General features: G+C 47.3%; 2 protein-coding genes across 2 annotated transcripts; one reads left to right on the top strand and one right to left on the bottom strand.

Moving 5' to 3' along the window:
• The first annotated feature begins 21,145 nt into the window (after window positions 1-21,145).
• On the top strand, window positions 21,146-87,239 carry LOC132395241 (protein FAM83H-like). The gene is made up of 5 exons (XM_059971555.1): window positions 21,146-22,555; window positions 47,282-47,753; window positions 53,724-53,888; window positions 68,415-68,539; window positions 82,241-87,239. Exons 2-5 carry the CDS (start codon window positions 47,307-47,309, stop codon window positions 84,861-84,863), a joined length of 3,360 nt encoding a protein of 1,119 aa, XP_059827538.1. The 5' UTR covers window positions 21,146-22,555; window positions 47,282-47,306; the 3' UTR covers window positions 84,864-87,239.
• A 53,860-nt stretch (window positions 87,240-141,099) lies between these two features.
• Window positions 141,100-142,272, bottom strand: LOC132394944 (protein rapunzel-like). The gene has a single exon (XM_059971291.1). The coding sequence runs from the start codon at window positions 142,270-142,272 to the stop codon at window positions 141,100-141,102; it is 1,173 nt and encodes a 390-aa protein (XP_059827274.1).
• Between the last annotated feature and the right edge of the window lie 1,907 nt (window positions 142,273-144,179).

Genomic DNA, 144,179 nt, shown 5'->3' on the forward strand with positions numbered 1-144,179 from the left:
CTCTCTGAGTAAAAAACTTACCCTTGACATCTCCTCTGTACCCACTCCCCAGCAATTTAAACCTGTGTCCTCTTGTGGTAACCATTTCAGCTCTGGGAAAAAGCCTCTGACTATCCACATGATCAATGCCTCTCATCATATTGTACACCTCTATCAGGTCACCTCTCATCCTCCTTCGCTCCAAGGATAAAAGGCCGAGTTCACTCAACCTATTCTCATAAGGCATGCTCCCCAATCCAGGCAACATCCTTGTAAATCTCCTCTGCACCCTTTCTATGGCTTCCACATCCTTCCTGTAGTGAGGTGACCAGAACTGAGCACAGTACTCCAAGTGGGGTCTGACCAGGGTCCTATATAGCTGCAACATTACCTCTTGGCTCCTAAATTCAATTCCATGATTGATGAAGGCCAATACACCATACGCCTTCTTAACCACAGAGTCAACCTGAGCAGCTGCTTTGAGTGTCCTATGGACTCAGACCCCAAGATCCCTCTGATCCTCTACACTGCCAAGAGTCTTACCATTAATACTATAGTCTGCCATCACACTTGACCAACCAAAATGAACCACTTCACACTTATCTGGGTTGAACTCCATCTGTCACTTCTCAGCCCAGTTTTGCATCCCATCAATGTCCTGCTGTAACCTCTGACAGCCCTCTACATTATCCACAGCACCTCCAATCTTTGTGTCATCAGCAAACTTACTATCCCATCCCTCCACTTTCTCATCCAAGTCATCTATAAAAATCACAAAGAGTAAGGGTCCCAGAACAGATCCCTGAGGCACACCACTGGTCACTGGCCTCCATGCAGAACCACTCTTTGTCTCCTGTGGGAAGACCAATTCTGGATCCACAAAGCGATGTCCCTTTGGATCCCATGCTTCCTTACTTTTTCAATAAGCTTTGCGTGCAGTACCTTATCAAATGCATTGCTGTAATCCATATACACTACATCTACTGCCCTACCTTCATCAATGCGTTTGCTCATATCCTCAATCAGACGCGTAAGGTCCGATCTGCCTTTGACAAGTCCATGCTCACTATTCCTAATCATAATTTGCCTTTCCAAATGTTCATAAAGATACGAGGTTGGTTTGGCAAATAAGGTGAAAGTAAATCCGAAAGGTTTCTACAGTTATATTAAAAGCAAGAGGATAGTGAGGGATAAAATTGGCCCCTTAGAGAATCAGCTGTGTGTGGAGCCGAGGGAGATGGGAGAGATTTTGAACGATTTCTTCTCTTCGGTATTCACTAAGGAGAAGGATATTGAATTGTGTAAGGTGTGGGAAACAAGTAAGGAAGTTATGGAACCTATGACAATTAAAGAGGTGGAAGTACTGGCGCTTTTAAGAAATTTAAAAGTGGATAAATCTCCAGGTCCTGACAGGATATTCCCCAGGACCTTGAGGGAAGTTTGTGTAGAAATAGCAGGAGCTCTGACGGAGATCTTTAAGATGTCATTAGAAACAGGGATTGGGCCGGAGGATTGGCGTATTGCTCATGTGGTTCATTGTTTAAAAGGGGTTCTAGAAGTAAGCCTAGCAATTATAGACCTGTCAGTTTGACATCAGTGGTGTGTAAATTAATGGAAAGTATTCTTAGAGATAGTATTAATAATTATCTGGATAGACGGGATCTGATTAGGAGTAGCCAGCATGGATTTGTGCGTGGAAGGTCATGTTTGACAAACCTTATTGAATTTTTTGAAGAAGTTACGAGGAATGTTGACGAGGGTAAGGCAGTGGATGTAGTCTATATGGACTTCAGCAAAGCCTTTGACAAAGTTCCACATGGAAGGTTAGTTAAGAAGGTTCAGTCGTTAGGTATTAATGCTGGAGTAATAAAATGGATTCAACAGTGGCTAGATGGGAGATGCCAGAGAGTAGTGGTGGATAATTGTTTATCGCGATGGAGGCCGGTGACTAGTGGGATGCCTCAGGGATCTGTTTTGGGCCCAATGTTGTTCGTAATATACATAAATGATCTGGATGATGGGGTGGTAAATTGGATTAGTAAGTATGCCGATGATACTAAGGTAGGAGGTGTTGTGGATAATGAGGTGGGTTTTCAAAGCTTGCAGGGAGATTTATGCCGGTTAGAAGAATGGGATGAATGTTGGCAGATGGAGTTTAATGCTGAGAAGTGTGAGGTTCTACATTTTGGCAGGAATAATTCAAATAGAACATACAGGTAGGGCATTGAGGAATGCAGAGGAACAGAGAGATCTAGGAATAACAGTGCAAAGTTCCCTGAAGGTGGAGTCTCATGTAGATAGGGTGGTGAAGAAGGCTTTTGGAACACTGGTCTTTATAAATCAAAGCATTGAGTATAGAAGTTGGGATGTAATGTTAAAATTGTACAAGGCATTGGTAAGGCCAAATTTGGAATATTGTGTGCAGTTCTGGTCACCGAATTATAGGAAAGATATCAATAAATTAGAGAGAGTGCAGAGACGATTTACTAGGATGTTACCTGGGTTTCAGCAATTAAGTTACAGAGAAAGGTTGAACAAGTTAGGTCTCTATTCATTGGAGCGTAGAAGGTTGAGGGGGGATTTGATCGAGGTATTTAAAATTTTGAGAGGGATAGATAGAGTTGACGTGAATAGGCTTTTTCCATTGAGAGTAGGGGAGATTGAAACGAGAGGACATGATTTGAGAGTTAGGGGGCAGAAGTTTAAGGGAAACACGAGGGGGTATTTCTTTACTCAGAGAGTGATAGCTGTGTGGAATGAGCTTCCTGTAGAAGTAGTAGAGCCAGTTCAGTTGTGTCATTTAAGGTAAAATTGGATAGGTATATGGACAGGAGCGGAGTGGAGGGTTATGGGCTGAGTGCAGGTAGGTGGGACTAGGTGAGATTAAGAGTTCGGCACGGACTAGGAGGGCTGAGATGGCCTGTTTCCATGTTGTGATTGTTATATGGTTATATGGTTATAAATCTTGCTTCTCAGGGTATTTTCCGTCAACTTACCAACCACTGAAGTAAGTTTCACTGGTCTGTAATTGCCTGGGCTATTCCTACTCCTTTTCTGGAATAAGGCAACAACATCCACAATCCTCCAATCGCTCTCTCGTTCCCACTGATGTCAAGTCAGATTTATGATAAAGTACATTTAAAAACAACCCGTGTTGATCAAAGTGCTGAATAAACCAGAACAGGCAGATAAAATCACAAATACAAGGAACCAGATATAAGGAACAAGGCACTCAGCTTATAGGCACAAAATAAACAACACATGAGCCTAGGCACAAGCCAAAACTCAGCCGCATCAGGAAGATTTAAACGCTAGTGAATAAAGGTAAGTTTTGAGCCTGGACGTAAAAGAGTCGATGGAGGGGGCAGATCTGACAGGGAGGAGAACGCTGTTCCACAGTCTAGGGCAGGGGTCAGCAACCTTTACCACTGAAAGAGCCACTTGGACCCGTTTCCCACAGAAAAGAAAACACTGGGAGCCGCAAAACCCGTTTGACATTTAAAATGAAATAACACTGCATACAACGTTTTTTTTTGCCTTTATGCTATGTATAAACAAACTATAATGTGTTGCAGTTATGAAATTGATGAACTCCTGCAGAGAAAACGAAATTACATTTCTGCATGCAACAAAAACATTTTGAACTCCGAAAAAAAGACGTTGGGTTGAAAGTTACTTTTAAGTAAAATATTCAATGTCTATTTGAGTCCTTCTTGTATTTATGAAAAACGCCGAACTTAAATTTTCCGCCAGCAGCAAACCAAAAATAACGTCAGCCAGCTGTCATCCTGAAAAATGAAAGGACTATTTCACTGAACTATGAAAAAATATGAATATAAGTAAAATAATAGGCAATTAAAATATTTATCATACTTGGTTAATGGGATTTCTGCTCCTGGACCTCAGCGCACAGCGTCTGCACATCAGGGCTGTATGATGTCACCTTCATCTTTACACAGGATCGCAAGCTGTCATCTGTGAGGTTTTCAATATCACTCCATTTGTGTTTCTGAGCAAGAATGGCCTTCTGACGGGCAACATCTTCAAGGTCTGCTGTCAAGCGTCTAAACTTGGACACCCATATGTCTTTGTCGGCTATGTCGGCCAGTTCCATCTCAAGATCAGGTTGACTCACACCTGCCAATGCAGTCGTATTCAGTAGGGAAGGATCGATGCTTAAGGGAGTGACCGGGAAGGATAATGTGTTTTTTTCCTCTCTGAACTCACAGAAGCGTTTCCCAAACGATGTTTGCATTGCGATGATTGCAGAATGTAAATACTCCGAAATTATCATGTCGTGACCTTGTTTGAACTCTCTCAAATTGGGGAAGTGAGACAAAGTGCCTTTCTGTAAATCTCTGCCAAGCACTGTCAACTTGCGCTCGAATGCCAAAACATCCTCCAACATGTGCAGGGCTGTACGTCCTTTCCCTTGAAGAGCTGTGTTCAGCGTGTTCAGGTGCGCTGTCATGTCTACCATGAAGTGTAGCTTTTCCAGCCACTCTGGCTGTTCCAGCTCAGGAAAGGTGAGCCCTTTGCTGCCCAGGAAAGTTTTCACTTCTTCCAGACACGCGACAAAGCGTTTCAGCACCTTCCGTCTGGACAGCCAGCGATAAAAACACGTTGTAGCGGTGTCAGTAAACTGCAGTCAAAGATAGCTTTATTCGAACTAAGCAGCCTTGCTTTTAAGCCACCCTCAACCCAGCCCCCATGGACGCAGATGCTGCAAAAGACGCGTACTCACAAACCCCCGTAGGCTATCTCCCTTAGCCGGAATGCTGGCTAATTGTGAGCCGTTTCGGATGTGGCAGGAAATGTGTCGCTACACTTAGGTTGTACAAGATCACCATAATTACATTTCAAAAGCTAACAAACTAACATAAAATACATTTTAATTAAATACTGACCAATTATTTCCCAAAGCCACAGGGAGCCGCAGCACAGAGGTGAAAGAGCCACAAATGGCTCGGGAGCCGCAGGTTGCCGACCCCCGGTCTAGGGGCTGTAACAGTAAAGGTGCCGTCAACTCTGAAATTGAATTTAGATCACGGGACAGCCAGGAGTGAGATATGCCAACTAGTGGAGTGGTGCCGCAGCAACAACCTGGCACTCAACATCAGTAAGACGAAAGAGCTGATTGTGGACTTCAGGAAGGGTAAGACAAAGGAACACATACCAATCCTCAAAGAGGGATCAGAAGTGGAGGGAGTGAGCAGTTTCAAGTTCCTGGGGGTCAAGATCTCTGAGGATCTAACCTGGTCCCAACATATCGATGTAGTTATAAAGAAGGCAAGACTGTGGCTATACTTCATTAGGAGTTTGAAGAGATTTAGCATGTCAACAAATACACTCAAGACCTTCTAAAGTTGTACCATGGAGAGCATTCTGACAAGCTGCATCACTGTCAGGTATGGAGGGGCTACTGCACAGAACCGAAAGAAGCTGCAGTAGGTTGTAAATCTAGTCAGCTCCAGCTTGGATACTAGCCCACAAAGTATCCAGGACGTCGTCAGAGAACGGTGTCTCAGAAAGGCAGCGTCCATTATTAAAGACCTCCAGCTCCCAGAGCATGCCCTTTTCTCACTGTTACCATCAGGTGGGAGGTACAGAAGCCTGAAGGCACACACTCAGCGATTCTGGAACAGCTTCTTCCCCTCTGTCATCTGATTCCTAAATGGATGTTGAATCCTTGGACACTACCTCACTTTTTTAACATACAGTTTTTCTGTTTTTTTGCACTTTTTTAATCTATTCAATATATGTATATTGTAATTAATTTACTTTATTTATTTTTCTCTTCTATATTATGTATTGCATTGAACTGCTGCTGCTAAGTTAACAAATTTCACGTTGCATGCTGGTGATACACCTGATTGTGACACTCCTGTGCCTGGTGTCACTTTATGGACATACAATCAATCCATGTAAATAAGCTATTTTATGTGTTTAGTTTTATTGTGTTTCTTATTATTGTGCTCAATCAGATCTGGAGTAAAAATTATTTTGTGCTCTTTACACTTGGGTATTGGAAATGATATTAAACAATCTTGAATCTTGACAATCCCACATCCTATATCAATGGCCATACAACGGATTCAAATCCCTCTCTCACAAACCCACTCTGCTCTTCTACTTTGCTGTCTCCCCACGCTTTTAAATAATGAGGCAATACAACCACTCAAAGGCCAAAGTGTTCATCTCTGTGTGGAGCCTCAGCGTGGTCCACTGTGAGTTCTCCGTTCTGTTTTTCCTGTGGAGTAAAAAGAGGTCTTCAGAATGTGATATGGCTCATAAGGATGGTTTTGTGGAAAAGTTTGTGGATAATACTGAGGAATCAATACGATTTCAGCAGGACTTGGACAACAAGTATAGTCGTCAAGTTTGATCACGAAGCCATCGATTCTGTCATCCAAATTACTGACATAAAATGAAAAGAAATAGTCCCAATACTGACCTCTCCAGAACAACACTAGTCACTCGCAACCTATCAATATAGGCCCCTTTATTCCCACTCTTTGATTCCTGCCAGTCAGCCAATCTTCTGTCTATGCTTGTCTTTCCCATAATACCATGGGCTCGTACCTTGTTAAGCAGCCTCATGTGCAGCACCATAGCAAAGGCCTTTTGCAAATCCAAATAAACAACCTCCACTGACTCTCCTTTCTCTATTCTGCTTGTTATTTCCTCAAAGAACTGCCAAAGGATTTGTCAGGTGAGATTTCCCCTTGAGGAAACCATGCTGACTTTGATCTACTTTATCAAGCACCTCCAAGTACCCTGACCTCATTCCTCCCATCCACACACGTATGCAGTCCTCTAACCCCCCCCCCCCCCCCCATGAAAGAATGTCTTTGGCCACCAGCCTCTGGTGGACTTGGATAGACACATTGGGTCTTCAGTTACATTCTACAGTTTCTACTGGTGCTTCATCCTAAAGATGCACAGTAGAGAACATCCCAACAACTTGCAATACTGCATCATTTGCAAACCACTGCGGCAGACAGAAAGGCTCCCCAGTGGGTATTCAAAACTGCCCAATGCATCAGTAGCACCAGCTTAACCCATCATCCAGGACACACATACAGAAACAGGCTGGAAAAGGGCCAACAACGTCATGAAGGATCCCAGCCACCCTGTTCGTGGACTTTGTCCTACACCCATCAGGGAGGAGGCTATGTGGCATCCACGCTGGGACCTCCAGACTTAAAAACAGTAACTTTCCCTGAGCAGTAATGCTGATCAACACCTCCACCCACTAACCCAGCCCTCCACACCCCCAACCACCACCACTTTACCATTTCCTGTCAGTCACTATGTACAGCTACTCTATATATACACATGACTGTGTGGCTAGGCATAGCTCAAGTACCATCTATAAATTTGCTGACAATGCAACCATTGTTGGTAGAATCTCAGGTGGTGACGATATAGTCGTCAGATTTATGATAAAGCACATTTAAAAACAACCCATGTTGATCAAAGTGCTGAATAAACCAGAACAGGCAAATAAAATCACAAATACAAGAAACCAGATATAAGCAACAAGGCACTCAGCTTATAGGCACAAAATAAACAACACATGAGCCTAGGCACAAGCCAAAAATCAGCCACATCAGGAAGATTTAAACGCTAGTGAATAAAGGTAAGTTTTGAGCCTGGACGTAAAAGAGTCAATGGAGGGGGCAGATCTGACAGGGAGGAGAACGCTGTTCCACAGTCTAGGGGCTGTAACAGCAAAGGCGCAGTCACCACTGAACTTCAATGTGGATCACGGGACGGCCAAGAGCCCCAAGTCAGCTGACCTGAGGGACCTGGAAGTAGAATAAGGGGTTAGAGGGTCTGCGGTATAGGAGGGGGCCAGCCCAGGCAAAGATCATTGCCAGGAGCTCTGCAATCTCTCCCTCGCCTCCCACAGTAGCTTGGGGCTAAATTTGCCATTTGAGAACCTTTTCCTCTATGGGACATAGCTATCCTGCGCCTTGTGAACTATTCCCGGAAACTTCAGCCATCTCTGCTCTGCTGTCATCCCCGCCAATCCACCCGGGCAAGCTCCTCTCTCATGCCTCCATAATTCCCTTTATTCCATTGCGATACTGATACATGGGACTTGTACTTCTCTCTCTCAAACTGTAGTATGAATTCAATCATATTAGGATCACTGCCTCCTGAAGGTTTCTTTACATTCAGCTCCCTAATAAAATCTGGATTATTTCACAACATCCAATCTAAGAGCCTTGTTCCTAGTAGGATCAAGCACAAGCTGCTCTAAGAAGCTATTTCATAAGGATTCAACAAATTCCCTCTCTTGTGATCCAACACCAACCTGATTTTCTCAATCTGCTTGCAATATTGAAGTCCCACATTACAATTGTGCCATTACCTTTACTGCATGCCCTTTCCAGCTCCCTTGGCAATCTCAACCCCACATCTTGGCTACTATTTGGAGGCCCATATCTAGACCTCCTCCCATCCTGTTACTTGTTAAAACACCATCCCTTTCTCTTCTGCCTTGTGCCGCTGGATCCTGGACTTCCTGTCAGATCACCAGCAGGTTGTAAGAGTGGGCTCCCTCACCTCTAACCTTCTGACTCTCAACACAGGAGCCCCTCAGGGCTGCGTACTGTGTCCCCTCCTTTACTCTCTGTATACCCATGACTGTGTCGCCACCCACAGCTCCAATCTGCTAATTAAATTTGCCAATGACACTACACTGATTGGCCTAATCTCAAACAATAATGAGGTCGCCTACAGGAAAGAAATCATCTCTCTGACACTATGGTGTCCAGAAAACAACCTCTCCCTCGATGTTGTAAAAACCAAAGAGCTGATTGCAGAAATTACAGGAGGAATGGAGACAGGCTCACCCCTACTGACATCAATGGATCTGGGTTTGAGAGGGTGAACAGCTTTAAGTTCCTCAGCATCCACATCACCGAGGACCTCACGTGGTCTGTACACACCAGCTATGTGGTGAAAAAGGCACAACAGCATCTCTTTCACCTTCGGTGATTGAGGAAGTTTGACATGAGCCCCCAAATCCTAAGAAACTTCTACAGCGGGACAATTGAGAGCATCCTGACCGGCTGCATCAATGCCTGGCATGGGAACTGTACCTCCCTTAAACACAGGATTCTGCAGAGCGTGGTGCGGACAGCCCAGCACATCTATAGATGTGAACATTCCACTATTCAGGACATTTACAAGGATAGGTCTGTAAAAATAGCCCATAGGATCACTGGGGATCTGAGTCACCCCAACCACAATGTATTCCAGCTGCTACCATCCGGGAAGCAGCTGCAGCATAAAAGTCAGGAGCAACAGGCTCCAGGACAGCTTCTTCCACCAGGCCATCGGACTGATGAACTCACACTGGTTTGAGTGTACTCTATACTGCACATTCCACATTTCGACCGAGATGTAACATAAAGATTTTTACTCCTCACGTATGTGAAGGATGTAAGAAATAAAGTCAATTCAATTCAGTGCAATTCCACTGTCTCTGCCGCATTTGCTCTCAGGATGAAGTTTTTTCATTCCAAAATGAAGGAGAAAGGGACTTCCCTTCCTTCACCATCAATGCTGCCCTCAACTGCATCTCTTCCATTTTCACGCATGAAATAGATCTTATATTCTGTCTGGGTAGCCTCCAACCTGATGGCAAGAACATCGATTTCTTGAACTGCTGGTAATGACCTCGCCCTCTCCCCCCACTTTGGCCTTCCCCATTCCCGTTCTCCTCTCTCACCTCATCTCCTTGCCTGCCCATCACCTCCCCTGGTGCTCCTCCCCCCTTTTCTTTTTCCCATGGCCTTCTGTCTCTTTCACCAATCAACTTCCCAGCTCTTTATTTCATCGCTCCCCCTCCAGGTTTTACCTATCACCTTCCTCCTCCCATCTAGTCTTCATCATTTTTTCTCCAGACCTGCCGAAGAGTTTTCCATTGATGTTGCCTGGCCTGCTGAGTTGCTCCAGCATGTTGTGTGTGCTGCTTGTATCTCCAGCATCTGCAGATTCTCCTTTCATGATTTCCTTAATGGTGTTTTTTACCTTGCAGTTTCTTAACTCCACCCACAAAGATTCAACTTTGTCTGAACCTATGTCGCCTCTTTCTAAAGATGTAATTCCATCTCTTACCAACAGAGCCACACCACTGCCTAAGCCTTCCTGCTTGTACTTTTGATACAAAGTATATCCTTTGATGTTAAACAACTATGGCCTTCTTTCAGCCACGGCTCAGTGAAGCCTACAACGCCATACTAACCAATCTCTAATTGTGCCACGAGTTTGTCTACCTTATCCCAAATGCTACACACATTTAATACAGCACCTTCAGTCTGCATTCTTCACCCTTTTGAATTAGCCTGCATGGTACAATTTAACCCTTTGCTCTGTCTGCATTTGTACCCAGTCATTGGCTTGTCCTTCCTTACATTCATGTTCCACCCATCATCTACCTGTAAACCTGCTGGCTCATCCTCAGCTCTATCATCCTGGTTCCCATCCCCCTGCCATATTAGTTTAAACCACTCCCAACAGCTCTAGTAAATCTGCCCTTTTCTAGTAAATCCTTTCTTTTGCTTTTACGTTAGCTTCCCTTGTCAGCCAAGGTTGTATTATTTTGCCATTTGAGTATTTCTTTGTGTTTGGAATTCATCTATCCTCACCTTCCTTATTTTCCCAGAAATTCACGTCATTGCTGCTCTGCTGTCATCCCTGCCAGCATCTCCTTCCAATTTATCCGGAGTAATACTGCTCTCTCTGTGTCCCCGAGTGAATCCTGTCTTCTTATTGTGTCCCGTAGTGAATCTTGCCCTCTCATTGTATTCCAGTGATCCTTGCTCTCTCCCTGTGTTGCAGAATGATCCCTGCTCTCTTGCTGTATCCTGGACTGAAACCTGCCTTCTATCTGTGTCCGGGATTAATCCCTGTTCTCTCAGTGAGCCAGAGTGATCCCTGCCATGTCCCTGTGTCTCTCCTTGTGTCCTGAAGTGATCCCTATGCTCTCTCCGTGTCCCAGAGTGAAACCTACCCTCTCCGTGTCCCACAGTGAATCCTGCTCTCGCCCTGTGTCTCGGTGTAAATGCTGCTCACTCCCTATATTTCCAAGTGATCCCTGCTCTCCCTGTCTCCCACAGTGATCCCAACCCTTTCCCTGTGTCCCAGAGTGAATTCTGCCCTCTTCCTGTGTCCTGGAATGAGTACTGTTCTCCCTATGTCCTAGATTAAATCCTGCTCTCCTTGTCTCCCAGAGAGATCCTAACTCTTTCCTTGCGTCCCGGAGTGATCCCTACCCTCTTCATATGTCACGGAGTGAATCCTGCCCTCTCTCTGTCCCAGAATGATCCCTGCTCATTCCCTGTATCCCAGTATAATCCCTGGTCTCCCTGTGTCTCAGAGTGATCCCTGCTCTCTTCTTGTGTCCCAGAGAAAATCCTGCTCTCTTCTTATGTCCCGGAGTGAATCCTGCCTTCTCCCTGTGGCCCAGAGTAAATGTACCCTCTTCCTGTGTCCTGGAGTAAACCCTGTTCTCCCTGTGTCTGAGATTAAATCCTGCTCTTCCTGTTTCGTGGACTGAATTCTGCTCTCCTTGGTCCCGGAGTGATACCTGCTGTCTGTTTCCCGGATTGAATCCCACCTTCTTGTTGTGTCCCGTAGTGAATCCTGCCCTTTCCGTGTGTCCTGGAATCCTGTCATCTCAGTGTTCCAGAGTGAATCATGCTCTCTCTGAGTCTCACAGTGATCCCTGCTCTTTCTGTGTCCTGGAGATCTTCCTGCTCTCCGTGTCCCAGAGTGAATTGTGCTCTCTCGCTGTGTCTCAGAGCGATCCCCTCTCCCCCCTGCCCCGAAGTAATCCCTGTACTCCCTGTGTCCTGGTGCGATTGCTGCTCTCTCCAGTCTCCCAGTGTGATCTACGTGCAGCCTGTGTGATCAGCTCTCTCTCTCTGTTTACACAACATGGGCCTTTATCAGTGGTGTAATGCCCCGCCTCTGTTGCTCAGCAACTGCAGAAATATTTGATGAGGTTTAGCCTTGGGACTTTGAGAATATGACAGACTCCCTGGGAGTAAACTGCACTCATTGACCGTCCTAGGATCTCCACCCCCAGTCTGCCAGAGGCCATTCAGCCCATACCGCTCACCTAACCTACACCACACTCGGGAAGTCAGCTGGGATCTCCGCATGAATGCCCCAACCCACCACCACCGATGTGAGGCCCATCAGTACAGGAGGACTAAAGACACTTATTCCCACAGGACTGTACCATCACACATCACAAACACAAAAGATTCTGCAGATGCTGGGAATCCAGAGCAAAATGCTCTGAAATGCACAAAATGCTTAAGGAACTCAGCTGGTCAGCAGCATCGAGAGAGTGGAAAGAACAGCTGCTGTTTCCGGCTAAGGCCTTCCTCAGTTCTGGAAAGGAAGGGGGCAGAAGCTGGAAGAAGAAGTTGGGAGGAAGGTGAGAATACAACTCGGCAGGTGATGGGTGAGACCAGGTGAGGGGAAGGTGGTGGGGAGGGGGATGAAGTGAGACACTGGCAGGTGATGGGTGAGACCAGGAGAGGGGAAGGCGGTGGGGAGGGGGATGAAGTGAGACACTGGCAGGTGATGGGTGAGACCAGGAGAGGGGAAGGTGGTGGGGAGGGGGATGAAGTGAGACACTGGCAGGTGATGGGTGAGACCAGGAGAGGGGAAGGTGGTGGGGAGGGGGATGAAGTGAGACACTGGCAGGTGATGGGTGAGAACAGGAGAGGGGAAGGTGGTGGGGAGGGGGATGAAGTGAGGCACTGGCAGGTGATGGGTGAGACCAGGAGAGGGGAAGGTGGTGGGGAGGGGGATGAAGTGAGACACTGGCAGGTGATGGGTGAGACCAGGAGAGGGGAAGGTGGTGGGGAGGGGGATGAAGTGAGACCCTGGCAGGTGATGGGTGAGACCAGGTGAGGGGGAAGGTGGTGGGGAGGGGGGTGAAGTGAGACACTGGCAGGTGATGGGTGAGACCAGGTGAGGGGGGAGGTGGTGGGGAGGGGGATGAAGTGAGACACTGGGAGGTGAAAGGTGAGACCAGGTGAGGGGAAGGTGGGTGGGTGGGGGAGGGGATGAAGTGAGACACCGGGAGGTGAAAGGCGAGACCAGGTGAGGGGAAGGTGATGGGGAGGGGGATGAAGTGAGACACTGGCAGGTGATGGGTGAGACCAGGTGAGGGGGAAGGTGGGTGGGTGGGGAGGGGGATGAAGTGAGACACTGGCAGGTGATAGGTGAGACCAGGTGAGGGGGAAGGTGCGTAGGGGAGAGGGGGGATGAAGTGAGACACTGGCAGGTGATGGGTGAGACCAGGTGAGGGGGAAGGTGGGGGAGAGGGGTGAATGAAGTGAAACACTGGGAGGTGATGGGTGAGACCAGATGAGGAGAAGGTGGGTGGGTGGGGGAGAGGGGGGGATGAAGTGAGACACTGGCAGGTGATGGGTGAGACCAGGTGAGGGGGAAGGTGGGTGGGTGGGGGATGGGGGAATGAAGTGAGACACTGGGAGGTGAGTGAGACCAGGTGAGGGGGAAGGTGCGTAGGGGAGAGGGGGGATGAAGTGAGACACTGGCAGGTGATGGGTGAGACCAGGTGAGGGGGAAGGTGGGTGGGTGGGGGATGGGGGAATGAAGTGAGACACTGGGAGGTGATGTGTGAGACCAGGTGAGGGGGAAGGTGCGTAGGGGAGAGGGGGGATGAAGTGAGACACTGGCAGGTGATGGGTGAGACCAGGTGAGGGGGAAGGTGGGTGGGTGGGGGATGGGGGAATGAAGTGAGACACTGGGAGGTGATGTGTGAGACCAGGTGAGGGGGAAGGTGCGTAGGGGAGAGGGGGGATGAAGTGAGACACTGGCAGGTGATAGGTGAGACCAGGTGAGGGGGAAGGTGGGTGGATGGGGATGAAGTGAGACACTGGCAGGTGATGGGTGAGACCAGGTGAGGGGGAAGGTGGGTGGGTGGGGGAGAGGGGGGATGAAGTGAGACACTGGGAGGTGATAGGTGAGACCAGGAGAGGGGGAAGGTGGGGGAGGCGGGGATGAAGTGAGACACTGGGAGGTGATGGGTGAGACCAGGTGAGGGGGAAGGTGGGTGGATGGGGATGAAGTGAGACACTGGGAGGTGATAGGTGAGACCAGGTGAGGGGAAGGTGTGTGGGTGGGGGAGGGGGGGATGAAGTGAGACACTGGCAGGTGATAGGTGAGACCAGGTGAGGGGGAAGGTGGGTGGGTGGGGGAGAGGGGGGATGAAGTGAGACACTGGCAGGTGATAGGTGAGACCAGGTGAGGGGGAAGGTGCGTAGGGGAGGGGGGGGATGAAGTGAGACACTGGGAGGTGATAGGTGAGACCAGGTGAGGGGGAAGGTGGGGGAGAGGGGGGAATGAAGTGAGACACGGGCAGGTGATGGGTGAGACCAGGTGAGGGGGAAGGTGGGTGGATGGGGATGAAGTGAGACACTGGGAGGTGATAGGTGAGACCAGGTGAGGGGAAGGTGTGTGGGTGGGGGAGGGGGGGATGAAGTGAGACACTGGGCGGTGATAGGTGAGACCAGGTGAGGGGGAAGGTGTGTGGGTGGGGGAGGGGGGGGATGAAGTGAGACACTGGCAGGTGATGGGTGAGACCAGGTGAGGTGGAAGGTGGGTGGGTGGGGGATGGGGGAATGAAGTGAGACACTGGGAGGTGTTAGGTGAGACCAGGTAAGGGGGAAGGTGCTTAGGGGAGAGGGGGGATGAAGTGAGACACTGGCAGGTGATGGGTGAGACCAGGTGAGGGGGAAGGTGGGGGAGAGGGGTGAATGAAGTGAAACACTGGGAGGTGATGGGTGAGACCAGATGAGGAGAAGGTGGGTGGGTGGGGGAGAGGGGGGGATGAAGTGAGACACTGGCAGGTGATGGGTGAGACCAGGTGAGGGGGAAGGTGGGTGGGTGGGGGATGGGGGAATGAAGTGAGACACTGGGAGGTGAGTGAGACCAGGTGAGGGGGAAGGTGCGTAGGGGAGAGGGGGGATGAAGTGAGACACTGGCAGGTGATGGGTGAGACCAGGTGAGGGGGAAGGTGGGTGGGTGGGGGATGGGGGAATGAAGTGAGACACTGGGAGGTGATGTGTGAGACCAGGTGAGGGGGAAGGTGCGTAGGGGAGAGGGGGGATGAAGTGAGACACTGGCAGGTGATGGGTGAGACCAGGTGAGGGGGAAGGTGGGTGGGTGGGGGATGGGGGAATGAAGTGAGACACTGGGAGGTGATGTGTGAGACCAGGTGAGGGGGAAGGTGCGTAGGGGAGAGGGGGGATGAAGTGAGACACTGGCAGGTGATAGGTGAGACCAGGTGAGGGGGAAGGTGGGTGGATGGGGATGAAGTGAGACACTGGCAGGTGATGGGTGAGACCAGGTGAGGGGGAAGGTGGGTGGGTGGGGGAGAGGGGGGATGAAGTGAGACACTGGGAGGTGATAGGTGAGACCAGGAGAGGGGGAAGGTGGGGGAGGCGGGGATGAAGTGAGACACTGGGAGGTGATGGGTGAGACCAGGTGAGGGGGAAGGTGGGTGGATGGGGATGAAGTGAGACACTGGGAGGTGATAGGTGAGACCAGGTGAGGGGAAGGTGTGTGGGTGGGGGAGGGGGGGATGAAGTGAGACACTGGCAGGTGATAGGTGAGACCAGGTGAGGGGGAAGGTGGGTGGGTGGGGGAGAGGGGGGATGAAGTGAGACACTGGCAGGTGATAGGTGAGACCAGGTGAGGGGGAAGGTGCGTAGGGGAGGGGGGGGATGAAGTGAGACACTGGGAGGTGATAGGTGAGACCAGGTGAGGGGGAAGGTGGGGGAGAGGGGGGAATGAAGTGAGACACGGGCAGGTGATGGGTGAGACCAGGTGAGGGGGAAGGTGGGTGGATGGGGATGAAGTGAGACACTGGGAGGTGATAGGTGAGACCAGGTGAGGGGAAGGTGTGTGGGTGGGGGAGGGGGGGATGAAGTGAGACACTGGGCGGTGATAGGTGAGACCAGGTGAGGGGGAAGGTGTGTGGGTGGGGGAGGGGGGGGATGAAGTGAGACACTGGCAGGTGATGGGTGAGACCAGGTGAGGTGGAAGGTGGGTGGGTGGGGGATGGGGGAATGAAGTGAGACACTGGGAGGTGTTAGGTGAGACCAGGTAAGGGGGAAGGTGCTTAGGGGAGAGGGGGGATGAAGTGAGACACTGGCAGGTGATGGGTGAGACCAGGTGAGGGGGAAGGTGGGTGGATGGGGATGAAGTGAGACACTGGGAGGTGATAGGTGAGACCAGGTGAGGGGGAAGGTGGGGGAGAGGGGGGAATGAAGTGAAACACTGGGAGGTGATGGGTGAGACCAGATGAGGAGAAGGTGGGTGGGTGGGGGAGGGGGGGATGAAGTGTGACACTGGGAGGCGATAGGTGAGAGCAGGTGAGGGGGAAGGTGGGTGAGAGGGGGAGAGATGGGGGATGAAGTACTGACGATGAAGGAATCTGATAGGAGAGGTGAGTGGACCATGGGAGATGGAAAGGGGGAGGGTCACCAGTAGGAAGTGATGGGCAGGAGAGGGCTGTGAGTGTAAGTGGAGAATGGAATGGATGAGAGAGAGAAGGGAATGAGGGAGTGATTACCAGAGTTGGAGGCATTTACAGGGAAATAAATAAATGCAATAGAATTTATGAAAACCCATGCACAAACAGTGACTGACAAACAAGCTATTTGCTAAAGATGAATGGTGCCAATTGATGTACTAACCAGTACATCTTCAGACAGTGAGAAGAAATCTGAGCACTCAGAGGAAACCCAAATGAAGCTAACTTTTATCTTGGCAGCACACACCAAATGCTGGTGGAACTCTGCAGGCCAGGCAGCACCTGTGGAAAAGAGTACAGATGACATTTTGGTCTGAGACCCTTTATCATATAACAATTACAGCACAGAAACAGGCCATCTCGGCCCTTCTAGTCCGTGCTGAATACTTACTCTCACCTAGTCCCACTGACCCGTACTCACCCCATAACCCTCCATTCCTTTCCTGTCCATATACCCATTCAATTTTACTTTAAATGATAATACCGAACCTACCTCTACCACTTCTACCGGAAGCTCGTTCCACACAGCTACCACTCTCCGAGTAAAGAAATTTCCCCTTGTGTTACCCTTAAACTTTTGCCCCCTAAGTCTCAATTCATGTCCTCTTGTTTGAATCTCCACTACTCTCAATAGAAAAAGCCTATCCACGTCAACTCTATCTATCCCCCTCATAATTTTAAATACCTCTATCAAGTCCCCCCTCAACCTTCTACGCTCCAAAGAATAAAGGCCTAACTTGTTCAATCTTTCCCTGTAACTTAGGTGCTGAAACCCAGGTAACATTCTAGTAAATCTCCTCTGTACTCTCTCTATTTTATTGATATCTTTCCTATAATTCAGTAACCAGAACTGTACACAATACTCCAAATTTGGCCTTACCAATGGCTTGTACAATTTTAACATTACATCCCAACTCCTATACTCAATGCTCTGATTTATAAAGGCCAACATACCAAAAGCTTTCTTCATCACCCTATCCACATGAGATTCCACCTTCAGCGAACTATGCTCCATTATTCCTAGATCACACTGTTTTACTGCATTCTTCAATGCCCTACCATTTACCATGTATGACTATTTGGATTATTCCTACCAAAATGTAGCACCTCACACTTATCAGCATTAAACTCCATCTGCCATTGTTCAGCCCACTCTTCTGACCTAAATCTCTCTGCAAACTTTGAAAACCTACTTCATTATCCACAATGCCACCTACCTTAGTATCATCTGCATACTTACTAATCCAATTTACCACCCCATCATCCAGATCATTAATGTATATGACAAACAACATTGGACCCAGTACAGATCCCTGAGTCACACCACTAGTCACCAGCCTCCAACCTGACAAACAGTTATCCAACACTACTCTCTGGCATCGCCCATCCAGCCACTGTTGGATCCATTTTAATACTTCAATATTAATACCTAACGACCGAACATTCCTAACTAACCTTCCATGCAGGACCTTGTCAAAGGCCTTACTGAAGTCCATATAGACAACATCCACTGCTTTACCCTTGTCAACTTTCCTCGTAAGCTCTTCAAAAAATTCAATGATTTGTCAAACATGACCTTCCACACACAAATCCATGTTGATTGTTCCTAATCAGACCCTGTCTATCCAGATAATTACATATACCATCTCTAAGAATACTTTCCATTAATTTATCCACCACTGACGTCAAACTGACAGGCCTATAATTGCTAGGTTTACTCTTAGAACCCTTTTTAAACAATGGAACCACATGAGCAATACGCCAATCCTCCGGCACCATCCCCGTTTCTAATGACATTTGAAATATTTCTGTCAGAGCCCCTGCTATTTCTGCACTAAGCTCCCTCAAGGTCTTAGGGAATATCCTGTCAGGACCCGGAGATTTATCTACTTTTATATTCCTTAAAAGCGCCAGTACTTCCTCCTCTTTAATCGTCATAGTTTCTATAACTTCCCTACTTGTTTCCCTCACCTTACACAATTCAATATCCTTCTCCTTAGTGAATACCGAAGAAAAGAAATTGCTCAAAATCTCCCCCATCTCTTTCGGCTCCACACATAGCTGGCCACTCTGATTCTCTAAGGGACCAATTTTATCCCTCACTGTCCTTTTGCTATTAATATAACTGTAAAAATCCTTTGGATTTATTTTCACTTTACTTGCCAAAGCAACCTCGTATCTTCTTTTAGCTTTTCTAATTTCTTAAGATTCTTCTTACATTCTTTATATTCTTCGAGCACCTCATTTACTCCATGCTGCCTATATTTATTGTAGATATCTCTCTTTTTGCTAACCAAGTTTCCAATATCCCTTGAAAACCACGGGTCTCTCAATATTTTCACCTTTCCTTTCAATGTAACAGGAACATATAATTCTGTACCCTCAATATTTCAGCTTTAAATGACCGCCATTTCTCTATTACATCATTCCCATAAAACGAATTGTCTCAATCCACTCCTTCTAAATCCTTTCGCGTTGCCTCAATGTTAGCCTTTCTCCAATCAAAAATCTCAACCCTGGGTCCAGTCCTATCCTTCTCTATAATTATATTGAAACTAATGGCTTTGTGATCACTGGACCGAAAGTGCTCCCCAACACATACCTCCGTCACCTGACCTATTTCATTCCATAACAGAAGGTCCAACACTGCCCCCTTCTCTAGTTGGTACCTCTATGTATTGCTGCAAAAAACTATCCTGCACACATTTTACAAACTCCAAACCATCCATCCCTTTTGCAGTATGGGTTTCCCAGTCTTTGTGTGGAAAATTGAAATCTCCCACAATCACAACCCTGTGCTTACTACAAATATCTGCTATCTCCTTGCAAATTTGCTCCTCCAATTCTTGCTCCCCATTAGGTGGTCTATAATACACCCCTATAAGTGTTACTACACCTTTCCCATTCCTCAATTCCACCCAAATAGTCTCCCTAGATGAGCCTTCTAATCTGTCCTGCCAAAGCACCGCTGTAATATTTTCTCTGACAAGCAATGCAACACCTCCCCCTCTTGTCCCTCCGATTCTATCACACCTGAAGCAACAAAATCCAGGAATATTTAGTTGCCAATCACACCCCTCCTGCAACCATGTTTCACTAATAGCTACATCATCCTATTTCAACAGCATCATATTTCCAGGTATCAATCCATGCTCTAAGCTCATCCACCTTTCTTACAATGCTCCTAGCATTAAGATAAATGCATTTATGAAATTCTCCACCTCTTCCTCTCTGTTTATCTCTACCAGTACAAAGAACTTTACTGTCTTCTTTTTCTTCCTTCTCCCATACATCTGTTCCTACACTCTGGCTCCCCTCCCCCCTCATATTTAGTTTAAATCCACTGGAGCCTCTCTAGCAAACCTACCTGCAAGAATATTTGTTCCCCTCCAGTTCAGATGTAAACCGTCCCGCTGGAACAGGTCCCACCTTCCCTGGAAAACTGCCCAATTATCGATAAATCTGAAGCCCTCCCTCCTGCGCCATGTCTTCAGCCACATGTTGATCTGCACTATCTTACTATTTCTAAACCCACCTGCATGTGGCACTGGTAGCAATCCTGAGATTGCTATCCTGGAGGTCCTGTCCTTTAACTTGGCACCTAGCTCCCTAAACTCACCTTTCAGGACTTGCTCACTCTTCCAACCCACGTCATTGGTCCCTACCTGGACCACGACATCCGGCTGCTCACCCTCCCTCTTGAGAATACTAAGAACACGATCTGAGATATCTCGGACCCTGGCACCAGGGAGGCAACAGACCATCCGGAATTCACGATTTCTTCCACAGAACCTCCTATCTGTCCCACTAACTATCAGTGTCCTGATGAAGTCTCAGCCTGAAGTGTTGACTATATTTTCATGTGTGTTGCTTGGATTTCCAGCTTTTGTAGATTTTCTCTTGTTTGCAACCTTTATCTTTAATCTTCAGCAGCATTCTCTCTCCTCTGGGAGATTTCAACAGAATCACCTTCTGATGGAGATATTCTTGTCCCATCTCCCCTCCCCCATCTACAACTCCTGATTTCTCCCCTCCTGTCTTTGTGAGGGTCATCACTTCTACGGTGTTATTACTTCACAAGACCTGTCCTTGGCCCAGCACACAAGTGAATTACGAAGAAAGCAGGACAGAGAATCCATTACTTATTAGTTTGCAAAGATTTGGCATGCCATGTAAAACTTTGATGAACTTCTACAGATGTGTAGAGGAGAGCATGTTGACTGGCTGCATCAGTCTGGAATAGAAACACCAATGCCCTTGAAAGGAAATCATTCCAAAATTGTGGATGCGGACCAGTCCATTATGGGTAAAGCCCTCTCCACTACTCAGCGCATCGATACGAGCATTTTTACAGGAAAGCAGTATCCAGCATCAGGGATCCCCACCACCCAGGACATGCTCTCTTCTCACTGCTGCCAACAGGAAAGTACAGGAGCCTCAGGACCCACACCAACAGATTCAGGAACATTTATTACCCTTTAACCATCAGGTTGTCGAACCAAAGGGGAGGACTTCACTCACCTGAACTTATGGGCAAACATTCAAGGACTCTTCATCTCATGTTGTCAATATTTATTGCCTTATTTATTATTATTAATTATTTCTTTTTGTACTTCACAGTTCGTTGCTTTGCATACTGGTTGAACACCCAGGTTGGTAATGTCTTTCATTTAATCAAATAGAATTATTGATTCTATTAAGGATGTAATGTTCACACTTTATAAAGGACCGTTGAGGACTCTCTTGGAATATGGTGAGCAGGTTGGGGCCTCTATCTAGAAAGCAGGTGCTGAAACTGGAGAGGGTTTAAAGGAGGTACACGAAAATGATTCCAGGATTAAACAGCTTCTCATATGAAGAGCATTTGTTGGCTCTGGAGCTGTATTCACTGGAATTCAGAAGAATGAGGGGTGACCTCATTGAAACCTATCGAAAGGTGAAAGGTTCAGACCATAAGACATAGAAACAGAAGTAGGTTATTCGGCCCATCAAGTCCGCTACACCATTTCATCATGGCTGATCCCCGACCCCATACTCCTGCCCTTTCACCATATTCCTTGATGCCCCAACTAATCAGGAATGTATCAACTTCCACTTTGAATATACTCACAGATTTGCCTCCACCGTAGTCTGTGGCAGATCATTTCACAGATTCACGATCTTTGGCTAAAAAAAATCCTCCTTACTTCTGTTCTGCAGGGCAGCCCCTAAATTTGCAGGTTGTGCCCTCTATTTCTGGATACCCCCACCAGAGGAAACATTCTCTCCATATCCACCTTATCCAGCGGACTCGATGGCCTAATTCTGCTCCTATATCTTATGTCTTACTCTCTTATGGATTTATTGAGTATGCTGGCAAGAAAAGAATTCTCGGTTTGTTTCTGATGACACCCGTACGTTTGTAATACATTTACTTTGACCGAGTGGTCTTTCTGCAAGACGCTGGCTGCTCTGCCGCACAGTAATAGAGCATTCAGCACACCCCGTTTAGTGGATGCTGCCACGCTCGCCACCTCTCACTTCCCGACTGAGGGCAACGTGAAAACTTCCGTGGTGAAACAGTCAGAATACAGACTGGGGTGGGGGGAGGCAGCCGGCAGCAGTTACAGTGAAGTCTCAGGTGAAGGCCGGGCGGGGGGTCATTGTCCAAGAGGCCGAGACTGGGCCCAGGACCCGCCTGTCCCCCGTTCCCCCATGGATCAACTTGCGAGAAAGTTGGGAAAAGTTTCACGAAGCTGCCGCGGGACGCCAGGGAGGAGGTGTTGGTGCTGGGAGAGGCCGGAGGCGGAGCCGAACTCCGCTCCGATGGAGCTCCTCTTACCACACCCTCCCCAGGCGCGGCTCTCGCCGGATGTGCGACCTCTTCCCGGCTCCGGTGAGCAGATTTCCAGCACTGTGTGGCCCGAGCTGGTCCGGCTGTCCTGGGGGAGGGTCAGCACTGCGCCCGATCGGCCTGAGTAGAAGCTCGCCGGGATCCAGGTGAGTGCGGGCCTGGTGGTTGGGGTGGAGAAGCTGTCTGGGCGGCTCAGCTCTACGGAAGTGCGCTGTCCGTCAAAAGTACAGGTGATCGCCAGGGTCCTGGAGCCGGTAGGTCGCGGGCGGTGGGGTTGCCGGTAGCGGGGTCCCTCCGGTCTCGGGACTCGACTCCTCGCCTCTCCTGTTTCAGCGCTTCCTCGGAGAGCGAGGCCGTCGAATCATAATATGGAAACAGGCCTTTCGGCCCGACCTGTCTCTGCCAACCAAGGCGCCTACCTGGACTAGTCCCATTTACCCGCTCATGTCCGCGCTTTCCTGTCCGCGAACCAGTCGGTTTATTTAAAATGTGATTGCACGTTCCACAGATGCGCTCTCTGGTGAGCCTCCTTTGTAAATCTTTTCCATTTCACTTTTATTGGAATTAGGTTAATTTTCATCGTCATGCGTAGTGATAGCAGCAGCAATTCAATGCAGTACATAACATACAAGAAAAACAATAAACTAGTGATAATAATAATAATAGAGCCTCTACCCTGGGTCTGCCCCTCACGGTTTTGCAACTCAAAAATGTCACCCTCAGACTCCTTTGTGGAAACCGTCCGAGTCCAGCCAGCGGAAATGGCAAATACAGGAGGGTAGACGGGGGATGTCAGAGGTGTGTTTTTTACAACTGAGACTGATAAGGGCATGGAACACTCTGCCAGGGGTGCTGGGAGAGGCAAATACATTCGGAAATTTAAGAGACTTAGTCACATGGATGAAAGAAAAATCGAGCATCATGTGGGAGGGATGGATTAGATTGGCCTTGTGCTAAAGAGGCAACCTGCAAAGGTTGCCACACTCCCTGTGCCAACATAGCATGCCCACAACACACCAACCCGAACCTGTAGGTCTCGGAATGTGGGAGGAATCCAGAGCACCTGGAGGAAACCCTCACAATCACGGGAAGAACATGCAAACTCTTTACAGACAGCAGTGGGAATTGAACCTGGGTCACTGGAGTTGCCACGATGATTTTAAGACAAGCTTGTCATTGTAGCTGGGTACATTGAATATAGAAATAGACCAGTATGGCACAGGAACAGCCCTCTTGGTTCACAACATTGTGCCAACCCAATTAAATTAGTAATCAAATGGCCAACTAAACTAATCTCTTCTGCCTACACAATATCAATAATCTCCATTCTCCACACATTCATGTGCATCTCTTCATGAATGTCCTGGGTGGTGGGGATCCCTGATGCTGGATGCTCTTTTCTTCGTGTGCATCTAAACATCTCTTCAAAGTCCCTAATGCATCTTCTCAATTGCCACCCCAGGTAGTGCACTCCAAACACCCACCAGTCTCTGTATAAGAAAAAAACTTGCCCCTCACATTTCCTGTGAAATTACCCCTCACCTTAAATGCATCCTCTCTGGTATTAAAGAGAGAAAGAGGATGTGCTGGAGCTTTTGGGAAGCATCAAGTTGGGTAAGTCACCGGGACCGTACGGATGTACCCCTGGCTACTGTGGGAGGTGACGGAGGAGATTGCTGAGCCTCTGGTGATGATCTTTGCATCATCAATGAGAACGGGAGAGGTTCCGGAGGATTGGAGGGTTGCAGATTTTGTTTCCTTATTCAAGAAAGGGAGTAGAGATAGCCCAAGAAATTATAGATCAGTAAGTCTTACTTCATTGGTTGGTAAATTGATGGAAAAGATCCCGAGAGGCAGGATTTATGAATATTTGGACAGGCATAACATGATTAGGAATAGTCAGCATGGCTTTGTAAAGGGCAGGTCATGCCTTACGAGCCTGGTTGAATTTTTTGAGGATGTGACTAAACACACTGATGAAGGAAGAGCAGTAGATGTAGTGTCTATGGATTTCAGCAAGGCATTTGATAAGGTACCCCATGCAAGGCTTATTGAGAAAGTAGGGAGGCATGGAATCCAAGGGGACATTGCTTTGTGGATCTAGAATTAGCATGCCCACAGAAAGCAGAGAGTGGTTGTAGACGGGTCATATTCTGCATGGTGACCAGTGGTGTGCCTCAAGGGTCCCAGAACAGATCCCTACTCTTCGTGATTTTTATAAATGACCCTGATGAGGAAGTGGAGGGATGGGTTAGTATATTTGCTGATGATACATAGCTTGGGGGTGTTATTGATAGTGTGGAGGGCTGTCAGAGGTTACAGCGGGACATCAATAGGATGCAAAACTGGGCTAAGTAGAGGCAGTTCAACCCAGATAAGTGTGAAATGGTTCAGTAAGTAGGTCAAATATGATGGCAGAATATAGTATTGGTAAGACTCTTGGCAGTGTGGAGGATCAGAGAGATCTTGGAGTCCAAGTCCATAGGATACTCAAAGCTGCTGCACAGGTTGACTGTGTGGTTAAGAAGGCTATATTGTGTTGGCCTTCATCAACCATGGGATTGAGTTCAAGAGCTGAGAGGTAATGTTACAGATGTATTGGTCCCTGGTCAGACCCCACTTGGGAACTGCGCTCAGCTCTGGGCACCTCACTACATGAAGGATGTGGAAATTATAGAAAAGGTGCAAAGCAGATTTACAAGGATGTTGCCTGGACTGGGAGCATGCCTTATGAAAACAGGTTGAGTAAACTCGGCCTTTTCTCCTTGGAGTGGCGGAGGATGAGAGGTGACCTGATAGAGGTGTAAAAGATGATAGGAGGCATTGATCATGTGGATAGTCAGAGGCTTTTCCCCAGGGCTGAAATGGGTAACATGATAGATTACAGAATTAAGACAGACAGACAGATATACTTTATTGATCCCGAGGGAAATTGGGCTTCATTACAGTCGCACCAACCAAGAATAGTGTAGAAATATAGCAATATAAAACCACAAATAATTAAATAATAATAAGTAAATGATTCCAAGTGGAAATAAGTCCAGGACCAGTCTATTGGCTCAGCGTGTCTGACACTCCGAGGGAGGAGTTGTAAAGTTTGATGGCCACAGGCAGGAATGACTTCCTATGACGCTCAGTGTTGCATCTCGGTGGAATGAGTCTCTGGCTGAACATACTCCTGTGCCTAACCAGTACATTATGGAGTGGATGGGAAACATTGTGCAAGATAACATGCAACTTGGACAGCATCCTCTTTTCAGTAACTATCGTCAGAGAGTCCAGTTCCACCCCCACAACATCACTGGCCTTACGAATGAGTTTGTTGATTCTGTTGGTGTCTGCTACCCTCAGCCTGCTGCCCCAGCACACAACAGCAAACATGATAGCACTGGCCACCACAGCCTCCTAGAACATCCTCAGTATAGTCCGACAGATATTAAGGGACCTCAGTCTCCTCAGGAAATAGAGACAGCTCTAACCCTTCTTGTAGACAGCCTCAGTGTTCTTTGACCAGTCCAGTTTACTGTCATTTCATATCCCCAGGTATTTGTAATCCTCCACCATGTCCACACTGACCCCTTTGATGGAAACAGGAGTCACCGGTGCCTTAGCCCTCCTCAGGTCCACCACCAGCTCCTTAGTCTTTTTCACATTAAGCTGCAGATGATTCTGCTCACACCATGTGACAAAGTTTCCCACCGTAGTCCTGTACTCACCCTCATCTCCTTTGCTGATGCATCCAACTATGGCAGAGTCCTCAGAAAACTTCTGAAGATGGCAAGACTCTGTGCAGTAGTTGAAGTCCGAGGTGTAGATAGTGAAGACCATAAGATATTGGAGTAGAATTAAGCCATTCAGCCCATCGACTCTGCTCCAGCATTCCACCGTGGCTGATCCTGGATCCCATTCAACCCCATACATCTGCCTTCTCACTATATCTTTTGACACACTGACCGATCCGGAAATGATTAACTTTTACCTTAAATATACGCATGGACTTGGCCTCCACTGCAGTCTGTGGCAGAGCATTCCACAGATTCACTACTCTCTGGCTAAAACATTTCCTGCTTACCTCTGTTCTAAAGGGTCACCCCTCAACTTTGAGCTGTGACTTTTAGTTCTGAATACCTCCACCATAGGAAACATCCTCTCCACATCCATCCTATCCAGTACTTTCAACATGTTCCTTAGGATTTGGGGACTCATGCCAAACTTCTTCGTCTATCTGTTGTGTCTTTTTTCACCACACATCCGATCCACAACCAGCTCCTTTGTTTTTGTGACATTGAAGGGAGATTGTTTTCTTGACACCACTGTGTCAGAGAGATGGCTTTTTCCCTGTAGGCCACCTCATTATTGTTTGAGATAAAGCCAATGAACGTAGTGTCATCGGCAAATTTAATTAGCAGATTGGAGCTGGGGGTGGCGATACAGTCATGGGTCTACAGAGAGTAAAGGAGGGGACTCAGTACACAGCCCTGAGGGGCTCCTGGAACACATCTATACTGCACCTTCCTCACTTTTTCCAGAAACTCACGCCATTGCTGTTTCGCCGTCATCCTTGCCAGCATCTCCTTCCAATTTCCTTGGGGCAACTCCTCTCTCATACCACTGCAATTTCCCTTACTCCACTGAAATACTGCTACATCAGATGTAACTTTCTCCCTATCAAATTTCAAGTTGAACACAACTATATTGTGATCATTGCTGCCTAATGGTTCTTTTACCTTAAGCTTCCCAGTCTGCTCCGGTTTATCAAGTAACACCCAACCCGGTACAGCCAAATAGACTCACAACTTAAGCTGCACTAAAAGGCTGTCTCATAGGCATTCCACATTTCCAGCCTGATTCCCCAAGTGACCTGCATGTTAAAATCTCCTATGACTATCATAGCCTTGCCCTTTTGACATGCTTTTCTATTTCCTGTTGTATTCTGTGGTCCCCATCCCAGTTACTGTTGGGAGGCCTGTATGTAACTGCCATCAACATCCTCTTACCCTTGCAGTTTCTTCACTCAACCCACAAGGACTCAACGTCTTCCGATCCTATGTCACATCTTTCTACTGTTTGATACCATTCTTTCCCGTGAATGTGGTCAGTGAGAGTGTGCAAACTCCGCACAGACAGTTTCTGAGGTCAGGACGGAGCCCTGGGGGTGGGTGGTGAGGCAGCAGCAGTACCCACTACTCCACTGTGCTGCCCTGAACATACGGCTGACGTGTGCAGCCACTGCAGTTACACTGATGAAACTGAGATCGGCAGAGGTTTAGGTGGAGGTCTTGGGTCACAAGAGGACATTACTGCACAGACTGTATCTCCGTTAGACTTACAGGTGCCAACTGATGGTTCAATAACAGATACACAAACAAGCTCTTCGGCCCATCTAGTCCATACCAACCTGTTGTTTTGTTTAGTCCCATTAACCTGCACTTGAGGTATAGCCCTCCATACTTCTCCTTTCTGTGTATTTATCCAAACTTCTCTTCAATGTTACATTCAAATCTGCATCCATCGCTTCAGCTGCCAGCTCCTTCCACACTCACACCTCTCTATGAGTGAAGTTCTCCCTCATGTTCCCCTCAACCATCTCACCTGTTACCTTTAACCTAGAAGAACGAGAGGGGATCTTATAGAAACATACAAAATTTTGAAAGGGCTAGCTAAGATAGAAGTAGGAAAGTTGTTTTCATTGGTCGGTGAGACTCGAACTAGGGGACATGGCCTCAAGATTCAGGGGAGAAGATTTAGGACGGAAATGAGGAGAAACAGTTTTTCCCAGAGAGTGGTGAATCTGTAGAATTCTCTGCCCAAGGAAGCAGTTGAGGCTTCTTCACTAAATATATTTAAGAAACAGTTAAATAGGTTTTTAACATAATAAGGTAATTAAGGGTTATAGGGAAAAGGCAGGTAGATGGAGCTGAGTTTACGGACAGATCAGCCATGATTTTACTGAATGGCAGGGCAGGCTCGGTGGGCCAGATGGCCTACTCCTGCTCTTATTTCTTATGTTCTTATGACATCTAGTTCTTGTCTCATCCAACCTCAGTGGCAAAAGCCTGCCTTCATTTACCACTCACAATTTTGTACTTCTCTGTCAAATCTCCCCTCATTCTTCTATGCTCCAGGGAATAAACCCCGTATTTATTCAACCATTTCCTTTAACTCAAGGCCCAACATTCTTGTAAATTTTCTCTGCACTGTTTCAATCTTATTGATACCTTTCCTGTACAGGGGTGACAAAAACTCCAAATTAGGCCACAGCAATGTCTTAGACAGCTTCAAAATTACATCGCAACTCCTGCACTCAGTACTAAGATTTCTGAAGGTCAGTGAGCCGAAAGCTTTCTCTGTGGCCCTCTCTAACTGTGATGCCACTTTGAAGAGATGGTTGCACCTACTATGCACAACGGCAAAGCCCCTGCACTAGGAACACTAAAAAATCCTAGCAAGACCCCAGCAAACTTGGACGACCCCGTATGTTGTGAATGTAGAACTGAGTGATGAATTCAGCACTGCCAAGGGGGAAATGAGTTTGTCAGGCCTGGACTGGGCTGCAGGAAGCCCTGGACAGCTGGCACCATCCAGAAGGATAAAGCAGTGAGCCTCATGAAACCCTACCAGAGACTGAAAGTCCTGAATAGAGTGAATGTGGAGAAGATGTTTCCATCAGCTGGTGAGTCTAGGATTCAGGGGCACATCCTGAGCATAAAGTGGCATCATTTTAGAAGAGAGATGAGGAGGAATTTCATTAGCCAGAGGGTGGTGAATCTGTTGAATTTGTTGCCATTGATGGCTGTGGAGTATAAGTTATTGGGCATACTTAAGGCAGAGTTTTATAGGTTCTTGATTGGTAAGGGTTCCAGGCAAAAGGTGGGAAAATAAGTTTGTAAAGGTCAGCCATGATCAGACTCCGTGGGCTGAATGGTTTAAGTCTGCTCCAATGTCTGATGGTCTACTTAAAGTCCTCCAGATTTATTGGACTGAGAGGCAAACCAACACCAGCATCTTTTCCCGGGGTAATTTTGCAACGGATGAAAAACTGTGCTGAGGAGATAAAATAAGAAACTGCTCAAACATCTAACTGGACAGACAACATCTGTTGAGAGAGATACAGTGGCATTTCATGTCGAACAAGCTCGGTCAGAACCAGGAAGATAGAAAATCCAGTTGTTTTGAAGTAGCAGAGAGAGTGGGAAAGGGTGCAGAGGGCAGGGTCATGCCTCTGGAGAGTCAGGCCAGAGTTGTGAAAGCTTCAGCTGCTGGTGAAGTTGTCTAATTCATGGGTTAATCAGTGGAATTGGTGAGAACACAAAGTAATGTCAAAGTTGCAAAATTCAGGGCTGTATAAAATGTTGAGCAGGGCAGACTGTACCAATACAATCTGACCTTGGTCCAACCTGTGTGTGCTGGCCAGGTACCTACCTGAGCTCATTTCAGCTGCCTGTGTTTATTGCACATCCCTCTGAACAGATAGAAACACAGAAACAGAGAAAACCTACAGTACAATACAGGTCCTTCGGCCCACAAAGCTGTGCCAAACGTGCTCTTACCTTAGAAATTACCTAGGGTTACCCATAGCCCTCTGCTTTTAGAAGCTCCATATACCTATCCAGCAGTCTTTTAAAAGACCCTATCATATCCGCCTCCACCACCGTCGCCTGCAGCCCATTCCACACACTCACCACTCTCTGCATTAAAAACTTACCCCTGACATCTCCTCTGTACCGACTTCCCGCACCTTAAACCTGTGCCCTCTCGAGCTAGCCATTTCAGCCCTGGGAAAAAGCCTCTGACTATCCACACGATTAATGCCTCTCATCATCTTGTACTCCTCTATCAGGTCACCTCTCATCTTCCATTGCTCCAAAGAGAAAAGGCCAAGTTCTCTCAATCTATTCTCATTAGGCATGCTCCCCAATCCTAGCAACAACCTTGTAAATTTCCTGTACACCCTTTGTATAGTTTCCACATCCTTCCTGTAGTGAGGCAACCAGAACTGAGCACAGTACTCCAAGTGGGGTCACCAGGATCCTATATAGCTACAACATTACCTCTTTGCTCCTAAAGTCAATCCCATGATTAATGAAGGCCCAAGCACTGTATGCCTTCTTAACCACACTGTCAACCTGCGCAGCTGCTTTGAGCGTCCTATGGACTCAGACCCCAAAATCCCTCTGATCCTCTACACTGCCAAGAGTCTTACCATTAATACTATATTCTGCCATCATATTTGACCTACCAACATGAACCACTTCACACTTATCTGGGTTGAACTCCATCTGCCACTTCTCAGCCCGGTTTTGCAGTCTATCAGTGTCCCACTATAAACTCTGACCGCCCTCCACACTATGCACAACTTGCCTAACCTTTGAGTCATCAGCAAATTTACTAACCCATCCCTCCACTTCCTCATCCAAGACATTTATAAAAATCACAAAGAGAAGGGGTGCCAGAACAGATCCCTGAGGTAGACCACTGGTCACCGACCTCCATGCAGAATATGACCTGTTTACAACCACCTTTTGCCTTTTGTGGGCAAGCCAGTTCTGGATCCACAAAGAAAGGTCCCCTTGGATCCCATGCCTCCTTACTTTCTCAATAAGCCTTGCATGGGGTACCTTATCAAATGCCTTGCTGAAATCCATAGACACTACATCTACTGTTCTACCTTCATCAATGTGTTTAGTTACATCCTCAAAAAATTCAATCAGGCTCATAAGGCCCGATCTGCCCTTGACAAAGCCATGCTGACTATTCCTAATTATATTATACCTCTCAAAATGTTCATAAATCCTGCCTCTCAGGACCTTCTCCATCAACTTACCAACCACTGAAGTAAGACTCACTGGTCTATAATTTCCTGGACTATCTCTACTCCCTTTCTTGAATAAGGAAACAACATTTGCAACCCTCCAATCCTCCGGAACCTCTCCCATCCCCACTGATGATGCAAAGCTCTTTGCCAGAGGCTCAGCAATCTTCTCCCTCGCCTCTCACAGTAGCCTGGGGTACATCTCATCTGGTCCTGGAGATTTATTTAACTTGATGCTTTCCAAAAGCTCTAACATATCGTCTTTGTTAATGTCTATATGCTCAAGCTTTTCAATTGGCTGTAAGTCATCCCTACAATTACCAAGACCCTTTTCCGTAGTGAATACTGAAGCAAAGTATTCATTTAGTATCCCTGCTATCTCCTCCGTACCATCCACACTTTTCCACTGTCACACTTGATTGGTCCTATTCTCTCACGTCTTATCCTCTTTGTCTTCACATATTTGTAGAATGCCTTGGGGTTTTCCGTAATCCTGTCCACCAAGGCCTTCTCATGGCCCCTTCTGGCTCTCCTAACTTCTTTCTTAAGCTCCTTCATGCTAACCTTATAATCTTCTGGATCTCTATCATTATCAAGTTTTTTGAACCTTTTGTAAGCTTTTCTTCTTGACTAGATTTACAACAGCCTTTGTACACCACAGTTCCTGTACCCTACCATCCTTTCCCTGTCTCATTGGAACCTACCTATGCAGAACTCCAAGCAAATATCCCTTGAACATTGGCCACATTTCTTCCATACGTTTCCTTGAGAGCATCTGTTCCCAATTTATACTTCCAAGTTCTTGCCTGATACCCTTGTATTTCCCCTTACTCCAATTAGACGCTTTCCTATCTTGTCTGTTTCTATTGCTCTCCAATGCTATGGTAAAGGAGATAGAACTGTGATTACTATCTCCAATATGCTCTCCGACTGAGAGATCTGACACCTGACCAGGTTCATTTCCCAATACCAGATCAAGTACAGCCTCTCCTCTTGTAGGCTTATCCACATATTGTGTCAGGAAACCTTCCTGAACACACCTAACAAACTCATTTATACAACTCACTCTAGGGAGAATGTAAATCTATATTTGGGAAATTAAAATCTCCTACCACGACAACTCTGTTATTATTACACCATTCCAGAATCTGTCTTGATGTCCCTGTTACGATATAATAAACACCCAGTGGAGTTATTGACCTGTTCCAAACTTCCACCTACAGAGACTCAGTAGACAATCCCTCCATGACTTACTCCTTTTCTGCAGCCATGACGATATCTCTGTTCAGTAGTGCCACACTCTTTTGCCTCCCTCATGTCCTTTCTGAAACATTTAAAGCCTGGAAGCCGAAGTAACCATTCCTGTCCCTGAGCCATTGAAGACTCTATAATGGCTTCAACATCATAGTTCCAAGTACTGATCCATGCAGTAAGCTCACCCGCTTTGTTCATGATACTCCCTGCATTAAAATAGAGACATCTCAAACCATCGGTCTGAACTCGTCCCTTCTCTATCACCTGCCTATCCTCCCTCTTGCACCGTCTACAAGCTTTCTCTATTTGTGAGCCAATCGCCTCTTCCCCAGTCTCTTCAGTTTTGTTCCCACCCTCCAGCAATTCTAATTTAAACTCTCCCCAAAAGTCTTAGCAAACCTCACCGCCAGGATATTGGTCCCCCTAGGATTCAAGTGTAACCCGTCATTTTTGTACAGGTCACACCTGCCCCAATGATCCAGTGATCCTTGCCATTTAGCTTCCTAAAATGTCTTTTAAATATTATGATCATATCCATCTCTGTAGATCCCTTTGGCAACTCATTCCAATAACTTAGTGAAATATTTGCTTCTTGGGTCTCCTTTAAATCTCCTCCTCTCAGCTTAAACCTACACACACTAGTTCTAGACTCCTCAGCCTTGGGCAGTGACCATCCCCTGTATCTCATGATGTTATAAAACTCTCTCAGGTCATCTTCTTGGCCTCCTTTGTTCCTGGGAAAACCATCTGCAGCCTATCCAATGTCTCAGATACAGCCTGGTCAGTCCATCTAGAACCATAATGAACCATTGATCTGCTTAGTCCTACTGATCTGCATATGGACCATAGCCCACCATAATCTTCCCATCTATGTACCTGTCCACATTTCTCTTAAATGATGAAATCAAGCATGCCTTCACCACTTCTTTTGGCAGCTTGTTCCATGCTCTCACCGAGTGAAGAAGTTCCCCTTAAATATTTCACCTATCACCCTTAACCTCTCGTTCTCACCTCACCTAACCTCAGTGGAAAAACTTTGCTTGCATTTATCCTGTCAATACAACTCATAATTTTATATCACAAATGAGCAAATCTACAGATGCCACAAATCCAAGCAACACATACAAAATGCTGGAGGAACTTTATTTGAAACAGAAAGCTGTGAGACCTTCCTGGTAGGGGATGGAGGTATATGGGGACTGGACATCCAGAGTGAAAGTAAGATGATGGGGGCCAGGTAACTTGAAATCACTGAAAAGATCCAGAACCTATGGTGTGGAATGCTGTTTTTTTTTTACATGGGGAGCTTTCAGGCTTTCCTGCTGGCAGATGGAGGTGTATCCAGAGTGAAGAATAATTTTCTTTATCCTGCTGAAGGGTCTCAGCCTGAAACATTGACTGTACTCTTTTTCATAGATGCCATCTGGCCTGCTGAGTTCCTCCAGCATTTTGAGTGTGTTGCATAATTTTGTATACCTCTTCCTTTTGCACTCCAGGGAACAGAGTCCTAAAATTCAACTTTTCTCTATAACTCTGGTCCTCAAGTCCTTGCAACATCCTCGTAAATTTTCTTTGCACTTTTTCAGTCATATTGATATCTTTCCTGCAGCTGGGTGACCAGAACTGAACACAATTCTCCAAATTAGACCACATCAAAGTCTTATTCAATAACACAACATCTCAACTCCTATACTCAATGTTGGACTCTCTTCAAGCCTCCAGTTCAGGCAGAAAGGAAAACTGGGCCAAAGCAATGGATGAGTGACTGAGCACACAAACTGCCAGTTCTGACACAAAAAGGAATTTACTTAAAGTTGGAGAATTTGCAAATAAATCCTGCAGGTTGCAGCGTGTCCAGGCAAAGTCAGAGGTGGTGTTCCTCAAGCTTCTGTTCATTCTTGCAGGAAGTGACTGACAGGAAGGTCTGTGTGTGATGTTGAGGTAAGATGGTAAGAATCAAATTACAGTTATTACCATTGAATTAAATGGCATGACTTGTTTTGTGGCAGCTGTCCAGAGCAAAAGCATAAAATCCCTGTAATTTTAGTGCAAAACAACAAGGGGTGTGCATGGACTGTTGAGGAATCTAATGGCAAAGGGGAACAAGCAGTTTCTGAATCGATGAGTGTAGGTCTTCAGACAGATTGTCGATGGTTTTCAGGAAAAGAGGGCATGCCCTGGATGGTGAGGGTCCTTTTTGATGGACGCTGCCTTCCTGAGGCATTGCCTCTTGAAGATGAAGGGATACTTTATCAGCTTTATTTGTCACATGTACGTTGAAACATGGAAACATACAGTGACGTACGACCAGCTCAGCCCGAGGACTTACTGGAGGCCGCCCACAAGTGTTACCCTGCTTCTGGCACCACTGCGACATGTCCAGACTTAACAATCCTAGTCAGGTTGCGCCTGTGAAGGGCTGGCTGCATCCGCAGCCCTCTGCGGTCTCTTGCGATCCTGTGCATTGGAGCCTCGATACCAGGTGGTGATGCAATCCATCGGGTTACACCCTACTGTTCATTGGGTCAGCAGCCACTTTATTGTGTAGACTTGTACAGCTGCTCGTTAATGCAAATATCTAAACAGCCAATCATGTGGCAGCAGCTCAATGCAGTGCAGCATGCAGACATGGTCAAAAGGTTCAGTTGCTGCTGTTCAGGATGGGGAAAAATGTGATTGAAGTGACTTTGACTGTGGAATCATCTGGTGTATCCGGGCAGTCCTTCCTGGTGAGGTGACACTTCACCTGTGAGTCTGTTGGGGGTCATCTCCTGTAATTCCACTTCCCATTCCGACACGTCAGTCCACGGCCACCTCTACTGTCATGATGAGGCCACACCCAGGTTGGAGGAGCAACACCTTATATTCCATCTGGGTAGCCTCCAGCCGGATGGCATGAACATCGATTTCTATAACTTCTGGTAATGCCCCTCCTCCCCTGACCATTTTCCATTCCCTTTTCCCTCTCTCATCATATCACCTTGTCTGCCCATCGCTTCCCCTGTCGCCCCTCCCCCCCTTTTCTTTCTTCCATGGCCTTCTGTCCTCTCCGATCAGACTTTCCCTTCCCCAGCCCCGTATCTCTTCCACCAATCGAATTCCCAGCTCTTTACTTCTCCCCTCCCCCCAACTCCTCATCTTCCTGACGAAGGGTCTCAGCCCAAAATGTTGACTCTATTCTTTCCCACGGATGCTGCTGGCCTGCTGAGTTCCTCCAGCATTTTGTGTGTGTTGCTCAGATTTCCAGCATCTGCAGATTTTTGCTTGTTTGTGATTGACTGTGGAGCGATTCTTGTAGCCAGACAGGGTGGTTTGATCAGAAACTGCTGATCTCCTGGGATTTTCATAGACACTGGCCCCAACCTGGGGTCCATGGACCTCTTGCTTAAAGCTGTTGGGGCATGACTTGAAATGGGTTGGGAACCCCTGCTCTAGAGCTTACAAAGAATGGAGTAAAGATGAAAACATCCAGTGAGTGGTGGTTCTGCTGGTAAAAATGGAAGTCAGAGGAGAGTAGTCAGACTGGTTCAAGCTGACAGAAAGGTAACAGTAACTCAAATAACCCAGCATAACAACAGTGGTGTGCAGAAGAGTATCTCTGAATGCACAACAGGTCAAACCTTTACGTGGATGGGAGACAGCAGCAGGAGACCATGAACATACACTCAGTGGCCACTTTATTAGGTATAGGAAGTAGAAACAGAGAAAACCTGCACCACAAAACAGGCCCTTCGGCCCATAATGCTGTGCCGAACACCTACTTACTTTAGAAATTGCCAAAGGTTACCCACAGCCCTCCATTTCTCTAAGTTCCATGTACCTATCCAGGAGACTCTTAAAAGAACCTGTTAATCCGCCTCCCACACCGTTGTGGGCAGCCCATTCCATGCACTCACCTCTCTCTGAGTAAAAAATTTACCCCTGAAATCTCCTCTGTACCTACTTCCAAGCACCTTAAAACTGTGCCCTCTCTTGTGGCAGCCATTTCAGCCCTGGGGAAAAGCCTCTGACTATCCACACAATCAATGCCTCTCATCATCTCATACATCTCTCATCCTCCATTGCTCCAAGGAGAAAAGGCTGAGTTCACTCAAGCTGCAAACCTTGAAAATCTCCTCTGCACCCTTTCTATAGTTTCCATGTTCTTTCTGCAGTGAGGCAACCAGAACTGAGCACAGTACTCCAAGGTGGGTCTGACCAGGGTCTGAAATGGCTGTAACTTTGCCTCTCAGCTCCTAAACTCAGTCCCATGGTTGATGAAGGCCAATGCATCATGTGCCTTCTTAACCACACAGTCAACTTGCGCAGCTGCTTTGAGTGTCCTAGGGACTTGGACACCAAAATCCCTCTGATCCTCCACACTGCCAAGAGTCTTACCATTAATACTATATTCAACTATCATATTTGACCTACCAAAATGAACCACCACACTCTTATCTGGGTTGAACTCCATCTGCCACTTTTCTGCCCAGTTTTACATCCTATCAATGTCCTGCTGTAACCTCTGACAGCCCTCCACACTATCCACAACATCTCCAACCTTTGTGTCATCAGCAAACTTACTAATCCATCCCTCCACTTCCTCATCCAGGTCATTTATAAAAATCACGAAGAGTAAGGGTCCCAGAACAGATCCCTGAGGCACTCCACTGGTGACTGACGTCCATGCAGAATATGACCCGTCTACAACCACTCTTTGCCTTCTGTGGGCAAGCCAGTTCTGGATCCACAAAGCAATGTCCCCTTGGATCCCATGCCTCCTTACTTTCTCAATAAGCCTTGCATGGGGTACCTTATCAAATGCCTTGCTGAAATTCATATACGTTACATCTACTGCTCTACCTTCATCAATGTGTTTAGTCACATCCTCAAAAAATTCAATCAGGCTCGTAAGGCACGACCTGCCTTTGACAAAGCAATGCCAACTAGTCCTAATCATATTATGCCTCTCCAAATGTTCATAAATGCTACCTCGCAGGATCTTCTCCATCAACTTACCAACCACTGAAGTAAGACTCACTGGTCTATAATTTCCTGGGCTATCTCTACTCCCTTTCTTGAATAAGGGAACAGCATCTACAATCCTCCGGAACCTCTCCCATCCCCATTGATGATGCAAAGATCATCGCCAGAGGCTCAGCAATCTCCTCTCTCACCTTCCACAGCAGCCTGGGGTACATTTTATCCGGTTCTGGAGACTTATCCGACTTGATGCTTTCCAAAAACTTCACATCCTCTTTCTTAATATCTATATGCTCCAGCATTTCAATCCACTGTAAGTCATCCCTACAATCGCCATGGTCCTTTTCATAGTGAATATTGAAGGAAAGTATTCATTAAGTACTTTTGCTCTCTTCTCTGGTTCCATACACATTTTTCCACTGTCACACTTGATTGGTCCTACTCTCCTACGTCTTATCCTCTTGCTCTTCACATACTTGTAGAATGCCTTGGGCTTTTCCTTAATCCTGCTCACCAAGGCCTTCTCATGGCCCCTTCTGACTTTCCTAATTTCATTCTTAAACTGCTTCCTGCTACCCTTATCATCTTCTAAATCTCTACCATTACCTAGTTTTTTGAACCTTTTGCAAGCTCTTCTTTTCTCCTTGACTAAATTTTCAATAGCTTTTGTACACCATGTTTCCTGTACCCTACCATCCTTTCCCTGTCTCAGTGGAACGTATCTATGCAGAACAACACGCAAATATCCCTTGAACATTTGCCACATTTCTGCTGTACATTTCCCTGAGAGCATCTGTTCCCAATTTGTACTTCCAAGTTCCTGCCTGATAGCTTCATATTCCCCTCTTACTCCAATTAAATGCTTTCCTAACTTGTCTGTTCCTATCCCTCTCCAATGCTATGGTAAAGGAGATAGAATTGTGATCACTATCTCCAAAATGCTCTCCCACTGAGAGACCTGACACCTGACCAGGTTCATTTCCCAATACCAGATCAAGTGCAACCTTTCCTCATGCAGGCTTATCTGCATATTGTGTCAAGAAACCTTCCTGAACACACCTAACAAACTCCACCCCATCTAATCCCCTTGCACTAGGGAGATGCCCTCAATATTGGGGAAACTAAAATCTCCCACCAGAAGCACCCTGTTATTATTACACCTTTACAGAATCTGTCTCCCTATCTGCTCCTCGACATCCCTGTTTCTATTGGGTGCTCTATAAAAAATACCCTGTAGAGTTATTGTTGTAACTAACTTTCACCCACAGAGACTCTGTAGACAATCCCTCCATGACGTCCACCTTTACTTCAGCTGTGACACTATCTCTGATCAACAGTGCCACACCCCCACCTCTTTTGCCTCCCTCTCTGTCCTTTCTGAAACATTTACACCCTGGCACTCAAAGTAGCCATTCCCGCCCTTAAGCCATCCAAGTCATGCGCATTTTTTTCTGCTGGTGGGAGGAGGGGGATTGTTACTCACTGCCGCTTACATGCGGGGCGGGGGGGTGTAGCTGGGGGGAAGACTTTGGGTTCTCACATTTAACTGTCATTCATTCTTTGGGGCACTTCTCTGCTTTAGACAATAGGGGCAACTTCTCTGCTTTCTTGGATGTTTGTGAAGAAAGAGCATTTCAGGATGTATATTGTATACATTGACATTAAATTTGACCTTTGAAATCTCTGTAATGGCCACCATATCATGCCTCCAAGTACTGATCCACGCTCTAAGCTCATCCACTTTGTTCATGACACTCCTTGCATTAAAATAGATACATCTCAAACCACCAGTCTGAGCGTGTCCCTTCTCTATCACCTGCCTATCCTCCCTCTCACACTGTCTCCAAGCTTTCTCTATTTGTGATCCAACCGCCTCTTCCTCATTCTTTGCAAACCTCCCCGCCAGAATATTGGTCCCCTTCGGATTCAAATGCAACCCGTCCTTTTTGTACAGGTCACACCCACCCCAAAAGAGATCCCAATGATCCAGAAATCTGAATCCCTGCCTCCCGCTCCGATCCCTCAGCCACACATTTATCCTCCAACTCATTCTATTCCTATTCTCACTGTTACGTGGCACAGGCAGTAATCCCGAGATTACTACCTTTGTGGTCCTGCTTCTCAACTGCCTTCCTAACTCCCTGTAATCTGTTTTCAGGACCTCCTCCCTTTTCCTACCCACGTCGTTGGTGCCAATATGTACCATGACCTCTGGCTGTTCAGCTGTCCATTTCAAGATATCTTCGACGCGAACAGAAACATCCCAGACCCTAGCACCTGGGAGGCAAACTACCATCCGTGCTTCTTTCCTGCATCCACAGAATCGCCTGTCTGAACCCCTGACTAGAGTCCCCTATCACTACTGCCTTCCTCTTCCTTTCCCTACCCTTCTGAGCCACAGGGCCAGACTCTGTGCCAGAGGCACGGCCACTGTTGCTTTCCACAGGTAGGTCGTCTCGCCAACTGTACTCAAACAGGAGTACTTATTGTTAAGGGTGACAGTCACAGGGGTACTCTCTAGCCTCTGGCTCCTGTACTTCCCTCTCCTGACTGTTACCCACTTATCTGTCTCCCGAGGCCTCGGTGTGACTACTTGCCTGTACCTCCTCTCTCTCACCTCCCCACTTTCCCTGACCAGACGAAGGTCATCGAGCTGCATCTCCAGTTCCCTAACCCGGTGCCTAAGGAGCTGCAGCTGGACGCACCGGCTGCAGATGTGGCCGTCCAGGAGGTTGGGAGACTCCAGGACATCCCGCATCTGTCACCCAGTACAGAACACCGGCCTCACAGACATACTTCCTGTTTCTGTTCCTCACAAGTAACTTGCCTCGCCACGACCTGTTATCGCTGAAGCCCCAACGATCTCCTACTCTGTCTCCTTCTACTCCATTGCTCACTCCTCTGACACGCGCTCTATAAAACTGTCTTCTTTTAAGTCTTTCCCGCCGGTCTAACTCACTGACGTCCACACACTTGCACAGTTGTGCCTCATTCAAACTGATGAGGGAAAAAACTGTCTTCTTTTAAATCCCTCCTGCCTGTTTAAATTCTCAATTCAATTTAGTACAGGCCCAGAGTCATCAGACAATCTTCACATGACAAATTATTCAATCCTGAAGTCATTTTCGGGAACCTTCTTTGAACCCTCTTCAGTTTCAGCACATCCTTTCTGCTATAAAGGGTCCAAACCTGCTCACAATATTTCATGAAGTGTCACCAGTGTTTTATTGTCTCAACGTTATATCCTTGCTTTTACATTTTAGACAGACATGCAGACAGACATCCTTTATTGATCCCGAGGGAAATTGGGTTTTGTTACAGTCTCACCAACCAAGAATAGTGTAGAAATATAGCAATATAAAACCATAAATAATTAAATAATAATAGTTAAATTATTCCAAGTGGAAATAAGTCCAGGACCAGCCTATTGGCTCAGGGTGTCTGACACTCCGAGGGAGGAGTTGTAAAGTTTGATGGCCACAGGCAGGAATGACTTCCTATGTCACTCAGTGTTGCATCTCGATGGAATGAGTCTCTGGCTGAATGTACTCCTGTGCCTAACCAGTACATTATGGAGTGGATGGGAGTTATTGTCCAAGATGGCATGCAACTTGGACGGTATCCTCTTTTCAGACACCACCATCAGAGAGTCCAGTTCCACCCCCTCAACATCACTGGCCTTACGAATGAGTTTGTTGATTCTGTTGGTGTCTGCTACCCTCAGCCTGCTGCCCCAGCACACAACAGCAAACATGATAGCACTGGCCACCACAGACTCGTAGAACATCCTCAGCATCGTCCGGCAGATGTTAAAGGACCTCAGTCTCCTCAGGAAATAGAGACAGCTCTGACCCTTCTTGTAGACAGCCTCATTGTTCTTTGACCAGTCCAGTTTAGATAGATAGATAGATAGATACTTTATTCATCCCCAAGGGGAAATTCAACATTTTTCCAGTGTCCCATACACTTATTGTAGCAAAACTAATTACATACAGTATGAAACTCAGTATAAATGATATGCATCTAAAATCACCCTCCCAAAAAGCATTAATAAATAGCTTTTAAAAAGTTCTTAAATAGTTTACTAAAGTGCATTGAGTGGTAACTTAAACTCAGTCCTAACTCCGGCACTTTAACATGTCTTGCCCCTGGTGGTTGAATTGTAGAGCTGAATGGCGTTGGGGAGTAATGATCTCTTCATCCTGTCTGAGGAGCATTGCATTGACAGCAACCTGCCGCTGAAGCTGCTTCTCCGTCTCTGGATGGTACTGTGCAGAGGATGTTCAGGGTTTTCCATGATTGACCGTAGCCTACTCAGCGCCCTCCGCTCTGCCACCGATGTCATACTCTCCAGTTCTGTGCCCACGACAGAGCCCACCTTCCTTACCAGCTTATTAAGACGTGAGGCATCCCTCTTCTTAATGCTGCCTCCCCAGCACGCCACCACAAAGAAGAGGGTGCTCTCCACAACTGACCGATAGAACGTCTTCAGCATCTCACTACAAAATAGAACATCTTCAGCATCTCACTACAGTTTATTGTCAGATCATATCCCCAGGTATTTGTAATCCTCCTCCATGTCCACACTGACCCCTTGGATGGAAACAGGGGTCACCGGTGCCTTAGCCCTCCTCAGGTCCACCACCAGCTCCTTAGTTTTTTTCACATTAAAGACTGCGGAAATAAATGCTGAAATTGCATTTGCATTCCTCACCCCAGACTCAACCTGCAAATTAACCTTTTGGAAATCCTGCAAAATGACTCCCAAAACATCTTGCGTCTCAGTTTTTTGTATTTTTTTCTCTATTTAGAAAGCAGTCAACCCCTTCATTTCTTCTACCAAAGTGCATGACCATACACTTACTGACATTGTATTTTGCCTGCATTTTCCCTTCCTATTCTTCTAATCTAAGTCCTTCTTGATTTCCTCAAAATTTCCTGCCTCTCCATCTATTGTCATAATGTTTGCCAACTTTGCAAAAAACCATCGATTCCATCATATTGACATATAATGTAAAGAAAATCGGTCCCAACACGGACCCCTGTGGAACAGCACTAATCACCGGCAGCCAGCCAGAAAAGGCTCCCTTTATTTCCACTCCTTACCTTCTGTTGATCAACCACTGCTTTATCTGCGCTAGAATCTTTCCTATAACATCATGGGCTTGTAGCTTGTTAAGCAGCCTCATGAGTAGTGGCATGTCAAAGACCTTCTGACAATCCAAGTGCACAACATCAACTGATTGTCCTCTGTCAAGCAGGATCTATGAACAGTTGACTGGAAATGAAGGGGGAAGAACACCAGAATAAGAAGGTGGGGGAGGGGAAGAAGGGCAAACTAGAAGGTGATAGGTGAAGGGAAGGGGGAATGAAGCATAAAGCTGGGAGGTGATGCTGGAAAACGTAAAGGGCTGGAGAAGAAGGAATCTGATAGCAGAGTGGACCATGAGAGAATGGGAAGAAGGAGGTGTAGGTGATAGACAGGTGAGAAGAGGGGAGCCAAAGTAGGGAATGGAAGAGGAGGGGTCAGAGAAAGTCATTACCAGAGGTTAGAGAAATTAACGTTCATGCCACAGCCAGATGAAACATGGGGAGTTGCTTCTCCCACAAAAGAGTGGCCTCATCGTGGCAGAAGAGGAGGCCGAGTACCAACATGTCAGAATGTGAATGGGGACAGGAATTAGAATGTTTGGCCACCAGAAAAGTTGCTTTTCGTGCGTAGAGCGAAAGTGCTTGCCAAAGTGGTCACAATCTATGTTGTGTCTCAGCAAATTAGAGGAGGCCGCTTCGGGAGCACTGGATGTAGGAGATGACCCCGGATGATTTGCAGGTGATGTGTTGCTCACCTGAGGGACTGTTTGTGGCCATGACTGGAGGTGTGGGTACAGCTGCCGTTTGAATTATTTTGCTGAACATTGTGGACGTGCTCTTTTGGTGCCGTAATGTGTGGCAACAGTTGTGGGTTGCCCCCAGCACAACATTCGGCTGTGTTGGATATTAACGCAAACATCCCTTTTCACTTTATGCTTCATTGCACATGAGATATACAAATGGTCCTGAATATTATTGGGTAGACAACAGCAAATTCTTCCCAAAACACAAGAGAGTATCGGTTATGGTGAGATCAGAATCAGTGACATGGCATGAAGTTTGTTGTTTTGAAGCACCAATACATAATTGTACAATAAGAATTATATCAATGTAAAATTAACAAAGTAGTGGTGCAAAAAAAGAGTAAAACTAGTGTGGTAGTATCCATGTTCATTGTCCAGAAGAAATCTGAAGCAGAGGGGAAGATGCTGTTCCTGAAATGTTGAGTGGCAAGGCGGAGAAGCACCTCTGCCAAAGGAGGTGTGAGGCACTCTTTCCCTCCGCTAGCCTGCAGGTCACCCCACCCCGAGCCTGGCACCGCTGTCCAGTCCCGCTGTCGTTCTCCCACTGTACACAAGGCTGTGACGCCCCCCTCCCCTTTCCCCGAGCCCCACACCCGGCACCACTGTCCAGTCCCCACTGTCGTTCTCTCCCTGTACACAGGGCTGTGATGCCCCCTCTCCCCTCTCCCCGAGCCCGGCACCACTGTCCAGTCCCCACTGTTGTTCTCCCCCTGTAAACAGGGCTGTGATGTCCCCTCTCCCCTCTCCCCACACCCAGCACCACTGTCTAATACTCACTGTCGTTCTCTCCCTGTACACAGGGCTGTGATGCCCCCTCTCCCCTCTCCCCACACCCAGCACCACTGTCTAATACTCACTGTCGTTCTCTCCCTGTACACAGGGCTGTGATGCCCCCTCTCCCCTCTCCCCACACCCAGCACCACTGTCTAATACTCACTGTCGTTCTCTCCCTGTACACAGGGCTGTGATGCCCCCTCTCCCCTCTCCCCACACCCAGCACCACTGTCTAATACCCACTGTCATTCTCCCCCTGTACACAGGGCTGTGATGCCCCCTCTCCCCTCTCCCCACACCCAGCACCACTGTCTAATACTCACTGTCGTTCTCTCCCTGTACACAGGGCTGTGATGCCCCCTCTCCCCTCTCCCCACACCCAGCACCACTGTCTAATACTCACTGTCGTTCTCTCCCTGTACACAGGGCTGTGATGCCCCCTCTCCCCTCTCCCCACACCCAGCACCACTGTCTAATACCCACTGTCGTTCTCTCCCTGTACACAGGGCTGTGATGCCCCCTCTCCCCTCTCCCCACACCCAGCACCACTGTCTAATACCCACTGTCGTTCTCTCCCTGTACACAGGGCTGTGATGCCCCCTCTCCCCTCTCCCCTCTCCCCACACCCAGCACCATTGTCTAATACCCACTGTCGTTCTCCCCCTGTACACAGGGCTGTGATGCCCCCTCTCCCCTCTCCCCACACCCAGCACCACTGTCTAATACCCACTGTCGTTCTCTCCCTGTACACAGGGCTGTGATGCCCCATCTCCCCTCTCCCCTCTCCCCACACCCAGCACCATTGTCTAATACCCACTGTCGTTCTCCCCCTGTACACAGGGCTGTGATGCCCCCTCTCCCCTCTCCCCACACCCAGCACCACTGTCTAATACCCACTGTCGTTCTCCCCCGTACACAGGGCTGTGATGCCCCCTCTCCCCTCTCCCCACACCCAGCACCACTGTCTAATACCCACTGTCGTTCTCCCCCGTACACAGGGTTGTGATGCCTCCTCTCCCCACACCCAGCACCACTGTCTAATACCCACTGTCGTTCTCCCCCGTACACAGGGTTGTGATGCCTCCTCTCCCCACACCCAGCACCATTGTCTAATACCCACTGTCGTTCTCCCCCGTACACAGGGCTGTGATGCCCCCTCTCCCCTCTCCCCACACCCAGCACCATTGTCTAATACCCACTGTCGTTCTCCCCCTGTTCACAGGGCTGTGATGCCCCCTCTCCCCTCTCCCCACACCCAGCACCACTGTCTAATACTCACTGTCGTTCTCCCCCTGTTCACAGGGTTGTGATGCCTCCTCTCCCCACACCCAGCACCATTGTCTAATACCCACTGTCGTTCTCCCCCTGTTCACAGGGCTGTGATGCCTCCTCTCCCCACACCCAGCACCACTGTCTAATACCCACTGTCGTTCTCCCCCGTACACAGGGCTGTGATGCCCCCTCTCCCCTCTCCCCACACCCAGCACCACTGTCTAATACCCACTGTCGTTCTCCCCCGTACACAGGGCTGTGATGCCCCCTCTCCCCTCTCCCCACACCCAGCACCACTGTCTAATACCCACTGTCGTTCTCTCCCTGTACACAGGGCTGTGATGCCCCCTCTCCCCTCTCCCCACACCCAGCACCATTGTCTAATACCCACTGTCGTTCTCCCCCGTTCACAGGGCTGTGATGCCCCCTCTCCCCTCTCCCCACACCCAGCACCACTGTCTAATACCCACTGTCGTTCTCCCCCGTTCACAGGGCTGTGATGCCCCCTCTCCCCTCTCCCCACACCCAGCACCACTGTCTAATACCCACTGTCGTTCTCCCCCTGTTCACAGGGCTGTGATGCCCCCTCTCCCCTCTCCCCACACCCAGCACCATTGTCTAATACCCACTGTCGTTCTCCCCCGTTCACAGGGCTGTGATGCCCCCTCTCCCCTCTCCCCACACCCAGCACCACTGTCTAATACCCACTGTCGTTCTCCCCCGTACACAGGGCTGTGATGCCCCCTCTCCCCTCTCCCCACACCCAGCACCACTGTCTAATACCCACTGTCGTTCTCTCCCTGTACACAGGGCTGTGATGCCCCCTCTCCCCTCTCCCCACACCCAGCACCATTGTCTAATACCCACTGTCGTTCTCCCCCGTTCACAGGGCTGTGATGCCCCCTCTCCCCTCTCCCCACACCCAGCACCACTGTCTAATACCCACTGTCGTTCTCCCCCGTTCACAGGGCTGTGATGCCCCCTCTCCCCTCTCCCCACACCCAGCACCACTGTCTAATACCCACTGTCGTTCTCCCCCTGTTCACAGGGCTGTGATGCCCCCTCTCCCCTCTCCCCACACCCAGCACCACTGTCTAATACCCACTGTCGTTCTCCCCCGTACACAGGGTTGTGATGCCTCCTCTCCCCACACCCAGCACCACTGTCTAATACCCACTGTCGTTCTCCCCCGTACACAGGGCTGTGATGCCCCCTCTCCCCACACCCAGCACCACTGTCTAATACCCACTGTCGTTCTCTCCCTGTACACAGGGCTGTGATGCCCCCTCTCCCCTCTCCCCTCTCCCCACACCCAGCACCACTGTCTAATACCCTCTGTCGTTCTCCCCCGTACACAGGGTTGTGATGCCCCCTCTCTCCTCTCCCCACACCCAGCACCACTGTCTAATACCCACTGTCGTTCTCCCCCTGTTCACAGGGCTGTGATGCCCCCTCTCCCCTCTCCCCACACCCAGCACCACTGTCTAATACCCACTGTCGTTCTCTCCCTGTACACAGGGCTGTGATGCCCCCTCTCCCCTCTCCCCACACCCAGCACCACTGTCTAATACCCACTGTCGTTCTCCCCCTGTTCACAGGGCTGTGATGCCCCCTCTCCCCTCTCCCCTCTCCCCACACCCAGCACCACTGTCTAATACTCACTGTCGTTCTCCCCCGTTCACAGGGCTGTGATGCCCCCTCTCCCCACACCCAGCACCACTGTCTAATACCCACTGTCGTTCACAGGGCTGTGATGCCCCCTCTCCCCTCTCCCCAGACCCAGCACCACTGTCTAATACCCACTGTCGTTCTCCCCCGTACACAGGGTTGTGATGCCCCCTCTCCCCTCTCCCCACACCCAGCACCACTGTCTAATACCCACTGTCGTTCTCCCCCGTTCACAGGGCTGCCTCTGCTGCCAACTGAGTAATGGCTCACCGCTCACAGTGCTCGTCGTTTGGAGATGTGGACCAGGACCCCGGACATGTTCCACCCCACTATAAGGAGTATTACCGAATCGCCATTGATATCCTGGCTGAGGAGGGCATTGACGCCTACTATCGCTTCCTGGCAGCTGAGCAGGAGGTGGACTTTCTCAACAGCACTGAAATTGAACACATTAACAAGCACCTCAAGAAGCCTGTGGTCCCCCTCGACTGCTTGGAGTACAACCCCAGCACCTATGAGGACTCGGACTCATCGGGCACCTATTGGCCCATGCACACGGACATTGCCGCCCCTGTCCTGGATCTGGGCTGGCCCAGCGTCCACAGCTTCCGGGGGCCGTCTGACGTCACCATCTTTGTGCACCCTCCCGCCCCCGACGCCCTCAGCATCAAGGATGAGGTGCGACGGTTGATCCGCTCTGCCACGCAGGTGAGGTGGAGCCCCTTGTGCTGAGGGAGTCCTACACTCTGACCCGATGGTAATTCAGCCTTTGCAGCTGGACTCTGACTCCTCCCCTTTGTGTCAGGGTCAATGTCGGGGCAGCCTCTGTGCCTTGCACTCTACTCATACCCTCACCATCTCACTCAGATGGTTCCTTCCCCAGCTTCCTGACATCCGTGTCATCCGGTTAAATCAGTGTTGGGTGTACTACAGCATAGAAACTGGCCCTTCAGCCCATCTGTTACTCTTAGTCGCATCAACTAGACCAGAGCCCTCCATGATCTTCCCATTCCTGTACTCAACCAAACTTCTCTCAAAATGTTGAAGTTGAACCTACATGTACCACTTCCACTGGTAGCTCCTTCCACACTCTCTCCAGCCTCTGAGTGAAGAAGTTTCCCTTATGTTCTCCCCAAACGTTTCATCTTTCACCCTTAACCCATGACCTCTAACTCTAGTCTCACCCAACCTCAGTGGAAAAATCTTGCTTGATTTACCCTCATAATTTTGTATTACCTCTGTCAAATATCCTCTCATTCTCCTACACTTTAGGGTGTAAACATAGCCTTTTCAACTTTTCCCTCTAAATCAGGTCCTACCAGAAACATCCTTTAAAATTTTCTCTATACTCTTTCAATCTTATTGATATCTTTCCTGTATGTCGGTGAGCAAAACTGCACACAGTACTCCAAATCTGGCTTCACCAACAACTTACATAGAAACATAGAAAACCGACAGCACAATACAGGCACTTCGGCCCACATATCTGTGCCCAACATGTCCTTTACCTTCCAACTACCTAGACTTTACCCATAGGCCTCTATTTTTCTAAGCTCTATGTAGCCGGCAGCCCATTCCACGCACTCACCAGTCTGTGTAAACAAACTTACCCGGACATCTCTTCTGTACCTACTTCAAAGCACCTTAAAACTGTGACCTCTCGTGCTAGCCATTTCAGCCCTGGGAAAAAGCCTCTGACTATCAAATCAAGTCAAGTCACTTTTATTGTCATTTCGCCCATAACTGCTGGTACAGTACATAGTAAAAATGAGACTACGTTTTTCAGGACCATGGTGTTACATGACACAGTACAAAAACTAGACTGAACTACATAAAAAAAAACAACACAGAGAAAGCTACACTATTCTACAGACCTACACAGGACTGCGTAAAGTGCACAAAAACAGTGCAGGCATTACAATAAATAATAAACAGGACAATAGGGCAAGGTGTCAGTCCAGGCTTCGGGTATTGAGGAGTCTGATGGCTTGGGGGAAGAAACTGTTACATAGTCCGGTCGTGAGAGCCCAAATGCTTCGGTGCCTTTTCCCAGTCGGCAGGAGGGAGAAGAGATTGTATGAGGGGTGACTATCCCCAATCAGTCCCTGCCTATCCAAATACTTGTATATCCAGGCTCAGAGTATCTTCCAATAAGTTACCCACTATTGATGTCAGTGTAACTAGTCTATATTTTCCCAATGTATTATTAAAGCCTATCTTGAACAACTGGACAACATGAGCTATCCTTCACTCCTCCAGCACGTCACCCGTTGCTAAGAATGTTGTAAATATTTGGCCAGGGCCCCTGTCCTTTCTGCACTGGCCTTCCATGAGGTCTGAGGGAACATATTGTCATTATATGCACCCCAGTTTACCACAAGATCACAAACACCTTTTACTCTAATCTGCATGTAATTCATGACCACACTGTCACTTTCCCTCATTTCTCTACCCTCTGTGTCCATCTTCTGATGTCAATAAACATGAAGGAAAATTTACTTGAGGACTTGTGTTAAAGAAAGGTTGAATAAGTTAGGACATTGTTCCATTGAGTGTAGCAGAATGAAGAAAGATCTTATCCTAGCAGGATAAGATCCCAGAGTAATCTCAGGCTAATAACAAAGGGACATAATTTTAAGGTAATTGGAAGAAAGTCCAGGTGGGGGGCGATGTCAGAGGTAACTGTGTGGTGAGTAGGTACAAAGCCCAGCGAGGGGTGGTGATAGAGACAGATAATTTGAAGAAACTCTTAGGTAGGCACATGGATGACAGAAAAATCAAGGCTAGCTAGGAGAGAACGTTAAGGTTGATCTTGGAGTAGGTTAAATGATCAGTACAGCATCATGGGCCGAACAGACTGAACATTGCTGTTGTGCTCTCTGTTCTCATAGAGATATTGGAGTATGTTTAGATCAGGCGAATGCATGCGGGCTTTTACTCCAGTTAACACTACATGTAGAGGCCATGGGTTAAGGAGGAAAGGTGAAATGTTTGGGGGGATCTTCAGTCAGAGGGTAGTGAGAGTGTGGAATGGGCTGTTAGTGAAGGTGATGAAGGTAGCATTTGGGAGAAGTTTGGATGAGAGGGATATGCAGAGAGACAATCTGGGTGCAGCTACATGGGTCTAGCAGAAAATCTGGCTGAAACAATGTGAATGGAGAATAGGACCAATCAAGTGTGGCAGTGGAAAAGTGTGTATGGAACCGGAGGATACAGCAGAGGTACTTAATGATTATTTTGCTTCAGTATTCACTACAGAAAAAGATCTTGTTGATTGTAGTGCAGACTTGCAGCGGACTGTAAAACTTGAGCTTGTAGATATTAAGAAAGAGGATGTGCTGGAGCTTTTGGAAAGCATCAAGTTGGATAAGTTGCCAGGACTGGACTAGATGTACCCCAGGCTACTGTGGGAGGTGATAGAGGAGATTGTTGAGCATCTGGCGATGATCTTTGCATCATCAATGGGGAAAGGAGAGGTTCTGGAGGATTGGAGGGTTGCAGATGTTGTTCCCTTATTCAAGAAAGGGAGTAGAGATAGCCCAGGAAACTATAGACCAGTGAACCTTACTTCAGTGGTTGGTAAGTTGATGGAGAATATCCTGAGAGGAAGTTTTTTTGAACATTTGGAGAGACATAATATGATTAGGAATAGTCAGCATGGGTTTGTCAAAAGCAGATAATTCCTTATGAGCCTGATTGAATTTTTTGAGGATGTAACTAAACACATTGATGAAGGTAGAACAGTAGATGTAGTGTCTATGGATTTCAGCAAGGCATTTGATAAGGTACCCCATGCAAGGCTTATTGAGCAAATAAGGAGGCATGGGATCCAAGGGGACATTGCTTTGTGGATCCAGAACTGGCTTGCCCACAGAAGGCAAAGTGTGGTTGTAGACGGGTCATATTCTGCATGGAGGTCGGTGACCAGTGGTGTGCCTCAGGGATCTGTTCTGGGACCCTAACTCTTCGTGATTTTTATAAATGACCTGGATGAAGAAGTGGAGGGACGGGTTAGTAAATTTGCTGATGACACAAAGGTCAGAGGTTACATTGATAGGATATTGATAGGATGCAAAACTGGGCTGAGAAGTGGCAGATAAAGTTCAATCCAGATAAGAGTGAGGTGGTTCATTTTGGTAGGACAAATATGATGGCAGAGTGTAGTATTAACGGTAAGACTCTTGGCAGTGTAGAGGATCAGAGGGATCTTGGGGTCTGAGTCCATAGGACACTCAAAGCTGCTGTGCAGGTTGACTCTGTGGTTAAAAAAGCAAATGGTGCATTGGCCTTCATCAATCATGGAATTGAATTTGGGAGCAGAGAGGTAATGTTGCAGCTATATAGGACTCTGGTCAGACCCCACTTGGAGTACTGTGCTCAGTTCTGGTTGCCTCACTACAGGAAGGATGTGGAAACCATAGAAAGGGTGCAGAGGAAATTTACAAGGATGTTGCCTGGATTGAGGAGCTTGCCTTATGAGAATAGGTTGAGTGAACTCGGCCTTTTCTCCTTGGAACGACGGAGGATGAGAGGTGACCTGATAGAGATGTACAAGCTGATGTGAGGCATTGATCGTGTGGATAGACAGAGGCTTTTTCCCGGGGTTGAAATGAGAGAACACAGGTTTAAGGTGCTTGGAAGTAGGTACAGAGGAGACGTCAGGGGTAAGTTTTTTACGCAGAGAGTTGTGAGTGCATGGAATAGGTGCTGGCGATGGTGGTGGAAATAGATACAATTGGGTCTTTTAAGAGATTCCTGGATAGGTATTTGGAGCTTAGAAATTAGGTATCCCTAAGTAATTTCTAAGGAAAGGACATGTTCAGCACAGCATTGTGGGCAAAGGGCTTGTATTTTGCTATAGGATTTTCTTTGTCTCTATGTTTCTAACTATTAGATGGGCTAACTAGCCCATTTCTTTGCTGCCGTACACTGTGACTTTATGTATGGGATGTTTGTATAGACAGAAAGGTGAGGGCCTGGAATGATCTGCAAGGGTGGTGGTGGCAGCAGGTACAAAGCAGGTACATGTGCAAGGGGCTCGTAGCCGGGCCAATGAAGGAGTAAGGGATGATGGATGTGGAATTGTCCATCTGGCCCAGGTGACCTATCCACCTTAAGACCTTTGAGTTTGCATAGAACATCCTCTCCATATCCTCTTCATCTGGGCCTTTCTATATAACCATATAACAATTACAGCATGGAAAGAGGCCATCTCGGCCCTTCTAGTCCGTGCTGAACGCTTACTCTCACCTAGTCCCACCAACCTGCACTCAGCCCATAACCCTCCATTCCTTTCCTGTCCATATACCTATCCAACTTTTTTTTAAATGACAATACCAAACCTGCTTCTACCACTTCTACTGGAAGCTCGTTCCACACAGCTACCACTCTCTGAGTAAAGAAATTCCCCTTCATGTTCCCCTTAAACTTTTGTCCTCTTGTCTGAATCTCCCCTACTCTGAATGGAAAAAGCCTATCCATGTGAACTCTATCTATCCCCCTCATAATTTTAAGTACATTTATCAAGCCCCCCCTCAACCTTCTACGCTCTGAAGAATAAAGACCTGACTTATTCAACCTTTCCTGTAACTTAGGTGCTGAAACCCAGGTAACATTCTAGTAAATCTTCTCTGTACTCTCTGTATTTTGTTGACATCTTTCCAATAATTTAGTGACCAGAACTGTACACAATACTCCAAATTCGGCCTTACCAATGCCTTGTACAATTTTAACATGACATCCCAACTCCTATACTCAATGCTCTGATTTATGAAAGCCAACATGAAAGCCTAAAACTTTCTTCAGCATGATATTGACATGAGATTCCACCTTGAGAGAACCATGCACCATTATTCCTAGATCACTCTGTTCTACTGCATTCTTCAATGCCCTACCATTTACCATGTATGTCCTATTTGGATTATTCACACCAAAATGTAGCACCTCACACTTATCAGCATTAAACTCCATCTGCCATCGTTCATCCCACTCTTCTAACTGGACTAAATCTCTCTCCAATCTTTGAAAACCTAGTTCATTATCCACAACGCCACCTACCTTAGTATCATTTGCATACTTACTAATCCAATTTACCTCCCCATCATTCAGATCATTAATGTATATGACAAACAACATTGGACCCAGTACAGATCCCTGAGGCACACCACTAGTCACCGGCCTCCAACCTGACAAACAGTTATCCACCACTACTCTCTGGCATCTCCCATCCAGCCATTGTTGAATCCATTTCACTACTTCAATATTAATACCTAACGATTGAACCTTCCTAACTAACCTCCGTGTGGAACCTTGTCAAAGGCTATATTTGACAGGTTTCAATGAGATTCTTCTAAACTCCAGTGATTATTTGCCTGAAACCATTAAAAGCTCATCATACACTAACCTTTTCATTCCTGGAATTATCCTTCTGAACTTCCTCTGGGCCCCCTCCCATGCCAACAGATCTTTTCTTAGATAAGGGGACCAAAACTGCTCACAATACTCCAGGTTGGTCTGACGTGATAAAGCCTCAGCATCACATCCTTGCTTTTATATTCTGGTCCTCGTGAAATGAATTCTAATATTGCATTTGTCTTCCTTACCTGCTCATCCTGCAAGTTCACCCCTTCATTGCTGCTGCTGCCATTGATACATTCCTCTGCACATCTGCCCCTGCAGGTTATTGCCATAGTGATGGATGTTTTCACCGACATTGATCTGTTTGAGGAGGTGTTAGAGGCTGCGAGCCGTGGGATCGCTGTCTACCTTCTCCTGGACGAGATGCTCTCTCACCACTTCCTGGACATGGTCAAGAAGTGTCAAGTGAACTTGAGCCACGTACACGTAAGATACACTGCCGATCCGTTCTGTTTCCCGCTTGGCTAAAGAGGTGATCCTGAGCTCTGCCCCCTTACCTGGGCATCCTCCAGGGGGCAGGGCTGGTGAGCAAACTATGCACTGCTCTGATAATCCAGCTGTGGCTCTGTGTGTCCATCAGTCATCCAGTTATCCAGTGCAGAAAGAGGCCCTTCTGGCTTGTTGCTCATGCTAGCCTCTGTGCCTGTCTGCAGTAGTCCAATCTGCTTGGGTTTGGCCCATATCCCTCTCAACCAACCATGGACTCCTCGGTTAATGGTATGGGTTTATGGCATGAGAAAGGTTGGGAATCTGGTCAAAACCATTCCTATCCATGTCCAAATGTTTCTCAAACATTGAATCAGAATCAAAATCAGGTTTATTATCATTGACAACATGAGTGAATCTGCAGATGCTGGAAATAAATAAACACACAAAATGCTGGCAGAACTCAGCAGGCCAGACAACATGTATGGAAGGAGGTAGTGACGACTATTATCATTGACATGTGTTGTTTTATGGCAGCCATACAGTGCAAACTGTAAAAATTACTGTAAAATACAATAATTAGTAATTAGTGCAAAAAGAGAGTAAAATAATGAGTTAGTTTTCAGGGGTTCTTTGTCTGTTCAGAAATCTGATGGTGCAGGAGAGAAAGCCATTGAGTGAGTGTCTTCAGGCTCCTGTACCTCCTTCCTGGTGGTAGCAATGAGAAGAGGGCATTCCTGAGTGGTGAGCACCCTGAATCATGGGAGCTGCCTTCCTGCGGCATCACCTTCTAAAAATGTCCTCAATGGTCACTGGCCCTGTAAAGCTTTGCTCTGATTGCTATGCCACTGTGTCACTAGTGTGGATTTCCAGAATTCCCTGCCTTGTCCTCTCCACCCCTCACCTTCCTCCTCAGTCCCCACCCCCCTGGCCATCTGCTGATGTTGTAGGGAGTTTGCTGCTGTTTATGGGCAATCCCAGTGTATGAGTCACCCCTAATGACATTCCACAGGAGTCTGCAAAGCTTCACCACCCTGCCGATATTCTTGGCACTCCCCAGGGATTCCCCTGCATGGCCTCGCCCACAGGCAGTTTCCACATAGTCACAGAACCAGCTCTTTCAGCCTACCCTGACCCTGCTATCCATACTTGTCAAGGCAGTGGGAGGACTCTGTGCTGGGAGTGTGTGGAGACTTTGCCCCGAGTGCCAGCAGCCTCCTATAGTGAGATAAGAAACAATTGTGTCCCCACCCAACCCCATGTGTAGCGGCTAACCAAACCCATCCCTATGGGATCACAGGCTGTGAATGTGAACGGCCCTCATCGCTGCAGGCACCCAACATTGCACTGCACCACCTCACTGACGTTACTCACATTAATGGTGCAGTCCTCAGATTCCCAATGGCCGTGGGCAGTGTAGGACTGGATTCCCAGTGCCTGTGGGCAGTGTAGGTCCGGATTCCCAATGGCCCTGGGCTGTGTAGGTCTGGATTCCCAGTGCCTGTGGGCAGTGTAGGTCCAGATTCCCAGTGGCCCTGGGCAGTGTAGGTCTGGATTCCCAGTGCCTTTGGGCAGTGTAGGTCCAGATTCCCAGTGCCTGTGGGCAGTGTAGGTCCAGATTCCCAGTGGCCCTGGGCAGTGTAGGTCCGGATTCCCAGTGCCCGTGGGCAGTGTAGGTCCGGATTCCCAGTGGCCCTGGGCAGTGTAGGTCTGGATTCCCAGTGGCCCTGGGCAGTGTAGGTCCAGATTCCCAATGGCCCTGGGCTGTGTAGGACTGGATTCCCAGTGGCATTGGGCAGTGTAGGTCCGGATTCCCAATGGCCCTGGGCTGTGTAGGACTGGATTCCCAGTGGCCTGGGCAGTGTAGGTCCGGATTCCCAATGGCCGTGGGCTGTGTAGGACTGGATTCCCAGTGGCCTGGGCAGTGTAGGTCCGGATTCCCAATGGCCGTGGGCTGTGTAGGACTGGATTCCCAGTGGCATTGGGCAGTGTAGGTCCGGATTCCCAATGGCCCTGGGCTGTGTAGGACCGGATTCCCAGTGGACCTGCATAGTGTAGGTCCGGATTCCCAGTGGCCTGGGCAGTGTAGGTCCGGATTCCCAGTGGCCCTGGGCTGTGTAGGACTGGATTCCCAGTGGACCTGCATAGTGTAGGTCTGGATTCCCAGTGGCCTGGGCAGTGTAGGTCCGGATTCCCAGTGGCCTGGGCAGTGTAGGTCCGGATTCCCAGTGCCCGTGGGCTGTGTAGGACTGGATTCCCAGTGGCATTGGGCAGTGTAGGTCCAGAATCCCAGTGGCCGTGGGCAGGGTAGGTCCGGATTCCCAGGGTTCAATTCCCACCACTGCCTGTAAGGAGTTTGTACGTTCTCCATTGGAATTGGATGTCAAGCCATTGCGTAGATTTAAGGAAGAGGATGATAGATTCTTGATTATTCAGGACATGTTGGTTTATAGGGAGAATGCAGGAGAATGGGGCTGAGGGAATTGGATCAGCCAAGATGGAATGTCAGAACACACTTGATGGGCCAAATGGCCGAATTCTCCTCCTATGGTCTTGTGGAGCTCTCGATGACCCCGGTCAAAGCCGATCGGAATTTAGAAGCAGTTTATGTATCACTGTCTCTTTTGACATGAAGTTAGTTGTTTTGTTGGCTGTAGTGCAGTGTGGTGACGTAGAATTCTGGTAAATTAAAGAAAATGTATATCTGATACCAGATAATGAGGTGGTGTTACACCCACAAAGTGCTGGAGGAACAGCAGGTCAGATGGCATCTATGGAGGGAAATAATTTGTGGACATCATGGGCTGAGACTATTCATCAGGACAGAAAACGAAGATGACAGAAGCCAGAAAAAGGTGGTGTGTAGCGGAGCGAATGGGAAGGAGTATAAACTGGGAGCTTGGTTGCTGATACCAATGAGGTGGAGCTGGATAAAGTGAGAAGCTGGGAGGTGATGGGTGGGAAAATTAGGAGAAGAAGGAACTTAGTCGGATAAGAGAGTGGACCATGGTAGAAATCATGGATCATCGTGTCAGAAGGGGAATGATCAGTAGTGTACTTGGGTTCTCTGGTCCAGGGAAGAACAGGGAATCATATTTGGTGTATTATGTACATTTCTGGTAACCTCATTGTAGGAAAGATGTTATGAATCGAGACAAAGTGCAGACTTAGCAGGATGGAGCCTGGACCTGGAGGTCTGAGTTACATGGAGAGATGTGGAGACTGGGACTTGTTTCCCCTGAGTGTAGAGATTGAAGGGTGACCTGATGGAAGTATATAAGATCATGAGGGTGAAAGCTCATCATCTTTTACCAGGCAGGATGTGGGTAAAACAAGAAGGCAGAGGTTTACGATCAGAGGCTTACAAGGGACAGTGGGGCTGTTTTTCTCACACAGGGTAGCACGGTTAGTGCAACACTTTACAGGAACCAGCTGTAAGACAGAGTTTTGATTCCTGCCGATTTCCGTAAGGAGTTTGTATGTTCTCTCCTTGACCACGTGGATTTCCTCTTACAATTCAAAGAGGAACAGCTTAGGGTTAATGAGTTGTGGGCCAAGTGCGTGCTGACATTTGCCAGCAGCCCCCAGCATAATGCTGACACAGTGCTCTGTATATTTTCATGTCCACGTGTTCCAGCTGTCTACCTGTTGGTGAGGGGGCTGCGATAACACCAATACTCAAAAGCCACCTGGATGGGACAGGATGAGAGGGCATTTGGCACATGGGATGGGCTCGCTGGACAACACAGATGCCATTGATTGCTGGGTTGAATGGCCAGTTTCTGTACTGCGCATGTCTGTGTTTTTCAGGAATTGGAAATGGAACAGTTTCCAGTGGCCATTGCCCCTTCAAACCTCACCCTACTAAATGCAGCCAACAACACCCAGATACCTGCTTCCAGTATCCTCACATCCCAGATGCTGATCATGGGGGCAGAGAGAGGGGAGAGAAAGGGAGAGAGGGCAAAATGAGTTGGGGAGGGAGAGGGGGAATGTGAGGTGATGAGGGAGAGTGAGTCGATGAAGGTGGAGGAGAGAGGAAGGACAAAAGGGGAAAGAGATAGGGAGGGAGGTAAGAGTGGAGAAGGAGAGAAGGAAGGAACTCTGATGAGGCAGGGGCTGGGGAAATAGGGAAGAGAGGAAGAAAAGGTGAGGGGGGAAGAGGAGGATGGAGAAGAAAATCAGCCACACTGCCTATCAGGTACAGTGTATCACAGGGGAGTGTCTGTATATCATAAAAACACAAATTGCTGGCAGAACTCAGCAGGCCAGACAGCATCTATGGGAGGAGGTAGTGACGACGTTTCGGGCCGAAACCCTTCATCAGGAGTGAAGTAACGTGGGATGGTCGAGGGGGTAGGGATAAAGTAGAGAGCTGGGAAGTGATAGGCTGGAGGGAAATGGGCTAGGGGGAAAGTGGAGAATTATGGGAAATAAAAGAGAAAGAAAGGTAGGGCTGGGGGGAGATTATAGTGAGGGGGGAAAAAAAGAGAGAGAAAGAGAACCAGAATGAAATAATAGATAGGGATGGGGGTAAGGGGGGGCAGGGGTATCAACGAAGGTCTGTCAGTTGGATGTTCATGCCGGCAGGAAGGAGGCTACCTAGGCGGGAGATAAGGTATTGCTCCATCAACCTGCGCGTGGCCTCATCTTGACGGTAGAGGAGACCATGGACAGACATGTTGGAGTGGGAGTGGTCTGTGGAATTGAAGTGTGTGGCCACAGGGAGATCCTGCGCACAGGTCGATGGAGCAATACCTTATCTCCTGTCTGGGTAGCCTCCTACCTGCTGGCATGAACATCCAACTCACAGACCTCCGTTGATACCCCTGCCCCCCCTTACCCCCATCCCTATCTATTATTTTAGTCTGGTTCTCTTTCTCTTTTTTTTATCCCCGCACTATAATCTCCCCCCAGCCCTACCTTTCTTTCTCTTTTATTTCCCATAATTCTCCACCTTCCTCCAGCCCATTTCCCTCCAGCCTATCACTTCCCAGCTCTCTACTTCATCCCTCCTTCCACTTCTTATCCCCCCTCGACCATCCCATGCTACTTCACTCCTGTTGAAGGGTTTCGGCCCAAAACATCGTTATTACCTCCTCCCATAGATGCTGTCTGGCCTGCTGAGTTCTGCCAGCGTTTTGTGTTTTTATTTATTTCCAGCATCTGCAGATTCACTTGTGTGGTCTGTATATCCGGTACAGTGTATCACTGCAGGAGGGTCTGTATATCCAGTACAGTGTATCACGGGGATGGGGGGGGGGGGGGGGTTCTGTATATCAGGAACAGTGTATCACAGAGAGAGAGTATGTATATCCAGTACAGTGTATCACAGAGAGTGGTTCTGTATATCCAGTACAGTGTATCACAGAGAGAGACTATGTATATCCAGTACAGTGTATCACAGAGAGTGGTTCTGTATATCCAGTACAGTGTATCACAGAGAGTGAGTATGTATATCCAGTACAGTGTATCACAGAGAGTGGTTCTGTATATCCAGTACAATGTATCAGAGAGAGAGAAGGTCTGTATATTCAGTACAGTGTATCACAGGAATGGTCTGTATATCCAGTACTGTGTATCACAGGGAGAGTGTCTGTATATCCAGTACATGTAGCACAGTGGTAGGGCCTGTATATTGGGTACAGTGTATCACTGTGGGAGGGTCTGTATATTGGGTACAGTGTATCACTGTGGGAGGGTCTGTATGTAACACTTACCCACAGGCTGGTATATGTCTAGGGGGAAAAAGGGAATCCAGCCACACTCCAACCCACCTCCCGTACACGCAGGTGCTGTGAGAATCGAGTTTACGCCTCGCGCCCGCCAACAGTATCAAATCCACAACAAATACCGTTATGAAATACACTTTAAAGAGTTTACTAAAATTAAAAAGAGTAGTAAGCAATACAATATATATACACAAGGAAAAAAAACAAAAGGCGCCACTTATCAAAGTTCAGTCGGTTTAGTGCACTCGTTGGAGCTCAATCAACGAACCAATCGACCCATCCGGCCGTCGCACCTGGGACCACCCCGGTGGTCTTACGAGCAGTCCAGCACACGTCCACCTTCTTCCGTGTCTTCCTCGGCCTCTCCCCAAAAAACCCGCGAAAACCCCTCCCCCAAGTTCCCAGCATCACAAGACACAATGACATTCCCCATTGATTAACAAATGAATACAATTACCATATCAGCCATTCTAAAGTGAAACAACGGCTAGAGAAACACTTATCTGACAAAGAAACATTCCTACTTGTAACAAACCAAAGTGGCCATTTTGAGTAACATACCCAGGACATTGTACATTCTCTCCCCACCAGCAAATGTCATGCCCTCATGGCATTACTAGAGGTCCCCAAAACTTCTTGCAACACACAAAACCCAACCCAGGTGCAGAAGGCAGTGACATAACTACCCAGAGCAGTACAAATCACACTCGGTTCTCCCGGTACCACATATGTCAACCGCTCCGGGGGGCGCCTAATCCTCTGAGATCTGCATACCCCTTCTGCCCCACTGGGCTCCCTCGTCACCTGCAAACCCACTGTCTCGGACACCCCAGGTCTACCTGACAGACCCGCACCCCCTTCCTCACAGGGGTCCTCCCCCACCCGAGATCTCTCCGGCTCACGCTCAGGTTCCACCCTCTCTCCCACCAATGTAGGCTGCCTCTCCATCTGACCCTCAAGACCTTCCCTCCTCTCACCCAATTCAGTATGGGAAGGGCCAGGAGCCTCCTCTCCTGGTACTGGAGCACCAGCGAATGGGAACAGGACCCACTCATCTGAGTCGTCCTCCTCTGAATCGGTAGCCATTCCCGGGTGAGGGACCCGTCCCCGCTCTTCAGCAGCGGGCTCTTCCCGTTCTCCGCTCCCTCGCAGAGTCCTTGTACTGGGCGTAACCTCCCACTCGGGCTCCTTATCCACCTGCACCGCTTGACCCAGTGGCAGCAGGTGATTCCTATGGAGTACCTTGATAGGCCCCTTTCCATCCTCGGGTTTCACCCGGTAAACTGGCAGGTTCGGCATCTGGCTCTCTATTACATAGGGGCTGGCCGCCCATCGATCTGCCAACTTGTGCTTACCAGGGAGTCCCAAATTCCGTAAAAGGACCCGGTCGCCCCGTAATAATTGTACAAACTTCACCTTTCGATCATACCGCATCTTATTCCGCTGATTTTGTTTGGTAGCCGCCGCCTCGGCCAACTCGTACGCCCGCTGTAACTCCCTCTTCATGTCGGACACGTACTTTAGATGGGACTTCCCGGGAAATTCACCCACTCCACCTCCAAAACACACGTCAATGGGCAACCTCGCTTCCCGCCCGAACATCAGATAATAGGGCGAATACCCTGTAGCCTCATTGCGAGTACAATTGTAACAGTGAACCAATTGTCCAATATGACGACTCCACCTGCTTTTCTGCCCAATCTCCAGCGTCCCGAGCATATCCAACAGGGTCCTGTTGAATCTCTCTGGCTGAGGATCTCCCTGTGGGTGGTAAGGGGTAGTCCTGGATTTCTCAACCCCAAGCATAGTCAGTAATTCCTGGATAAGGTGGCTCTCAAAGTCCCGCCCCTGATCACTATGGATTCGCCTGGGAAGGCCGTAATGCACAAAGTACTTCTCCCATAACACCTTCGCCACTGTCGTCGCCTTCTGATCCTTGGTGGGAAATGCCTGAGCATAGCGAGTGTAATGATCGGTGATGACTAATACATTCGCGGTGTTGCTGGTGTCAGGCTCAATCGACAGGAAATCCATACATACCAGGTCCAGAGGTCCCGCACTCTGCAAGTGCGACAGTGGAGCCGCCAACGCTGGCAGGGTCTTCCTCTGGATGCAACGACGGCATCCCCTACAGTATTCTTCGACGTCCCCCCTCATCCGGGGCCAGTAGAACCGGTCTTTGAGTAATCCATATGTCTTTTCCACCCCCAAATGTCCAGGATCATCATGTAAGGCCTGGAGTACAGTCTGGCGATACTCCTCCGGCAAGACCAGTTGCCAACAGCAGGGTTGGTCCGGAGGCGTCGTTACCCAGTACAAGATTTTGTTCTTTAACTTCAACCGAGACCACTCCTTCAACAACAGAGGCACATATGGGTGTTTCGCCCTCTCAGCCAACGCCCCATCCCCCTTCTTGACCGCTCTCCACACTGTGCCAATGCCCGGGTCATTTTGCTGAGCAGTTGCCACTTCCCCCGGACTCAGTTCCGGCAACTGTTTAGTCCCCAGAGCGGTCAGGTCACAATAAACTAGGGGTATGGCGTCGTCAAAAACCCCCAAATGGTCCACGGCTCGTTCCAGCCTCCCTCTTCCCTCGGCCTTCACGGTGATAGCAAACTGACACATCGCCTTCACTCCAGGGGCAGGGACACTCTCCCACTCCTCGTCCCTCTCCTCCTCCCCTGGCTCCCGACGAGACAATGCATCCGCATCGATATTCTTGCTTCCGGGGCGGTACCTCAGGCTGAAATCATATACCGACAATGCCGCCAGCCACCGATGTCCGGTGGCATCCAGCTTCGCCGAAGTCAAAATATAAGTGAGAGGATTGTTATCCGTTCTCACCTCAAACTTGGCTCCGTAAAGGTAATCGCCCAGCTTGTCCACCACCGCCCACTTCAGCGCCAGGAACTCCAACTTGTGAGTGGGATAGTTTCTCTCCGATGGCGACAAGCTTCGGCTGACAAAGGCTACCGGCCTCAATGCTTTGCCATGCTCCTGGTACAGAACAGCCCCGAGACCCTCTCGGCTGGCATCCGTGTGCAGCACATATGGCTTCTGGGGATCGGCAAAAGCCAACACAGGGGCCTGGGTCAGTGCCCTTTTCAAAGATCGGAACGCCTCTTCACATCGATCATCCCATCTCGAGCCAAAAGGTTCCGCCGGGTTCCAGTATCCTCCAGCATCCTGCCTCTGGTTCCCCGTCCTCTTCTTCCCCACCGGGGGATAGCCACACAACAGCTGAGTCAACGGGTGACACACTTTGGCGTATCCTTTCACAAATCGCCGGTAATACCCACAGAACCCCAAAAATGAGCGCAGAGCACCCACTTTCTGGGGTCTCGGCCAGGTGGTCACGGCCTCTATCTTGGTTGGATCAGTAGCCACTCCCTCTCGTGAAATGATATGGCCAATGTAGTTAACCGACGACTTGCAGAACTGGCATTTGTCCAGGGAAAGCTTCAACCCTTCTTCATTAAGCCGGCCCAACACCTTCAACAGTCTCTCCTCATGTTCCTCCAAAGTCGATCCAAACACTATCAAATCGTCCAGGTACACCAGCACCTCCAACAGATTCATACCCCCCACAGTTCTCTCCATGAGCCTCTGGAAGGTGGCTGGGGCTCCGGATATGCCTTGGGGCATTCGTTCGAACTGAAAGAACCCCAGCGGGCAGATAAAAGCGGTCTTCTCTTTATCAGCCGCACTCATCGGGATCTGGTAATACCCACTTCTTAAATCCAGCACACTGAACCACTTTGCACCGCTCAGGCAGGCCAACGCATCCTCGACTCTTGGGACAGTATATTGATCAGGGACAGTTCGCCGATTCAACGTCCTGTAGTCAACACACATGCGCACTCGCCCATTCTTCTTCCGTGCCACCACTATTGGGGACGCATAAGGACTTCGAGACTCAGCTATGATTCCGGCCTCCTTCAACTTGCACAAGTGCTGTCGCACGTCCTCAACATCTGCCGGAGCCAGCCGCCGGGATCTCTCTCGGAACGGGGTGTCCTCCGTCACCCGGATGGTGTGGCGAGTGCTTTTGGAGCAGCCAACATCAAACTCGCCCCGAGAAAAAACAGCTTCCATCTTCAGCATCTTCTCCACTAGCCTGCGTTTCCACTCCGGCGACACTGGGGAATCCCCGAAGTTAAAGGCTTCAGCGGTCAGCTCCCTTCGATGCTCCGATCCCTCCCCGTTAGGGGTCCGCACTGGTGCGCTGGACATTACCGTCACCGGGAACAGATGTGCCAGCGGCATTCCCCTCTTAAAGGTGATTTCTCTTGCCGTGGTGTTCCTGACACTTATAGCTATACGCCTCGCATGTACCACCCCTGGTCTCTGCACTTCGGGCCTCACCAGCACCCCCCGCCGGAAATCGTGTCTCCCCTTCGAGATCGTCTGGGGCGTCTACTAACAGGGCTTCTCCCGTCGGCACTCCTGGGAATCTGGGGGTCCCCATCACTAGGGCTACCTCCCCGGGCCGGATCACCTTGGGCCTCGCCTGCGTACACCACACCGTCCCTCGTTTACACTCCGGGTCCAGCCCTTGGGAGGCAACCCCTTCTGCGAACACTGCTCGAAACACTGGATGCACTGAGAGGGTCTCCAGAAAGTCTTCCCCCCCTTTCTCCTTACAAGCTCCCAGGAGCCGTCGCCCACCAGGAGGGCAGCACCACCGGTTTCCACCGGGTCAGGACACACCAACACCAACGTCTCAATAGCTTCCGACACTCCCACATTGCCCTCCGAGAACTCCAATCTCACCGATAGGTACCCATCGTATGGGTAGTCACCCTCGCTCACACCCCAAATCTGCAGGGCGTCAAATGGTGTTACGGGCAAATGCTTTAGATGTTGATTGTAGAAAGACCGGTACAATAAGGTCACCTGCGATCTCATATCAAGAACGGCTTTTGCGTAAATTCCCTCTATCCGTAGACCCACACTGGCACGGGGTCCTACCAGCCCATCCGGAAAGAGGCGTGGGCACCCGGTGGTCTTCCGGCTGATCTCTGGGAACGTGTTCTTCCAGAGGCTCCAGTCCGTTCCCTCACTGAGCCTCTCCTAAGTTTCCCGACACCTCTCCCTTTTTAGTCATAGGGGGGCTTGTCCTCCGCGGGACTCCTTGTCTCTCACAATCCCACCTAAAGTGACCCTCCTCTCCACAGCTATAGCACACCCTCGGCCTTCCACAGTCCCGCCTGAAATGCCCCTGAGAGTAGGTACCTCCCCTGTCCCTCCCCTCCAAAGGGGGTTCCCTACTCCCCGGGGGATTGTCATTCCTCCACTCAGCCACCACTTCCTGTATCGCTGAGGATTGCTCCCGTAGGCCCGTGCCCCTTTTCCGCCCCAACGCTCTCTCTTCCTCTCGCACCTCTCTAATCAGTTGCCCAAAGGATGGAGGGGGACCTTTCCTATAAGCCTGCCGGATAGTCCACGCCACCTTGTCCTCCTCCAGAGAGCCACTGAATAGCTGACTCATCCTCACGCTAGCCACGTCAGTCGCCTTCACTACCCCCCCCCCCCCCCCACCCCCGGCGCCGCAGCCCCAAGAGCATCCCCTCCATCCTAAATATGTACTCGGAGAGCTTTTCCCCTCTCCCTTGTTCCAGGCGTTGAAACTCTGCTAAAAGCAGCCAGGGTTCCCCTGACAACCCAAACACTCCCTCCAAAACTTCTAGGCAGTCCTCCACTGAGGCCCCAGGCTTCTCAGCTTTCAACTCCCGGACGGTTTTGGCTGCTAAACCCCTCAAACTTCCCACCAATCGCTGCCTCTTCTCCTCCTCTGAGCCTGGCCACTCCTCTAACATCAAAGACGTATGCTCGATCCAGGTCTCATAGTCCACCTCCCCATCCGGAGTAGGCTTGGCTCCGGAGAACACCCCCAGCTTCAGCTGTGGCCTCTCGGCCACCCCAACCAGGGAATAAAGTGCGGCTGCCAGCTCCGAGGCTTCCACCCTACCTGGGGAGCGGGGCTTAGTCACGACTCCCTCTTCCCACCTCCCTTTACTAGTGCCGGGCACCTCTCTGGTGTCCACCTCTAGCTCTAGCTCTTCCCCCGATGTCTCCTCAGCCTCATCCTGGTAGGAGTGGAGCCCCCACGGCCCCTCCTCCCCCGGTACACTGACCGTTGCCGGCATTTCCACCGTCCTGACTTCAGCACTCGTACGAACCAACACCCAGCTAGACTCTACCTCTTTACCACACCGTCTAGCTACCAATTCTACCTGCCCAATACCCTTCACCGAACTTAAACCCCTCACTATCGCGTCTCCCGAAACTCGAACATCCACTCCGCTCACTACGCATGCGTACTGTACCGGTACATCTTCAAACTGGCACCAACAAACAAACTTGTCTCTGTCCATCTCCGCTCTGCTGCCTGCGCGATTCCACAGCCCCTGACAATCCAATCCGGGACGAGCACCCCACAAATGTAACCCTTACCCAACAGGCTGGTATATGTCTAGGGGAAAAAGGAGATCCAGCCACTCTCCAACCCACCTCCCGTACACGCAGGTGCTGTGAGAATCGAGTTAATGCCTCGCGCCCGCCAACAGTATCAAATCCACAACAAATACCGTTATGAAATACACTTTAAAGAGTTTACTAAAATTAAAAAGAGTAGTAAGCAATACAATATATATACACAAGGAAAAAAAACAAAAGGCGCCACTTATCAAAGTTCAGTCGGTTTAGTGCACTCGTTGGAGCTCAATCAACGAACCAATCGACCCATCCGGCCGTCGCACCTGGGACCACCCCGGTGGTCTTACGAGCAGTCCAGCACACGTCCACCTTCTTCCGTGTCTTCCTCGGCCTCTCCCCAAAAAACCCGCGAAAACCCCTCCCCCAAGTTCCCAGCATCACAAGACACAATGACATTCCCCATTGATTAACAAATGAATACAATTACCATATCAGCCATTCTAAAGTGAAACAACGGCTAGAGAAACACTTATCTGACAAAGAAACATTCCTACTTGTAACAAACCAAAGAGGCCATTTTGAGTAACATACCCAGGACATTGTACATGTATATCAGAGGTGGTGTATCATGGTGGAACTGTTTGTTTTTTTCGTAGGGTGCATGGCAGAGCCACTGTCTGTGTATCTAGTACAGTGTATCACTATGGGAGGGGCTGTATATCCGGTACAGTGTATCACTGTGGCAGGGTCTGTATATCCGGTACAGTGTATCACTGTGGGAGGGTCTGTATATTGGGTACAGTGTATCACTGTGGGAGGGTCTGTATATTGGGTACAGTGTATCACTGTGGGAGAGTCTGTATATTGGGTACAGTGTATCACTGCGGGAGGGTCTGTATATCCGGTACAGTGTATCACTGTGGCAGGGTCTTTATATCCGGTACAGTGTATCACTGTGGGAGGGTCTGTATATTGGGTACAGTGTATCACTGTGGGAGGGTCTGTATATCCGGTACAGTGTATCACTGTGGGAGGGTCTGTATATCAGAGGTGGTATATCATGGTGGAACTGTTTGTTTTTTCGGTAGGGTGCATGGCAGAGCCACTGTCTGTATATCTAGTACAGTGTATCACTATGGGAGGGTCTGTATATCCAGTACAGTGTATCACTGTGGTAGGGTCTGTATATCCGGTACAGTGTATCACTGTGGGAGGGTCTGTATATCCGGTACAGTGTATCACTGTGGGAGGGTCTGTATATTGGGTACAGTGTATCACTGTGGGAGGGTCTGTATATTGGGTACAGTGTATCACTGTGGGAGAGTCTGTATATTGGGTACAGTGTATCACTGTGGGAGGGTCTGTATATCCGGTACAGTGTATCACTGTGGTAGGGTCTGTATATCCGGTACAGTGTATCACTGTGGGAGGGTCTGTATATCCGGTACAGTGTATCACTGTGGGAGGGTCTGTATATCAGAGGTGGTGTATCATGGTGGAACTGTTTGTTTTTTTCGTAGGGTGCATGGCAGAGCCACTGTCTGTGTATCTAGTACAGTGTATCACTATGGGAGGGTCTGTATATCCAGTACAGTGTATCACTGTGGAAGGGTCTATATATTGGGTACAGTGTATCACTGTGGGAGGGTCTGTATATCCGGTACAGTGTATCACTGTGGAAGGGTCTGTATATTGGGTACAGTGTATCACTGTGGGAGGGTCTGTATATTGGGTACAGTGTATCACTGTGGTAGGGTCTGTATATCCAGTACAGTGTATCACTGTGGGAGGGTATGTATATCCGGTACAGTGTATCACTGTGGGAGGGTCTGTATATCAGAGGTGGTGTATCATGGTGGAACTGTTTGTTTTTTCGGTAGGGTGCATGGCAGAGCCACTGTCTGTGTATCTAGTACAGTGTATCACTATGGGGGGGGGCTGTATATTGGGTACAGTCTATCACTGTGGTAGGGTCTGTATATTGGGTACAGTGTATCACTGTGGTAGGGTGCATGGCAGAGCCACTGTCTGTGTATCTAGTACAGTGTATCACTATGGGAGGGTCTGTATATCCAGTACAGTGTATCACTGTGGTAGGGTCTGTATATTGGGTACAGTGTATCACTGTGGGAGGGTCTGTATATCAGAGGTGGTGTATCATGGTGGAACTGTTTGTTTTTTCGGTAGGGTGCATGGCAGAGCCACTGTCTGTGTATCTAGTACAGTGTATCAGGTGGGAGGGGCTGTATCTGGTCCTGTCAGCGCAGTGGGACTATCACCTGCTGGTAAGGGGGTTATTCACGGCCAGTGGGGTATATCCTGGGCGAGCACTGTCTGATCACTCCCTCTCTTGCAGTTCCTGCGGGTGAGGACTTTGGTTGGATCTACCTACCTCTGTCGCTCCGGTATATCGTTCACTGGAAATCTGATCGAGCGCTTTCTGCTGGTCGACAGTAATGCCGTCCTCTGCGGCTCCTACAGGTCAGTGACCGAGGCTGCCTGCTATTGGTTACACAGTCGGGCCACGGTACCCCCAGACACAGGGCTTTGTGATCACCTCACTCGCCCCCTTCCAGCCATCCCACCCCGTTAAGCCGTGTTCCCACCAGCGGGGGAAATCACAGTGGCCAATTAACCCACTGATTCTGTATGCCTTTTGGACATGGGAGGAAATTGGAATCTGCGCACAATTGGGGGAGACGTGCAAACACACACAGGTAGTACCTGATGTCAGGACCAAGCCTAGAGTCATAGAGTTAGTGAGCACTGCATCACAGAAACAGGCTTGTGACCCAATCAATCCATGCCAAGCCACAAATCTGTCTGGTCCCATCGACCTGCACTCAAACAGTGGCAATCCATACGCCTCCCAAATTTATCCAAATTTCTCCGCTGTTGAAATCAAACCCCGTATTTATCATGCCCTTACTGTCCTCTGAGTGAAGAGGTTTCCCCTCATGTTCCCCTTAAGCTTTTCACCTTTCACCCTTAACCCATAACCTCCAGTTGAGGAAAAACTTTTTCACCCAGAGAGTGGTGGATCTGTGGAATGCTCTGCCTCAGAAGGCGGTGGAGGCCAATTCTCTGGATGCTTTCAAGAGAGAGTTAGATAGAGCCCTTAAAGATAGTGGGGTCAAGGGATATGGGGAGAAAGCAGGAACGGGGAACTGATTGTGGATAATCAGCCATGATCACAGAGAATGGTGGTGCTGGCTCGAAGGGCCGAATAGCCTACTGCTGCACCTATTGTCTATTGTTTCGTTGTCATCTCATGCACCCTCAGCGGAAACAGCCTGCTTTCATTTAGCCCATCTGTTGTTGTTGACTGCTCCCTAGTCATCGTCGACTCTTGGCAACTCCATGCATAGTGTGTGTGCTCAGATAGGGAGGGATTTTGTGGCAAGATACAGAAGTGGGTTGCCAGGCCTTTCTCCTCAGATACTGCTGCTGCCCAAGCTGGATCTGAATTCAAGACAGTCTGCCTCAAAGTCCATTGCTGATGCCATTATACCACCGGTTAGGCCTTACCCTATCAATACCCTTCATAACTTTATATTCCTCTATCAAGTCTCCCCTCAGTCTTCTATGCCCTTTGAAATAAAGTCCTAGCCAATTCAATCTTTCCTTATAACTCAGGTCCTCCAGTCCTGGCAACATTCTTGTGAATTTTCTCTGTACTCTTTCAACCTCGTTTACATCTTTCCTTTGGGTAGGTGACCAAAACAGCACACAATTCTTCAAATTAGGCCTCTCCAATGTCTTATACAACTTCAACAGAACATCCCATCTCCTGAACTCCATACATTGATTTATGAAGGCCAATGTGCCTAAAGCTTTCTTTATGACTCTACCTACCTGTGATGTCACCCGACAGTCTGCAGGATTTTGAGGAATTATGGACCTGTATTCCCAGATCTCTCTGTTCTACCATAGTCCTCGGTGCCCTACTGCTGGTTAGTCCTTGCAAAATGCATCACCTCGCAATTGTCGGCATTAAATTCCCTCTGCAATCCTTCATCCCATTTTTCCAGCTGGTCCAGATTGTTCTGCAAGCTTTGATAATTTTTCTTGCTGTTCACTACACCCCTCACCTTGATGTCATCCCCAGTTTCGTTGATCTAGTTAACCATATCATCATCCAGATCATTGATATAGATGATAAAAACAACAAAGGACCCTGCATCGATCCCTGTGGTACACTACTAGTCAAAGGCCTCCAGTCAGAGAGGCAACCATCCACTTTCTCCCACAAAGCTATTACCTAGTCCAATCTACTACCTCATCCTGAATGCCAAGCGACTGAGCCGTCTTGACCAGCTTCTCACGCATCAGTGTTGGGAAGTGTATGGTCATGTCCTTTGGTAGAAGAAATAAAAGGGTAAACTATTTCCTAAATGGAGAGAAAATACAAAAAAATGGAGGCGCAAAGGGACCTGGGAGTCCTAGTGCAGGATTCCCTAAAGGTTAATTGACAGGTTAAGTCTGGGGTGAGGAAGGGAAATGTGATGTTAACATTCATTTCAAGAGGACCAGAATATAAAAGCAAGGATGTAATGTAGAGATTTCATGAAGCACTGGTGAGACCTCACTTGGAGTATTGTGAACAGTTTGGGGCCCCTTATCTTAGAAAGGATGTGCTGAACCTGGAGAGGGTTCAAAGGAGGTTCATGAAAATAATTGCAGGATTGAATGGCTTGTCATATGACTAATGTTTTATGGCTCTGGGCCTGTATTCATTGGAATTCAGAAGAATGAGGGATGACCATGTTGAAACCTATCAAATGGTGAAAGGCCTTGATAGAGTGGATGTGGGAGAGTCTAGGACCAGAGGGCATAGCCTCTGAATAGAGGAGTGTCCTTTTCGAATGGAGATAAAGAAGAAGTTCTTTAGTCAGAGTTGTGAATCTGTGAAATTTGTTTCCACAGGTGGCTATGGAGGCCAAGTTTTTATGTATGTTTCAGGCAGAGGTTGATAGATTCTTGATGGGTCACGGCATGAAGGGATATGGGGAGAAGGCTGAGAGGAGAATTGGATCAGGCATGATGAGATTTGAGGAGCAGACTCGATGGGCCAAATGGCCTGATACTGCTCCTATATCATATGGTCTTATGATCTTCGCCTTGTCTGTTGGAATACCCTTGTGCCGTCTTATAGCCTTTCTGATTTCTTTTTCTAGGTGTTCTCTTGCATTTCTTGTACTCCTCAAGCTCCTCAGTTATTTCTACCCGCCTGTCCCTGCTATGCACCTCCTTCTTTTTCTTAATCGGCGCCTCAATATCTCTCAGAAACCTAGGTTCCATTAACTTGTTCTCCTTGTCTTTTATTTTGACCCGAACATACAGCTTGCAAAATTTCACTTCTAAAGGCTGCCTACTTTCCAAGTACACCTATGTCGGGAAACAGCTTGTCCCAGTCCACATTTGTCAATCCTTTCTGAGACCATGAAAATGGCCTTTCTCCAGTTTAGAATCTCAACTCCTGGACCACACCCATCCTTTTTCAATATTACCTAAATATTCATGGCATTATGATCACTGGATGCAAAGTGTTCCCTTACACAAACTCTGCCACCTGCCCTATCTCGTTCCCTTTTTGGAGATATAATATCACTCTCTCTGGTTGGAACTTCTGTGTACTGATTAAGAAAACTTTTCTAACCACATTTGACAAACTCTTTCCCGTTCAACCCTTTTATAGTGTGGGAGTCCCTGTCAATATGTGGAAAACTAAAATCACCAACTGTCACAATCTTATGTTTTTTTTCAACAGTTACAATCTTACTACAAATTTGCTCCTTAACATCCGGCAGTCCGCCGGGTGGTTTATAATATAATATAATGCCATTACTGAGGTCAATGGGCAGGACAGAAGAGGAATAGGCTTCCTAGTCCACAATATCTGCACTGAGCATGATATCAAATCCAAATCGATCCCTTCTGCCTGCATATCCCTCCGTTTCCTGCATATTCATGTGCCAGTCTAACTGATCACTGGCGCTACACACACCCACAATCACTGACGCCATCGGTAACCGCAGTCACTGACACCACCCGCGCCCTCGTCCTCACCCACTATCACCGACGCCATCGGTAACCGTCACTGACACCACCCGCACCCTCGTCCTCACCCACTATCACCGACGCCATTGGTAACCGTCACTGACACCACCCGAACCCTCGTCCTCACCCACAATCACTGACGCCATCGGTAACCGCAGTCACTGACGCCACCCGTACCCTCGTCCTCACCCACAATCACCGACGCCATCGGTAACCGCAGTCACTGACGCCACCCGTACCCTCGTCCTCACCCACAATCACCGACACCATCGGTAACCGTCACTGACGCCACCCGCGCCCTCGTCCTCACCCACAATCACCGACGCCATCGGTAACCGCAGTCACTGACGCCACCCGCGCCCTCGTCCTCACCCACAATCACCGACGCCATCGGTAACCGCAGTCACTGACGCCACCCGCGCCCTCGTCCTCACCCACTATCACCGACGCCATCGGTAACCGCAGTCACTGACGCCACCCGAACCCTCGTCCTCACCCACAATCACCGACGCCATCGGTAACCGCAGTCACTGACGCCACCCGTACCCTCGTCCTCACCCACAATCACTGACGCCATCGGTAACCGTCACTGACGCCACCCGAACCCTCGTCCTCACCCACTATCACCGACGCCATCGGTAACCGTCACTGACGCCACCCGTACCCTCGTCCTCACCCACAATCACTGACGCCATCGGTAACCGTCACTGACGCCACCCGAACCCTCGTCCTCACCCACTATCACCGACGCCATCGGTAACCGTCACTGACGCCATCGGTAACCGTCACTGACGCCATCGGTAACCGTCACTGACACCACCCGAACCCTCGTCCTCACCCACTATCACCGACGCCATCGGTAACCGCAGTCACTGACGCCACCCGTACCCTCGTCCTCACCCACAATCACTGACGCCATCGGTAACCGCAGTCCCTGACGCCACCCGCGCCCTCGTCCTCACCCACTATCACTGACGCCATCGGTAACCGCAGTCACTGACGCCGCCCGCGCCCTCGTCCTCACCCACTATCTCCGACGCCATCGGTAACCGTCACTGACGCCACCCGCGCTCCTCGTCCTCACCCACTATCACCGACGCCATCGGTAACCGCAGTCACTGACACCACCCGAACCCTCGTCCTCACCCACAATCACCGACGCCATCGGTAACCGTCACTGACACCACCCGTACCCTCATCCTCACCCACAATCACTGACACCATCGGTAACCGCAGTCACTGACACCACCCGTACCCTCGTCCTCACCCACAATCACCGACTCCATCGGTAACCGTCACTGACGCCACCCGCGCCCTCGTCCTCACCCACTATCACTGACGCCATCGGTAACCGCAGTCACTGACGCCACCCGAACCCTCGTCCTCACCCACAATCACCGACGCCATCGGTAACCGCAGTCACTGACGCCACCCGAACCCTCGTCCTCACCCACTATCACTGACGCCATCGGTAACCGCAGTCACTGACGCCACCCGCGCCCTCGTCCTCACCCACTATCACCGACGCCATCGGTAACCGTCACTGACGCCACCCGAACCCTCGTCCTCACCCACTATCACCGACGCCATCGGTAACCGCAGTCACTGACGCCACCCGAACCCTCGTCCTCACCCACTATCACCGACGCCATCGGTAACCGCAGTCACTGACACCACCCGAACCCTCGTCCTCACCCACTATCTCCGACGCCATCGGTAACCGTCACTGACGCCACCCGCGCCCTCGTCCTCACCCACAATCACCGACGCCATCGGTAACCGTCACTGACGCCACCCGAACCCTCGTCCTCACCCACTATCACTGACACCATCGGTAACCGCAGTCACTGACGCCACCCGAACCCTCGTCCTCACCCACTATCACCGACGCCATCGGTAACCGCAGTCACTGACACCACCCGAACCCTCGTCCTCACCCACTATCACCGACGCCATCGGTAACCGTCACTGACACCACCCGAACCCTCGTCCTCACCCACTATCACCGACGCCATCGGTAACCGCAGTCACTGACGCCACCCGAACCCTCGTCCTCACCCACTATCACCGACGCCATCGGTAACCGCAGTCACTGACACCACCCGAACCCTCGTCCTCACCCACTATCTCCGACGCCATCGGTAACCGTCACTGACGCCACCCGCGCCCTCGTCCTCACCCACAATCACCGACGCCATCGGTAACCGTCACTGACACCACCCGAACCCTCGTCCTCACCCACTATCACCGACGCCATCGGTAACCGCAGTCACTGACACCACCCGCGCCCTCGTCCTCACCCACTATCACTGACGCCATCGGTAACCGCAGTCACTGACGCCACCCGCGCCCTCGTCCTCACCCACTATCACCGACGCCATCGGTAACCGTCACTGACGCCACCCGAACCCTCGTCCTCACCCACTATCACCGACGCCATCGGTAACCGCAGTCACTGACGCCACCCGAACCCTCGTCCTCACCCACTATCACCGACGCCATCGGTAACCGCAGTCACTGACACCACCCGAACCCTCGTCCTCACCCACTATCTCCGACGCCATCGGTAACCGTCACTGACGCCACCCGCGCCCTCGTCCTCACCCACAATCACCGACGCCATCGGTAACCGTCACTGACGCCACCCGAACCCTCGTCCTCACCCACTATCACTGACACCATCGGTAACCGCAGTCACTGACGCCACCCGAACCCTCGTCCTCACCCACTATCACCGACGCCATCGGTAACCGCAGTCACTGACACCACCCGAACCCTCGTCCTCACCCACTATCACCGACGCCATCGGTAACCGTCACTGACACCACCCGAACCCTCGTCCTCACCCACAATCACCGACGCCATCGGTAACCGCAGTCACTGACACCACCCGAACCCTCGTCCTCACCCACAATCACCGACGCCATCGGTAACCGCAGTCACTGACACCACCCGAACACTCGTCCTCACCCACTATCACCGACGCCATCGGTAACCGTCACTGACACCACCCGAACCCTCGTCCTCACCCACTATCACCGACGCCATCGGTAACCGCAGTCACTGACGCCACCCGTACCCTCGTCCTCACCCACAATCACCGACGCCATCGGTAACCGCAGTCACTGACACCACCCGAACCCTCGTCCTCACCCACAATCACCGACGCCATCGGTAACCGCAGTCACTGACGCCACCCGTACCCTCGTCCTCACCCACAATCACTGACGCCATCGGTAACCGCAGTCACTGACACCACCCGCGCCCTCGTCCTCACCCACAATCACCGACGCCATCGGTAACCGTCACTGACGCCACCCGCGCCCTCGTCCTCACCCACTATCACCGACGCCATCGGTAACCGCAGTCACTGACACCACCCGAACCCTCGTCCTCACCCACAATCACCGACGCCATCGGTAACCGTCACTGACACCACCCGCGCCCTCGTCCTCACCCACTATCACCGACGCCATCGGTAACCGCAGTCACTGACACCACCCGAACCCTCGTCCTCACCCACAATCACCGACGCCATCGGTAACCGTCACTGACACCACCCGCGCCCTCGTCCTCACCCACTATCACCGACGCCATCGGTAACCGCAGTCACTGACGCCACCCGAACCCTCGTCCTCACCCACTATCACCGACGCCATCGGTAACCGCAGTCACTGACACCACCCGAACCCTCGTCCTCACCCACTATCACCGACGCCATCGGTAACCGTCACTGACACCACCCGCGCCCTCGTCCTCACCCACTATCACCGACGCCATCGGTAACCGCAGTCACTGACGCCACCCGCGCCCTCGTCCTCACCCACTATCACCGACGCCATCGGTAACCGCAGTCCCTGACGCCACCCGTACCCTCGTCCTCACCCACAATCACCGACACCATCGGTAACCGCAGTCACTGACGCCACCCGTACCCTCGTCCTCACCCACTATCACTGACGCCATCGGTAACCGTCACTGACGCCACCCGCGCCCTCATCCTCACCCACAATCACCAACGCCATCGGTAACCGCAGTCACTGACACCACCCGTACCCTCGTCCTCACCCACAATCACCAACGCCATCGGTAACCGCAGTCACTGACGCCACCCGCGCCCTCGTCCTCACCCACAATCACCGACGCCATTGGTAACCGCAGTCACTGACACCACCCGAACCCTCGTCCTCACCCACTATCACCGACGCCATCGGTAACCGCAGTCACTGACACCACCCGCGCCCTCGTCCTCACCCACAATCACTGACGCCATCGGTAACCGTCACTGACGCCACCCGCGCCCTCGTCCTCACCCACAATCACCGACGCCATTGGTAACCGTCACTGACACCACCCGCGCCCTCGTCCTCACCCACAATCACCGACGCCATTGGTAACCGTCACTGACACCACCCGAACCCTCGTCCTCACCCACTATCACCAATCCCATCGGTAACCGTCACTGACGCCACCCGCGCCCTCGTCCTCACCCACAATCACCAACGCCATCGGTAACCGCAGTCCTTGACGCCACCCGTACCCTCGTCCTCACCCACAATCACCGACACCATCGGTAACCGCAGTCACTGACGCCACCCGCGCCCTCGTCCTCACCCACTATCACCGACGCCATCGGTAACCGTCACTGACGCCACCCGAACCCTCGTCCTCACCCACTATCACCGACACCATCGGTAACCGCAGTCACTGACGCCACCCGAACCCTCGTCCTCACCCACAATCACCGACGCCATCGGTAACCGCAGTCACTGACGCCACCCGAACCCTCGTCCTCACCCACAATCACCGACGCCATCGGTAACCGCAGTCACTGACGCCACCCGCGCCCTCGTCCTCACCCACAATCACCGACGCCATCGGTAACCGCAGTCACTGACGCCACCCGCGCCCTCGTCCTCACCCACTATCACCGACGCCATTGGTAACCGTCACTGACGCCACCCGCGCCCTCGTCCTCACCCACTATCACCGACGCCATCGGTAACCGCAGTCACTGACGCCACCCGAACCCTCGTCCTCACCCACTATCACTGACGCCATCGGTAACCGTCACTGACGCCACCCGTACCCTCGTCCTCACCCACTATCACCAATGCCATCGGTAACCGTCACTGCCACCACCCGTACCCTCGTCCTCACCCACTATCACCGACGCCATCGGTAACCGTCACTGACACCACCCGAACCCTCGTCCTCACCCACTATCACCGACGCCATCGGTAACCGCAGTCACTGACACCACCCGAACCCTCGTCCTCACCCACTATCACTGACGCCATCGGTAACCGCAGTCACTGACACCACCCGCGCCCTCGTCCTCACCCACTATCACTGACGCCATCGGTAACCGCAGTCACTGACACCACCCGAACCCTCGTCCTCACCCACAATCACCAATCCCATCGGTAACCGCAGTCACTGACACCACCCGCGCCCTCGTCCTCACCCACTATCACTGACGCCATCGGTAACCGCAGTCACTGACACCACCCGAACCCTCGTCCTCACCCACAATCACCAATCCCATCGGTAACCGCAGTCACTGACACCACCCGCGCCCTCGTCCTCACCCACTATCACCGACGCCATCGGTAACCGCAGTCACTGACGCCGCCCGAACCCTCGTCCTCACCCACTATCACCGACGCCATCGGTAACCGCAGTCACTGACACCACCCGAACCCTCGTCCTCACCCACAATCACCAATCCCATCGGTAACCGCAGTCACTGACACCACCCGCGCCCTCGTCCTCACCCACTATCACCGACGCCATCGGTAACCGCAGTCACTGACGCCGCCCGAACCCTCGTCCTCACCCACTATCTCCGACGCCATCGGTAACCGCAGTCACTGACACCACCCGAACCCTCGTCCTCACCCACAATCACCGACGCCATCGGTAACCGCAGTCACTGACTCCACCCGAACCCTCGTCCTCACCCACAATCACTGACGCCATCGGTAACCGCAGTCACTGACGCCGCCCGAACCCTCGTCCTCACCCACTATCTCCGACGCCATCGGTAACCGCAGTCACTGACACCACCCGAACCCTCGTCCTCACCCACAATCACTGACGCCATCGGTAACCGCAGTCACTGACACCACCCGAACCCTCGTCCTCACCCACAATCACTGACGCCATCGGTAACCGCAGTCACTGACGCCACCCGCGCCCTCGTCCTCACCCACTATCACCGACGCCATCGGTAACCGCAGTCACTGACGCCACCCGAACCCTCGTCCTCACCCACTATCACCGACGCCATCGGTAACCGCAGTCACTGACGCCACCCGCGCCCTCGTCCTCACCCACTATCACCGACGCCATCGGTAACCGCAGTCACTGACGCCACCCGAACCCTCGTCCTCACCCACTATCACCGACGTCATCGGTAACCGCAGTCACTGACACCACCCGCGCCCTCGTCCTCACCCACAATCACCGACGCCATCGGTAACCGTCACTGATGCCACCCGTACCCTCGTCCTCACCCACAATCACTGACGCCATCGGTAACCGTCACTGACGCCACCCGTACCCTCGTCCTCACCCACAATCACTGACGCCATCGGTAACCGCAGTCACTGACGCCACCCGCGCCCTCGTCCACACCCACAATCACCAACGCCATCGGTAACCGCAGTCACTGACGCCACCCGAACCCTCGTCCTCACCCACAATCACCAACGCCATCGGTAACCGCAGTCACTGACGCCACCCGCGCCCTCGTCCTCACCCACAATCACCAACGCCATCGGTAACCGTCACTGACGCCACCCGCGCCCTCGTCCTCACCCACTATCACCGACGCCATCGGTAACCGCAGTCACTGACACCACCCGAACCCTCGTCCTCACCCACAATCACTGACGCCATCGGTAACCGTCACTGACGCCACCCGCGCCCTCGTCCTCACCCACAATCACCAATCCCATCGGTAACCGCAGTCACTGACACCACCCGCGCCCTCGTCCTCACCCACAATCACCAACGCCATCGGTAACCGCAGTCACTGACACCACCCGCGCCCTCGTCCTCACCCACAATCACCAACGCCATCGGTAACCGCAGTCACTGACACCACCCGCGCCCTCGTCCTCACCCACAATCACCGACGCCATCCGTAACCGCAGTCACTGACACCACCCGCGCCCTCGTCCTCACCCACAATCACCAACGCCATCGGTAACCGCAGTCACTGACACCACCCGCGCCCTCGTCCTCACCCACAATCACCAACGCCATCGGTAACCGCAGTCACTGACACCACCCGAACCCTCGTCCTCACCCACAATCACCGACGCCATCGGTAACCGTCACTGACGCCACCCGCGCCCTCGTCCTCACCCACTATCACTGACGCCATCGGTAACCGCAGTCACTGACGCCACCCGAACCCTCGTCCTCACCCACTATCACCGACGCCATCGGTAACCGCAGTCACTGACACCACCCGCGCCCTCGTCCTCACCCACAATCACCGACGCCATCGGTAACCGTCACTGACACCACCCGCGCCCTCGTCCTCACCCACTATCACCGACGCCATCGGTAACCGCAGTCACTGACACCACCCGCGCCCTCGTCCTCACCCACAATCACCGACGCCATCGGTAACCGTCACTGACACCACCCGAACCCTCGTCCTCACCCACTATCACCAACGCCATCGGTATCCGTCACTGACGCCACCCGCGCCCTCGTCCTCACCCACAATCACCGACGCCATCGGTAACCGCAGTCACTGACGCCACCCGAACCCTCGTCCTCACCCACAATCACCGACGCCATCGGTAACCGCAGTCACTGACGCCACCCGCGCCCTCGTCCTCACCCACAATCACCGACGCCATCGGTAACCGCAGTCACTGACGCCACCCGCGCCCTCGTCCTCACCCACTATCACCGACACCATCGGTAACCGCAGTCACTGACGCCACCCGAACCCTCGTCCTCACCCACAATCACCGACGCCATCGGTAACCGCAGTCACTGACGCCACCCGAACCCTCGTCCTCACCCACAATCACCGACGCCATCGGTAACCGCAGTCACTGACGCCACCCGCGCCCTCGTCCTCACCCACAATCACCGACGCCATCGGTAACCGCAGTCACTGACGCCACCCGCGCCCTCGTCCTCACCCACTATCACCGACGCCATCGGTAACCGTCACTGACACCACCCGAACCCTCGTCCTCACCCACAATCACCGACGCCATCGGTAACCGTCACTGACGCCACCCGTACCCTCGTCCTCACCCACAATCACTGACGCCATCGGTAACCGTCACTGACGCCACCCTTACCCTCGTCCTCACCCACAATCACTGACGCCATCGGTAACCGCAGTCACTGACGCCACCCGCGCCCTCGTCCTCACCCACAATCACCGACGCCATCGGTAACCGTCACTGACACCACCCGCGCCCTCGTCCTCACCCACTATCACCGACACCATCGGTAACCGTCACTGACACCACCCGCGCCCTCGTCCTCACCCACTATCACCGACGCCATCGGTAACCGCAGTCACTGACGCCACCCGTACCCTCGTCCTCACCCACTATCACCGACGCCATTGGTAACCGCAGTCACTGACGCCGCCCGCGCCCTCGTCCTCACCCACTATCACCGACGCCATCGGTAACCGCAGTCACTGACACCACCCGAACCCTCGTCCTCACCCACTATCACCGACGCCATCGGTAACCGCAGTCACTGACACCACCCGAACCCTCGTCCTCACCTACAATCACTGACGCCATCGGTAACCGCAGTCACTGACGCCACCCGCGCCCTCGTCCTCACCCACAATCACCGACGCCATCGGTAACCGTCACTGACACCACCCGCGCCCTCGTCCTCACCCACAATCACCGACGCCATCGGTAACCGCAGTCACTGACGCCACCCGCGCCCTCGTCCTCACCCACAATCACCGACGCCATCGGTAACCGCAGTCACTGACGCCACCCGAACCCTCGTCCTCACCCACAATCACCAACGCCATCGGTAACCGCAGTCACTGACGCCACCCGAACCCTCGTCCTCACCCACAATCACCAACGCCATCGGTAACCGCAGTCACTGACGCCACCCGCGCCCTCGTCCTCACCCACAATCACCAACGCCATCGGTAACCGTCACTGACGCCACCCGCGCCCTCGTCCTCACCCACTATCACCGACGCCATCGGTAACCGCAGTCACTGACACCACCCGAACCCTCGTCCTCACCCACAATCACCGACGCCATCGGTAACCGTCACTGACGCCACCCGCGCCCTCGTCCTCACCCACAATCACCAATCCCATCGGTAACCGCAGTCACTGACACCACCCGCGCCCTCGTCCTCACCCACAATCACCAACGCCATCGGTAACCGCAGTCACTGACACCACCCGAACCCTCGTCCTCACCCACAATCACCGACGCCATCGGTAACCGTCACTGACGCCACCCGCGCCCTCGTCCTCACCCACTATCACTGACGCCATCGGTAACCGCAGTCACTGACGCCACCCGAACCCTCGTCCTCACCCACTATCACCGACGCCATCGGTAACCGCAGTCACTGACACCACCCGCGCCCTCGTCCTCACCCACTATCACCGACGCCATCGGTAACCGCAGTCACTGACACCACCCGCGCCCTCGTCCTCACCCACAATCACCGACGCCATCGGTAACCGTCACTGACACCACCCGAACCCTCGTCCTCACCCACTATCACCAACGCCATCGGTATCCGTCACTGACGCCACCCGCGCCCTCGTCCTCACCCACAATCACCAACGCCATCGGTAACCGCAGTCATTGACGCCACCCGCGCCCTCGTCCTCACCCACTATCACCGACGCCATCGGTAACCGCAGTCACTGACGCCACCCGCGCCCTCGTCCTCACCCACTATCACCGACGCCATCGGTAACCGCAGTCACTGACACCACCCGCGCCCTCGTCCTCACCCACAATCACCAACGCCATCGGTAACCGCAGTCATTGACGCCACCCGCGCCCTCGTCCTCACCCACAATCACTGGCGCTGCCAGCGCCCTCACTAATTCTGCCTGTAATGATTTCATCCTACAGTTTCATGTGGTCCTTTGAGAAGATTCACCGGAGTATCGTGCAGCGGTTTCAGGGAGAGCTGGTGGCCATTTTTGACGAGGAGTTCCGGATTCTGTATGCCCAGTCACGCCCTCTTCTCGGATTGGAGTACCCAGAGCCAGCCATGGAGAACTACTACAGTGTGGCCCGGTTCCAGCATGGTGGTAGGCCCCAGCCTAAACCAGGCCACATCCATCGTCAACAGGAGGACATTCTCTCCCAGCATTCCAGCCACTCCTGGGCAGAGCCTGACCTCGACGCCGACCGCCTGGCCCTTATGTTCAGGCAGGATGGTGAGGAGAGGCGATTCATGGAGGGGGTGGGCATCAGAGGCTATGCCCAACAGCTCTGCCACTTTCAGCAGGACCACACTTCCAGCGCCATGCTCAGGGCCAAGCGGTTAGAGATGAGCTCATTTAAGCGGAGAAGCTACGCTGAGGGCACTGGGGATTGTTACGGGGCCAGTGGGTATCGGTATGGCCGCATTGCCCAGCACTACGACGAGCTGGACGTCAGGTCAGAACATCTGTTTCGGGAGAAGCCTTTCCCCCTGGAGCCCGGTCTGATGAGAGAGAGGTTTAACTCTTTCAATGCCAAGCTCGGTGTACTCGACCGCTTAAGGCAGAGCCGCGAGGACTTGCATCTGTCCAACGAGCACCTGCACCACATGCGGCATGGGTACCAGCAGAGAAATTTTGAGGAGGCCTTCCTGTCCGGCTACCCGCTGCAGCCTCCACTGGTGAGCTACGAGCACTCTGGTTCCTCCAAGGATGTCCGGCACGGCTCCGAGCTGGATCTGGAGAGCGAAGGGAGGCTGGGTCTCAAGGCCCCGAAGCGGCCCAACATTGGCCAGTCCTACGCCTGCCAGAAGTCTCCCACACAGAAGCAGGTGCTGGACCCACGGAGCCTCTTCCAGGAGTCAGGCCTGGGACGCAAGTCCGAGGACCAGCCCACCAAGCTGGGGCTGAGGAAGTGGAGGCTGGGCTCCTACCTCAGCGATCACCCAGGGGTGCCAGAGGAGGACACGTCAGCTGCCGGTGAGGTGCCTGCCGGCTCTGGGAAGGAAGGGGATCCCTGTGAGAGCACCCTGATTCGGGACCTGCCGCAGTTCACCAGTTATAAGCATCTTGACCTGTACAGCAAGCTGCAGAAGGTGGACTCGGCCGAGGACCTGTCCTCAGACCAGGGTAATGGCGAGCAGATTAGGAAGCTTGCAAAGCATGCCTCTCTGCGCAGTAAGCTGAACCCCCTACAACAGAGGGGCTCCAGGCTGAGATCATCCCTCATCTTCAACTCCACAAAGCTCGAACAGCACGTTGGCCAGAAGGGACGCAGGGTGCTGAGCATCCGGGAGCAGCTCCAGACAGGCGAGGTGAAGGAATCAAAGGAGCAGGAACAGCCCGGGGCCATGGAGGCTGAAGGGACGGGTATCACGGACCACCAGCCGGCGGCTGGCCGTACCGTGCCTGACGAGACGGCCGCACCCTCGCGTACAGAACCCGATGCACTGCCCTTGCCTAACCCAGAGCCCAAGCAGGAGCCAGCACAGCAGCAGGAAGTCAGTCCGAAGCCCCGTCAGAAGCTGTTGAAGTTGGACCTCCAGCTCAGCCAGAAGGTCCAAGATGCCCTCAACAAGATGACGCAGCGCTCGATCACCCCCAGAACCGCAGGACCGCTGCAACCTGACAAACATCTGGAGCCTCCTGTGGAAATGCCTCCAGTTCTGCAGCCGCGTCCTGACCCGGCTTTGAAGCCCGGTGTCCAACCCTCGGAGCTGGATGCTACACCCCCTCCCCCTCCCCCTGCGGAGGGTACCAGCAGCGGCAGCCCAGCCAAGGTGAAGTTGCACTCTCACGCAGTGGAGAACGGCGAAGAGGCAGGAGGGGCCGCGTCTGATTCCCAAACCACACCCAAGGCATCTCCCGAAGAGCAGAGGCTTCCCCACCACCCTGGAGACAGAAAGACGAAAGAATCGCCCATTAGCCCAGGACAGAGACCGTCTGCTGTCGCCTCCACCGAGAGTGAGAAGGGTCCTGAGAAAACTCTAATGAGTAACCACAACGAGGCTGTAGAGAGAGAGGAGAAGCCACACCGATCTCCTATCCACCCCGTCCCAGCCAAGGCCACTTCAACATCCCAGGGCGGATGGTACTCAAACACCACATCCAACGTCATCTACAGCAGCAACCTCCGCGATGACACCAAGGTAATTTTGGAGCAGATCTCGGCCAACAGCCAGAAGAACCGAGCTGAGAACGCCAAGGCGCAGCTCGCCCCGGCCAATGAGGCCGACGACTTGAAAGCTACAGCCGACGCGGAGAAAACAGATGCCGGAAAGAAGCTGGGCTTCCACAGTCTGATGACACACAAAGGGAGTGTGCCAAACCCTCCGGATCACACAGACCCTCTGATAAAGAAGATGGACAGCTTCCGAAAGGAGAGACGGGTGTACAGCCGATTTGAGGTCTTCTACAAGAAAGATGAGCCTCTGAAAACCGAGGGGGACCCTTTGGGCCAGCAAGACTCCAAGGGTGTGGACGGAGCCGACAAAAAGAAGACGACCAAGTTCATTCCCAGGTTCCTGGGGACGCTTCGAAAGTTCTAATGCTGTTCCATCCCACCTCTAAAGCACTGAGGAATTGTCTTGAGCTGCAGACTGCTGAGTTTGACTTTCACTGGACGGTTCCAGCAACTGCGATACAGATGACCAAGCTAAAGCTGCTTTATGTCCAGGAGCATGGTCTGCAGGGCTCTTAGTCTTCGTCGTGCAGTCTCTGCAGAACCAAGCCAGCTGGTTTAAGCTCCCACATGACTGGTCACTGTTTACAGCAGATGAGAACCCAGGCCATTTATCGGGCAGTCTGTGGCAGACTGGCAGTGGGCAAGGGAGAGGGTTTACGACGCAGGGCGCCACTGCACTGACACAATTTCACAGTGGTGAGAGACCAAAGACTAGGTAGAAGAAACAGAGGATGTGAAATGGCTGCAGAATGATGAGTGCTCACTGCCTTTGGGACGATAATACTTATGCAGGAGTTGGTTTACGGAGGAAGGGGGTGTTGCTTTGCCCCATCTTTTACCTGTGTCCATTTTTATTCAAATTGCTTTGTGATGTCTATGCTGCAGATTGCGAGCTCAGCGGCTGATTGTATGATAGCCACGTGTTTTATTTTCTACATTGAAGTCTGTGTGAAGAGGGAAGGGTATGCTTGGAACTCCCGAACCCAGAATCTAAGTGCCACCTCTCCAGTTTTGGATAAGGCCCCCAGAGGAGGTCAGCTCTGCTCAGCTTAAACCTGGCACAGCACACCAGAGCAACAGGCCCTTTGGCCCACCGTCTCTGTGATGCTAAATTTAACTGGACACCTGCCTGATCGTGGTTCATAACTCTCCATTAGCTTGCCAGCTGTAGTTTGTCCAACCTCTTGTTAAGCTTCGAATCCAGGCAGCAACCTGGTGAAACCCCTCTGCACCTCTCCAAAACCTTCATGTCCTTCCTGCGATTGGGTGACCAGAACTGCACACAATACTCCAGGTGTGGCTTAAACCAAAATGTCATAAAACTGAAAAATTATTTCCTGATTTTTATAAGCAGTTCTGCAGCTGCTGGAGATAAGCGTGTTTACGTGCCGTTCAGGCAGGAGGCTACGATGGTAAGGTCATGGGACCTAGGAGCTATTTGGCACATCAAGTTGTTCTGCCGTTTGATTGCAGCTGATTTATTAACCCTCTCAGTCCCATTCTCCTGCTTTCTCCTTGTAATGTTTGAGACCCTGATTAATCCTATAAACCACTGCTTTAAATATACCCAATGACTTGGCCTTCACAGCCATCTGAGGCAATGAATTCCACAGATTCACCACCCTCTGGCTGAAGATATCCCTCCTCATCTCTGTTCTAAAGGGACGTCCCTCTATTCTGAGTCTGTGCTGTCTGGTCCTAGACTCCCTCATAGGAAACTATGAGGTCCTCTCCATGTTTACTCTACACATTCTAATATTGGTTGAGTTTTAATGAGATTCTTCCCCCTCCCCCCCCCACCACTGCCCATTTTTGTAAACTTAGCGAGTACAGGCCATCAAATGCCCCTCGTGCACAAACCCTTTCATTCCCGGAATGATAGAGAAAGGCATTTAGCTACAAACAGAGAAAATTCTGGAAACACTCAACGTGTCAGGTAGTATCTGTGGCAAGTGGAGTCACGGACGAGTCAAGCACAGAAAGGGCTTTCAGACCACTGTGCATACGTCAGCCTTTGTGTCCATCTTCACCAATCACAGTTCTCCACATTAGAGCCACTTCCTTCCATTCCTTGTATATTTGTCTGTCTAAATGCTTCAAATGTAGTGACAATCAGATTCCACTGCCTTCCCGGACAATGAGTTCCAGATTCCCCAGTGTAACAGGCAGCAGGGTTTGACAGATTCCCCAGCGTAACAGGGAGCAGGGTTTGACAGATACCCCAGTGTAACAGGCAGCAGGGTTTGACAGATTCCCCAGCGTAACAGGGAGCAGGGTTTGACAGATTCCCCAGTGTAACAGGGAGCAGGGTTTGACAGATTCCCCAGTGTAACAGGGAGCAGGGTTTGACAGATTCCCCAGCGTAACAGGGAGCAGGGTTTGACAGATTCCCCAGCGTAACAGGGAGCAGGGTTTGACAGATTCCCCAGCGTAACAGCCAGCAGGGTTTTACAGATTCTGCAGTATAGCTGCAGAAGTGTGTGAACTGCTGATATTTTCAGGTATTTATAAATGCTTCTTGTTATATGAAAATGTTATCCATTGTTGCATCATGAAATTGTGTTTTTACGGTGTATATATAAGCTGTAATTAATGCTAACTCACCTCTCTGAAGAATTAGTGCATTGTTCCCTGAATTTTTTTATGACTGATTTTAGAATCAAGATATTTCAGCCTTTTCTTTACTAATATTCAGATGTTTATTTTGGGCTCTGTAAAGTGTTGGGTAATAAACAAAAGGATTTTTACATCCTGGTGTTCTCTTTGAGAATTAGACACAAGACGGTAAGACATAGGAGCAGAATTGGGAGATTCAGCCATTCCATCACAGCTGATTTATTATCCCTCTCAGCTCCATTCTCCTGCCTTCTCCTTGTAACCTTTGATATCCCAGCTAAACAAGAACTTACCATCCTGTGCTTTAAATACACCTGATGGGTTGGCCTCCGGGTGTCTGTGGCAATGAATTCCACAGATTCGACACCCTCTGGCTGAAGAAATTCCGTCATCATCTCTATTCTAAAGGTGTGTCCTTGTATCGCGACACTGTGCCCTCTGGTCCTGGATTCTTCCCCAAGAAGCCCTCTCCACGTCCATTCTAATCCAGTGTAAAACTTGTACTGTCAGTGCAGGGAGTGCAATCAAATGGAGGGCCCTAGTTGTAAAGTGCATAGCTCATTGAAAACAGCATCGCAGGTTCAAACGGGGAATAGGGGGCATAGATTTAGAGGGGGAGGTATAAGGCAGGTACAATAGTGCTATTGAAGAAACACTTATTTAGGTACCTGGAGGGGCAGGATAGAGAAATGTGTCCTGAATGCAGGGAACAGGCACAACTGGTTGGGCTGAAGGGCCTGTATTCATGCTGCCTTGCTCTTTGACTCTCTGGACAGTTGTCGCCTGCGGCAGTAATCTATGAAACTCCCTTTAAGGTTCGTGGCTGGGTCCAGTTAGTTGCCATTTGATTTCAGGAGAGGTAGATCAGTGCTGTGCACAGGCACACCCTCCTAAAAGCAGTGCTGCAGGAACTGTGTTCCACATCAAGAACAGGTTCCAAAACAGCGGAGTACAGGACTTTAGACCCAGGAGCTGGGATGAAGTGATTTGTAAAGGAGGCTTGTTAATGAGTAACCAATTCATTTGTGCAAGAGTGCCAGCCTCTGCCTTTGGTTTGCTCGCATTCCCCAGCCAAACCCACCCCACTCCCCCAGTCAGGTCAGCCCAGAACGCTCTGCATTCAGCTCTCATTCCCCAGCCAAACCCACCCCACTCCCCCAGTTAGGTCAGCCCAGAACGCTCTGCATTCAGCTCTCATTCCCCAGCCAAACCCACCCCACTCCCCCAGTTAGGTCAGCCCAGAACGCTCTGCATTCAGCTCTCATTCCCCAGCCAAACCCACCCCACTCTCCCAGTTAGGTCAGCCCAGAACGCTCTGCATTCAGCTCTCATTCCCCAGCCAAACCCACCCCACTCCCCCAGTCAGGTCAGCCCAGAACGCTCTGCATTCAGCTCTCATTCCCCAGCCAAACCCACCCCACTCCCCCAGTCAGGTCAGCCCAGAACGCTCTGCATTCAGCTCTCATTCCCCAGCCAAACCCACCCCACTCCCCCAGTCAGGTCAGCCCAGAACGCTCTGCATTCAGCTCTCATTCCCCAGCCAAACCCACCCCACTCCCCCAGTCAGGTCAGCCCAGAACGCTCTGCATTCAGCTCTCATTCCCCAGCCAAACCCACCCCACTCCCCCAGTCAGGTCAGCCCAGAACGCTCTGCATTCAGCTCTCATTCCCCAGCCAAACCCACCCCACTCCCCCAGTCAGGTCAGCCCAGAACGCTCTGCATTCAGCTCTCATTCCCCAGCCAAACCCACCCCACTCCCCCAGTTAGGTCAGCCCAGAACGCTCTGCATTCAGCTCTCATTCCCCAGCCAATCCCACCCCACTCCCCCAGTTAGGTCAGCCCAGAACGCTCTGCATTCAGCTCTCATTCCCCACCCAAACCCACCCCACTCCCCCAGTCAGGTCAGCCCAGAACGCTCTGCATTCAGCTCTCATTCCCCAGCCAAACCCACCCCACTCCCCCAGTTAGGTCAGCCCAGAACACTGCATCCAAACCGTGTAAACAGTCCTGAGAATTAGATTTGTTTAACCTGTGTGTTGTTCTGGCACACTTGTTCCACCAATCCCTGCTCTTTCCGAGGTACACAGCCTTAAAGGACAGAGTGAGAATGAAGGGAGTTTTGATGGCGGTATACAAAATTATGAATGGTATAGATAGGCTAAATGCAGGCAAGCTTTTCCACTGAGGTTGAGTGGGATTAGTGGAAATGGGAGATCAGGAGTTAAAGGTGAAATACTTAAGGGGAACCTGAGGGGGAACTTCTTCACTCTGAGGGTGGTGAGAGTGTGGAACGAGCTGCTAATGGAAGTGGTGGATGTGGGTCTGATTTCAACATTTATTCAAAACTTAGTTCGGTACAGTAATGGTAGCCAGCTGGTGGTGAACTGGAGTTTGAGGTAAGTAGTCCCGGGTTTGAATCCAGCTGCCCCCTCACCCACTTTCTATCCGTGCTGGGTTGAGCATCGAGCTAGCAACTCGCCTTGTGAAAACCCAATAAATGCTAAATGTTCCACATGACAGAGAGGAACAACAACATGGATGGGAGGGTGCAGAATGATGCGACTGTGCAGATTAAATCTGAGCACGGACTAAATAGGCCAAAGAGCCTGCTTCTTTGCTGAAGTACTCTCTGGGTCTAGCAGAGGCGAGATTTAAAAGGAACTTCAGGGGCAGCTTCATCACTCAGAGAGGAGTGTGTATTTGTAACTGGGCAACAGGGATAGACAAATTGGACCAAAGGGCCTGTTGCCCGACTGCAAGACTATGACTCAAAACGTGAGTGACTGCTCTGTGAAACAGCCATACCAAATGCTGGAGGAATTTGGCAGATCAGGCAACATCTATGGAAGGGAATAACTGGTCAATGTTTCAGGCTGAGACCCTTCGTCTGCATTCTTGTGTTTGCACTCCCTCTGTGCCTGCCTATTTCACTAAATGAGAGATGGGGGGGCACCTTTTTAAATTTCAAAATCAAACTTTATTCAAGATGCTTGCTGTGACTCAGCACCTCCCTCTGCAACTGGATACTGGACTTCTGAACATAAGACCAGAGTTGGGCAGCAATGTCCTTAGTCCCGTGACATTGAGGGAAACAATTTTTTCCCTCAGGTCATGAGGCTTTTGAACTCCCTGCTGCTTTGTATTCAAAGTGCCACTGGTTGCTCTATTCCAGGGGTCGGCAACGTTTACCACTGAAAGAGCCAATATGGACCCATTTCCCACAGAAAAGAAAACACTGGGAGCCACAAAATGAAATAACACTGCATACAATGTTTTTTTTGCCTCTATGCTATGTATAAACAAACTATAATGTGTTGCATTTATGAAATTGATGAACTCCTGCAGAGAAAACAAAATTACATTTCTGCATGCAACAAAAACATTTTGAACTCCGAGAAAAAGACGTTGGGTTGAAGGTTACTCCATAGGTAGCCTACCTTCGATCGAAGAATTAAAAGAATGCACGCACTGGTGGGTGTCAGGCATTGGCAGTGGTGATGTATATTAATAGCGATAAAAAGCACGTTGTAGCGGGGTGCTACACGCAGCGCTAAAATAAAGACACTGCAGTCAAAGGTAACTTTATTCGAACTAAACAGCCTTGATTTAAAGCCTCCGTCAACCCGTCCCCGTGGGCGCGGATGCTGCAAAAGACACGTACTCACAAACCCCCGTAGGCTATCTCCCTTAGCCGGAACGGTGGCTAATTGTGAGCCGGTTCGGATGTGCCAGGAAATGGGTCGCCACCACGTTTTTAGATTGTACAAGATCACCATAATCTTCAAATTTCGAATTACATTTCAAAAGCTAACAAACCACGGGGAGCCGCAGCACAGAGATGAAAGAGCCGCATGTGGCTCCGGAGCCGCAGGTTGCCGACCTCTGCTCTATTCTGTATCTTATAATATTTAATTTATGCACTTTAGTTTGTTATTTATACGTGATTCATCTTTAGATTTTATCCTTAACTTCATAAGTTGTCATACGTTATATGTGTTAGGTGTACTGTGTGCTTTACACTTCGGTTCAGAGAAACATCTCATTTCTATATACAGTGCCTACAAAAAGTATACCGGTAAGTATTCACCCCCTTCAAGTCATTATTTAGTAGATGCACTTGGCGTCAATTACAGCCTTGAGTCTGTGTGGATAGGCCTCTGAGTTTTGCACATCTAAAATCTGCAAGTTTTCACCATTCTTTGCAAAACTGCGCAAGCTCTGACAGATTGCATTGGAACAATCTTTTTCAAGTCCAGCCATGATTTTTCAATCGGATTGAGATCTGGACTCGGACTTGGCCACTCCAGGGCATTAACTTTGTTGTTTTTAAGCTTTTCCTGTGTAGCTTTGGCTTCATGCTTGGGGTCATTGTCTTGCTGGAAAACAATTCTTCTCCCAAGTCGCAGTTCTCTTGCAGACTGCATCAGGTTTTCCTCCAGGATTTCCCTGTATTTTGCTGCATTTATTTTACCCTCTACCTTCACAATCCTTCCAGGGCCTGCTGCAGTGAAGCATCCCCACAGCGTGATGCAGCCACCACCATGCTTCATGGTAGGGATGGCGCATTTTTGATGATTATGCCAAACATAGCATTTAGTCTGATGGCCAAAATGCTCAATTCTGGTTTCATCTGACTATAGAACCTTCTTCCAGCTGAGACTTGATGTGAGTTTTTTTTCAATAGTGGCTTTCTGTTTTCCACTCTCCCATAAGTTGTGACTGGTGAAGCACATAGACAACAGTTATTGTATGCACAGACTCTCCCATCCCAGCCACTGAAGCTTGTAACTCCTCCAGAGTTGTCATAGGTCTCTTGATGGCCTCCTTCTTGCACGGTCACTCAGCTTTTGAGGACAGCCTGCTCTAGGCAGATTTACAGTTGTGCTAAGTTCTTTCCATTTCCTGATGATTGACTTAACTATACAGCAAGGGATATTCAGTGACTTGGAAATTTTCTTGTATCCATCTCCTGACTTGTGTTTTTCAATAAGCTTTTCGTGGAGTTGCTTTGAGTGTTCTTTTGTCGTCATGGTGTAGTTTTGCCAGGATACTGACTCACCAGCAGTTGACCTTTCAGATAGAGAGAATTTTTACTACAGCCAATTGAAACACATTGACTGTATAAAGGTCTCGAAAAACAGATCTCTATTTAACTAATTATGCGTCTTCTAAAACGAATTGGCTGCACCAGTGGTGATTAGATATGTCATATTAAAAAGGGTGAATACTTATGAAATCAACTATTTTGTGCTTATATTTATAATTAATTTAAATCACGTTGTGAGGTCTGTTTTCACTTTGTTGATCAGTGTCAAAAAAGCCAAATTAAATGCACTGTGATTCAATGTTGTAAAACAATAAAACATGGAAACTTCTGGCGGTGGTGAAAGCATTTGAGAGGCACTGTAGATGATCTGGTGATATAGGTTATAGGTATGTATTACTGTCCTTAAATGAACTGACTTGACTTGCTGAGGCTTTTCTGGCCCTGCAAACCACACTGCCTCAGCAACTCCCAGAAAACACCAATAAGCCTAAACAAATCACAGGACATTTACAATCGACAATTAGTCTTCCTGGTACTTCTTGGGACTGTGGAAAACATTGGAACACCCGGAGAAAGGTCACGGGGAGAATGTATAGGCTCTTTTCGGAACTGAACTCCCAAATCTGACTCTCCTAGCGGTAATAGCATCTCGCTAACGACTTCGGAACTGTGGCCCCTACACCGAGCTCCATCACTAAATAAATAAGTATATGTATACAAAAGAATAAAGAGCTGAAAAAAGACTTTACATTTGTGGTCGGTACATTTAGTAGCGTAAACTTTAAAAACAAGTATAGATCACACCATTCATCCTTTCAATATTCAAGGGGCTTCACCACCCTTGTGTACAGCAGTGGAAGGAGACCAGACAGTGGATCCTCTGCACAAAACTTTAGGAGTGGCTGGTGATTTAGTGTGTACGTCTGCGGCCTGTATTGTAAGACCATACGTCATAGCAGTAGAATTAGGCAATTCAGCCCAAGAAGTCTACCCCATCATTCCATCAAAGCTGTTTCATTCTCCTGCCTTCAACTTGTAAACTTTGATTCCTTTAATAAACAAGGACCGATCAACCTGCACGTTAAATATATCCAACGACTTGGCCTCACAGCCATCTGTGGCAATGAATTCTACAGATTCACCACCCTCTGGCTGAAGCAGTTCCTCCTCATCTCTGCTCTTAAACAGAGGCCTTTCTATTCTGAGACTGTACCTTCTAGTCTTAGAATCCCCCAGTTTTGGAAACATCCTCTCCACATCTACCCTAACTCAGTCTTTTAATATTCGATAGGTTTCGATGAGATGCCCTCCTCATTCTTCTAATCCCCAATGAGTACAGACCTAAACACGTCAAATGTTCTTCATACATTAACCCTTTCAGTCTTGGGATCATTCTTGTGAACCTCTTAACCCTCTCTGATGCCAGCACATGAGATATACAGATTAGATTTGGCAAAGTTATTTTCAATAATAGGGATTCTAGGACAAGAGGGCACGACTTCAGGATTGAAGGACGTCCTTTCAGAACTGAGATGCAGAGAAATTACTTTAGTCAGAGAGTGGCAAATCTGTGGAATTTGTTGCCATGAGTGGCTGTGGAGGCCAAGTCATCGGGTGTATTTAAGACAGAGATCGATAGGTTCTTAATTAGCCAGGGCATCAAAGGGTATGGGGTGAAAGCAGAGGAGTAGGGATGACTGGAAGAATTGGATCAGCCCATGACTGAATGGTGGAGCAGACTCAATGGGCTGAATGGCCTACATCTGCTCTTATATCTTATGGTTGTTTAGATAAAGGGCTCGCAATATTCCAAGTGCCATCTGCCCAATGACTTATAAAGCCTCAGCATTATATCCTAGTCCTCTTGAAATGAATGATAACAGTATTTTCCTTCCATAACATCCACTCAACCTGCAAGTTAGCCCTTTAGAATGGCTTCAGCAAGTAGCTGGTGGACAAGGGAACTTTACATCACCCCTTTCCCCAGTCAATTAACAGTCTTGTAATAACCTGTCAATCTGTTGTTTCATGCTAAACTTTATCTACCCACTCACCCAGCTGGTCTAAATCACATTGCAGCTCTCTGCATCTCACAGCTTTCAGTGTGCACTCCCCATTGCATAGTGCCTTCTCCAAATCTTGAGATGTTACAAATAGTTCCCTCATGAACCGTAGAACACAGAGCAGGAACAAACCCTTCGGCCTACTATGATGTGCCTGCTTCCACTCCTATGGCAAGTTACCCATTCAAGGCACTTACCACTCTCTTGGAAAAAAGTCTTCAATCTTACCCCCTTTCCCCTAACTTAAAAGTATGCCCTCTGCAGGTGGGAATTTCTACCCTGGGGAAAAGCTTCCGACTGTTTACCCTATCTATGCCTCCTGTAATTTTGCAAACCTCTATCATATCTCCGTTCAGATTCTGAGACTCTAGGGAGAACAAGCCGAGTTTGTCCAGCCTTTCCTGGTAGTTCATCAACTCTAATCCAGACAGTGGAAGGTCTTACCTTGTGACTTTGTGCAGGGAATTATCACACAGAGAGTAGTGAACAGCAGCAGGAAGCATAAGAAACAGAGGCAGGAGTCGGCCATCTGGCCCATCGATAATTCAATAAGATCATGGCTGATCTGGCCATGGACTCATCTCTACCTACCTGTCTTTTCCCCAGAACTCTTAATTCCCCTACCATGCAAAAATCTATCCAACCTTGTCTTAAATATATTTACTGAGGTAGTCTCTACTGCTTCATTGGGCAGAGAATTCCACAGATTCACCACTCTCTGGGAAAAGCAGTTCCTCCTCATCTCCATCCTGAATCTGCTCCCCTGAATCTTGATGCTATGTCACCTAGTTCTGGTCTCATCTACCAGTGGAAACAACTTTCCTGCCTCTATCTTACCTATCCCGTTCATAATTTTATATCTTTCTGTAAGATCTCTTCTGAATTCCAGCAAGTACAGTCCCAGTTGACTCAATCTCTCCTCATAGTCTAACCCCCTCATCTCTGGAATCAACCTAGTGAATCTCCTCTGCACCACCTCCAAAGCCTTCATCAAGCAAGGAGACCAGAACTGCACTTGTGGATATGTCTTTTATGTGGCACCTTACTGAGCGTCTTCTGGAAATCCAAGTAATTAATGTTCATAGGAACTCATCCTATAGGTATCCAGAGATGGGATGTGATTGACAGAGAGGACATTCATAGTTGTACAGTATTGGAACAGATCCTTTGGTCCAGCTTGCCCATGCTGACCAAGTTATCTACTTAAGGTAGAGGCATGAAATAATATTGAATAGAACAGCCCTTCAGACCAGTCACTGTACCTGACTCCAAGATAGGTGGTAAAAAAGTGCCGATGCTGAGATTAGGTTGGCCCCAATTTGTAGAATCCAGGTAGTGAGTGAGTGAGGGGCAGAATGTACGCATCATACACAGGTCCCAGGATCCCATTACCACTTAGAAAGTGAACGATCCTCACCATCTGCCGGCTGGTTCCTTCGTGGGACAACAAGACTGTAAGTCATACCGTACGGACAGAATCAGATCATTCAGACGAACAAGTCTGCTCTGTCATTCCATCATGGCTGGTTTATTATCCTTCGTAAACCCATTCTCCTGCCCTCTCCCTAAAACTTTTGAGGTCTTTACTGATGAAGAACTGAACAACCTCAATTTTAAATATAACCAATGACTTGGCCTCCTTAGACGTCTTTGGCAATGAATTCCACAGATTCACCACTATCTGGCTAAAGAAATTCCTCCAAATCCCTGATCTAAAGGGACGTCCCTCTATTCTGAGGCTGGGCTGCTGTCTGCATGACCTGGTCACCGAGTATTTCTCCTCTGGAGAATTCCCTTCTTCTCTGCAAAATTAGCCCCACAGTTCCCCAGTCACTCCACTCATACACTGGGCCCTTACAGCTGAGCGTCCATCTGCAGTTGTGAACGACTCTGTAAAAATGCTCACCCTTTAATTACCTGGGTAATGGTACTGCTCAGATTGGATTTCTGGGAGCAGTAAAAGTTGCTCACCTACCGCAAATCTCCACCAGAGCTGAGGAATTCTCCTTGGTCACATTTTATATCGAGTCAGCCCAGGGACGGTTCGGTGCCCACTGGTCAAATGGTGGCCAGAACAAGCTTTCGATTGGCTGAAAGATAATGCCATTTTGTCAGCTTTGGGCTACCGAAACATTGAGTAAAAGACACATGGAAGGAGAGGGGAAGTGCAGTGTTCGGCGACTGTTACTCGCCCAGAGTGAGGAAAGAGAAAACGGTTGGCTGGAAAGGGAAAGTATGGAGAGGGTGTGAGCTCAGTCCCCTCTCACCCCAGGGTACCTGAGGGGATAACTTCACCTTACTTCACTTGACCCATCGCTAAGCTGTTCCCATGGCCTATGGACTCTCTTTCAAAAACATTTCCTCTCATGTTCTCCACATTAATTCCAATTATTATTGCTGTTGTTATATTTTTATTTTTCTCAGCTCAAGATGGTACAATACAGGCAGAGCCAAGCATGCTCATTTCTCAATTTGCACTTATAATTCTGCATAATACTGATGTTTTTCACTTACTGATTTTCACATGTTCTGTATGTTCGGAATTGCTGTATCAATTAAGTTGTTTTTGCTTGTTTGTCCTGTAATATTATATCCAAACAGGTACTATGGATTTCCAATCTGTCATAATGGATCAGTTATCATATAATTTGTCAGGCTGTGGCTCCATAACTGGATCAGGCTTGTATTTTAGGTATGGTATGGTATTTTATGAGTTTGTATTTCAAAGCAAGATTTTGGTGGATGATATTTGCCACTTGCTGTACCTGTATAAGTAATCAGATTGAGTTAAACTGCTGCAGGATCCTGTCACGTGCTAGATTGTTTCTATTTTCTACATTTATCATCTTGAATTTGTTGATCTTTTATTATGTATTTTTCATATTTTTTGTGTTAATTACCTGGTCCTGCATTGCCACAAGGATCAAGTAGTTTCTGAAAAAAGGTCTCCAACTCTGAGCCAAGTGTTTGACACTGCTTTGTTGACATCTGGTCTGCTGGGATCATGGGGCTATCTTCCATGGAAGGGCATACTCTTGTATTGGTTAACTTTTAATTTGATAATGGTAATTTCTTCATTTTTTTCTGGGTTATGCATAATTATGACTATAAGTCATAGGCTATTCGGCCCATCGAGACAGCTCCACCATTCCATCATGGCTTTTCCATTTCCGTCTCAGCTTCAAACACCTGTCTTCTTCTTGTAACAATGCACACCATGACTCATCAGGAATCGATCAACCCCTGCCTGAAATGCACCCAGTGAGCTGGCCTCCTCAGCTGCCTATGGCAAAGAGTTCCACAGATTCACCACACTCTTGCTAAAGAAGTTCCTCCTAATCACTGTTCTAAGGGCGTCCCTCCATTCTGGGGCTGTGCCCTCTGGTCACAGAGAAAAATCTCCTCCATGTCCGCTCTATCTTGGCCTTTCAATGTTCAGTAGTTTTCAATGAGACCCCATCCCTCATTCTTTGAAACAAGAGTGAGTGCAGGCCCTCCCAGAATATGGTGAGGTAGCGCCCACACTATCTGTATGTCAGTGCCAGTGAGAGATGAGTGGGTGCTGCCTGCGCAAATGGCAGGAACAGAGGATGAGTGGGAGAAACACAGAAGCATAGAAAACCTACAGCACAATACAAGCCCTTCAGCCCACAAAGTTGTGCCGAACTTGTCCCTACCTTAGAAATTACTAGGTTTACCCATAGCCCTCTATTTTTCTAAGCTCCCTGTACCTATCCAAAAGTCTCTTAAAAGACCCAAATGTATCCGCCTCCACCACCATTGCCAGCAGCCCATTCCACGCACTCACCACTCTGAGTAAAAATCTTACCCCTGACATCTCCTCTGTACCTGTTCCCAGCACCTGAAACCTGGGTCCACTAGTGGCAACAATTTCAGCCCTGGGAAAAAGCCTCTGACTATCCTCATGATCAATGCCTCTCATCATCTTATACACCTCTATCAGGTCACCTCTCATCCTTTGTCACTACAAGGAAGAAAAGCCAAGTTCACTCAACCTGTTTTCATAAGGCATGCTCCTAAGTCCAGGCAACATCCTTGTAAATCTCCTCTGCACCCTTTCTATGGCTTCCACATTCTTCTTACAGTGAGGCAACCAGAACTGAGCACAGTACTCCAAGTGGGGTCTAACCAGGGTCCTATATAGCTGCAACATTACCTCTCGGCTCCTAAACTCAATCCCACGATTGATGAAGGCCAATACACTGTTCGCCTTCTTAACCACAGAATCAACCTGTGGAGCTGCTTTCAGTGTCCTATGGACTTGAACTCCAAGATCCCTCTGATCCTCCAGCCTGCCAAGAGTATAACCATTTATAAGATAATCTACCATCATATTTGACCTATCAAAATGAACCACTTCACACTTAACTGGGTTGAACTCCATCTGCCACTTCTCAGCCCAGTTTTGCATCCTATCAATGTTCCACTGTAACCTCTGACAGCCCTCCACACTATCTACAACACTTCCAACCTTTGTGTCGTCAGAAAACTTACTAACCCATCCCTTCACATCCTCATCCAGATCATTTATAAAAATCACAAAGAGTAAGGGTCCCAGAACAGATCCCTGAGGTAGACCACTGGTCACTGACCTCCATTCAGAATATGGCCCATCTACAACACTTTGCCTTCTGTGGGCAAGCCAGTTCTGGATCCACAATGCAATGTCCCCTTGGATCCCATGCCTCCTTATTTTCTCAATAAGCCTTTCATGGGGCACCTTATCAAATGCCTTGCTGAAATCCATATACACTACATCTAATGCTCTTCCTTCATCAATGTGTTTAGTCACATCCTCAAAAAATTCAATCAGGCTCGTAAGACACAAACTGCCCTTGACAAAGCCATGCTGACTATTCTTAATCATATTATACCTCTCCAAATGTTCATAAATCCTGCCTCTCACGATCTTCTCCAACAACTTACCAACCACTGAAGTAAGCCACACTGGTCTATAATTTCCTGGGCTATCTCGACACCCTTTCTTGAATACAGGAACAACATCGACAACACTCCAATCCTCTGGAACCTCTCCCGTCCCCATTGATGATGCAAAGATCATCACCAGAGGTTCAGCAATCTCCTCCCTTGCCTCCCACTGTAGCCTTGGGTACATCTAGTCCGGTCCTGGTGACTTATCCAACCTGATGCTTTCCAAAGCTCCAGCACATCCTCTTTCTTAATATCTACATACTCAAGCTTTTCAGTCCGCTGCAAGTCAGCGCTACAATCACCAAGATCCTTTTCCATAGTGAATACTGAAGTATTCATTAAGTACCTCTGCTATTTCCTCCGGTTCCATACACAAGTTCTCACTGTCACACTTGATAGGTCCTATGCTTTCATGTCTTATCCTCTTGCTCTTCTCATCCTTGTAGAATGCCTTGGGGTTTTCTTTAATCCTGCCCGCCAAGTCCTCTTCTGGCTCTCCTAATTTCCTTCTTAAGCTCCTTCCTGCCAGCCTTATAATCTTCCAGATCTCTATCATTACCTACTTTTTTGAACCTTTTGTAAACTTTTCTTCTTGACTAGATTTTCAATAGTCTTTGTACAGCACGGTTCCTGTACCCTTCTATAACTTCCCTGTCGCATTGGAATGTACCTATGCAGAACTCCACACAAATATCCCCTGAACTTTTGCCTCTTTTCTTCTGTAGTTTTCCTTGAGAATATCTGTTCCCAATTTAAGCCTCCAATTTCTTGCCTGATAACCTCATAATTCCCCTTACTCCCATTAAATGCTTTTCTAACATGTCTGTTCCAATCTCTCTCCAATGCTATGGTAAAGGAGATAGAATTACGATCACTATCTCCAAAATGCTCTCCCACTGAGAGATTTAACACCTGACTAGGTTCATTTTCCAATGCCAAATCATGTACAGTCTCTCCTCTTGTAGGCTTATCTACATATTGTGTCAAGAAACCTTCCTGAACACACCTAACAAACTCCACCCCATCTAATCCCCTTGTTCTAGGGAGTTGCCAATTGATATTTGGGAAATTAAAATCTCCCATCACGACCACTCTGTTATTATTACACCTTTCCAGGATCAGTTGCCCTAACTGCTCCTCGATATCCCTGTTGCTACTGGGTGGCCTATAAAAAACACACAGTAAACTTATTGACCACTTTCTGTTGATATCCTCCACCCACAGAGACTCTGTAGACAATATCTCCATGATGTCCACCTTTTCTGCAGCCGTGACACTATCTCTGATCAACAGTGCCACACCCCCACCTCCTTTGCCTCCCTCCCTGTCCTTTCTGAAACATCTAAAACCCGACACTTGAAGTAACCATTCCTGTCTCTGACCTATCCAAGTCTCTGTAATGGCCACCACATCATAGCTCCAAGTACTGATCCACGCTCTAAGCTCATCCACTTTGTTCACAATACTCCTTGCATTAAAATAGACACATCTCAAACTGTCCATCTGAGAGTGTCCCTTCTCTATCACCTGCCTATCCTCCCTCTCACACTGTCTACAAGCTTTCTGAATTTGTGAGCCAACCACTTCTTCCCCAGTCTCTACGGTTCAGTTTCCATCCTCCAACAATTCTAGTTTAAACTCTCCCCAGTAGCTTTAGCAAACCACCACACCAGAAATTGGTCCCCTGGGATTCAAGTGCAACCCATTCTTTTTGTACAGGTCATTCCTGCCCCAAAAGAGGTCCCAATGATCCAGAAATCTGGTGTCTGTAGTATGGAGACTGAGAGGAGGTCTCTTGTCTTATCATCCAGTTCAGGCTGTGATGACTCATAGTGATCAGCAGGGCAGGTGCGGGAGTGTGGAGGCGGTGATCAGGTGCTGACACAGCAGGGAGGAGATTATTGTGGGTGGAGGCACAGTGAATCAGTATCATAAACAGATTGGAGTGCGGTCCACAGCAGTGTACGTGTCTGGGTATAGCTGCTGTGCAGCCTCGTGTGGCACCTTGTCAAATGCTTTCAGAAAATCCAAGTGCACAACTTCTACCGATTCGCCTATGTCTATTGGGCCTGTGCCCGTTATCTCTTCAAAGAATTCCAATAGATTTGTCCAGCTAGATTATCCCTTAAGGAAACCATGCTGACTTTGGCCTATTTTGTCATTTGTCTCCAAGTACCCCAAAACCACTTCCTTAACTCTTCCCAACCACTGAGGTCAGGCTAAATGATCTACAATTTCCTTTCTTCTATCAAAGGTCATTTGATTTATTGATCATTACGGAATGTCTTTCTGGTTCTTCTCACTCCGCCACTCTGTCTTCCCTTTTTCCCAATGATGACTCCCCTCACAGAGTTCACAATCGAGACCCATATCAGACACAGGTTGAACATCATTCATATATGTCATGAGTTTTATTTTGCAGCAGTAGACTGCAATAAGTAAAGTTACTACAGTATTGTGCAAAGGTCTTCGATACCCTATTCAAGGCTTTTGCACAGTACTGTATATATTTATCAGGCTGAGTTGCCAGGACGGTTCTCTGAGATGGTTTTGGGTAGGATTTCAGTTGACTGGGGCCGGTTCTCCACTGGTTTAGGGTGGAGACTGTAGCTGCACTGCAGGCCGAGAGGCCACCTCTCTATCGGGCCATGGTCCTCATACCATTTGCTCCCAGACGAAAGGACGTTCCGCCAGGTCAGCGGTCAGCAGACTGGCAGCTATCGTTCATACCCGCCTCGTTGAAAATATGTGAGCGGGATTTTAAAACTGGGCTGGGAATCCCTGAGGTGACCTACCACGAGGTGGGTATCTCTGGAATCCCAAGCCTTGGGGTGGAATTCCCAAGCAGCTATACCACTATAATGGAGGATGTCTGAGACCCCTGAACCTGGGGTGGAATACACTAGTGAACCCCAATCCCAGGGAGGAAAATTCCCGTGAACCCCTACCCCAGGGCTGAGGAATCTCTGGAGCCCAAGTGGGGCGTGGGAAATCCCTGGGATCTCCTGTCACTGGGATAATGGAGAATGAATAATGGAGGCAGACTGATGTTGAATGAGGCCGATGGGGAATTGGGGCAGAGGGGGAAGTGAGGCCTGGAGTGGGCCAGCCGTGAATCACGGTGTAAGGTGTATCAGTTCCGTCGTGCCGAGTGGCATACCCTGCTTGTGTTTCCAATTTCTCCATTCAGGCTGGAGAGAATGAATCCCGGTCTGCAACTTAAAATAAATGACTGGCAGCCCCCTACGGGATGTCAGCAGGAAGAATGTGGGAACAATGGGGAAGATTTGCTGGATGTTGCCTGGAAAGGAGCTCTGAGTTTAGCAGGAGAGACTGGATCAGCCATGTTTTTTCTCCTCTTTGGAAGAGAGGAGACTGAGACATAAAAATTTGTAAAATTTTGAGGGTCTTTTATCACACGCTAGGTGAGTCTAGAACTAGAGGGGAAGACTTTAAGGTAAGAGAGGAGAGATCTGGGAGATCTGATGGTTCCGTTTGTTCACAGATAGTGGTGGGTATCTGGAATGAGATGCCAGAGGAAGTGAGAGAAGCAGACATAATTACAAAGACTGACCGCTTTTGAATTGGGTACTCAGGCATGAAAGGGGCACTGCAGGAGAGTAGGATTATAGGAGATGGACATCACCATGCAGTATGGACGAGTTGGGCTGAAAGGCCTGGGTCCACCATGTGTTCCACCTGGTTTGCAGGATGTTTATGGTGCAACACTGGCACTCGCTGGAAGGAAGAAGTATAACTCACCTGGGTCCTCAGTTCTCAATGAGTGACACGTGCAGTGACTCCCCTCAGCTGCACAGGCCTGTGGAGAGTTGCCTGTCCATCCTACTCAGTCAACCCCTCTGGACTGACGGCACCTCACCACTTCTCGGTTTTGAGGAGACTGCTGAGGTAAATGTGGAAACCACTGACTGTAGTCGGGCTGGTAAACTGTGAATCTGGAGGACAGAGCTTAATCACGATGGCACTAAACGGTGACTCCTGTGCTTGCATCTCTGGAAACAGTGCTTCTTTTGAAGACCCTGTCCTGGAGTGACACGCTGACTTCGGTTCTTTGCAGGAATGGGAGCCGCTTTCGGGGTTTCACGAGTGACCGTTACTCAACATGCTAAGAGCTCAGCTTGCCTTCAGAGGTGCAATGTCTCCTGCCTCTGGAGATGGGAGGATCGAAGGTCGGTGTCCCAGCAGAAGGTTGGTGTGTTGTGGGAGTCAGAAGATCTATGGCTGTGTCCCCAGAGACCTGAGATCTTTGGGCACAGAGCTTGGAAAAAGTGACACAACAGATGTTTAATGTAATAAACCAGCCAGCTGTTTGTTATGTCTCCCCTCTCGCTGTGAAACAGGGACACCTCCTTTTGGGTGCTGCAAGTCTGTGTCTGTGTTGATGCTTTGCTGCACGCTTGGTGGCGGGTGCTGGCGCTTTTTTTGCTGGTGGGGAGGGGAGATTGTTGCTTGTTGCCGCTTATGCATGGGAGGGAGGGGAGCTGGAGGGGACCATGGGGATATAACATTTAACTGTCGTTCATTCTTTGGGGCTCTCCTCTGTTTTTCATGGAAGGTTGCGAAGAAGCAGCATTTCAGGATGTATATTGCATACATTTCTCTGACATTAAATGTACCTTTGAAACCTTTCAAGCCCCCATTTAGATCATAGAGCACTACAACACAGAAACAGACACTTCGAGACCATTTGTCATTCAACTATACACCTGTATACAGCTAGCTGAAACAATGTTCCTCAGGCGCAAAGGTGGAAAACAGTAGATAAATCACACACAGCACATGTAATAACATTAAAATAGTGATATTAACAGATAAAACAGTACTTTGGAGATGCACATATAAAAACAGTTAAATATACTAGAGTATTATTGCTTCTGGCACTGTTGGTCTCACATGTTGGATAAGAAGCTGTTATCCATCTGCGTTATTTTCTGCCTGTTGATGGCAGGTCAAAGAGATTGCGGGATGGATGGGACGATAACGCTGAGGGCCCTGCGTATGCAGCAGACCTGATAAATATATCCGATGCATGCAGGAGAGGTCCCACAATCCGTTGCAGGGTCTGCAGTCAGATACCTTGCAATTCCCATACCAGGCGGTGATACAGTTGGTCAGGACACTCTCAATAGTACTGTGGTCAAAGGCACTTAGAATCAGGGTGGGGAGCCTTGCTCGGCTCAATCCCCTCAAGAAATGGGAGTGTGGTTGTGCTTACTTGACTAACGAGGTGTTGTTGGAGGACCAGGTGAGATCATCCAAGAAACTTGGTGCTCCTGACTCTCTCCATTGAGGAACTCTTGATGTGCTGTAGGAAGTGGCCATCCGCCACTTCTCTTTTGTCCTGTCCATGTTGAGACTCAGATTGTTGTATTTACTCCAGTACACAAGCCACTGTCCTTCCTGTATGCAGTCTCATCATTACTGCCGATGAGGCCAACTATTGTTGTGTCATCAGTGGTAAGAGATGCGTCAGTAATGTGAACAGCAGCGGGTTCAGCCCCCAGTCCTGCTCAGCAGGAAGGAGCTAGAGATACAGCTGCCATCAATGTCCAAGAACCAGTTACAGAGGGAGAAATTAAACACCCAAAAGGATACTTTACCCCCCAGCTTCATATAGAATGTTGAATTGAAGATGATGAATGTAGGAGACAGGACAGTAGAAGCCAGAGCTGAGGCCATCTGGCCTGTAATGGTTATTGTCTCATCCCACTGACCTGCACCATCCCTACCCCTCCCAATCCAAACTTCTCTTAAATTTTGAAATAGATCTGGCATCTACCAGTTCCGCTGGCAGCTCATTCCACATGCTCGGCACACTGAGTGGAAATACCTCAGCTCTCCCTTAAATATTTCACCTTTCACCCCTTAACGTATGACCCAGAAGGGAAGGGCTTGGGAGAAGAGGCACACTGTGGTGGTGATAGGGGATTTGTTCGTTTAGAGAAAGGACAGGAGGTTCTGTGGGCGGGAATGAGATTCACGGATGGTATGTTGCCCTCCGGGTGCCAGGGCCGAGAGCTTCTTGGATCAAGTCCTCAGCATTCTTAAGTGGGCGAGTGAACAGCCAGAGGCCATGGTCCATGTAGGTACCAGTGTCACGGGTAGCATGCGGAGAAATTTCTTTAGCCAAAGGGTGGTGAATTTGTGGATTTTATTGACACATGCAGCTGTGGAGGCCAGGTCATTGGGTGTGTTTAAGGCAGAGATTGATAGGTTCTTGATTGGACATGGCATCAAAGGTTACGGAAAGAAGGCCGGGAAATGGAGTTGAGGAGGGGATTACAAAAAAAGATCAGCCATGACTGAATGGCGGAGCAGACTCAATGGGCCAGATGACCTAATTCTGCTCCTATGTCTTGTGGTCTTATGAGTGACAGGATTCTGCATAGGGAGTTCAGTGCTAAGTTAAAGGGCAGGGCTTTCAGGGTTGTGATTTCTGAATTTTTACCCATGTCGCGTGATAGCAAAGCTAGAACTGGGAAGATTATACAGTTCAATATGTGGCTAAGGAGTTGGTGTAGGAGGGAGGGCATCAGATTTTTGTATCATTGGGCTCTCTTCCAGGGAAGGTGGGACCCGTACAGAAGGGACAGTTTGCCCCTGAACTGGAAGGGGACAAATATCCTAGCGGGAAGGTTTGTTAACGCTACACGGTGGGGTTTGAACTAGAATTTCAGAGGAATGGGAACCAGAGTGCCAGAACAGTTAGTGAAGAGGTTGTGGAAGTAGGTGTTGGAAAGACCTCAGACAAAGTCAGGAATCAAAAAGGTTGAGCATGGTGCAACTAGTGTCCTGAGCTGCTCATATTTCAATGCAAGACGTGTCGTAGGAAAGGCAGGTGAGCTTAGGGCATGGAGCCATTAGTGAGACTTGGTTGCAGGAGGGGTAGGACTGGCAGCTCCGTATTTTGGGGTTCCACTGTTTTATAGGTGACAGAGAGGGAAGGATTAAAGGGGGAGGGGTGTCATTACTAGTCAGGGAAAATGTTATGGCAGTGCTCAGTCAGGGTAGATTGGAGAAGTTGACTAGTGAGGCATTATGGGTTCAAACTGAAAAATAGGAAATAGAACATAGAATAGTACTGCACAGTAAGGCCCTTTGGCCCACAATATTGTGCCAACCTTTAAACCCTGCCTCAAATATAACCCCTCCATATACCTGTCTATTAGTCTCTTAAACTTCACTAGTGTATCTGCCTCCACCACTGACTCAGACAGTGCATTCCACGCACAAACCACTCTGAGTAAAAAAACTTCCTCTAATATCCCCCTTGAACTTCCCTCCCCTTACCTTAAAGCCATGTCCACTTGTATTGAGCAGTGGTGCCCTGGGGAAGAGGTACTGGCTGTCCACTCTATCTATTCCTCTTAATATCTTGTACACCTCTATCATGCCTCGTCTCATCCTCCTCTCCAAAGAGTAAAGCCCTAGCTCCCTTAATCTCTGATCATAAACCATACTCTCTAAACCAGGCAGCATCTTGGTAAATCTCCTCTGTACCCTTTCCAATGTTTCCACATCCTTCCTATAGTGAGGTGACCAGAACTGGACACAGTACTCCAAGTGTGGCCTAACCAGAGTTTTATAGAGCTGCATCATTACATCGTGACTCTTAAACTCTATCCTTTGACTTATGAAAGCTAACACCCCATAAGCTTTCTTAACTTCTGATCTATCAGTGAGGCAACTTTCAGGAATCTGTGGACATGTATCCCCAGATCCCTCTGCTCCTCCACAATACCAAGTATCCTGCCATTTACTGTGTACTCTGCCTTGGAGTTTGTCCTTCCAAAGTGTACCACCTCACACTTCTCCAGGTTGGACTCCATCTGTCACTGCTCAGCCCACTTCTGCATCCTATCAATGTCTCTCTGCAATCTTTGACAATCCTCTACACTATCCACAACACCACCAACCTTTGTGTCGTCTGCAAACTTGCCAACCCACCCTTCTACCCCCATATCCAGGTCATTAGTAAAAATCACGAAAAGTAGAGGTCCCAGAACTGATCCTTGTGGGACACCACTAGTCACAACACTCCAATCCGAATGTACTCCCTCCACCATGTCCCTCTGCCTTCTGCAGGCAAGCCAATTCTGAATCCACCTGGTCAAACGTCCCTGGATCCCATGCCTTCTGACTTTCTGAATAAGCCTACCGTGTGGAACCTTGTCAAGTGCCTTACTAAATGCATTTTAATAGGGCTATATTACAATCTATCCAACAGACCTAAGGATTTAGAGCAACAAATTTGTAGAAAGATTGCAGACTTTTGCAAGAAACATAAGGTACAGAAACCTGAAGGCGCACACATAGTGATTCAGGGACAGTTTCTTCTCACTGTCATAAGATTCCTAAATGGACCTCACTTTAAAAAAAAATATGTACATTCATACACTTACTGCATATAGGCCACATATGAGGTTGCTTAGCAAGATAGAACTGAGGCATTACAAAAGATACTGGTATGGACTGAGGAATGGCTGACAGGCAGGAGGCAGTAAGAGGGAATAAGGGGAGCATTTACAGGTTGGCTGCTGGTGACTAGTGCTGATCCTCAAGGGCCAGTATTGGGACCGCTACTTTTCACATTATTTGTCAATGATTTGGATAATGGAATTGATGGTGTTGTGGCAAAGTTTGTGGATGATACAAAGATGTGGAGAGGTAGGTAGTTCTGAGGAAGCAATGCAATTGCAGCAGGACTTAGACAAATTGGAAGAACGGGCAAAAAAAGTGGCAGATGGAATACAGAGATGGGAAATGTATGTTAATGCCTTTTCATAAAAGGAACAATAGGGCAGACTATTATCTAAATGGGAAGGAAATTCAAACATCAGGGATGCAAAGGGACTTAGGAGTCCTCGTGCAAGACTCCCACAAGGTTAATTTACAGATTGAGTCCCTGGTAAATGCAAATGCAATGTTGGCATTTATTTCAAGGGGAATAGAATATGAAAGCAAGGAGATAATGCTGAGGCTTTATAAGACACTAGTCAGACCATACTAAGAGAGCCCAGAGGAGGTTCACAAGAATTATTTCAGGAATGAAGGGGTTAACATACGAGGACACGAAAGCATGACTACAGGATTAAAGGACGTCCATTAGAACAGAGATGCAGAGAAATTACTTTCATCAGAGGGCGGTAAATCTGTGGAATTTGTTGTCAGGAAGGGATTTTTTTGCTGGTGGGGGAGAGGGGATCGTTGCTTTGCTGCTGCTTGTGCGTTGGGGGGAATTTGGGGTTCTAATAGTTAACTGCCACTCATTCTTTGGGGCACTCACCTGTTTTTGTGGATGGTTCCAAAGAAAACAAAAATTCTCTATGTATATTGTATACATTCTCTGACATTGCTGAGAAAAATAGAGGGCAATGGGTAACCCTAGGTAATTTCTGAAGTAAGTACATGTTCAGCTCAGCATTGTGGGTTGAAGGGCCTGTATTGTGCTGTAGGCTTTCTATGTTCCTATCAAACGTACCTTTGAAACTTTTGAAACCACTGAAGTAAGACTCACTGGTCTATAATTTCCTGGATTATCTCAACTTGCTTTCTTGAACAAGGACTCAACATTTGCAACCCTCCAGTTCTCTGGTATTTCTCCTGCCCCTATTGATGAAACAAATATCATCACCAGAGGCTCAGCAATCTCCCCCTTCATTTCTCACTGTAGCCTGGGGTATAGCTCATCCGGTGCTGGTGACTTATCTAATTTAATGCTTTTCATAGGTAGAAAAAGGGTGGAGGTCCTGAAAACAGAATTCAGGGAGTTAGGAAAGAGGCTGAGAAGCAGAACCTCAAGGTAGTAATCTTGGGATAGTTGCCTATGGCACACGATAGTGAGTATAGGAATAGAGTGAGGTGGAGGTTAAATGCGTAGCTGAGAGATTGGAGCAGGGGGCAGGGATTCAGATTTTTGGATCATTGGGACCTCTTCTGGGGAAGGTGTAACCTGTACAAAAAGGATGGGTTGCAGTTGAATCTGAGGGAGACCAATATCCTGGCAGGGAGGTTTGCTAAGGTTACTGGGGAGAGTTTAAACTAGATTTACAGGGGGGGTGGGAACTGCAGTGAAGAGGTGGAGGATGGGGAGGTTGGAGCACAAGTAGAGACAGCTCGTAGGGAGTTTGTGTAGAAGGATAGGCAAGGATGCACTCAGCCTGGTGGTTTGAGATGTGACTTTTAATGCAAGGAATATCATAAACAAAGCAGATGAACTTAAAGTGTGGATCAATATGTGGAACTGTGACGTTGTGGCCATTACAGAAATTTGGATGTCTTTGTACATGGAGCTCAGAAAAATAGAGGGCTACACACTAAGGAAATTCTAAGCAGTCTCTAAGGTAGATTATAGGTCAGCAGAATGGCCTGTGATGTGCTGTAAATTTATATGTTCTATATTCTGTGTTCTTTTTAGTGGTGAATACTGGAGCAAAGTATTCATTAAGTACCTCCGTTACCTTCTCTGACTCCATGCACACTTTCCACAATTGCACCCAATTGGTCCTATTTTCACACAGCTCACCCTCTTGCTCTACACATACTGGTAGAATGCCTTGGGGCTTTCCTTAACCCTGCTTGCCAAGGCCTTTTCAAGGCCCCCTCTAGCTCTCCTAATTTCATTTTTAAGTTCCTTCCTGGCAACCTTGTGATTTTCTAGAGCTCTAACCGTACCTAGTTCCTTGAAACTTTGGTAAGCTTTTCTTCTCTTCCTGACTAGATTTTCTAAATGCTTTGTACACAATGGTTCTTCTACCCTACCATCCTTTCCCTGCCTCAATGGAACATACCTATGCAGAACTCCATGCAAATGTTCCCTGAACATTTGCTATGTTTCTGCCATGCATTTAACTTCCCCCAGCCAATTAAACATTTTCCCAAATTGTCTTCTCCCATCCCTCTCTAGTAAAGGAGGTAAAATTGTGATCATTACCTCCAAAATGCTCTCCCACTGAGAAATCTGACACCTGACCAAGTTTATTTCCCAATACCAAATTAAGGAGAGCCTCTCCTCTAGTTGGCTTTTCTACATATTGCATCAGGAAACCTTCCTGAACACACCTAATATACTCCACCCCATTCGAATTCCTTGCTCTAAGGAGATGCTAGTCAATATTAGGAAAGTTAAAATCATTGATCAAAATAACCCTATTATTATTGCACTGTTCCAGAATCTGCCTCCCTATCTGACTCAGTAGACAATCCCTCCATGACTTCCTCCTTTTCTGCAGCTGTGACACTATCCTGATTAACAATGCCATGCTCCCACCTCTTTTGCCTCCTTTCTCGTCCTTTATGAAGCATCTAAAGCCCGGCACACTCAGCTGTCATTTCTGCCCCTTAAGACATTCAAATCTCTAATATCCACAGTGTCATAGTTCCAAGTATTGATCCACGCTCAAAAGTTCACCTGTCCTGTGTATGCTACTCCTTGTAATAAAATAGACCTCAGCATGATCTCGAAGGACACACATCTCAATGTACCTGGTGCAGATGTGGCTATCGGAAAGGCTCGAAATCTGGAAATCCTGCATCTGACACCCAGAATAGAAAACTGGCTCTGTAGACATATCTGCTATTCTCTCAAGAGATAATTAAGAAAAAACAAATAAGAAATAAAGAATGAACTTACCTAACTACCTTGCCTCCACCGGATCTTGCTAAAACCCTGTTGAGCCAAAACCTTATCACTCTGACTCAGACCACTCCCATGATGACAGCTTCACTGGAAGGTACCCCTAATTACCAGGTTGGGCGGGAATGCTTCTACTGTGCCTGCACTGTACTCTAATCAGAGACTGGAGCATTTTGCAGCTTTGGGCCAGTACTCACTGGAATATAGAAGAATGCGGGGGATCTCATTGAAATGTTGAAGAGACTAGATAATGTGGATGTGGAGAGGATGTTCCCTATGGCAGGCATATCCAGAACTAGAGAGCATGGATTTAAAATTGAGTAACTTTTTAGAACAGCGATAAGGAGGAATTTTTTTAGCCAGAGAGTAGTGAATCTGTGGAATGCTCTGCCACAGACTGCAGTGGAGGCCAAGTCCATGGGGATATTTAAGGTGGAAGTTAATTGTTTCCTGATCAGTCAGGGCATCAAAGGATATGGCAAGAAGGCAGGTGTATAGTGTTGAGTGGAATCTGGGATCAGCCATGATGGAATGGTGGAGCAGACTCAATGGGCTGAATGGCCTAATTCTGCTCATATGGTCTTACGGTAATTGATTTACTTACTTATTTCTCTTCTTTCTATATTATCATGTATTACATTGTAATCCTGCTGCTAAATTAACAAATTTCACATAGAAACATAGAAAATAGGTGCAGGAGTAGGCCATTCGGCCCTTTGAGCCTGCACTGCCATTCAGTAAGATCATGGCTGATCATCCAACTCAGAACCCTGTACCTGCTTTCTCTCCATACCCCCTGATCCCTTTAGCCACAAGGGCCATATCTAACTTCCTCTTAAATATAGCCAATCAACCGGCCTCAACTGTTTCCTGTGGCAGAGAATTCCACAGATCCACCACTCTCTGTGTGAAGAGGTTTTTCCTCAGCTCGGTCCTAAAAGGCTTCCCCTTTATCCTTAAACTGTGACCCCTCGTTCTGGACTTCCCCACCATCGGAAACAATCTTCCTGCATCTAGCCTGTCCAATCCCTTTAGAATTTTATACGTTTCAATAAGATCCCCCCTCAGTCTTCTAAATTCCAGTGAGTATAAGCCTAGTCGATCCAGTCCTTCTTCATATGAAAGTCCTGCCATCCCAGGAATCAATCTGGTGAACCTTCTTTGTATTCCCTCTATGGCAAGAATGTCTTTCCTCAGATTAGGGGACCAAAACTGCACACAATATTCTAGGTGCTGTCTTACCAAGGCCTTGTACAACTGCAGTAGAACCTCCCTGCTCCTGTACTCAAATCCTTTTGCTATGAATGCCAACATACCATTAGCCTTTTTCACCACCTGCTGTACCTGCATGCCCACCTTCAATGACTGGTGTACAATGACACCCAGGTCTCGTTGCACCTCCCCTTTTCCTAATCGGCCACCATTCAGATAATAATCTGTTTTCCTGTTCTTGCAACCAAAGTGGATAACCTCACATTTATCCTCATTAAATTGCATCTGCCATGAATTTGCCCACTCTCCTAACCTATCCAAGTCACCCTGCATCCTCTTAGCATCCTCCTCACAGCTAACACCGCTGCCCAGCTTTGTGTCATCCGCAAACTTGGAGATGCTGCATTTAATTTCCTCGTCTAAATCATTAATATATATTGTAAACAACTGGGGTCCCAGCACTGAGCCTTGAGGTCCCGCACTAGTGACTGCCTGCCATTCTGAAAAGGTCCCGTTTACTCCCACTCTTTGCTTCCTGTCTGCCAATCAATTCTCTATCCACATCAATACCATACCCCCAATACCATGTGCTTTAAGTTTGCACACTAATCTCCTGTGTGGGACCTTGTCAAAAGCCTTTTGAAAATCTAAATATACCACATCCACTGGTTCTCCCCTATCCACTCTACTAGTTACATCTTCAAAAAATTCTATAAGGTTTGTCAGACATGATTTTTCTTTCATAAATCCATGCTGACTTTGTCCGATGATTTCACCTCTTTCCAAATGTGCTGTTATCACATCTTTGATAACCGACTCTAGCATTTTCCCCACCACCGATGTCAGACTAACCGGTCTATAATTCCCCAGTTTCTCTCACCCTCCTTTTTTAAGAAGTGGGGTTACATTGGCCACCCACCAATCCTCAGGAACTAATCCAGCATCTAAGGAGTTTTGAAAAATTATCACGAATGCATCCACTATTTCTTGGGCTACTTCCTTAAGCACTCTGGGATGCAGACCATCTGACCCTGGGGATTTATCTGCCTTTAATCCCTTCAATTTATCTAACACCTCTTCCCTACTAACATGTATTTCCCTCAGTTCCTCCATCTCACTGGACCCTCAGTCCCTTACTATTTCCGGAAGATTATTTATGTCCTCCTTAGTGAAGACAGAAGCAAAGTAGTTATTCAATTGGTCTGCCATGTCTTTGTTCCCTATGAGCAATATACCTGTTTCTGACTGTAAAGGACCTATATTTGTCTTGACCAATCTTTTTCTTTTCACGTATCTATAAAAGCTTTTACAGTCAGTTTTTATGTTCCCTGCCAGCTTTCTCTCAATCTTTTTTCCCTTTCCTAATTAAGCCCTTTGTCCTCCTCTGCTGGTCTCTGAATTTCTCCCAGTCCTCAGGTGCGCCGCTTTTTTTTGCTAATTTATATGTTTCTTCTTTGAACTTGATACTATCCCTAATTTCCCTTGTCAGCCACAGGTGCACTACCTTCCCTGGTTTATCCTTTTGCCAAACTGGGATGAACACTTCTTGTAGTCCATCCATGCGATCTTTAAATGCTTGCCATTGCATATCCACAGTCAACCCTTTAAGTATCATTTGCCAGTCTATCTTAGCTAATTCACATCTCATACCTTCAAAGTTACCCTTCTTTAAGTTCAGAACCTTTGTTTCTGAATTAACTATGTCACTCTCCATCTTAATGAAGAATTCCACCATATTATGGTCACTCTTACCCAAGGGGTCTCACACGACAAGATTACTAACTAACCCTTCCTCATTGCTCAATACCCAATCTAGAATGGCCTGCTCTCTAGTTGGTTCCTCGACATGTTGGTTCAGAAAACCATCCCACATACATTCCAAGAAATCCTCTTCCTCAGTACCCTTACCAATTTGGTTCACCCAATCTATATGTAGATTGAAGTCACCCATTATAACTACTGTTCCTTTATTGCACGCATTTCTAATTTCCTGTTTAATGCCATTCCCAACCTCACTACTACTGTTCGGAGGCCTGTACACAACTCCCACCAGCGTTTTCTGCCCCCTAGTGTTATGCAGCTCTACCCATATCGATTCCACATCCTCCAGGCTAATGTCCTTCCTTTCTATTGCATTAATCTCCCCTCTAACCAGCAATGCTACCCCACCTCCTTTTCTTTCTTGTCTACCCCTCCTGAATATTGAACATCCCTGGATGTTGAACTCCCATCCTTGGTCACCCTGGAGCCATGTCTCTGTGATCCCAACTATATCATATTCATTAATAACTGTCTGCATAATCAATTCATCTACCTTGTTACGAATGCTCCTCGCATTGACACACAAAGCCTTCAGGTTTGTTTTTACAACATTCCTAGCCCTTATACAATTATGTTGAAAAGTGGCTCTTTTTTGCTTTTTGCCCTGGATTTGCCTGCCTGCCACTTTTACTTTTCACCTTACTACATCTTGCTTCTACCCTCATTTTACACCCCTCTGTCTCTCTGCACTTGTTCCCATCCCCCTGCCACATTAGTTAAAAGCCTCCTGAACAGCAGTAGCAAACGCTCCCCCTAGGACATTGGTTCCAGTCCAGCCCAGGTGCAGACTGTCCTGTTTATACCGGTCCCACCTCCCCCAGAACTGGTTCCAATGCCCCAGAAATCTGAATCCCTCCCCCTTGCACCAATTTTCAAGCCACATATTCATCTGAAATATCCTCCTATTTCTACTGACTAGCACGTGGCACTGGTAGTAATCCAGAGATTATTTCCTTTGTGGTCCTACTTTTTAGTTTATCTCCTAACTCCCTAAATTCACCTTGTAGGACCTCATCCCATTTTTTACCTATATCGTTGGTACCTATGTGCACCACGACCACTAGTTGTTCACCCTCCCATTCCAGAATGTCCTGCAGCCACTCAGAGACATCCTTGACCCTTACACCAGGGAGGCAACATACCATCCTGGAGTCTCGTTTGCGGCCGTAGAAACGCCTATCTGTTCTCCTTACAATCGAATCCCCTATCATTATAGCTCTCTCACTCCTTTTCCTTCCCTCCTGTGCCGCAGAGCCACCCATGGTGCCATGAACTCGGCTGCTGCTGCCTTCCCCTGATGAGACATCTCCTCCAACAGTATCCAAAACAGTATATCTGTTTAGGAGGGAGATGATCTCAGGGGACTCCTGCACTACCTGCCTACTGCTACGCTGTCTAGTGGTCACCCCTTCCCCTTCTGCCTGTGTAGCCTTTACCTGCGGTGTGGCCAACTCACTGAACGTGCTATTCATGACTTTCTCAGCATCGCGGATGCTCCAGTATGAATCTGATCGCAGATCCAGATGCTCAATGCAGTCTGCCAGAAGCTGCAGCTGGACACACTTCCTGCACACATAGTCATCAGGGACACTGGAAGTATCCCTGATTTCCCACATGCTGCAGGATGAACAAACCACGGGGCCGATCTCAGCTGCCATGACCTACCCAATACTTGCCTCAACTTTTGAAACTTTTTCCTTTGAAAGGAACTTACCCAGCCTTACCTCACTTGGAGTGAACCTCGTCCTCAGCCTCTTCTCATCAAAGCCTCAAATCTCCACTCCTTCACTGGCCGGCCGGCTCACTCACAGGCCACTCCACTTGAGGTAACCCTCTATTTATTTGTTTGAGCTTTTCAAACTGCTTGGTCACCTGACCTCAATTGCCCAATCGGCTGCTTTCTGCTGAGTCTGACCTATTCAAATCTTGATTGTCTAATCAACGGCTTTCTGCTGAGCTATTCAAATCTTGATTGAATTGATTGCATAGTACAACTGCCAAAACTGCCTGAATCTCTCGAGTCAAAGCCTCAAATCGCCACTCCTTCACTGGCCACTTTCCACAGGCCGCTCCTCTTGAGGTAACCCTCTATTTATGACAGACACCAGAGATAATACACCTGATCCTGAGGTTGTTGTAGTAGGTGAGTTTAACTTCCCACATATTGACTGGGGATCCAATACTAGATGGGATAGAGTTTGCCAAATGTATTCAGAAAAGTTTCTTTCATCACTATGTAGAGGTCCTAATGAGAGAGCGCATGATACTGGATCTGCTCTGAGTGAATGAGTCAGTTTTCTGGCAAAAGTGTAGTTGTAAAGTGGGAGGCCTTCAACAACAAATGTTTGTGAGTGAAAAGCTTATATGGGCTTGTCGGAATAAAAGGTAAAGCTAACAAGTGTAGGGAACCTTGGTTTTCAAGAGATATTGAGGTCCTGGTAAACAGAAAAAAGGAGACGCATAGCAGGAATTGGCTGGTAGGAACAAATGGGGTGCTTATGGAGTACAAGAAATGCAAGAAAACACTTAAGAGAGAAATCAGGAAGGCTGAAAGAAGTTGCTTTAGCAGACAAGGTGAAGGAGAATCCCAAGAGGGTCTGCAGGTATATTAAGCAAAAGGATTGCAAGGCATAAAATTGGTCTCTGGAAGACCAGAATGGTAATATATGTGTTGAGCCAAAACAGATAGGGGAGATCTTAAATGCATTCTTTGCATCTGTATTTATTTGGGAGACTGATAGAAATGAGGCAAAGTGGCATCAACTTCACGGACCCTGTACATTTCACAGAGGAGGTGTTTGCTATCCTGAGGTAAATCAGGGTGGATTAATCTCCAGGGCTTGGCACGGTGTTCCCTCAGACCCTACGGGAGGCAAGTACAGAAATTGCTGGGTCCTTGGCAGAGATACTTAAATGACCCTTAGTGACAGCAGAGGTATGACAGGATTGGAGGATAGCCAATATTGTTCACAGGTTTGAAAAAGACTCCAAACATAAACTAATCAAGAAGGTTCAGTCACTTGGCATTCAGGATGAGGTAGAAAATTGGACTGGACATTGGCTTTGTGGAAGAAGCCAGAAATGGTAGTAGGGGATTGTCTCATTGACTGGAAGCCTGTGACTAGTACTGTGCTGCAGGGATTGGTGCTGAGTCCTTTGCTGATTGTCATCTATTTCAATGATTGGATGATAATGTGGTTAACTGGATCAGCAAATTTGTGGATGACACCAAGATTGGGGGTGTAGTGGACAGTGAAGAAAGCTAGCATGGCTCAACCAAGAATCTACATCAGCTGGAAAAATAGGCTGAATTAATGCCAGGCAGAATTGAATGCAGACAAGAGTGAGGTTTTGCACTTCAGTAGGATTTACACATGGCATTGAGGGGTGTGGCAGAACAAAGGGATCTGAAAATACAGATACATAATTCATTGAAAATGGCGTCATATGTAGATAGAGTCGTAAAGAAAGCTTTGTCCACATTGGCCTTCATAAATCAAAGTATTGAGTAAAGCAAAATGGATGCTATGTTAACGTTGTATAAGACATTGGTGAGGACTGAATTGAGAATTGTGTGCTGTTTTGGACAGCTACCTAAAAGAAAGATGTAAACAAGGTTGAAAGAATGCAGGGAAAACTTACAAGGATGCTGCCGGGTCGGGAGGACCTGAGTTGTAAGGGAAAGATTGAACTATATTCTTTAGAACTTGGCAGATTGAGAGGAGATTTGACAGGTATACAAAACTATGAGGGGTATAGATGTGATAAATGCAAGCAACTTTTTCCACTGAGGTTGAGTAGGGTTATAATCAGAGATCATGTCTTGAGGGTGGAAAGTGAATCTTTTAAGGGGAACATGAGGGGTAGCTTCTTCACTCAGAGGGTCATGAGAGTGTGGAATGAGCTGCTAGCACAACAGGGCCTAGCAACTTGATTTTGATGTTTAAGTGAAGTTTTGGATGGGTACATAGATCGCAGGGATATGAAAAACTATGGTCCAGGTGCAGGTCATAGTGACTAGGAAGCAGGCATGAACTAGACAGGCTGAAGGGCCTCTTTTTTGTTTCCAGGATCATATGACTCCCTGGCTTTTAGTTCTCATCTCACGCAACCTCGTTGGGGAATACCCCTCATAATTTTCTATACTGGTTTCATATCTATTAGGTGTGTTCTTCAGAGGAGTCTGAGCTGGTCTGGTGCTGAACCTTGTCTCACATTCTTGCCTTTTCCCACAATTACCAGCTTATCTATTCCCTAAAAATCCATTGTGTTTGGCCAACGTGTACCCACGGATCCCCAAGGAGATGATTTCAAAAATCACCACTCTCAGAGAACACAGTAGATTTGGAGAGAGAGAGCAGAAGAGATGCAACAGCCTGTTGTCTGTACTGTGCACATCAGTAATGAGGAGATATTGGATGGGCTGGGTTTGTTCCCCCAGGTCCATAACGGCTGAGTGTCATAGAGAACAATTATATACATATAGTTATGGAAGAATACAGTGCAGAAAAGGCTTTTCAGTCCATCTAGTCTGTGCTGAACTATTCTGCCTATACCCATCAACCAACACACAGACCATAGCCCTCCCAACCATGTACCTATCCAAATTCAACTTAAGTGTTGATATTGAACTGCTTCCACACTTGCACCAGTCTCTGATTCCCATTAAGTGTTTCATATTTCACCCTCAATCCATCACCTAATCTCACCTAACCTCAGCATTTACTGTACATATACCACTCATAATTTTGTATACCTGATCTATGCACCTCGTAATTTTGTGTACCTTTATTGAGGCTCATACAATCTGAGGTGTCACGGTGTGCAATGGCAATATCGGAACCCAAGTGCAAAGAAAGTCAGACCCCAGTGTAGAGATGGCAACCAGAGTTTCTTCCTAAAAATTCCAACAGAACATTGGTGCCTCTGATGAGGGACACCACACAACTTAACATTCTCAAAACTCAGACTCCACAATTAGTGCTACTCAGCATCTGCTTAAATAATCCTCAAGCTCATTAAAATAAACAACATCTTTAAACAGAAAGCACCAGTAGGCTACATCACAAAGAGTAAGTCACTTGAGAGAAATAAAATACACAAGGAACTCTAAACAACTAATATGTTCTATGCCCGCTTTGAAAGGGAGAACACAATTATAGGTGTGAAGATCCCTTCTGCACCTAATGACCCTGTAATCTCCATCTCAGACGCCGATATTAGGTTGTCTTTAAAGAAAGTGAACCCTCACAAGGCAGTAGGTCCCAATGTATGACCTGGTATGGATGTGAAAAATTGTGCCAACCAATTAGCAGGAGTATTCAAGGACATTTTCAATCTCTCACAGTTATGGTTGGAAAAAAGGCAACAATTATACCAGTGCCTAAGAAAAATAATGACTATCACCTGGTAGCACTCATATTGACAGTGATGAAATGCTTTGAGAGGTTGGTGATGACTAGACTGAACTCCTGCCTCAGCAAAGACCTGAATGCATTGCAATTTGCCTATCGCCACAATAGGTCAATGGTCGACGCAATCTCAATGGCTCTCCACACGGCTTTAGACCACCTGGGCAACACAAACACCTATGTCAGGATGCTGTTCATCAACTATAGCTCAGCATTTAATACCATCATTCACACAATCCTGATCGATAAGTTACAGAACCTGGGCTTCTGTACCTCCCTCTGCAAATGGATCCTTGACTTCCTAACCAGAAGACCACATTTTGTGTGGATTAGTGATAACATATCCTTCTCACTGATGAGCAACACAGGGTTGTGTGCTTAGCCCATTGCTCTACTCTCTACATATACACGACATTGCTGCTGATCCCAGCCGAGAGATGCCTTGTCCTAAGGATTCACGATGAAGGAAATAAAATGGCTTAAAGGAACTTACCTTTTTGCTGGAGGGTGAACACTGCATAAACCTTCCTGATCTTGCAGGGTTTATCTCAGGTGCAGGGCACTATTCCTGAATGAAGATTCAATAAGGTCGATCCTTTACAGAAGCGCTGGATAACACCAACTTTACTCAATCCTTCGGTTTCCTGTACTTTGGTAAGGTCTTCACTCTCCAATAATAGACTGTAGAGGTAAAACAAAGATGTACAAACAAAAACTGGCAGCGATTAATGACACTGCTGGAAATAATGTTTCCTCCTTAAAATAGGAAGTAAAAGTCCACTTTAAAATGAAACTGCATCATGAAACAAATATAAACTAACGAATGAACTAACCGCGTGACAAAAGGCTTTTCCCCATATATAGCTGTTAGAACATGCCATCACATGACCTCACACCGGTGGGAAAATTACATCATGTGACCTCACACTGGCGGGAAAATTACATCACCCCACCATCACAAGACATGCTCACAAGATACTCAATTACATCATGGTCATAAGACAGTCACAAGATACCCACGGGGTATGTAACACCTCCCTACAAAACGGGAAAATTTTGGTGTGTTATGAGCAAAATTTTAACAACCAATTATTTATAAAAAATACAGATGTATAAAATCTAAAACATACATAATATACACAGCATTATCATACAGTACCTTACAAACAAATATGCAGTTGGAGTGTGACAAATGTTAAAATACCACTCAGAAAAGATTACATTGTACATTCAACATCTGGATAGTCGGCAATCACATTATCTTTGCCTTTAATATGAGTTATCAAAATATTATTTTCCTGTAACATCAAACTCCAATTCAGTAACCTTCTATTTTTGTTTTCATCTTACTTAAAAACAGTAAATGATTATGATTGGTGTAAACTACGAGTGGTTTCTGAATTGTACCAACATACACATCAAAACGTTGTAAAGCCAAAACAAGGGATAATAATTCCTTTTCTACAGTTGAATAGTTTCTTTGATGCTCATTAAGTTTCTTAGAAAAGTAAGCTACTGGATGATCAACCTCATCACCCTCATCCCTTTGAAGTAACATTGCTCCAGCAGCCTCATCACTAGCATCTACAGTTAATGAAAATGGTTTTCCAAAGTCACGTGACCTGAGCACACGCTGATGACATAGTTTTAAATTTCTCAAATGCCTCCAGACAAAGCACTGTCCACACAAACTTTTCATCTTTCTTTATGAGGTTAGTTAATGGAAGGGCAATGTCAGCAAAATTCTTATAAAATTTTTGGTAATATCCTACCATTCCCAAGAATTTTCTGAGTCTTTTTACCAGTTGGAGTGGGTACCTCTAAAATAGCCTGAAAGTTTGCCTGAACAGGAGCTAATTTACTTTGACCCACAGTATACCCAAGGTAGGTCACAGTGGCATGATCAAATTCACTTTTAGCTAAGTTAACAGTTAAGTTAGATTTTGAAAGCCTTTCAAATAGTTTCTCCACCGCAGTAATATGTGCTTCCCAAGTATCATTTCCTGTAACTAAATCATCAATATAGGCATCTGTATCTTTTAAACCATTAATCACAAAATTAATCATCTGCTGGAAAGTACCTGAGGCATTCTTCATCCCAAAAGGAAGAGCATTATATTCATATAACCCAGATGGAGTTACAAATGCAGAAATCTCTCTACCTCCATCCGTCAATGGAACACACACCAAATACCTCTTAACAAATCAATTTTTGTAAGGAATTTTGTTTTTCCAACTTCGTCCACACAAGTATCCACTCTAGGGATTGGATACACATCTGTTGTTGTTACTGCATTCAACTTCCTGTCATCAGTACAAAACTGAATCCTACCATCTGGTTTAGGCACCATAACACAAGGTGTACTCCAATTCGAATTAGGAAGTCTAATAATATTATTCTCTAACATATATTTAATTTCTTGTTCAGTAAGTTCACATTTTTCCATGTTCATCCGATATGGATGTTGCTTTATGGGTTTGGCATCTCCAGTACCTATGTCATCTGAAGCTACTGTGGCTCTTTTAGGAACATCTGGAAATAAATCCCTATATTTCAAAAGTAACTGCTTCATCTGCTGCTTCTGCTCTGGCTGTAAATTAACTAATTTCTCATCAATATTTTCCAGAATTGTTGAGCTTGGTAATTGGGCAGAAATAATGTTGGGTTTAAAATGAGTTTCAGGTGAATCATCCATTAAGTTCCCAGTGGGATCATACTCATTATTATTAACCACAGCAGTCATAGTAGCGGACTGTTTCTCATAATATGGTTTTATCATATTTACATGACAAAGCTATGTTGACACTCTTCGATCTGGTATTTTTATCAAATAATCCACATTATTAACTTTAGATATGATCTCATAAGGACCATGAAATTTAGCTTTTGAAGGGCTTGTTTGCACTGGAAAAGAACCAACATTATTTCCAGGCTTAATTGACCTCATTCTAGCTTCCTTATCATACCAAGTGTTCATTTTCTCTTGAACCAGTTTAAAATTTTCCCTGGCTAACTACAAGCTTCATGCAACCTTTCCTTAAATTTCAAAACATAATTCAGCAAATTAGTATGTACCTCTTTATTAATCCACTGTTCTTTTAATAAGGCCAAAGGCCCTCTAACTCTGTGCCCAAACACAAGGACAAAAGGATTAAAACCTAAGGATTCCTGCACTGATTCCCATATTGCAAATAAAAGTAAATATACACTCTCGTCCCAATCCTTTCCATTTTCCACACAATACATCCTAATCATGGTTTTGAGGGTAGAATGCAATCTCTCCAAGGCTCCTTCTGATTCTGAATGGTATGCAAATGAGGTAATCTGTTTGGCTTCCAGTTTATAAACTATCTGCTGGAACAATCCAGACATAAAATTACTACCTTGATTAGATTGTATTTCCTTAGGCAAAATACCCAAAATAAGTAAAGAATTTTATAAGAGCCTTTGTTACAGTTTTAGCCATTCTGTTTTTGAGTGATATTGTCTCTGGAAACCAAGACACTGTACACATGATGGTCAACAAATATTGATGCCCAGTTTTAGTTTTTGGCTACACAACCTACAATAATTTTAGAAAATGGTTCACCAAATGCAGGAATAGGTTGCAGTGGTGCCACTGGAGTAACTTGATTAGGTTTACCCATAATCTGACAAGTACAACAAGTTTGGCAACCTTGTTCACAGTTTTCTTCACACCTTGATGTCCACCCAAGGGCATACTATCAGCCAAATTTAAAATTTAGAATCCATGTTAAAAACCTATCTTTGGTTCATCAGAGATGGGCATAATCATCAAATGAACTTCAGGAAAAGCTTGTCCATCTGCTAGGTCATTCCCTAACAATAGAGAAACATCATTCATGGGTAAAATGGGTTGTAGTCCTACTTTAACAGGTCCTGTAACTAACCCTGACCTTAATTTTACTCTATGTACAGGCATAAGGGCACTCCCAACATCTCGTGTATAATTTACCTCACCAGTGTCAGATTCATCACTAAACTTTAGAACACTATCTAACAAGTGAATGAGAAGCTCCAGTATCCCTAAGGATTTTTATTGGCACAGGAGTGGATTCCTCTTTCAAGGATACAAATCCTTTGGTTATAAAATGATCATATCCCCTCTTAACTTGCTCAGACTCTGACAAAACTTCATTTGTATTTCTCAAACTCTGTGGATTACAAGTTGTTCAATATGTTGCACACAGGCATCTGGGACTTCCTCCTTCTCCTTCTTCTTCAATCGGAAACAGTTAGCTATTACATGACCAGGTTTCTTACAATAATTACAAATAGGACCTAAATGTCTTTCCTTCACTTGTTTCCCTTCATCCTTACCTTTCTCACTAACTTCTGATTTAATTTCTGGTTTACCTTGACCCTCTATGCGATTTCTCCTTTTAAAGTTTCTACCCAGAGGAAATTTACTCTTATGGATTAAAGCATACTCATCTGCTAATTTAGCAGACTCCTGCAATGTAGTAGTGTCCCTGTCATTTAAGTATGTTCTTACATCAACAGGGATGCACCTTTTAAATTCCTCCATTAAAATCAACTCTTTTAAGTTATCATACTTCCCATTCACATTTTTAGAGAAAACCCATCGCTCAAAACAGGCAAGTTAATTGTAGGCAAATTCCACTTAAGTTTTGTCCACAGATTTCTTCAAATTTCTGAATCTTTCTCTATAAGCTTCTTCACAATATCATAATCAAGTGCTTCCTCAGCAGTTAAAGCTGTATAAACTTGTTGTTCTTTACCTTTAATTAAACTTTGTAACAGCACTGACCATTTATCTTTCGGCCATTCAGAAATCAGAGTAACAGTTTCAAAATGCTTGAAATATTTATCTATTTCTGCCTCATTAAATGGAGGAACAAATTTAATTTGCTGACTAAGAACAAACGGTTTCCTAGAACCAGATGCCCTATTCTCGGACTTTAATTTCTCTGTCGCTAGCTCAAACTCCCCTTGTTTATCAGCTTCTCTTGCCACCACTTCTGCTTTAAATTGCTCTGACTTTATTCGTTCTAGTTTTAACTGCATCTCCAGTTTACTTATTGGAAACATATATAAACATATAACAATTACAGCATGGAAACAGGCTGTCTCAGCCCTTCTAGTCCATGCTGAACACTTACTCTCACTTAGTCCCACAGACCAGCACTCAGCCCATAACCTTCCATTCCTTTCCTATCCATTTACCTATCCAATTTCACTTTAAATGACAATACTGAACCTGCCTCTACCATTTCTACTGGAAGCTCATTCCACACAGCTACCACTCTCTGAGTAAAGAAATTCGCCCTTGTGTTACACCTAAACTTTTGTCCCCTAAATCTCAAGTCATGTCCTCTTGTTTGAATCTCCCCTACCCTCAATGGGAAAAGCCTATCCATGTCAACTCTATCTATTCCCCTCATAATTTTAAATATCTCTATCAAGTCCCACCTCAACCTTCTGCACTCCAAAAAATAAAGACCTAACTTGTTCAGCATTTCCTTGTAACTTAGGTGCTGAAACCCAGGTAACATTATAGTAAATCTTCTCTGTACTCTCTCTATTTTGTTGACATATTTCCTATAATTTGGTGACCAGAATTTTACACAATACTCCAAATTCGGCCTTACCAATGCCTTGTACAATTTTAACATTACATCCCAACACCTATACTCAATGCTCTGATTTATAAAAGCAAGCATACCAAAAGCTTTCTTCACCACCCTATCCATATGAGATTCCACCCACAGGGGACTATGCACCATTATTCCTAACTTACTCTGTTCTACTGCATTCTTCAATGCCCTAACATTTACCATGTATGTCCTATTTTGACTAGTCCTACCAAAATGTAGCACCTCACACTTATCAGCATTAAACTCCATCTGCCATCATTCAGCCCACTCTTCTAACTGGCCTAAATCTCTCCGCAAACTTTGAAAACCTACTTCATTATCCACAACACCACCTACTTTAGTATCATCTGCATACTTACTAATCCAATTTACCACCCCATCATCCAGATTATTAATGTATATGACAAACAACATTGGACCCAGTACAGATCCCTGAGGCACACCACTAGTCACCGGCCTTCAACCTGACAAACAGTTATCCACCATTACTCTCTGGCATCTCCCATCCAGCCATGGTTGAATCCATTTTACTACGTCAATATTAATACCTAATGATTGAACCTTCCTAACTAACTAACCTGTGGAACCTTGTCAAAGGCCTTACTGAAGTCCATATAGACAACATCCACTGCTTTACTCTCCTCAACTTTCCTTGTAACCTCTTCAAAAAATTCAATAAGATTTTTCAAACATGACCTTCCATGCACAAATCCATGCTGCCTATTCCTAATCAGACTCTGTCTATCCAGATAATTATATATACCATCTCTAAGAATACTTTCCATTAATTTATCCACCACTGACAGGCCCATAATTGCTAGGTTTACTCTTAGAACCCTTTTTAAAGAATGGAACCACATGAGCAATACGCTAATCCTCTGGCACCATCCCCATTTCTAACTACATTTGGAATATTTCTGTCAGAGCCCCTGTTATTTCTACACTGACTTCCCTCAAGGTCCTGGGGAATATCCTGACAGGATCTGGAGATTTATCCACTTTTATATTCCTTAAAAGCGCCAGTACTTCCTCCTCTTTAATCGTCATAGTTTCCATAACTTCCCTACTTGTTTCCCTTACCTTACACAATTCAATATCCTTCTCCTTAGTGAATACCGAAGGAAAGAAATTGTTCAAAATGTCACCCATCTCTTTTGGCTCCACACATAGCTGTCCACTCTGATTCTCCAAGGGACCAATTTTATCCCTCACTATCCTTTTGCTATTAATATAACTGTAGAAACCCTTCCAATTTATTTTCACCTTACTTGCCAAAGCAACCTCCTATCTTCTTTCAGCTTTTCTAATTTCTTTCTTAAGATTCTTCTTACATTCTTTATATTCCTCGAGCACCTCGTTTACTCCATGCTGCCTATATTTATTGTAGATCTCTCTCTTTTTCCTAACCAAGTTTCCAATATCCCTTGAAAACCATGGCTCTCTCAAACTTTTAACCTTTCCTTTCAACCTAACAGGAACATAAAGATTCTGTACCCTCAAAATTTCACCTTTAAATGACCTCCATTTCTCTATAACATCCTTCCCATAAAACAAATTGTCCCAATCCACTCCTTCTAATCCTTTCACATCTCCTCAAAGTTAGACTTTCTCCAATCAAAAATCTCAACCCCGGGTCCAGTTCTATCCTTCTCCATAATTATATTGAAACTTATGGTATTGTGATCACTGGACTCGAAGTGCTCCCCAACACATACGTCCGTCACCTGACCTATCTCACTTCCTAACAGGAGATCCAACACTGCCCCTTCTCTATTTGGTACCTCTATTTATTGCTGCAAAAAACTATCCTGCACACATTTTACAAACTCCAAACCATCCATCCATCCACCTTTCTTACAATGCTCCTAGCATTAAAATAAATGCATTTAAGAAATTCTCTACCTCTTCCTCTCTGTTTTTCTCTAATAGTACAAAGAACTTTACTGTCTTCTTCTGAGAGATGCCTTGTCCTAAGGATTCACGATGAAGGAAATAAAATGGCTTAAAGGAACTGATTTTTTCGCTGGAAGGTTTACACCGCACAAACCTTCCTGATCTTGTAGGGTTATCTCAGATGCAGGCCAAATGTGTACAAACAAAAACTGGCAGCAATTGGTGAAACTGCTAGCAATAACATTTCTACCTTAAAGTAGAAAGTAAAACTCCACTTTGAAATGAAACTGTGTCATGAGACAAATTCACAGCAAAACAAACAAACTAACTAATGAACTAACCGTGTGACAACAGGGGCTTCCCCTTATATAGCTGTTGGAACATGACCTCACACTGGCAGGAAAATTACATCATGTGACCTCACACTGGCGGGAAAATTACATCACCACACCATCACAAGAAAATTACATCATGCTCACAAGATACTCAATTACATCATGGTCATAAGACAGTCACAAGATACCCACAGGGTATGTAACACATTGAACTGCTGCTGCTAAGTCAACAAATTTCACGTCACATGCTGGTAATACTAAACCTGATTCTGATTCTCTCATGAAACAACAGTAAAGTGAAGAGGGCAAATGGAATGTTGGCCTTTGTTACAAGGGGAATTGAATACAAGAGCAAGGATGTCCTTTTGCATTTGTACAGGGCCCTGGTGAGACCACACCTGGAATATTGTGTACAGTTTTGGTCTCCATGTTTAAGGAAGGACATTCTGGCAATTGAGGAAGTGCAGCGTAGATTCACTAGGTTGATTCCTGGGATGGCAGGGCTGTCTTACGCAGAGAGATTGGAGAGATTGGGCTTGTACACGCTGGAATTGAGGAGATTGAGAGGGGATCTGATTGAAACATTTAAGATAATTAAAGGATTTGATAGGATTGAGGCAGGAAATATGTTCCAGATGTTGGGAGAGTCCAGTACCAGAGGGCATGGATTGAGAATAAGAGGTCAGTTATTTAAAACAGAGTTGAGGAAGAGCTTCTTCTCCCAGAGAGTTGTGGAGGTGTGGAATGCACTGCCTCGGAAGACGGTGGAGGCCAATTCTCTGGATGCATTCAAGAAGGATCTAGATAGATATCTGATGGATGGGGAATCAAGGGATATGGGGACAAGGCAGGGACTGGGTATTGATCGTGAATGATCAGCCATGATCTCAGAATGGCGGTGCAGACTCGAGGGGCCGAATGGTCTACTTCTGCACCTATTGTCTATTGTCTATTGTCTAAATCTATTCAGTGCTCTAAAAACTTCAGATGTGTTCCCTGCACATCTGAAGAGCTCATTACAGAGGGGTGCAGCTTGGAGAGAGAGACTTTTCCCCCTCAGGGTTAGGTGAGTCAAAAGTAATAGGGTGTAGGTTTCAGATGAGAGGGGAGATGTTTGAAAGACAAAGATGTTTGAGGGACAACATTCACACAGGGGGTGAAGAACGACTTGCCTGAGGAAGTGGTAGTAACAGGTAGAATTACAAGATTTGAAGGGTGTTCAGACAGTTTTGTTCAACAGGGAATCTGTGGACCAGATGTTTCCAACCTGGGTTCCACGGACCCCTCAGTTAATGGCAAGGGTCCAAGACTTAAAAAGGTCAGGGAACCCTTGCTGTAGAGGGATAAGAGCCTAATCCAGGCAAACAGAATTTGATTACTTTGGTATTATTGTCTGTATAAGGATGGACCTAAAGACTAAGTGACTGAATTCTTTCTTATGGCTTATAGTCCTATGTTCTCACATCTGTGCTGTAAAACGATAAGGTTGTTTGAGCATTAGTAGGCGTAAGGAAAGAGATATCAAACAGGTGCCGGAGAATATAGAACATAGAAATCTACAGCACATTACAGGGCCTTTGGATCACAATGTTGTGCTGACCAAGTAAACTACTCTAGAAACTGACTAGAATTTCCCTACTGCAAGCCCTCTATTTTCCGAGCTCATCATGATCATAGCTTGTCACACCAGAGAGCCAGTCACCCTAGTGTTGTTTGGTTGATGTTGAGCAGGTCAGTGTCAGCTCCATCAGGTGAGTGAGGGCAGTTGCACAGAACGTGTTCAATGTTCTGCACCCTTTTGCCACACTCACAGGATTCGCTGGTCTTTAAACCCCACTTCACCATATTGTCTCCTGTCCTACAAACTCCTGCTCTCGCTCTGTTGATAGAGTACCACTTCCATCTGTCAAGCAGTGCCCCGTCTGGCAACATTTCCGTGGGGTCTTGAACTGTATTTCTTGGTGGAGTTCTGGCTTCTGTTTGTTGCCAGAGATCAATCCTATTTGTTTGTGGGGGATGTTCTGTGCAGTAGTTCCTTCACTGCAGCAAAGCTTTTCCTCGACTTTAGGCAGTTGGAAACTGGCACATGATGGAGTAGTGGGTGCCGTGGATCCCAGTTCTGTTTACCTAAAAGCATGTACCTATATAAGAGTCTCTTAAAAGACCCTATTGTAACCACCTCTACCACCATCGCTGTCAGTCCATTCCATGCGCCCACCATTCTTTGTGTAAAAAGCTTGCCCTCTGACATCCTCTCTGTACCTACTTCCAAGCACCTGAAAATTATGGCCCCTCATGTTAGCAACTTCAGCCCTAGGAAAAAGCCTCTGACTATCCACATGATCAATGCCGCTCATCATCTTATACACCTCAATCAAGTCACATCTCATCTTCTGTTGCTCCAAAGAGAAAAGGCCAAGTGCACTCAACCGATTTTCATAAGGCACACTCTCTAATCCAGGCAACACCCTTGTACATCTCCTCTGCACCCTTTCTATAGTTTCCACTGTTATGTACCCCAGGGTTCATTTTTTTCTGTGGACTGTCACTTTAAAATGCCAGGAGAATGAGACTGACTTTTGAGCACTGTTTGATCTGCTCCATGGAGAGAGGGAGAGAGAGAGAAAGAGAGAGGTGGAGTTACTTGCTGGACAATCGATGTTATAGTTTCTCTGCAGTTTGTTTTGAATTTACAAGGACAGTTACAGACACGCAGGCACACAGCATCAGTGTCCAGATGGATTCGGTCAATAGAAGACACCAGTGAGTTGGTCACTGGTTTAAACTTTCAGTAGCCCAAAAGGGGTGAGTTGAGATCAATCCAGAATATTGATAAATGACTCTCACAAGCTTGCTGCAACTAAAAGAAGGTTTTTAGAGAAGAGAAGAGGGGAGAAGGTTTGAAACAGAAGAAACCTAGTGACAAAGAGATCACTGTTTGGACTCTCTCCAAGTAGCCCGTGACGGTGAGTTTGTTTCCATTCAAATACGAAAGTGTGATTGTCAGTTAGTTAATCCACAGTAGGGGTTCTCTGGTGAGGGGAAACCTTTATGAATACCACGTTTTTGTTTACCCTTTGTCTGGGTGTGGTAATTCACTGAAGAAAAGCACCCCCTGTGGCAAATCACTGTTGGAGTTATTTTGTATGTCATGGAACTGGATAAGTGGCAAATGTTGTGAGATTGGGGTAACTTTGTGGAATCTACTGGTGTGTTGACTCTTGCCTGGGTGGATGTTCCCTTGAAGATGGTCCCCTTTGTGATAAGCTACTCTTGGTGATAATCCATACGTGGATTCTGTTTGAGTATCCTGTGGCCACCACGTTGGGATGTCCTGTAGCTGAATTCGGGTGTGCTACCACTTGTGTTGAAAGGATATTCATTGACGATCACTGTCGGTGATACTTCGTGTGTGGAGTGGAACAACTTCAGAGATAAAACCTACTGCTACTGTTATCTTGTATTTCTGTTGTGGAATCTGTGGAATATCGATGTAATTGCCTTCTCACAACAAACATCTCACGTTAATTAACCTGCGCACCTATTTACACCTATATATGCATAACACCATTAACTCTTGATTTACCTGGTTTGAGTTACCATATGATGTAGTTACTAATAAAGTAGTGTTTTGTTAGCAGCAAAACCAGACTCCAGGTGTGTTCTATTGCTGCTGAAACTTTTACAGGGTTGCGTGTACAGGACACCACATCTTTCCTGTAGTGAGGTGACCAGAAATGAACACAGTATTCCAAGTGAGGTCCAACCAAGGTCTTATAAAACTGCAACAATCCCTCATGGCTCTTCAAATCAATCCCATGGTTGATGAAGCCCAACACACCATATGCCTTCAGAACAGCCCTGTCAACCTGTGCAGCAGTTTGAGTGTCCTAGGATCATGGACCCCAAGTTCTTTCTGATCCTACATGCTGCTAACAGTTTTACTATTAATATTACATTCTGTCTTCAAACTTGACCTTACAAAATGAACCACTTCATGCTTATCTGGGTTGAAATCCATCAGCCACTTCTCAGCCCAGTTCTGTATCCTATCGATATCCTGCTGACATCCTTCCAGAATATCCACAACACCCCCAACTTTTGTGTCATCAGTAAACTTACTAACCCACCCTTCTACTTCTTCATCCAGGTCATTTATAAACATCACAAAGAGAAGGGGTCCCAGAACAGATCCCTGTGGACACCATTGGTCACTGAATTCCATGCATAATATAAACCATCTACAACCACACTTTGCCTTGTGTGGGCAAGCCAATTCTGCATTCACAAAGCAAGGTCTCCTTAAATCCCATGCCTTCTTACTCTCTGAAGGAACCTTGCATTGGGAACCTTATCAAATGCCTTACTGAATTCCATATAAACTACATCTACTGCTCCGTCTTCAATGTGTTTTGTCACATACTCAAAGAATTCAGTCAGGCTGGTAAGCCACGACCTGCCCTTGACACAGTCATGCTGACTATCCCTAATCAGATCACGTCTCTCCAAATGCTCATAAATCCTATCTCTCAGGATCTTCTCCAACAACTTGCCCACCACTGAAGGAAGACTCACAGGTCTATAATTTTTTGGATTATGTCTACTCCCTTTCCTGAGCAAAGGAACAACATTTGAAATGCTCCAATCCTGTGGTACTTCTCCCGAAACTATTGCTGATGCAAAGATCATCGCTAGAGGCTCCATTATCTCCTGCTTCATTTCCCACATTAGCCTTGGATACATCTTATCTAACTTGATGCTTTTCAAAAGCTCCAGCACATCCACTTTCTTAATGTCTGTATACTCAAGCATTTCAGTCCACTGTAAGTCATCTCCACAATTGCCAAGGTCTTTTCCCCTTTTGAACACTGAAGCAAAGTATTCATTAAGTACCTCCACTACCTCCTCCAACTTCATGCACACATTTCCACTTTTGCCCCTGATTGGTCCTATTCTCACATGGTCCATCCTCTTGCTTTTCATGTATTTGTAGAGTGCCTTGGGGTTTTCCTTAATCCTGATCACCAAGGCCTTCTCATGGCTCCTTCTACCTCTCCTAATTTCATTCTTAAGCTCCTTCCTGGCAACCCTATACATAATGTAAGTGAAGGGTAAATCAAGGAAGGCAGGAGATTTTTTCGCTGGGGGAATGGAATACAACTCCATGCTACTTCTCAGAGCAAAACTAAGGGTGTGTCTAACTTTATTAAATCTAATATATTTACTCAAGAGGATATTGAATCAGATTCTAATGGTAGATTTTTAATTGTTAAAGGAGTGATTTGTAATAGAAGGGTTGCTTTGGTTAATTTGTATGGTCCTAATTTAGATGATCCTTCTTTTTTTTTAAAAAAAAATTTGCTTTACTGCCAGATTTAAATGAGTTTATGTTGATAATAGGTGGGGATTTTAACTGTTGTTTAAATCCTATGATTGATAAAAGCTCAACTAATCAATGACTTCCAAATCGTTCTGCATCAGTTATTAACTTCTTTTTGACCGATTTTGGGTTGATCGGATTATGGAGGCATTTACACGCTGATAACAGAGAGTATCTTTTTTTTCACACGTTTATAAAAGATATTCAAGGATTGATTATATTATAGTTGATCCCCATCTTTTGCCTAATGTTAAAAAGGGTGAATATGATGCTATTGCTATATCTGATCATGCGCCTTTGAGTTTGTCCTTTGAATCTGATTTTGCCATCTTTGCCCGTCCACCATGGCGCGTGTCTCAGACTTTATTGCAAAACTCTAACTTTATCAGTTTTATCGAAAGCCAGATAAAAGATTTTTTTCTTTTTAATGATATAGGAGGTATGTCTAAATTAATTATAGGGGATACATTCAAAGCATTTTTACGTGGTCAGATTATTTCTTATTCAACTAATCTTAAAAAACAGACTAAAGCAGAATTAGATAAAATTTCAAAACAAATTAGAAATTTAGATAATATCTATGCAACATCCCCTAATATTGACTTATTTAAAAAGGTGGACTTCAATCACAATATAACCTATTATTAACTCATCCAATTGAAGGTTATCTACTTTGGTTAAAGAGCCAATTTTATATGTTTGGAGATAAAAATAATAAACTACTCTCAACTCAATTACAATCAGCTGGAGCTAAGAGGCAAATTTTGAAAATTCATAGAAAAAATGGTACCCTGGCTCAGGATTATGAAGAAATTAATAAGATTTTTCAAGATTTTTATACAGAACTTTATAAATCTCAATGTTCAGTAGACTCTTCTGAAATGAATGTTTTTTTTAATGAAAGATTGCTTTTCCTAAAATTTCTGTTGAGGATCAAAAAACTCTTGATGCCCAAATTACTGAATCCGAAATTCATAAAGCAATTTTTTCAATGCAATCTGGTAAGGCCCCAGGACTTGATGGTTATCCTGTAGAATTTTATAAAAAATTTGGAAAATTGCTTTCTCCATATATGTTGGAGATGTTTAAAGAATCTTTTGTGAAAAGTGATTTACCCTCTACTTTTTATGAAGCTTCTATTTCTTTAATTCTCAAAAAGGATAACGATCCTACTGATTGTGCCTCATACAGACCTATTTCATTATTGAATGTTGATGCTAAGATTCTCTCAAAGATAATGGCCAATCTGTTGGAGAGTTTTTTGGGTTAAATCATTTTTAAAGATCAAACAGGTTTTATAAAGGGTCATTATTCTTTCTCAAATGTTCAGAGATTATTTAACATTATATATTTGCCTTCTTCTAAAACTCCACAATGTGTTATATCTTTGGATGCTGAAAAAGCATTTCATCAAGTCGAATGGAAATATTTATTTAATGTTTTAGAAAAATTTGGTTTTGTTATTAATTTTAATAATTGGATTAAAATGATATATAAAGCTCCTATTGCTACTGTTGTCACTAATAACTATAGGTCTCCTTTTTTCAGCTATTACGGGGGACAAGACAAGGTTGTCCATTAAGTCCTTTGTTATTTAATTTAATATTAGAATCCCTTGCTATTGCTCTTCATGAAGCTGAAAATATTCATGGGATCTTTGTGAATAAGACCATGCACAAGATCTCTCTTTACGCTGATGATTTATTGGTATATATATCTAAGCCTGAAGAATCTATTTCTGCTTTGCTAAAATTATTTGACAAATTTGGAGACTTTTCAGCATATAAAATAAATTATAGTAAAAGTGAATTACTTCCTTTAAATGAATCTGTCTCTATATATGATAATATTCCTTTTAAAGTTACGGATTCTTTTAGATATTTAGATGTTATAATTACTAAAAAATATAAGGATCTTTATAAAGCCAATTTTCCTCCTTTAGTGGACCCTATGAAGTATTCCTTCAGTAGATGGAACCCACTTACATTTTCACTTGTTGGTCATCTTTGTGTAGTTAAAATGATGATTTTACCAAAATTTTTATATTTATTTCAGAATATTCCTGTTTTTTGACTAAGAAGTTTTTTGATCAGATTTTCTATTATTCTATCTTTTATTTGGGATAATAAAAGACCAAGAATTGGTAAACGTCATTTGCAAAAGTTGAAAACGGATGGAGGTCTTGCTTTGCTTAATCTAAGAATGTATTATTGGGCTGTTAATTTGCAGTATATGTCCCTTTCGTTATATTGGGGTGATAGGAATGATTGGCCAATTTGGGTAGACCTGGAACTGAGAGCTGTGAAACAGTTTTATTTAACTTCATTATTAGGAGTTGCTCTGCCTATACAATTAGCTAAAGTTGCTAATTTAAACCTATATCCTGTGGTTAAGTGCTCTTTACAAATTTGGCTCCAGTTCCGCAATTTCTTTAACCTTAAAAAATTTAAACTTTGTAGTATAATTTATTGTAATTACTTTTTTAAACCTTCTTGGAGTGATCCAATTTTTTTACTTTGGAAAAATAAAGGTATTAATTCTTTTTTGGATTTATTTAAAGAAGGCAGACAGATGTCTTTTGAACAGTTAGTCGATAAGTATTCGCTCTCATATTCACACTTCTTACAATATTTTCAAGTTAGACATATTTTACAAAAATATTTAAGTAATTTTCCTTACATATTGGAGGCTGACTTGTTAGATTCTATTATGAATATGAACCCCTCATTGAAAGGTTCTATTGGAAGAATTTATCATTTATTATTACAACGGGATAAGTGTCCTTTACTTAAGATTAAACAGGATTAGGAGAAGGAACTCAATTTAACTTTTATATGTGAGGATTGGACATGGATTCTGAAGCTGGTTAACTCTTCTTCAATTTGTGCTAGTCATTCCATTGATTCAATTTAAAATTGTGCATCGTTACCATTTGACGAAGGAGAGACTTTCTAAAATATTTCCCAATGTTGACAAGTATTGTGATACATGTAAAAGTGAGATAGCTACACTGACACATATGTTCTGGTCATGTTCTATATTAAAACAGTTTTGGAAGTCAGTCTTTTCGACAATTTCTAAAGCACTCAGAATCAATTTACAACCTAGTAAATTGACTGTGCTTTTTGGAATAATTCCTCAAAATATCCATGGTATTTCTGTGTCTGACCAACATGTTACTGCATTTGTTACATTTTTAACTAGGAGAGCCATCTTGTTGAAATGGAAGGATATATCAGCTCCTACTTTGTCACAATGGTTCCCTCAAGTGATGATGTGTCTTAGCTTGGAGAAAATTAGAAGTCAAACCTTTGAACCTTTATTTGATTTTGAGAAGAGATGGGGCTTATTTGCTCATTATTATCATTTCAGTTAACTGATAGATTTTCTCCATGATCTAAATGTAATTTTTTTTTGATATATCTTTTTTTCTTGTTGGCGGTTTGATGTTTATTTTCAGAAGCTTTTTGTCTGACGCATGGCTCCGGGGTTGTACCTCCAATGGGTTTCTTTTTTTTCCTCACCTTTTTTGCTTAGTAGGGTTTTTTTATTCACAAAATTTTCAATCCTTAAGATAATTTCCTCTTTTATGAGGCATTGTAAGTGTTGTTACTTCGATGTACTTGTGCTATTTTTGAATAATAATAATAAAAAGATTTGAAAAGAAAGGAAGGCAGGAGATCAAGGTGGCCATTCAGCCTGTTGCCTCTGCTTTGGATGTGTTCTGCCTGACAGCTTGTGGCTGAGGAGAAGGAGGTGACAGTGAATGACACAATGTGTTTGGGTGCTGGATAGTTTGGCACCACTCGTGTTTACTGAATCACTTACAGACTGAGCGAATGGGATCCCTGTACACAGACAAACCTCTGGGGATGGGAGATTTGTGTCAGGATTGGGTCAGAATTATCATTCACTCATGAAGAGTCATTTGTCTTGGAACTGTGCTTTGACATGATGGAGGTAGGCAGGGAGAGCAGGACACTGCCCATGTGGTCAGAGGTTTAGGTTTGAGGTGTGCATTGTGCACATTTTCCTCACGTTTGCTTTGATTTCTATGTCTACCCAAGCCAGTGAGAATCCAAGCAACTGCCTGGAGGCAGACCAGACCAGCGCTGCCCGGCTCTGTTGTTTGTATACAGGCCACAGTAAGTAATATACTGCTGAAGTAGGCTACTCGGCCCACTATGTGCATGCTGACCATCACCCACCTAACATCGGGTCCCATTTATCAACACATAGTCTATAGCCACCTTTGCGCTGTCAATCCGAGTTCTTGTCCAGATACGGCTTAAACATCATGAGAGTCTCTGCTTCCATAAGTAGTGTTTTCCAGATTCCAACCCACCTCTGAGGGATATTCCTTCACAGATCTCAGATGAGCTGTTACCATGTTTGGTGCAGAGGGAATCTGAAAAGGAATATTCTACCCCGTACTGTTGGATTAGGGCATAGAATTGCAATTAGCTTTCCTCTGCTTGCTTGCATTTTTATATAATCAATCATATATGTGTAACTTCAGTGAACTTTCCAGAAATTATAGTATAACAGCTTCTAAATTTTGCTAGAACCTTCTTATTTTTTTTCTTTTGCTGCAGGTGTCATTACACTTGACTCTGCCTACTTTATAGGATTAGTGTCACCACTGAAATGTTGTTAAATTTTGCATCGGAGCTAGGGTATTTATCAGACAACCATGAGTTCCTTGTTCTCTGCCATTTTCTCTGTTCTTACAACACTTTACAAAAGGACTGTTAGGTAGGTTTCTTCCCCATTCTTGATTACCAAACTTCTGGGTCGCATAACATCAGAAAATACCTTAAACCAGCATGCTCTGGGTTTAGACACATCTGTCATGATGAATTCTGTCTTAATATCGAGCCATTATCTTCTGTGTGACTGAAGGAGGTGAACTGAAGAGATGGAGGAAGGGGCTGTTTGCTCACAAATAGTGAAATTTTGGAGAGCGTGAGAGGGAAGATAGGCAGGTGATAGGGAACGGATGTGCTCAGTCTGATGGTTTGAGGTATGTCTATTTTAATGCAAGAAGCATCATGAGCAAAATAGATGAGCTTAGAATGTTGATCAGTACTTGGAGCTATGATGTTGTGTTTATTAGGCTTACATGGTTCAGAGGCAGGAATGGTTATTTAGAGTTCCAGGCTATAGATGTTTCAGAAAGGACAGGAAGGGAGGCAAAAAAGGTGGGGGTATGGCACTACTGATCAGAGATAGTGTCTCGACCGCAGAAAAAGAGGAAATCATGAGGGGTTGCTTACGGAGTCTCTGTAGGTGTAAGTTAGAAACAGGAAGGGGTCAATAACTCTACTGTGTGTTTTTTTAAAGTCCACACAATAGTACAGGGACATTGAGGAGTAGATAGGGAGACAGATTCAGGAAAAGTGTAATAATAACAGGATTGTCGCGGTGGGAGATTTTAATTTTCCAAATATAGATTGGCATGTCCCTAGAGCAAAGGGTTTAGATGGGGTGGAGTTTGGTAGGTGTGTTCAGGAAGGTTTCTTGACACAATATGTAGATAAGCCTACAGGAGGAGAGGATGTACTTCATCTGGTATTGGGAAATGAACCCGGTCAGGTGTCAGGTCTCCCAATGGGGGAGCATTTTGGAGATAGTGATCACAATTATATCTCTTTTACCATAGCATTGGAGAGGAATAGGAACAGGCAAATTAGGATAGCTGTTAATTAGAGAAAGGGGAAATATGAAGTTATCAGGCAAGAACTTGGAAGTACAAATTGGTAATGGATGTTCTTGGGGAGATGTATGGCAGAAATGTGGCAAATATTCAGGGGATATTTGTGTGACATTCTGTATAGATACATTCCAAAGAGACAGGAAATGGATGGTAGGGTACAGCAATGTGCTGTACAGTGGTTGTTGAAAATCTAGTCAAGAAGAAAAGAAAAGCTTACAAAGGATTTAAAAAACTAGGTAAAATGGAGATCTAGAAGATTATAAGGCAAGCAGGAAGAGCTTAAGAATGAAATTAGGAGAGCCAGAAGGGGCCATGACAAGGCCTTGGCAGGAAGGATTAAGGAAAACCCCAAGGCATTCTACAAATATGTGAAGAGCAAGAGAATAAGGCGTGAGAGATGAGGACCACTCAAGTGTAACAGTGGAAAAGTGTGTATGGAACCCAAGGAGGTAACAGAGGTTCTTAATGAATATTTTGCTTCAGTATTCACTATGGAAAAGGATCTTGGCAATTATAGGGATGAAATTACAGCAATTACAGTGGATTGAAAAGCTTGAGCATATAGACATTAAGAAAGAGGATGTTCCAGAGCTTCTGAACAGCATCAAGTTGGATAAGTCTCCGGGATCAGATGAGATGTACCCCAAGCTACTGTGGGAGATGAGGGAGGAGACTGCTAAATCTCTGTTAATGATCTTTGTATCATCAATGGGGATGGGTGAGGTTCTGGAGGATTAGAGTGTTGAAGATGCTGTTCCCTTATTCAAGAAAGGGAGTAGAGATAGCCCAGGAAATTATAAACCAGTGAGTCTTCAGTGGTTGGTAAGTTGATGGAGAAGATCTGGCAAGGCAGGATTTATGAACATTTGGAGAGGCATAATATGTTTAGGAATAGTCACCATGGCTTTATTAAATGCAGGACGTGCCTTACAAGCCTGATTGATTTTTTGAGTATGTGACTAAATATATTGATGAAGGTAGAGCTGTAGATATAGTGTATATGGATTTTACCAAGGCATTTGTTAAAGGACCTCATGCAAGGCTTTTTGAGAAAGTAAGGAGGCATGGAATCCAAGGGATCAGTGCTTTGTGGATCAGGAATTGGCTTGCTCACAGAGGCAAAGAGTGGTTGTAGAAGGGTCATACTTTGCATTGAGGTCTGAGACCAGTGTTGTGCCTCAGGAATCTGTTCTGGAACCCCTTTTCTTCATGATTTTTATAAATGACCTGGATGAGGAAGTGGATGGATGGGTTTGGAAATCTGCCAATGACACAAAGGTTGGAGGTGTTCTGGATAGTGTGGAGGGCTGTCAGAGGTTACAGCGGGACATTTATAAGATGCAAAATTGCGCTGAGAATTGACAGTTGGAGCTCAACCTAGATAAGTGTGAGGTGGTTCATTTTGGTAGGTCAAATATGATGCCAGAATACAGTATTAATGGTAAGACACTTGGCAGTGTGGAAGATCATAGAGATCTTGTTGTTGAGTCCATAGGACACTCACAGCTGCTGTAGAAGTTGACTCTGTGGTTACGAAGGCATATGGTGCATTGTCCTTCATCAACCATGGGACTGAGTTTAAGAGCCGAGGGGTAATGTTACAGGTATATAGGACCCTGGTCAGACCCCACTTGGAGTACTGTGCTCAGTTCTGGTCACCTCACTACAGGAAGGATGTGGAAACTATAGAAAGGGTGCAGAGATGACTTAGAAAGATGTTAATACAAAACACAAAATGCTGGCAGAACTCAGCAGGCAAAACAGCATCTATGGGAGGAGGTAGTGATGATGTTTTGGGCTGAAACCCTTCATCAGAAGGATGTTGCCTGGATTGGGAAGAACGCCTTATGATAATAGGTTGAGTGAACTCGGCCTTTTCTCTTTGGTGTGACGGAGGATGAAAGCTGACCTGATTGTGTATCAGATGATGAGAGGCATTTATTGTGTGGATGGTCAAAGGCTTTTTCCCTGGGCTGAAATGGCTAACATGAAAGGGAACAGTTTTAAGGTGCTTGGAAGTAGGTACAGTGGGGATGTCAGGGGTAAATCTTTTACACAGAGAGTGATGAATGCATGATATGTGCTGCTGGCAACAGTGGTGGAGGCAGATATGATAGGGTCTTTTAAGAGACTTCTGGATATATACATGGAGTTTAGAAAAATAGAGGGCTATGGGCAACCTTAGGTTATTTCTAAGTAAGTACATGTTAGGCACAGCATTGTTAGCCAAAGAGCCTGCATTGTGCAGTAGGTTTTCTATATTTCTATGCAGCAGGTATTATTTGTCTATTGGAGCATTAGTAACAGCTATAGACTTACTGAGCCAGGCAACGTATGCAATGAAGTATTGGCAGCAGCGACACAAACACTGAGCTTTACATCTACATTTATTCAACAGATTACAGTGCACATCTTGATTTGGTTTTATTTCTGGTTAAATCATAGTCCCGGCAATAACAGCGATTAATATGCAAAAGTAGAGTTACTATGCATGTCCATTGCAGCCTGTGATATGAAAAAGAGAATCTCTCAGCCGAGGCTGTTTGCAGAACCGTTCATCGGTGTATAGGTATCAATGCATGATCAGTGGATGGTCAAACCTGCCCGAGGGGGTTAGGGATCTCATGATTTGATTGGATGAATTCGATGATATCAAAATCTTATTGTGACCTCTGATTGAAATTTGTAATTGGCGAGTTTCTGCGTCAATATATCTGATTTCGTGCTCATTTGATGGGACCCTGTATTCATTGAATTACCCACTCGATCCTTATTCTACTTCTAAAGATCAACAAATCCCTGGCACTAAATGATGGCGCCTGCTAAATCTGAAGCCCGGATTGGGGAGCAGGTTCCTCAAGTGGAATGGACGCAGAGGGTGACTCCGCTGTACAGCTCCCAGAAGTGGCAGTTGTTGGGAAAATTCTTGTGGTTCCACAGGTCTTTGTAGCGCCTGACTGCGTGGACCACAAAGGTGGGTGGCAGATTGCTGGAGATGAATTCAACCACTTCTCTCGCATCGCTCCAGCTGTCTTTTCCTTGCATCAACTGCCCGATGCGGGTCTCATCAATGGGCTTTGGGTCGGTGCTGTAGGAGACAACAACGTTAACATTATTAAGCCTAAAGAATTGAAAACGGTTCGGGCCAGTAACGCAATGATTGTCAAACCCAGAGACGGGGTCATAGACTCGCACTGACCAACGGACCCAGTCATACTTGTCCGTTAGCGCCTCAATGATAAACGTTGCGCACGCTTTGTTATCTCTCTCGCCCTTCTCCTTCACCAGCTTCTCAACATCTATCTCCGCCTGCTGCGCAAACCCATTGATGCAGCGATCTATCATGGCTTTCATCTTGCCCTCGACTTTGATCAATTTCTCGTCCCATTCTCTTTTCAGCGCCTCGACGTCGTTCCCAGTGACGGCGGCGTGTCCCAGCAGGGCGATCAGGCCGATACAGAAGAGCTCCTTCAGACGGGCGCAGAGACTCTCCATCAGGCGCCGGTTCCTCTGGTCGTAGTTCATGGCGGTCTCCAGGATGGGTTTGCCAAAGACAGCAGAGAAACCCATCACCGCATCATAAAGAGTGTGGAGGTTCTGGTCTCCCTTGGTCACGTTGAAATGCGTCAGGAACTCTTCCTTCTCCTTCTGCTGGAACTCTGGCGCTGCGTTGAGGATGTCCATGTACTTCCGGAACTGGTTCTTGAGGTTTTCCTCAATGGGGAAATACTGGTTGTTGATAGTGCTTCTCTCAATCTCCCAGAGCACCTGCTTGACCTGCTCGGAGATTATATCCAGGTCGTTCCTGACGGTCTGGAATTGTTCCTTCATGTATTTCAGTTCATCGCTCTCCCGTTTGCCTAACACCAGCTTCAGAATGGCTCCGGCTACCTGGAAGATGGGCTTCAGCACCCCAGCCACACTAGCGAATCGGGCCCTGTCCTGGAATACTTTCATCGCAGCCTCTGCATCCTGCATGTTAGCCCTGAGCTCCGCTGCGGCGCGCTCCAGGTCCTCGCTGGTTCCCATATTCCGCCTGGATTACTGGAATCAAGATCTGATGTTCACCGCACCACTGCTGAAAATCAACACAACACAAGGACAAATATATTAATATGTGTCCGGGAATCAGCGGGACATTTCATTGCCGGGGAAAGATTAAGCATAAAATCAGGAGCGACAAATAAGGTTCTGGGGGAACTCCAAGGGTCGAAGAGTATTTGTGCGGGGAATGAAATTGTCGAAGTTTCGTGTCGAGAACACACAGCTGGACTGAGAGATGGACGGTTAAGATCCAGTATAACGAAGGAAAGAGTCGGCGTAAGGAGCTGACAAGCGGGGGAGTAGCAATAGTTCGGTGTAGGAGAGCAGAATGGCAATGGCGTCAGAAGTGTAAATCAAAGCAAAAGCGAACGAGGAAGAGTGTATCCGAATGAGTAGCCAGGTCAATGAGGGGAGAAGGTTTCATTTATGTCGCCGTTCTGGACAGTGCGAGTGACAGCACCGAAAAAGGCCATTTGCTATCGAGTCAGCGCCGACCACCAACACCCTGTTCAGACCGATACAGCCCGAAATCGTTTCTTCGGCGGCACAGCGAGTGAACCAGAGAGCCAGGTTCAATCCTGCTTCCCGTTGCTGTCTGTGTGCAATGTTCACATTCTCCCTGTGACCACCTGGATTTCCCGATCCTTCCCACATCCCAAATGCTCGCGGGGTGAGTGCTCCAATTGCTCGCCATAAATTGCCCTCAGTGTGTAAACGAGGGTTAGAATATTGTACAGAAGATGATGACAGGCATAAATGGAGTGGACAACCAGAGACATTTTTCTCAGGGTGGAAATGGCTAATACCAGGGGCATAGTATGATAGCAATATGATTGAGTTCAACTTGAAATTTGACAGGGGGAAAGTCTGATGCAACGGTATTTCAGTAGAGTAAGGGAAATTACAGCGGCGTGAGAGAGGAATGGGCCAAAGTAAATTGGAAGGAGCTGCTGGCAGTGACGTCAGCAGAGCAGCAATGGCGTGCGTTTCTGGGGAAAATGAGGAAAGTACAGTAAATATGTATTCCAAAGATGAAGAAATACTCAAATGGTAAAATAGCACAAACATGGCTGACAATGTTAGTCATAGAAACACACAAAACCTACAGCACAATATAAGCCCTTCGGCCCACAATGCTGTACTGAACATGTACTTACTATATAAATTACCTAGGGTTACCCATAGCCCTCTATTTTTCTAAGCTCCATGTACCTATACAGGAGTCCCTTAAAAGACCCTAATGTATCCACCCCCACCACCATCGCCGGCGTCCCATTCCACTCACCAATCTCTGTGTAAAAAGTTACCTCTGACATCTCCTCTGTACCTACTTCCAAGCACATTAAGCCTGTGTGTTATTGTGGCAACCATTTCAGCCCTGGGAAAAAGCCTCTGACTATTGACATGATCAATGCCTCTCATCATCTTGTACATTTCTATCAGGTCACCTCTCATCCTCCATTCCTCCAAGGAGAAAAGGCCAAGTTCACTCAACCTATTTTCTTAAGGCATGTTCCCAAATCCAGGCAAAATCCTTGTAAATCAGCTCTGCACCCTTTCTATAGTTTCCACATCCTTCATGTAGTGAGGTGACCAGAACTGAGCACAGTACTCCAAGTGGAGCCTGGCCAAGGCCCTATAAAGCTGTAACACTACCTCTCAGCTCTTAAACTCAATCCCATGTTTGATGAAGGCCAATACACCATATGCCTTCTTAACCACACAGTCAACTTGTGCAGCAGATTTGAGTGTCCTATGGACTTGGACCCCAAGATCCCTCTGATCCTTCACACTGCCAAGCATCTTACCATATTCTGCCATCATATTTGACCTACCAAAATGAACCACCTCACACTGATCTGGGTTGAACTCCATCTGCCACTACTCAGCCC

The sequence above is a fragment of the Hypanus sabinus genome, chromosome 6, assembly GCF_030144855.1.
Source record: "Hypanus sabinus isolate sHypSab1 chromosome 6, sHypSab1.hap1, whole genome shotgun sequence".
Classification (NCBI taxonomy): domain Eukaryota; kingdom Metazoa; phylum Chordata; class Chondrichthyes; order Myliobatiformes; family Dasyatidae; genus Hypanus; species Hypanus sabinus.

Coding starts and splice junctions, on each gene's coding strand:
- LOC132395241 (XM_059971555.1), top strand. CDS start 47,307: ATGGCTCACCGCTCACAGTGCTCGTCGTTTGGAGATGTGGACCAGGAC. Junction 47,754..53,723: donor TGATCCGCTCTGCCACGCAG/GTGAGGTGGAGC, acceptor CTGCCCCTGCAG/GTTATTGCCATAGTGATGGA. Junction 68,540..82,240: donor GTCCTCTGCGGCTCCTACAG/GTCAGTGACCGA, acceptor TTCATCCTACAG/TTTCATGTGGTCCTTTGAGA.
- LOC132394944 (XM_059971291.1), bottom strand. CDS start 142,272: ATGGGAACCAGCGAGGACCTGGAGCGCGCCGCAGCGGAGCTCAGGGCT.